The sequence below is a fragment of the Neovison vison genome, chromosome 3 (genome assembly GCF_020171115.1).
Source record: "Neovison vison isolate M4711 chromosome 3, ASM_NN_V1, whole genome shotgun sequence".
Classification (NCBI taxonomy): domain Eukaryota; kingdom Metazoa; phylum Chordata; class Mammalia; order Carnivora; family Mustelidae; genus Neogale; species Neogale vison.
The window spans coordinates 160288682-160432860 of NC_058093.1; the positions used below are offsets into that span (position 1 = coordinate 160288682).

At 39.9% G+C, this 144179-nt stretch overlaps 1 protein-coding gene and 1 pseudogene across 1 annotated transcript; both read right to left on the reverse strand.

Moving 5' to 3' along the window:
• Positions 1 to 4145: 4145 nt before the first annotated feature.
• On the reverse strand, positions 4146 to 83806 carry GALNT1 (polypeptide N-acetylgalactosaminyltransferase 1). The gene is made up of 12 exons (XM_044243152.1): positions 83752 to 83806; positions 71658 to 71898; positions 61713 to 61887; positions 35323 to 35489; positions 29554 to 29761; positions 23844 to 24014; positions 21634 to 21751; positions 19851 to 20031; positions 18435 to 18574; positions 11117 to 11215; positions 10521 to 10655; positions 4146 to 6156 (listed from the first exon to the last, which is right to left on the reverse strand). The coding sequence occupies exons 2-12, from the start codon at positions 71794 to 71796 to the stop codon at positions 6010 to 6012; spliced, it is 1680 nt and encodes a 559-aa protein (XP_044099087.1). The 5' UTR covers positions 71797 to 71898; positions 83752 to 83806; the 3' UTR covers positions 4146 to 6009.
• A 2199-nt stretch (positions 83807 to 86005) lies between these two features.
• LOC122903578 lies at positions 86006 to 95542 on the reverse strand (annotated as a pseudogene).
• Positions 95543 to 144179: the final 48637 nt, after the last annotated feature.

Genomic DNA, 144179 nt, shown 5'->3' on the forward strand with positions numbered 1-144179 from the left:
GGATTAGAGTTAATCCCTAACAATCTCTCTCTCTCTCCTCTCTCTCTCTCTCGATTGCTTCTGTAAAGACCCTATTTCTAAATAAGTTCATATTCTGAGGTACTCAGGATTAGGGCCTTAACAGATCTTTCTTAAGATATGTGACGTAATTCAATCTATAACTGTGTGATAACAGTGTCTTTGCAGGTGTAGTTAGTTGAGAAATTCATACTGAATTAGAGTAAGTCCCTAAGTCCAATATAACTGGTGACCATATAAAAGGAGAGAAAGAGAGGTACAGAAAGTATAATGCCATGTGTAGACAAAGACAAAATTTGAAGTGATGCATCTGCAAGGCAAGGATTGTCAGTAATTATGGGAAGTGATGAGAGAGACATGAAACAAGTTCTCCCTCAGAGCTCCCATTCTGTGTTCTCTCCTTTTGGGTCTCAGATGCATGTATTTTATCCTCAAGGCTCTTTTTCCCTCCCTCAGTCTTTTTCTCTATCTGTGATTCAGTTTGGAAATTCTCAATTGATTTGTGTTCAAGTTCATGGATCCTTTTTTCTATTGTATCACATTCAATTGATTTAAAAATATATATATATTTAAATATATATAACAAATATATATTTAATAAATAAATATATATTAAATAAAGATATATTAAATATATATATTTAAATATATATTTAAATCAATTGAATGTGATTATATATATAATTTATATATATTATATATATATATATTTTTAATTTTAGGATTTTAGGATTCTTATTCTTCTTTTCCACTTTCTAGATATCTTCTGAAAATTTCCACCTCTTGATTATATCCATTTTTTTCTGTATCTTAAAAAAACCAAGCCATTTATATTGAATTTGTCTGCTAATTCCATCATCTAGGTCATCAGTGAGTCTGCTTTTTGTTGGGCTGCTTTATTGTTTCTTTGTTACTTTTTGTTTTGTACTGGACAACTCAATATTGTAACTGATGCACCCAAGAGTTGTGTATTATGCTATGTTCCTCTGAAGACTGCTGAATTTTGTCCAAGGAAGCAGATTATTGGCAGAGCAACTGAATGTTGCAGAGGCTTGGTTGTATACTTTGTTAGGTCTGGCCTTTCCCCCACTTTGTCCTTGGCCCTAGGAATAGCCCCAAGTCCTTAAGAAATGGTCTTTATTCCTACACATGGCCTTAGGTTTCAATATACAGGCATACTTGGTTTTATTGCACTCCAGTGTGGTTCACAGATACTATTTCTCACCTTGCATTGAGCAAGTCTGTTGATGCCATTTTCCAGTAGCATTTGCTCACTTCATGTCTGTGTGTCATGTTTTGGTAATTGTTACAGTATTACAAATGTTCTCATTTTTATTGTATTTGTTATGGTGCTCTGTGATCTGTGATTACAACTCACTGAAAGCTCAGATAAGAGTTAGCATTTTTTATCATTGAAGTATTTTTAAGGGTACCTGAGTGTCTCAATTGGTTTGAGTGTCTGGCTCTCAATTTTGGCTCAGGTCATGGTGTCACGGTTGTGGGATTGAGCCCCACTGCTCTGTGCACAGCAGAGTCTGCTTGAGGTTCTCTCTCTCCCTCTGCCCCTGCGAACACTGCTCGTGCGCTCTCTCGCTCAAAAAAAAAAAAAAAGTCAAATTATATACATTGGACATGGTGTTTTTAGACATAATGCTATTCACACTTAACAGATTATACTAAAGTGCATACATAACTTTCATATGTACTGGGAACCCGAATAATTAATTTGCCTTGTTTTATTGCAATATTTGCTTTAATGCAGTGGTCTGGAATTGCGCCTGCATTATCTCCACTGGTATGCCTGTAAAGTCTCAAGTGTTTATCAAGCCCCTTCAAATGGAAGGTCTGTTCTTGGCCCTGGGAAATGGCTGAGATCTCTGCTTAATTCTGCCTTGTAGTTTTTTCTCTGGACTTCTTGGACTCTCATCCTGTGCTCTTAGGTTTGTTTTGCTTATTCTTGAGCTTCATATAAATATGTTCTAGCATTCTTCCTTCAGTATTTTTATAGTTATCCATATTGTTCTACCAGTAAATAATTTTTTAAAAATTGTAGACTAGTGTTTCAATAACCATTACTTGATTATCCATTATGTTATTGACAGATATTTGAGTAGTTTCCAGGCTAGGGGCTCTTTTAGATCTGCTCTCAATATTCTTGAATGCATCTTAATGTGGGCGATACGTCTTATCCCTAGAAGTGGAATCCCAGAGGAGGCATGCATTTGTATAAAACTGGCAAGCAGCTTCCCATGGTGATTATACTAACTTAACACTTCTGCCCACTGCTGCCCTTGCTCGCCATTCAGGCAGGTGTGCAATACTGTTTCCTGGTGGTTTCATTCTGCCTTCCCTGGTGGCTGATGTTGTAACACCCTTTTCTATGCTAATTGTGCATCTGAATAGTTTCTGTGAAGTGTGTATTCAAGTCATTTATTAACTTTTATACTGTGTTGCTTCTGCAGTGGCTTTTAAACTGTTTTCCTGCATGTGAGTCCTTTGCAACTGTTTTGTCCTTGCCTGCAGCATTGCTTTTCACTTTAGTATCTGATGAGAAGAGCGTAATTTTCGTGAAATCCGTTTTTTTTTCTTTTATGAAGTTTAGGTCCTAAGATATCTTTTAGTATCCCAAGAGTCATGAAGATAGTCTGTTTTCTTCTCCATGATTTGCTTCACCCTTCACATTTGGGTCCTGTGATCATGATGAACACCTTGTGCACTGTGTGAAAGCATCAATTTTCAGAGACTTTCCCTATGGAGTTAACTTGTGTATTTGTTGAAAAGCCAATGACCATATGTATTATGGGTCTGCTTCTTGACTCTGTTCTTAATGCACTGATCTGTTTGTCCTAACTCTAATATCACACTCTTAATTACTGTAATTTTAAAGCAATTCATGAAATCGAGTAGTGTTTTCTTCCAACCCCATTCCCCCATCCCCCTTCTTCAAGGTTATCTTGGCTGTTCTGGATCTGTTGACTTTCCATATATATCTGCAAATTTTTATAAGAAAGCCTCACGGGAGTTTTATTTCATTGGAATCTGGCTTCGAGAAATCAATTTGTGGGAAACAGATCTTGACAGTATGCAGCCTTTCAATTCATGAATATATTTATTGCAGCGTTCTGTAGTTTCAGCAACGTTTTGTAGGGTAGAAGTCTTACATATTTCTTGTTAACATTCTAGGTATTTGACTTGTTTGATATGATTACAGATGGTAAGAATTTAAAATTTAATTTGTTGCTAGTATATAGACAATATGACTGAGTTTTGCCACATTTCCTGCAAAACTATTAGTTCTAGTAGATCAAGCAAATTCTTGTTAAACTTCAAGAAGTCAGAGAATGGGAAAAGTGTTATGTAATTGAGAACACATCTAATTTTCCAGAATAAAAAATGGTTGTCTTTGTATACCTCTGCTCGCAGTTGCTGCCTCAGAAACACTACCTTCTGATTTACTTTCTTCTTTAAAAAACGTAATTCTGGAGTTCAGTCTGCTTTTGGTGTATTTCTTGAAAGATGGGGAGAGCACCAGACCTACAGAACTTCTCTTTTCCAGCTAAATGTAGACTAGGGAAATGAGGACATGGCCTACATGCTGCCCTTCATTTTACTATTTTTTGAGACTGCCAATTAGAACAGAAAGACGTTAAAATGGATTGGGATTAGAATAAGGTGAATACATTTGAGAGATTCAGATTATCCTTGTCACATTTATGAATTCTTCAGTGATCCAATAATAATCCCCTTTTCATCTTTGGATTTCTTTCTGATTCATTTTTTTTCTTCCCAGTTTGACTTATTAATAGTGGTTAGCATACAGCCTGACCTACAAATGGATATAATGACTAGGGATCCATTTTAACTTCAAATAAATCAATGTAAGGCACAACTATTGAGGAATATTTTATATTTTTCAAAGTATGTAGGAATTCTTTAATTAGAAAAATAAAGGCAATGGGAATATCATCAGGTTCTAAAAGTACCTATGAATTAAATCACTCACATCCCCCTCTTAAAAAACAAAACAAAACAAAACCTTAAATCACATTGCTATTAAGCTTTCTTACAGTAAGAAATAAGACCAAGCTATACTAGAGTATAAAAACCTGAAATTCTGAGCATGAAAATAATTTATTAGACATCTGGTTTATTCAAACATAGAGGCCTACTGAAGACAGAATTAACAGAGCTCATGGAGTGGGGCGGGCCGGGGGAGGGGGAACTAATCCAGCACCTACTTCACTGCAAATTTCCTGGGGACAAAATTTCTGCATTCTGTACTAGAGTCTCACCCTAAAGCCTCCACATGTGCTTCATATTCTTGATACCGATTAACTTGAATAGGAGATGAGAAACTTTCCGTGCACTCAACTTCACAAGTAGTATTAGTGACAGAACTTTCAGAAACATTCTTAGGCACAACAAATAGCACTGCCTGCAGTGAGAGTCCTTGATAATCAAAGAAAAGAATGTCACTAAATATAGCCTTACAAATAAGGAAATATACTTTTGCCAATGAACTGCTTTACATATCAGAAAACATGTCACAATGAGATCTTTTATCAAATTAACTCAACTTTTAATTGATTCTGAAGTTATTTTGTGGTATTTAAAATCAGAAAAAAATAAAATGAATTTAACCTAAATGGAAGAAATGCAGGACTAATGTGGAGCAGTAGCTGCAGTTCTTCGGTTAACTCATTAAAACAAGGTCAAACATTTTCAGTCAAATTTTATTAAAAAAAAAAAAAAAAAAAAAAAAAGGGCAGCAGATCACCATTACAATTCAAGAACCTAATCTAAATATGTACTTGACAATAAAGCACATCTGAGTATGGAGTGAAAAAAGTTTTCCAAAAAAACATCCATTGTATCCTCTCTAAATATCCAAATAATCACTTCTGCAGGCCTTTTGTTGAGTGGAATCATAAAGAACTGAAGATTTATTGCTGTGAAAATAAATCTGTAGTACAGTAGTATGAATCTTGGGTATTAAGCATAATCAGCTGAATCAAGTTAAGAAGTTCAAGATCTAATAAGAAATTTGTATGTGAAAGTCTATAAGCCAGTTGACCCAAGAGCAACTGAGAGATCTAACGTGTTCAGTGAGACCAGACATTATGTTAAATCTTCATTCTTTGAAGGCAATTAAAAATTACAATTCCAACAGCCCATAAACCAAATAAAAAATTGAAGAAAGCAATTAAAACTATGTTCAAAGAGCCATTTTTTTTTTCAGCTCAATTTCAGCACCCCAAGGAAAAAAAAAAAAGCATCCATGACTATCACAGATGAAAATGAATGTCATTGGAATCAGTTATTTTTCCCCACTGAGGTATAAAATCTATATAGAAATTTGATACTATACTATAACAAATTGTACTTCTCATAGTTCTGTTTTAATTTCCTTTAAACCCTGTTTAATATAGTTTTCTTCTTAAATTGTAAAAATGTTGTTTTCATGATTCTGAAACTGGTTCCAGTTCTTTTTCACTTATTTTTATATCAATATTTAATATACTGGTTACCAGTTCTAATCAGAAAAAAAATCTTGGAAATCTCTTCATTAGGATCGCACGTTCAGCAGCAGTTACTGACGTGCAAGCAAACCATAGGAGGGGCAGCTCCGGAAAGCACATTGTGTTGATTGCATCATTGTCTGAATATTCTTTACCGTGATTCTTGATGACTCTTATGACTCTTTCAATCTTGTAAACATCAGTGTGCACAGTCTCGCTACTATGTAGTTTCACGTCCTTTGGACAAGAAGGCTGGTTCACAGCTAGTGAAAAGCGAGAGGAGTCTAAGTTTTAATGGCTGATAAACCTTACATCCCCAGAGGAGGAAAGCACTTTTCCTTTTTTGCTACTTAAGAATGTGGCAGAAATGTATGCTGAGGTAGCCCAGTCAATCATTTTTTTTCTTTTTTCTTTTCTTTCTTTCTTTTTTTTTTTTTTTCCTTTTTTTCTTTTTTTTTTTGTAAATTTGGTCTCAGAATATTTCTGGAAGGGTGACATTTCGAAGAAGCCACTGCTGGGACCGGCTTCCATTGCAGTCTCTTATGCTGGGCACCTGGCTATCCTCTTCTGTGGCTTTATCCAGGCACTGATTACTGTTCACATGCTGCAGGGTTAATTTCTGAAAGTGACAGAAAAGAAATCTTAACATGAAAGTGAAAAATAAAATTCACACATCTCAACCATCATTTTTGGTAAGACTTAAACTGCTCTGTAGAAAAGTGTCTACATAAAGACCGCCGTTAAGAGCTATGTGGGAGGGAGAAAGGCACTGGGGTATAGGGGGTTATGCTGAACTTGAAGTAAGATAACCAAAATGCTAAGTCCCAATTCTGCACAAGCTCTAAAGCACTGGGAGAAATTTCACTTTTGTGCTTCAGCTTCCGGTGGGGGGAGAATCAGATTAGTGGTTCCTAATTTAGGATCCTCAACCTATTTTCAAAAAGCTATTTCAAAATCACTTCACTTCCCTGTGATAAGGCTGTTCAAATTAATTCTGTGATTCCAAACCTCAAGTTATTAGAAACTCAGGTCCTTTAGAATACTCAAAATCTTAAAAGATTGTAAGACTGATGAAGCAGCCTTTAATAAATGGCTGAGAGATGCAGCTATATAATTTTCTATGTTCTTGTCTGTGCTACGGATCTGATGCTGTCATGTTGATTTTGAATATTTCAAAACGTCAGGACAGAGGAGGGTTAGGAGTGATTAGTGTAGGTCAGTTCATTTGTTACTCAAAGAAGCAGTGTAGGATTGTGGATTAAGCATTATCCTGTAAACATACAACTATAAGGAAATGTAAAAAATGTTTACTAACACATATTTATTTGACTGATACTCATCCCTCTATTTTAATGTAATTCTTTTATCTGGAACATGTCCTTTTCATGGGGACTGTTGTCACTGTACTCAGTAGAGGACCCAGTCGGCACTGACTAGTCTCCAGAGAGAAAAAGCTTGATGAAGGATAAACAGTTGACAGCTGTAACCTTTGAAGGAGAGGATAAGAGCTGTCATTTTAACTCCCTGAAGTCTACTTGTAACCTGGAAAAGATAATTTGCTGGCTCTTGCCCCTAATCTCTAGATATAACTGGATCAAAATCTGCAATTTATTCTAGAAAGGACAGTTACGATCATCAAAGCACGAGAACCTGGTGTCATGAACCGAATGTAATATAGAATATAAGTAAGATGAAGATAGTATGGGACCGTGCAAAGAATCCTGGGTCTAGAATTCGGGGCTTGAGATACTGTTACATCATTTTATCTGCTCTGTGACCAATAATCTTTAAATAATCTTTATGTAACAAAGGGTAAGTTCCATTCTGGGCTGCAGTCTCTCTACACCTATAAAACAAGGCCCTGGGTTTTATTCTAGGGTTCCTTTGGAACCTAAGACATCATGACTCCCTGGCACCCGGCTGGCTCCAGGCAGCATGTGGGACTCTTGATCGTGGGTTCTTGAGTTTGAGCCCCATGTTGGGTACAGAGATTACTTAAATAAATAAAACTTAAAATATGTCAGTAATTTATTTTTTTTATTTCTCTAGCTTGCTGTGTTTCTGACCGATGGAGGCAGGACAACACTGACAGGCTGTCCCGGAGCTCCCTGTGCAGCTGCAGTGCGATGTGACTCCTTCCTCTGCCCAACTCGGGCCTTCTCCCTCTCCTTTTTACAGGTGCTGATCCAAAGGCTGCTGCCTAATAAACACTGTGAACACTAAACTTTATCTGAGTCTGCTTCTGGTAGAACCCAGCCTGCAAACTAAAATTTTATCTCAGACAAGACTGTGCAAAGAGCTGCAGACGGTTTAAAATTTTACACTCATAACTGCTGCTTTCTAAATCCCCTAAACCCACTTTAAGCTCCTTAAATTTCTAACCACATATCTACTTCTGGAATACCAGGTGTGGTAGACTGTGTAGATCATACACAGGCTACAGGCAGCATTTCCACTCTGTCCCCCTCACACCAGCGACACCGGAACCCCAATGCCTGTTTAACCAGCCTCCCTTTCAGCTGGTGGAGGGGGTGTCAGGATGAGATGAAGTTCTGGCCCATAAGACAGCAGACTCTGCAGGGGAGGTCCAGGAGAAGCTCCGGCTTTCCTGATAAAGAGCAAAACAGGGGGTAGGGCGATGTCCCCTCTTCTCTCTCCTCTCTTGAGTTGGGATATGAGGGTAAGAGCTACAACAGCCATCTGTGGCCACAAAAAAGGCTAGGAATATGCAGCAAAATTAGCCCTCACACCACTGTGCCACTGAATCTCTACCCCAGAAGCCACTTACTTCCACTCATTAAGAAGAGTAAGCCCCTATTTGTTCATGCTACTATAAACAGGTTTTGTGTTTCCTAACAGACTGTCATTTTTCACTGAATGGGAGATTTATTTATTTTTTTTCAAAGATTATTTTAGAGAGAACATGAGCTGGGAAAGAGGGGCAGAGGGAGAAAATATCAAGCAGACTCCTGTTGAGCATGGAGCTGGCCTCAGGGCTCGGTCTCACAAGCCTGAGCTCACGACCTGGACACTTAACTGACTGAAGCACCCGGCAGCCCTTCCCACTGAGTCACTGTGGGGTGCCCCTGGCACGAAGCATCTGAGGGCCGAGAGGCTGCACGGCCTGTAGTGCTGGAGCAGCTATGCCCAGAGCGGCGGCTGCCCATGCCCAACCCCAGAACAGCCGGTTCAGGCCATTTCTAACAGTGCTATTAACTGAATTCTTATATTTAGAGTTACTTTTACCATAGTTTGACATCCAGGATTTATAAAGCACAGTCTCTGCCCTCTAGGAGTTAACAGTGGAGAGAAGACTGGAACAGAAACAAGTACAAAGCAGTTGAGCATGACAGGTCAGGGAGGATTGGAACTAGAAGAGAGGGAGCTGATTTCTAGCTGGGCTTCAGGGAAGTGATGTCAGAGCTGGACCCTCAAGATGGAGTAGGATTTGTCAGAAGCAGAGGTTAACTATATGATCTTCAGTGCAGGTGCGAGGGTGCAGGGCATGTTCTAGGAACAGTAGGGCTGATGATTGAAGCAGCCCAGGGTTTGCATATGACATGGTCATATGGCACAATCTCCATGGAAGGGGAAGAAAGCAGCAGTGGAGTAATCCAAGCAGATGGAGAGAGAGAAAGCTAAGAGAAGACACTAAGCAGTAGTGCATCTAAAGCCAATGGATAAAAGTTAAAATCTCATCTGTTCCCCAACAGTAAATGCTAACAGAGAAGTTAGGAGAAAAGAGACAGAAATGGTCGTGGCTTTGCATCCAGGATCTGTTTCAGTAGTGTCAGGCTGAGGCAGGAGCTAAGGCTGGAGAACCAGAGGCATGAATGTCAGCCAATCACTGTGATATAACACATGATGGAATGCAGAAAGTCAAGCAGGAGGAGAAGTCTTTCCTAACGTGAGAGAGAAAACTGCAGGTGCAGAGGGAAAAAGAACCAGAGTAAGACCTACTGAAGATTCTGGAACTGGTTCCAGAACTATAAAGCAAAAGCACAAGTTGGGAGGTTAGCCAGGTACAAAGCACAGGAAAGAGACTCATTGGGCATGCTTTGATGGATTCTTCATGCACCTCCGTGTGAGTACAACATACAGTGTGTGGCAAGTGGGAAAGGTTCCAGAGGAAAGCAAAGATAAATATAAAAAGTTTTGTTATATGTCATAGAACAATCATGAGCCAGAGAATTTCATTATTTAAAGCTCACCTCATACTTAAGTGTTTAATTCAGTAATTTAAACAGGCTCCTCCTGGCTCCATTTCTCCCACGCAAGACAACAGAGCTTGAGGACAGACAGAAGAAAGAGTGGCTATAATGGCAACAAGGACCAGAACTGGAGGCAAGGCCAATTACTGGGGAGATTATAAAACGTCTCTTTTACTTGGGTTGTTTTTCCCATCTGTCCACTTTTTAAAAAATTTATTTATTTTATTTTTTAAAAAAAGATTTATTTATTTATTTGACAGAGAGAGAGAGAGAGAGAGAGAGAGAGAGATTTCACAAGTAGGCAGAGAGGCAGGCAGAGAGAGAGAGGAAGGGAAGCAGGCTCCCCGCTGAGCAGAGAGCCCGATATGGGACTCGATCCCAGGACCCTGAGATCATGACCTGAGCCGAAGGCAGTGGCTTAACCCACTGAGCCACCCAGACACCCTAAAATTTATTTTTTTAAGATTTTATTTATTTGACAGAGATCACAAGTAGGCAGAGAGGCAGGGAGAGGAAGAAGCAGGCTCCCCGCTGAGCAGAAAGCCCGATGCAGGGCTCAATCCCAGGACCCTGGGATCATGACTTGAGCCAAAGGCAGATGCTTAACCCACTGAGACACCGAGACATGCCACCATCTGTCCATTTTTAGAGTGTAAGAACGATCTGATACATATTCAAACTCTAAGAATTAATTCTTTTCACTATAAAGAATTCCTTCTTCTAGCTACAAAACACACTTAATTTCACTCTTATATGCAATTGATTAACTTACCACTGGATCATACTCCCAAAGTTGGTTGCCTTTTAGGTGGTGGCATTTGAGCATTGTGACTGGGCCATTAAGTTTAGAGACATCCAAGCAAAGGTCATCTGTTCTAATTTCTTTGTTGGCAGTATAAGAGAAAACCTGAAAAAGATGCACACATATAAGCTTTAACACTAAAAGAAAGCAGCCAGTAATCTGGAAGAAAAAAAATATTTCAAGATTTTTTTGAACTTGAGTAATGTAGTATTAGGAGAATGACTCAGAAAAGCTACTGCTAATTTTGCACAGAGGAAAGAAAAAATGACCTTGAGCTCTCTGTATACACTGAGTGTATTGTCAAGAGCTGTCATCTGTTTGACTAAAAAGGGCAAAGTAAATCTCATGCACAGCAATGTAAATACAGTTCTCACAAAGGGGCCTTTTACAAATGTTTCATTTAAAAATAATCATTAGATTAAAAGCTCCTTTTTCCTAAAAGGTCTTTATTATTGTCTCTTCATAGGTAGGAAAATATTTCCTGAATGATGTAATGAGATAAAAGGGGCATAAGATTAAAACAAATCCAAAAATTATTTCTTTTCAAGCTTTACTAAAATACTCACCTGGTTACCTCCCATACCATGACAGTTAAAAATTCCAACTTTTTCATTCTCTTTTCTGGCCATGTTATCTAGACACTGATTTGTTTCCACATTTCGTATCTATGGGACAATAATGAAAACAGAGGAAGTGAGAGGTAAACTGGACAAACACATACACAGATACGTATGCACAGTAAGGTCTGAGCTTTCCACTACACACACACACACACACACACACACACACAGCGGAAAGGACCGAGAGCAGGATGCTCAGCAGCCTTGTTGCACAATCAATCCTTCGAGTTCCCTCACATTCACATTCCAAGTTCCATCTTGATGACTGTCTAGGAAAGAGAGGTAAGAGACGTCCTCTTGGGTAAGATATTTGGTAATCATCAGGATGCCTAATGAAACCGAGATTCTAAATTATCAGGGATCCTTAAACTAGAAGACTTGATGTAGGAAGAGGGGAGATTTCCTCGTTAGAGTAGATACTCCTAAACATAAATACTGTCCTGACGTTCCCCTTAACCTGGCAGGGGAATAGCTACTGACGGGATGGTCTGGAACCCTGATACAGTACTTCCTGTAAAAACTGTTCTAGGACGCACCTAAATTATTTGAAAGTAATGAGGATTACAGAGGGCATACAGTAATTATAAGTTTGTTTTAAAGTGGATTTGGCAAGCAATGTGGTTACCTCAACTCAGAGCCTGGGCAGGGAGAAATGTGTCGAATGACAAGGTAGACAACCTCCTGGGTTGGCTGTTTGTGTTAATGTCTCCAGTGCTGTCTGGAAGAACTTTCGTTGACGATGGAAGTGTTCTCTACTTGTGCCATCCAACATGGTAGCTACTAGCCTATGTGGCTATTGAGTACTTTATTATATTTCTTCTTTTACTTCTTGCTATTGGGCACTAAATATCTGGCTAGTGTGACTGAGGAACTGACTTTCAAATTTTATTTAATTTTAGTTCATTTTAATACAGCCACTGGTGGCAAGCAGCAGCCCCACGGGATGTGCAGGACAGATGCGGACACAAAGGCTGAAGTTTTCCATGGTTTGAGAGGAACTCCTTGTCAGTGATGGGAAACAATGTGCACACACGCTAATGAAGCCAAGTTACCACATTCTTATCCCTCTGTGAAAGGCACATAAAAGTGCCTACTTCCGGTTCATACTTTCTGGAAGAAAAGTAGTAGTAGTAGAAATCTTAATGGATCTAAATTATTTCCAGGAGGAAAGTTAGCAGGCTAATGGTCCTTTTTATAGGATCTGTTTATGTCTGAGTAACACATCTTTCCTTACAGAGCCAGGCTTGCCAAGGAGCCAAACCAAAAAGGTCCCAAGCACCATGTACAACGGGTGAGGAAAACAGGAAATAGGGAGCTTTCCACGTGGATCACAGCAACATCTGAAATACAGTGGTCGGGGGGAAAGGGGTGCATTTCTGAGGCAGGTGGGCAGGAGTGAAAGTTTGGGGTATGGGGACATGCAGATGTGAGTTTCTTTCCCTACTCTAGCATTACTAGCTACGAGACCGTGACCAGTTTGCACTCCAAGACGGTAACTCCCAGAACCATGATCTGAACAAAATCATCCAGCCAAGCGTTGACCTATGTGCCACCATATAGGGGGGTTTTGTGATCAAATGTGTCTAAAAATTACTGGGTTCAACAGATTTAAATAGGTTTTTTGCTGAAGGACTTCTCAAAGCAGTTTACTATACCGTGACTTTTGGTAGGGGTGGGGATGGGTGGTAGAGAAAGATGTTAAGATATAACAAGCAGCATTTCCCAAACATTTCTGATCACAAAATCTACTCCCTCCTCCCCCATCCCCTGCCTTTCTAGTCGAGCAGCTTGGGGGACATTAGACCTCAGTATTCTTTAGAACACAGTAACTGGGAAAGCTGTAAGAACCTCAGTTTCTCATCTGTGTAACAGGGGTACCAATCTCTCCTAGGTTTGCCAAGGGCGTTCAGTAAGGTAACACATGCAGAAGCCTAACAGAAACTCACACGTAGTAGGCCCAGGATAAATGTCAGGTTTTCTTATCACACATTCAGCAACTCATCTATCATTACATCTATCATTATGATATGGAAGTTGAAAATAACTGTGAACACACTCATTCCTGGGAACAGGCAGGAACCAAGAGCCTAGGTTTCTTAGTTTTTGCTTAGTCTCCTCCAGAAGGTGGAACAATACAGACAATTAAAGATTTTTGGAATCTCGTATAATCGAATCTGGATTCACTTTTTCCCTCTCGGCCATAAGAGAAATATTGGTTGAATATGAGAAAGAGTATGGGTGTTAATGGTTACGAGCACCAGCTCTCAAGCCATATTGTCTATGTCTTTCTTCCATTTCGCAGCTGTGACCTGAGGATGTTGTTCAAACCAGTTAGGTATGCCTCAGTTTCCTTACTGTCAAGTGGAGATAACAGCACCTGTATCTCCTAGTGTTGGTTTGAGGATAACATAAAGCACTCAGACAGGCACCTACAGAGTTCATGCTCACTACGTATCTTAGGGTTGTTAGATCTGCCTAGAGAAGCCATGGGTTAGTCCGTAAGACTGACTAAGCTGTCAAAAGGTCTGACTTATTTGGTTTCTTTGGTTGTTTATTTTATTTATCGCCTTGATTAACAGTTATTAGATATCACAAAGAAACACATCTGCTCAGTTCCAGATCCTACAGGAGCTGTGAGAGTCAGACTTAGTGAAGGTAGAGACTAAATTCCTACCTCTCATTCCCTTTTACTCTAAAATCCTAGGATTTCAGGCTTCTCCAGACCTTTGATGTATGACAAAAGATCCCCAAACGTCTAAATTCCAGTTTTTAGCACAGTAAAGTTCATGTAGCTGGAGTTATGATCCCAGCATGAGATCCCCAGCTGCACTAGGGTGGGTGCTTAAGAAAGACCCCAACCCCAAAAGTTAGAGCAACTGTATAGGATGGCCTGATCTTAAGGGCAAACAAGCTTAGGACCATCTGCTTTGTTAAAAAGGCAGTGACAAGCAGGCCACGGATAATAAAATCTGTTTTTAAAAAGCCAGCTGTTAAGAGGCAGGTAAAGAACAAACTTGCCTTGGCAATCATCTACTGTGGGTTAGCTCTTTGTAATAACGCCTGTATTCTGGCCCAGCGAACTATGCCTAGGTATTATCCAAAATTGGCTCAGTTCAAGGGGAAAAAACAACTCCTTCTCTATTCTAAAGGCAAGGTATACTCACAACTATATGGTCAACTAATCTTTAATAAAACAGGAAAGAATATCCAATGGAAAAAACAGTCTCTTCAAAAATGGTGTTGGGAAAACTGCACAGCAACAATGCAGAAGAATGAAAATGGACCACTTTCTTATACCACACACAAAAAAATTCAAAACAGATGCTTTCATCCATTTCTAAACGTAAGGCAGGAAACCATCAAAATCCTAGAGGATAACACAGGCAGAAACCTCTCTGACTTTAGCTGTAGCAACTTCTTACTAGACATGTCACCAGAGAGAAGGAAAACAAAAGCAAAAAAATACTGTGACTTCATCAAGATAAAAATACTGTGACTTCATCAAGATAAAAAACTTCTGCACAGCGAAGGAAGCAATCAACACAACTAAAAAGGAGGCCAATGGGATGAAAGAAGATATCTGCAAATAACATATCTGATAAAGGGTCAGTATCCAAAAATCTATAAAGAACTTATCAAATTCAACATCCAAAAAACCCAAATAATCCAGTTAAGAAATGAGCAGAAGACCTTAGAGGCTGGGGGGGGGGGGCGGGGAAGAAATGGACAGAAGACAGGAATCGACACTTTTCCAAAGAAGACATCCAGATGGCTAACAGACACATGAAAAGATACCCAACATCACTCATCATCAGGGAAAATCAGAACCACAATGAGATACAACCTCACACCTGTCAGAATGGCTAAAATTAACAACACAAGAAACAGGTGTTGGAGAGGATGTAGAGAAAGGGGAACACTCTTACACTGCTGGTGGGAATGCAAACTGGTGCAGCCAGTCTGGAGAACAGTATGAAGGTTCCTCAAAAAGTTAAAAATACAACTGTCTTATGATTCAGCAATTACACTACCAGATATTTACCTAAATAGATTCAAAGGGATACATGCACCCCCATGTTTACAACAGCATTATCAATAGCCAAACTATGGAGAGAGCTCAAATAGCCAATGTCCACTGACTAATGAATGAATAAAGATTGTATGTGCGTGTGTGCATGTGCACATGCGTGCACTGGAATATTAGGCATCAAAAAGAACGAAATCTTGCCATTTGCAACAACGTGAATAGACCTAGAGTGTATTATGCTCTATGAAATAAGTCAGAGAAAGACAAATACCACAGGATCTCACTCATGTGGAATTTAAGAAACAAAACAGATGAACATATGGGAAAGGGGGAAAAAGGAGAAGGAAACAAACCACAAGAGACTCTTAATGATAAAGAACAAACTGAAGGTTGATGGAGGGAGGTGGGCAGGGAGACGGGCGAGATGGGTGATGGGTATTGAAAGCACTTCTTGTGATGGGCACTGGGTATTGTATGTAAATAACGAATCACCGAATTCTACTCCAGAAACCAATATTGCACTGTAGGTTACTTAAGTAAAATATAAATAAGTTTTTAAAAAGGCAAATTACAGGAGCAACTGCTATAAATCTTCCCATGGTACATCCCCCATATACATTCCATGGTCCACTGAAAATTTTGATGGCCAATATTCACCCTCCCACAAACAACCCCCCTTGACCGGAACGTGGCTACAACAAAGGGAATAGTCTCATTAATGAAGCAAGAAACAGCATACTCATCTGCTTGAGGATGAATTTCTTAAATGACAACAAAGTTCAGAGGCGCTTGAGTGAAGCCTGAAGTAGCCTCAGTAACAACTAAGGGCGAATAGTAACCTGTACTCACCCTGGCATGGACTAAATAGTTTCACTCTGACTCACCACTATTAGTCCCTGGGCTCCCCTCTGTGGCGTATTTGCTCTCTGACACCCTACTCTACATCTCTTTCTCGTTCCCTACCTGCCCCCCACCCAATCAATACCCTCTCTTCACTTTCAACTGAAAATCTTCAGAACCATGAGAGACTATGGACTCTGAAAAACAATCTGAGGGGTTTGAAGTGGCGGGGGGGGGTGGGAGGTTGGGGTACCAGGTGGTGGGTATTATAGAGGGCACAGCTTGCATGGAGCACTGGGTGTGGTGAAAAAATAATGAATACTGTTTTTCTGAAAATAAATAAATTGGAAAAAAAAAAAAAGAAAGAAAACAAAAGAATCAGAAGAGCTCATACTTCCACCACAAACTACCTGCTTCTACCCTCAGTTCAAATGACCCTAACATTTGTCCCCACTCCCTCCACCTTCCTTTCTATTTCAATGGATGCCCTGCCTTCTCATCCTATCCCCCACCATGATCATCTACTAAACATGACTCCTACAATCAATGGCTCTTTTATAGCAAACAAACCCCCCCCTTTCCTCCATATTCCTCTTTAGCTACCAACCATTTCTCTGCTCTCCTTTAAACAAAATTTCTTACAAGACTTGCCACAATCATGATCTCCATTTCTTTGAAGCCATTAGGGATTTTGTCCCTACCAATCACCACGGGAACCCTATGGACACAGTGAGATGGTGCCTAATGACAGCTTCTCCTTTGCCAGTCCAATGGCCAGTTCTCTGCAACAGTCTTTCTCAACAGCCAACCACTTCCTCTTTCCTGAAACACATCTTTCACTTAGTCTCTGGGATACCACTCTCTTGGTTCTATTTCAGTGGTCACTCTTCTCTAAATCTTTTTGCCTAATTCCCTCTCATTTCATAAATTCTACCTTGTGGAGTTTCGTATGGCTGGATCCTTGTTCCTCCCCCCTCTTCTCCATCTACGCTTGGTCTTCCCAAGGCGATCTCATGCAGTTTTGTTTCATATACTGATAGTCCCTAACTTCAGATCTCCAGCCCCAATCTCTCACTCAGACTGAAGATTTGTAAATGCAATGACCTACCCTGTAACTTTACGTGGATCCAATTTAACATGTCCCAAACTGCACAGCTGAATGTCCCTGTGCCTCCTCCACAAGCCTTCCTATCTTGATAATGCCAACTTTCCTTCCTAGTATCGCAGGTGAAAATCTTAACACAGTCCTTCACTACTCTTTCCTTTCACCAAGACTCCAGCTCTACTCTTGTCCCCTCATGGTTTTGCTCAATATAGCAATCTGTTCCTTTCCCAGTGAAGGTTTGCTTGGCTCTCTCTGCCTTCCCATCCTCAGAATAAAACATAATGTACTTACTGTGGCCTACCAGCTCTATATTATCTCACCTTCGGTATGTTCGACCTCTTCTTCTACTACCCTCCCCACCCCTGTTCATCCCATTTCAGACAACGGGCCTCTGCTGCTTCTGGAACGTGCTAAGTACACTCTTATCTTAGGGCCTTTGTACTTGTTTTTCCCTGGGCCTGAAATGCTCTTTTCCCAGGAATTCATATGACTTCCTCATTCACTTCTGTAAATTTCTGCTCAAAATCAAAACTCCTATGAGGGGCCTTGCCCCAACAAAAACAGCAGCAATACTCAAGCCCGCCAGCCATTCTCATTCTCCTTTGCCCTTAGTACTGCCTGCTATACTGTGTACTTTAAATAGCCAGCTTCCTCCACAGACTACAAGGCTTGCAAGAGCAGAGACTTTATTCCCTGCTGTATTCCTTGTATGTAAGATAGTATCTACAGTAGATACTCAAATATTTGTTGAATGCACGGGAAGACTGAAGAAGTGGCAGCCTCCTATGGAATGGCGTGGTTACTTTCCCTGAGTGTCAGGAAGGTTCAGCCCTGGGATGAGGCCTGCTGTGGCCCTCTCCACACATATCATTTGCTGCTATGACTTACATTATATATGGTCTTCCAACTTTCCTTGTCAGTTCTTCACAATTTATCTTTACTTCTTTCATTTCAGGCTAATTAACACCAGGACATTATCTTTAGGAATGTATGCTTTCAACTAAATGGGTCAGTTTGTTAAAATAAGAAGTCTGCAGAAGACACTAAAATATTGAAATAAGAGTCCAACCCTGTCAAGTTAGGAGCAGAACATTCTTATTTTAATAAACTGCACACGACAAAAAATCAACAAGATTTCAAATTAGGAGGTAGACGGTGTTAACCAACAAGAACTTTCTCACACTTGAGGTTATGTAATTTTAGTATGAAGTGATTCCCTTGTTGGATGTTTAACCTCCACTGCTTTTGATGAATGAGAACATAAATAACCACACAGAATATATATATTTTACCTCTCCCAAAGAGAAATAGTGACGTGGAATCTGGGAATCAGGATAAATATTCTCTAGGTACCAGGAGAAAGGTTTGCATTGTAGTTTGTGTCTTAAACCAAGTCTTGATGATATATCTCCATAATCTACTTTTGTAACACCTGTTGAAAGAAATAACTGACTCTGAATTATTCATATTCTATTAAGTAACACATTTATATTTAAACATTGCATTTAACAAGCCAGGCAAATGGGAAAAGGGGTACCATTTTGGTGATGTGACCACAGAAGTGATATACCATAAATCCACTGTCCAAAATAAAAAACAAGGAAATATATTTACATGTGTTTTATTTTTTTCAAAGAAAAATTAATTTTTAGAAAAGATTTTGTCAGGGAGCAATAGAGAGAAAATACATGCATACAAGCAGAGGGAACAGCAGGGTCTCTGCCAAGCAGGAAGCCCAATGCAGGACTTGATCCCAGGACCATGGGATCATGACCTGAGCTGAAGGTGGATGCTCAACTGACTGAGCTATCCAGATGTCAAGAAAAATTAAATTTCTGTGAGAATTAAATACAATGCTTGTATTATACACAAATGTAACTTTTCCTAGGCTCAGAAGACTTTCACATATGTGAAGGCAAAAATAAGAATCAAGATCTCTTTTGCCCAAATATTAAGCAGAGCAACTGTTTTCGGGAAGGTTTCTCTTGCACAACTCACTGGTGTGTGAACTGTGACTTGACGGTATTGTGGTAATGAAAAAATGAGGCTGGAATGCTAACAATGTCAGGAAGACTTAGGGCTGATGGAACCACTGTTCCCACAACACCCTGAATGGCAGAGAAGTTCCTGGACAGAAGTCCCATGAGGCATGCTACTGTGCTCTGCACTGGCCCTGAGAGACTCAAATTCTCATACAAATGTTCCATATTACAATTAGGTTAAAAATAAAAGAGAACACTTGTAACACCTGGGCTCACAGTAACATCTGCAATACAGGCCCGGACAGCTTCCTGTTACTAACGCAGCAGGCACTGTGCTGGGCACTCTGTACACTGTGTGTGATTTCATTTCTTCCTTATGACAACCCTATGAGGTTGGTGCTTTGCCTCTTCTCAAAGCTTTTCTACCCCCTTCTTACCTCTTCTAAGATGCATTAGGATCAGGGACAAGAAAGTTCTAGTCTTGTCTTTTTTTCTTTTTTTTTAAGATTTTTTATACATTTATTTGACAGAGAGAGAAATCACAAGTAGGCAGAAGTAGGCAGAGAGGCAGAAAGGCAGAGAGGGAGAAGCAGTCTCCTCACTGAGCAGAGAGCGTGATATGGGGCTCGATCCCAGGACCCTGGGATCATGACCTGACGGCAGAGGCTCAACCCACTGAGCCACCCAGGCGCCCCTAGTCTTATATTTCTAATGCAAAATGCTAACCTGGAGAAATTATATAGAAGAAATTCTTGAACTCATCCATCCACACTTCTGCAAGTCGTCTGTTATTTTTATTGATAATCTGTCCTGTGCCTCCTGGAAACGTGTAAGGTGTGGCTTTCCGAAACACATGTCCAACATGTGAGCAGGTGACGATCTCTAAAGTCCCTCCACATTGCCAGATCTGAAAACAATGATGGTTTATTTATTTATTAAAAAAATTTTTTTTTTAATTTGACAGAGACACAGCAAGAGAGGAACACATACAGGGGGAGTGGGAGAGAGAGAAGCAGACTTCCTGCTGAGCATTAGGGAGCCCACCATGGGGCTTGATCCCACAACCCTGGGATCATGACTTGAGCCGAAGGCAGACACTTAGTCAAATGAACCACCCAGGTGCCCCTAAGTTTGAATTTAAATTCAAGTTTAAATTTTTTCTGTAGTATAGGCATGGCTCATAGTCATGACCGTGACAGTGAGGACACAGTTTTGACCATGGATTATTCAGCCAGAGTCCTATCTGTTCCTCCTTTTCCAAACTTGTCATAGCCTGTACAATAAACAGATCCTAGAAATCTAAACTGGATCTCTCATGAGTTATTCACTTGGACAGTGACAGGATACTGTCATCTTCATGAGAATAAAAACTAAAAATGGGTAAAAGAGGGATCAAGTTTGGGTTCATATTCTTAGTTTAATGAAATTATCCTTCTGCTCCTTTCAAAATGCGTTTTTCTGTAAGTCAAAAATCGGTTATTTATAATTGAAACAGATTTTGAGAAGTTCTTATTCTGTTAAATATTCAGTCTCTCTACTTTAAAGTTCTCTCAGGATCACAAAGTGATATGGCTGGATGGAATTTCTAAGATGATCTAGAGTCCAAACCTCTCCTTTTTTAAGAGAGCAAAGTAATCCACTAGGAATGAAGTGAGGTAGCTGGTTTAGGTTACAATGTAGTTCAATGTGGTTTCCACTGTAAGCTGTGTGTTTCCCGATGATTATTTCAGAAATACGCAACGTCACTTAACATGTTGATTTTAGTCAATGTGAAATACTTAAGAGTTTTATATAAGGTTGACTGGGTTAAATTAAGTTGGAGCAATTTCAGAATTCTTTTGCCTTTTTCTATTGAAAAATGTAAAGCTGGTAAAGTGACCAGGTTTTATGTAAGAAAGAATAATTTTCACAACAGAAGGACAAAGCATATTACAGAAAGTAAAATTATGTTTTTGGCAGTCAAGTACCATAGTAGCATATAGAAACTACATATTGTTTTTTATTTTTAGAGCTTGAATTACTTCCTTGAAAATAACAGGAATTCAAAACAACTAGGGAATCTTGTGTAAGTTTTACAGTTTAACTATTTTTTTTTTTTTAAAGATTATTTATTTATTTATTTGACAGAGAGACATCACAAGTAGGCAGAGAGGCAGGCAGAGAGAGAGAGAGGAGGAAGCAGGCTCCCCGCTGAGCAGAGAGCCCGATGCGGGACTTGATCCCAGGACCCTGAGACCATGACCTGAGCCGAAGGCAGCGGCTTAACCCACTGAGCCACCCAGGCGCCCCTTACAGTTTAACTATTAAGATCACTGATTTATTGGCTTAAAATACAGTTTATAAGGAACCTTAATAGTAACATGAAATTTTTATGAACTGAGTTTTCTGAAGTCTGACAAAATTCACACTAAATTCAATTTTTATTTAGAGCTACATAATATGAATAATTAAAGTATATCTATATTTAAGGTTAAATAAAAGATTATTTTTTTTCCCAAAAGGAACTTACCCTAAAGGAAATTTCTAGGTTTTCTCCTCCCCAAATATCCATTCCAGCATCGTATGTTCCAATCTCCTGAAAGTAATCTCTGTCTATTGAAAAAAGGCCTCCTGCCATTGTAGGTGTTCTGAAATTCAATCATAATACTATGCTGTTAATTTTAAGAATTTAAAATTTACAATCAGTTTTTATTTTAAAAGTTGTTTCATTAACTGTTCAGAACTAGAGAACAAATGCTTTATCTTACACTCTTCAGAAACTTTCATAGGGACCTAAGGATTTTCTGTTTTTCTGCCATGCTATTTGGTCTTCAGACATGCTGACTGTTGGGCCTACCCTCTGTCACAGCTTGTGCCCTGAGAGCCTTCTCTGCCCCATCCCAAGGCCTCTCCTGCTTTCAGTACCTTTCTGGGTCCACAGGTCCTGACTAAGCTTTCATCTGAAACTCCTTAAACAGAAGTTAGTTATCATAATTCTCTTCATCTGACTGGGTATCTTCCCATAGTCCCTAGCAACTACACTGACTATATTAACTAAGTATACTGACTAGATAGCTAACTAGATTTATGTTAGCAACTCTAACATACCAGTTTCTAAAGTGAGGCAAATACTGCAAAGAGGTAGATTACATAGGATGAAAACACTGACATCCTTTTCCTAGTAGATGAGGAGTAGAGAATACAATCAGTCACTCCTAAGGGGACTGTTAGCCAGACCAAGAATGGTTCATTCTCTGCAGAAGAGGGACCCAATTCATCAGAACATGGCCCAGAGATGTAGAGTGGGTGCAAACAGGTGGAATTAAGCAGAGAAAGGATAACAAAGGAGGACTGATATAAATGAGTATCAATCAACCACTTGATTTCCATGAAGGATGAGCATGGAGAAAAATGGACTCCAACTAGAAGAAAACAAGTTCCAGGGACAGAGGAGACAATGGTGATCACACTTCAGGATGAACTGTCACTTCCAATTCCATGCCCTAAAAACAGACGGATTCCATGCTGTTAGAAGGGCTAAAGCATGTGCCTTTCCAGGACCAACAGTCATTTCCACATAAAAGTTAGGACATACATCGATTTTAGAAGAGAAAAAAAATGAGAAGTCTACTATGTTAGAAGTCAGAGGAAACAGGCCAACACCCAGAGTTACCATTTAGTACCAGGGTTTCTTGACCTAGGTTTTGAGAAATCTCTACATTTCTTAGAATTGTATGATCAACCCGCTGTTTGTGCGTGTACACTTTCCCCCTGTTAGAAAAGACTCCTAGCTTTTATCAGATTTCTCAAAGAAGCCCACCATCTACGGAACGCTTAGGAACTCTTGATTTAGGTGGTTATTTCAATTGTCAGCAAATCCGTGGACAAGTACCTTTGCTATAGGAAAGGACTTAGCATAGAATTAACGACATTCTCCTTAGCTTTGCCAGAACAGGACCCAAGTGCAAGGGAAAGCAGGCTTGAGAAGCCCGGGAGGCAAGAAAGCTAAGGCCTGGCCCTGACGGGCTCTCAGTGTTGACAGCGGCAACAAGCTGATGCTGCCCCGACGAATCCCAGGATGGCTCAGAGACTCATGGTCTCGATTTCAAGGCTCTGAATAACATCAAGATTCTTACCCCTTTCTGAAGAAAAATCTATAGATGACCAAGTATAATACAGGGGAAAAATCAGAATGTGTTCAAGAAAATCTTTTTTTATACTTCTGTCAATTCTGGTTATTTTTATATTTGAAACATGCTTTTCTAACCTCATCAGTCAGTAACTACCATCCAGATGGTACAAGTCTGAATTTACAAGCTTGTATTTTGTTTGGCGCTATGACCCACTTTTAGGTAATATTTTCACATTATAATTACACTTAAATTAATTCAGGGATAATTGGATTTAAAGTTAAATATTATTATCCTTAACAACTGAAAGCATAAATCTGAGAGATTTGCAAAATGTTGTTCATATAAGAATAAAAGAACTTATGCATGTGACCATCACTTTCCAGGTGCACTAGATTTATATAAATGAAAAATCCCAATTTTATTAATGGATCAGAGGAGAAAGCCCTCTTTAATATAATAATGTCTGTGTGGCTCTTTACATATATGGTAACAAGTGTCTCATGTCTCTCAAAATATACTTAGAATACTTTTGATACGATTCCCAAAGCTCCACTGTCCCCTTCCCTGTCTATAACACCTTAGGGAAAATGTCTGACAAAGTAGTTACCTGACAGGAAGAGTCCGATCACCTTTCCTTCGGTCCATCTCTCTTTGGGGAACTGGATACCAGCGGAAATTAAGCTTCCAGTTGAAGCCACCATAGGTCATATCAGAGCCTGCCATGTACTCAAAAGTATCATCACTGATCACATCAATGATAGGACAGACCACTGTTTTCCTAAAATTATAAAAGCAAATGAAAAAATCTTCACTTTCCTTTTTGAGGGACAGCATAACAACTATATTATAATTATATGCTAAGTGCTTTTAAAATAAAAGTACATTCTACAATGTAAAAAGCAATGGTGGAAAAATTTCCTGCTGTATCCAACTAAGTTAGCATAATTATTATTATTTTTTAATGTGTGAGAGAGAAAGAAAGAGAGAGGGAAGGAGGGAAGGAAAGGGCTGGGGGGGAGGGACAGACAGCCTTAAGCGGACTCTGAGCTGAGCACGATGCCAGGCTCTTTCTCATGACCCAAGCTGAACCCAACAGTCGGACACTTAACTGACTGGGACACCCAGGTACCCTTAAGTTAGCATCATTACTTACCACACTTGCAACTGTTGATAAACTTCCATTCCCTTTTCATTTATACTTTGATGTATTTGCCACATGTAAAAACACTTCAAATATTTCCAGTTTTCAAAAGTAATAGTTTTAGGGGCGCCTGGGTGGCTCAGTGGTTTAAGCCGCTGCCTTCGGCTCAGGTCATGATCTCAGTGTTCTGGGATCGAGTCCCGCATCGGGCTCTTTGCTCAGCAGGGAGCCTGCTTCCCTCTACCTCTCTCTCTGCCTGCCTCTCTGTCTACTTGTGATCTCTCTCTGTCAAATTAAAAAAAAAAAAAAAAAAAAGTAATAGTTTTAAATGATTATGTATTTAATCATTTTAAGGTAAGTTTTCTTAGTAAATTCTTGGATATTTGTGTTCCTTACAGTTTTTTGCTATAAAACTACAAGCACTGGGTGTTACACGCAACTAATGAATCACTGAATACTACATCAAAAACTAATGATGTACTATATATGCCAGCTAATTGAATGTAATCATACAAAATAAAATACTTTTTTCAAAAAAATAAAAAGATAAAATACTAAGCGCAAATGTTCATATAATCAGTAGGAATGGGTTTACTGAATTAACGGAATGAACTTCTTCCATAGCACTCAATCTTTACCGCTTTCCATATACATAGGTGTATGTGTATATTTCTCCCTGTAGCTTCTTTATAAAGCTATCGACTTTGGATGATATTTTCTTACATTTTGTTGCCAATATAATGTTAAATAGTATCTTACAATTTAAAATTTTTTGTTTTCTAGTTATTAGAAAGGATATTTTCCCTGCAGGGTTGTATCTATTCATACAAATTGTCTGATTCCCCCAGATATTAAAATTTTTTTCTGTTGGTATTGTGATATTTTTTATGAACCTGAAAAAACTTCCACATGACCATAGCTCCTTCCTAGGAAAGGTGCCCCACATAGGGTCCCTGGCAGTCACATTCTGGAGTATGTAACCTTTGCCATCTTCCCCATCCGCACCACCTTCATCTTTCCTGTATTGTTTAAGGAATCGTTCCCTACACCAAAATCATAAAGATATTCTCCTATGCCATCTTAAAGAGGATTATATTTTTGCTTTTCATATTTAAGTCTTTAGTCCTTATGGAGTTGATTTTGGTATGATATATAGTAAGTGTCCAACTACATTTATTTTCCTTACAGATAACCAATTATTCCAGCATGATTTATTTGATGGTCCTTTTTTCCCTCTGTGGTAATTATCAATGTCTTCTCTGTCATAAGTCAAGTTTCCATATAAACATGGGATGGTTTCTAGACATTACTGTTTCACTAGTCTATTTGTGAATTCCTGCATCAGTAGGTCACTGCCACAATTAAGATAGCCTCAAAATAAACCTTGGTATCTGGTAGTGTGCCAGCACTGTTGTATGTGACTCTTCTTCTTCAAGGATATCTTAGCTATTTTATTTTTATAATAACAGATGTTTATTGAATGTTTCCTATGGTCTAGGCATGGGTACATACATTTTCTCAGATTTTTAAAAAAATACGCATTTCCACATAACAGAACCAGCCAGTTCCTCCAAGAACATTCTGTTGAGATTGCAAGTGGAAATGCACTGAATTTATAGTTCAATGTGGGGAGAACAGCTATTTTTACTTTTCTATCCATGAATATCATCCTCTTCTCTACTTAGATTATCTTCTAGTAAATTTCAAAAGAGTTCTATTTTATGGATTTTAAAAAATATTATTTGAGAGACCCTGTGAGCACAGGAGTGGGAGGGCAGAGGGAGAGGGACAGACTCCCCACTGAGCACAGAGCCTGATGCAGGGCTTGATCCCTGGACCCTGAAATCATGACCTAAGCTAAAGTCAGACATGCAACTGACTGAGCCACCCAGGTGCCCCTATGGGTATTTTGTTAAACATATTCCTAATTACAGCTTTTGATTTCTACTGCTATTATAAATGGGATCATTCCTTTTTTTCTTTTTACATCATATTTTCTAACTATTCTTTGTTGTTGTGGAGAAAGCTTTTCTATAGAGACCTTATATTTGGCAACACTGCTAAATTATTATCTCTACTGTTTTGTGTAAGACTTTTTTTTATTAAGAACACATCATCTGGGGGTGCCTGGGTGGCTCAGTCATTAAGTGTCTGCCTTCGGCTCAGGTCATGATCCCAGGTCCTGGGACTGAGCCCCACAGTGGGCTCCCTGCTCTGCAGGAAGCCTGCTTCTCCCTCCCCCACTCCTTTTGCTTGTGTTCCCTCTCTCACTGTGTCTCTCTGTCAAATAAATAAAATCTTTAAAAAAAAAAAAAAAAGAACACACCATTCGCAATTGACAGTACTTTTCCTTTGTAATCCTTATACCCTTTTTAAAAAAGTTTTTATTTTATTTTATTTTTTATTAACATACAATGTATTATCAATGTATTATTAGCCCCAGGGGTACAGGTCTGTGAATCGCCAGGTTTACACACTTCACAGCATTCCCCATAGCACATACCCTCCCAAATGTCCATAACCCAACCACCCTCTCCCCAGCAACCCTCACTTTGTTTTGTGAGATTAAGAGTCTCTTATGGTTTGTCTCCCTCCCGATCCCATCTTGTTTCATTTTACACCTTTTATTTCTTTTATTCCTATAAAACTTAAGCCTTTCAATAATACTAACTATTAGTAGTAATTCAGGGCATCATAAGGATGCACCATATCTTTTAGAAAATACTTTGGGGTGGGGCTATGTGGCTTAGTCCGTTAAGCATTGGACTCTTTGATTTCAACTCTGGTAATGAACTCAGGGTCATGAGATCAAGCCCTGTTGTCAGGCTCTGCACATGGAGCCTGCTTAGGATTCTCTCTCTCCTTCTCACCTGCATGTACTCTTTATCTCTCTCTCTCTCTCTCTCTCTCTCAAAAAATAAATAAATAAATAAATAAAAAATCAACTTTTTTCTATTAGTATGATGTTTACTAGCTAAAGCTTTTTTGAAAAGCCATCCTTCTTCAGATTAGTAAATTTCCATTCTGTACTAGTTCACTAAGTACTTTTAATCATAAACGGATGTTCAATTTAATCACAAGTGAACACGTTTTTTATTTATTAAAGTGAGGACAGATTTTTAATGATAGGTTTTAATCAGTTTTAGAAATGTTAATGATAATGTATTATGTGAACTGGTTTTATATTATTAAACTAAACCAATTAGTCATATTTTCTTTTACATATTTTTCACATAAAAATAAAAATATTTGGGGGTGCCTGGGTGGCTCAGTCAGTTAAGCATCTGCGTTCAGCTCAGGTCATGATCCCAGAGTCCCAGAATCTGTGTTGTTCTGTGTTGACCTCCCTGCTCAGTGTTGACCTCCCTGTGTTGACCTCCCTGCTCAGCCGGAAGTCTGCTTCTCCCTCTCCCTCTACTGTTCCCCTCGCTAGTGCTTGCGCTTGTGCTCTCTCTCTCTCTCACTAACCCTCTCTCTCATATAAATACATAAAATCTACATTATATATATTATATATTTATATATGTGTGAGTGTGTATTTTATATAATCATTTTCCCCTCCTAGTGGACTCAATTTTCTGGTATTATGAGATTTTTTGTTAGTGTTCATGAGTGGGTTTGTGTAATTTTCCATATATTTATTTTCTGGCTATGCTATCAAAGTTATATTAGTCTCATGAAGAGCCGAGTTGCTTCCTCCCTTCTTTTTCTATATTGTTTACAAATTCTTAGGGGAGACTTGTTTCCCTGTCACCACCGCATACCAAGGTTGAAACAGGCAAGTTTTCTTTGAAGTGGTAGGATGTATTTCTCATTCTCACTCACATGGAGGTACAAGATCCTAGGGGTGGGACACACAGGTGTTTGCTCTTCCTTCTCCAACCTTAGGCAGGGCCTAGACCCGGTCTCCTACCTTCCCACCCATTTGTCTATCAAGTCAGAGAGGTTCTGTGTCCTCTAAGTTTGGCAGAACCTCTCCAAGTGAGAGCTGATTTTAGTGTTTGGACCACTCATTCATCTCACTTTGCTTTGACATCTGCAAAACTTCACTTCAGTGCCAGCTCAATGATGTATTTAAAAACATGTCTTACAATTTATCTGGCATTTAAGCTCTTTCAGTTGGAAATATAAGTCAGGACATCTAATCTACCATACAGCCCAAACTGGAAATTGTGGTTCTCAGTTTAGTCAATCCCCCCTTTCATTTCTGCCATTTCCTCACACTGCTGCTTTCTCTCCCTGGGCCCAGGCTCCTGCTCACGTGTGGTCTTATGCAAGCTAGGATTTCCCAAATCAGCCAGGCACCACTCCTAGAAAACAATTTAGAGAGATGGTCTCTTCCTTCTTCAGGCACTGTTCTTCCTAAAGCTGCTGTACCTTATTGCCCCAATGCTGGTTTTCTCCATTTATTCACCTTTGAAAGGGCGAGATGTAGTCCCAGTATTTGCTAACAGAACAGATGCAGTGGCTTTTGCCATGTTTCACTCAACTCGTACAGTTTACCTTACTAAAATCTAAACCTTAATGCTAAGTTGGCACAGAGAGCCTCTGGCACAAACTGCAATGACAAGAAGAAATTCAACTAATGTTAAGTCTAGCAGATGGAAGTTAGCTTCTCTCCGGATACACAAGAACTATGCCAGGGACCAGCAGCAGGTAATTCTTTGAAAAATGCATGCATTGCTCCCACTGCTCTTCCGTATCATCAGAGAGTGCAGTGCTTCTCCATATACAACGAAGCACTGTAAGATGCACTGTGTATCTCCCCACACCCCTTCTTCTTCTTGCCATGCATCAAGCTGAGTGCTAGAGTCCCAGTAAGGAAGGAGACAGGGATGAGATGACCTGCCTGCTCCAGTATCAGTATTAGCCTTAGACAGAGGGGACAATAGTTTTATCTTACGTTTCCTGAGGTCACTGTCTTCTGTTCTGCTCCCATTTAGTAAATAGAGCATAATACATCTGAACATGTTTCCTAATCCAGCCTCACCAACAAGACTACAAACATTTCTTTGTGATTATCTTCCTTTTTAGTTTAGAGTTCTACATGGGTATTTTAAAGGAAACTTCAGAGGAAGTTATTTTTGCATTTATTTATATACTCAGAATTTTTCAGCTTATCATACCATTTAGGACAAACACACTGAAAACAAATGTATAGACTTGAGAAACTTACCTGTCATGTTTGATTCTGGCTAAGAGAGGCTCCAGCCATCCCACTGTACATTCACAGTGAGCATCTAAGAAGGTGATCACTTGGCCTTTAGACACAGCAGCTCCTTTTAATCTAGCTCTGATCAAGCCAGAACGTTGTTCCATTCGAATTACATGAACTGGTACTTTTAATTTTTTCACGTAACTCTCCAGAGGTCTTTTTAAAAAGTCTGAAAAATTAACAAAACAAAACAAAAAAATGGGACATGAAAAGACTGACCTGGTGCTACCCAGATGTAAAGCAATTCTGATGCGCAATATTCATTCAGCAACTATTTCCTGAGCACTTTTAGTGAAGCTCCCATTTCACTACAGGGAGCCTTTTTATCTCCTGAGACAATGTCCTAGATTTGCCTCTATCTTATTACATGAAGAATTAGGAGAAATCTTTGGGCTCAGGCTCAGTCAAAGACAAATATGTCCCCAGTTCCCTAAGCAACTGGGCCAGCTCACTTCTTCTTTTTCTAATCATGCTTAAGGATCAGGAATAGAAAGAAAGTAGTCGAAGAGCATTAACTCCAGACCTCTGTAGACCGAAGGAACAGAACATGCAACAACTGTTAGAATTCAGACAGTTGTGGGATTTCTTCGAGATCCAACTCGAGACTCACTGTCTTATGGACTACCACAGTCTTAAACTATGTAGTTCTTCTGCAGGAGGCAGTAAGTGAGGTCAAGCTCAGAAGGAAAATGCTGGACCAAACAGAGTTCCTTAGCAGACAGTTAGATCTAAGTAACAAAGGTTATAAGAGGGAAGCGCAATTGAAGGAAAATGGGGGAAAAGGAAAAGGAAAGGAAGGGGCTGTGTGAAACCAGCATCTCTCCTGGAGTGTTCAGATAGAGGTTATGTCTCTGAGCCAAGGAAGTCTTGCTTCCAAAGTACGTATCAGACTTTAAAAAGCAGGAAAGGCTCAGCTTCCTCAACACAAAGAGAAAGAATTTTTCAGCTCAGGTTAGTTTGTGGAATTACTGCTAGAGAAGTTTTTGAGGGTGATATGGTCAAATGTCCTTCCAACTAGTCCCAACAGGACAGTTAGGAGAATAATCTTTATAGGGGAGGAAAAACTTGAGAGAGAACTGCTGGGACTCCCAGGACTAGCTCTGTCCCACAGGATTCTCCTAAGGGGAAGGTCCCAGAGAGCATGGTATATGTATTAAGGGTCTCCTTAAGTACTAAACATGGGAATCCAAAGGGCTTCCTATGTAGCATAGAGAGAAAGACAAATAGGAGTGACAAGGTTCTTGCCTGCTTGAACTGGTGAGACCAGAGTGACTCAATAATGAAATAATCAGGATAAGAAAATTTGAAAGTGAAAGGTCTATGACCCCACCATACCAGACTACTGATTGGTTCCAGTTCTGCTAATTTCCTAATTAATTTGGGCTAAAAACAGTATCTGTAAAATAGCTGGAGTAGAACTCCTACTGGGTCACCACTGTGATTTTATGAACCAAATCTTAGGGTCAGAGAGCTGTAACTCCATTCTGAATAAAAAGGTGGGGGGAACGTCAATCCTGGAGTAGAGCAAGATTCTGCAATGGCAGCTACCATTTTCTGTTTGGCACAATGCCAGGCTCTTTACCCATTTTATATCATTTAATCCTGACAACAGCAATGCTATGAGACTGTCACTACACATATTTTAGACACAGAAATCTGAGACTTAGAATCTAATGAACCAAGGAAAGTCACACAGCTTGTTAAGGAGTGGACCCAAGATTCAAACCCTGGTCTGCCTGACTTCAAAGCTCATCTTTTCATCCACAACAAGAAATCCCAGAAGGGAACTTGAGAGAGAACAATTGAGGACTGTGGAATCACCTGCACTAACACAAATTTAACTTTATGTGCAGAGTGTGATGGACTCCTATGTGATGGGGTGTGGGGTACGTTTTAGTGCTTCAGACCAGTTGAGGCTGGGTGTGTCATACACAAGATGTCTCCCAATAAGCTTTCCCAAAAATATCAGACAGCTTAAAGTCTTCTTAAGAATCAAAGCAATCTAATTCCCAAGTCCCACGTCTCTGAAAGTTAAAATACTCTGTCCTCTCTATAAATAAAATGAAAAATGCATGATTCTCTGGTCTGGCAGCTCAAAACAGTTGCCATTCCACAAATTTTCTTGGCATCTTCGTTCTACATCTTTGTGGCCTTCATGCAATAAGGCTAAGAAATAGGTGTCTGGGCGCCTGGGTGGCTTAGTTTGTTAAGTGTCTGCTTTCAGCTCAGGTCATGATGCCAGGATTCTGGGATCGGGTCCTGTATTAGGCTACCTGCTCGGTGGAGAGCCTACTCTTCCCTCTCCCTCTGTCCCTCACCCCTGCTCATGCATGCGTGCGCTCTCTCTTCCACTTACTCCCTCAATTACTACTCTCAAATAAACAAATAAAAAAAATCTTAAAAAAAAAAAAAAGAAAAGAAAAGAAATAGGTGTCTTTCTAAAAGAGGATATAGAATTATGTACCCAGGGATAATTCTACAAAAATGAAGCCATGGGAGGTTAAGTGACTATGAGTAGAAGCTACTATGTCATCTAAAAATAAGGGAGAATCTTATTTATCAGAATATCTTTATAGCTATTAGCCTATAAATGTATCCCTCAGCATCTTTCCATCAGGGAACGTGAGACTGCCAGAGAGGGTGTTGGGAAAATTTCACTGCTTACAGGAACATCTGAGAAATCTTCGAGCAGTCGAAACAACAAGGAATTTAGAGTCTAAAAAATCTGACTCCTAGTCCCTACTAAATAAGAATCTCTGCTTCCTTTTGCGAAAGATGAGAAAAACAATAGTCCTCTCAGATTTGGAACATTATATCAGTCCTAAGTCTTAAGATAACCTTCTGAGATGACGATTACGTAACTTCTGACATGGAGTGGGGATTCATCCAGACTCTGTCTTCATTTTAGACCCTGTAACAGTGATGTTATGAGACGTGAGTTATGTAGCAGTCAAGAGGCAAGCGCTAGGTTTACGCTAAGCCTCACCAGTAAGACGGGGATAATTATAGCGCCTACTTCATACCTAATAAATGGAGCTACTGACAACTCAGCAGGTCAACTATGAAAATGGGTATCCTGAGGCCAGAAGCAAACCAGGCACGCTAACGCAACCTAATTAGAAGTCTGCATAGACAAGAAGTAAAGGCAAGAATTAACTGACTGGTAGATCACTCTTTCATTCCGTCGTTAAATTCTGGGCCATTTATGCAATAAGTGCTGTGGGAAATGAGGAAAGAGAGGTAGGCACACATGCCCGATGGAGTGTAGAGTCTGGTAGGCGAGATGGTCTTTAAACAGATAAATAGTTAAAACTCTGATGAGAGCTATGGAGTGTAATGTTCCAAAACATGTTCAGAGGGGCCCAACCTGGTCTTGGGAGTTCAAGGAAGGCCTCTCTAAATATATCTCGATTCTGAGTAAACATGTGAGCTGAACTGTGGGGATGGGGTGGTCAGGGGATGGCTTGGGATGTGAGGAGAGATGCAGGCAGAGGCCGAGTCATACAGGCCTCCGAGGAACGGGGTTAGACAGAAATGCCAAGATCAGAGCAGCATGTTTAAAAGCTCCCAGGGCATGCAGCAAGGAGAACAGAGTGGAGAAGGCGAGGGTGTGTGTGGGAAGACCAGACCAGCAGTCTGTTTCAGTAGCCCAGGTGAGAAGTGAGGGTGCCTTGCCCGTGTCTCATGAGTAAGAAAGAGTTACATAAAAACAGAGCTTGCTTTGATTCTAGGGCCTACCAGTTACGACCCAAATAAGAGAGCCAAAGAAAGTCAGACTAGGGAATTCTCAATCTGGATAAAAGGACTATAGTTCTAACCACAACAACACAATACCTGGTGGTTCCCCACCATCAGAAATAGTGAGCCACACATCTGAGGCTTTCCAAGGAGGAAGATGGAGAACCAGACTCCTGACCAGGTCTCTGGGGTAGGCAGGACTCCGGGGTCTTGCTGAGTGAACCAAGAGCCCCAAGTAGAGCCATGAAGTAGATCTTGGTCCATGTTTCTCTTATAGATTTGTACAGGTAGGGTGATTAAGAAGGGCCCCAGTGAGGAAGGGAAATTATTATTAGTATATGTGACTTTGTCAAGTTAGAGCTGTGGGTACATGTGTCTTTGATTAGGTCATGTACTACAAAAATGTGCTCTTATACACAGCCCTCCCAGGCACAGAAGAGAAGACCAGAGAACACAAAGGAGGAAATGGAAAAATAATTTGCTTCGTCTGAGGAAAAACAGCTCTCCTTGAGGAATATTTAATTTAGCAAATATCAACATGTAAGTAAAACAAACATAAGTCACTTCCAGGCTCAGTGTTTGTATATATTCCTGCTTCAATGAACTTGGGCTAATTTTCTTAAAGAGGGATTAATTAACTCCTAGCAAACAATTATCCAAACGAGGGTTTACACTTCTATTGTCAACAATAACTCTTTAAGTGTGCTATTCTTAATTTCTAACACCTCACTCATTTTGACATTAATTACATTACATACTATTATTTAAATGCTTTGTGTGTTTATAAATGGTCATCTTAATCACTTTAAGGAGGTAAGCTATATTATTTTTTGTTTATACTTTTACAATTTGGCACAGTGGTAAGATTTAAACTGTTATTAATGTGCAAATTACTTCCCATAATTAAGACATGAAGTTATTGTGATTAAATTTACATACTTAGTATATTTATGGAAAGAGGTAAAATACTAAAAAACACCTTAGCAGATGCAGAGAGAGATTTGGCGAGAAAGTTAAGTAGCAAAAGAGCTTGAAATGATGGTCAGGAAGTCTAAGGCTGGTGAAGGAAGGAAGGAAGGAAGAGCCATTTTCTGTAGTTCTTCCAAATTTTTCTCATGAGAGCACAGGGACTTCGGGGGGATGAACATAAGACACCAATGGTCCTCAACAGAGGTGTGAGTAAAAGCGCCTGGAAAATGCTGGGTATGTCTGAGTTTAACAAGTTTCCCTACAGACGGGACTTAGCAGAGCCTTTTCTACAACACCCCGTGGTGTAAAATCTCTAAGAAGGATTCAAAATAAATAACGTTAGCTCAAGGTACTTCTAAAAACTTTCCTAAGAGAGTGTTTCATGAGATAATTTGAGAGATTCTAAGCTTGTGAAAAATTCCGAGATTCCTGGAAGAGTAAGAGTCGCTGTAGAAATTTCTTATGAGGTCAGAGTCATATTACATATCACTCTCCTAAGTTCCTTCCTCACCCTTTTATATAGCTAGCTATAGGTCATTCCTGAACCTAGGAATGGAGAAAATGGGAAAACCTAAGAATAATCTGGAGAACAAAGTCTCACCCAGCTAAGGTTCCATTTTCCTGTCAGAGGTACTTCCCACTACACATGGAATTCAATTTCTCCATCCTGGCTCCAAGGAGGATCCAGTCTCTCTCCATTAACTCATGACTGCAGCTTCCCACAAGGAAAATTCTAACAAAATCATGTGGGTTTTTTCACTGTTCTGCATAAATCTTTATATTATATACATTATTTCTTTTTAAAAAGAGATTAAGCTGTGACACAAATGTTAATTATGGTAATATTTTAAGTTTCACAAGGGCGTAATTTTTTGCATATGTGAATGAGTCTAAATGCCACCAATACTTTAAGGATAAATTAGAAGTCTGAATAAAATCATTAGGTTAAAAATGATACCGACGTTTCTTAACCATTAATGATAAAAGCTTAGCATATTACTGGCATTAAAATTTAAAATTTACCTCTTTCACTGGCATCATCTACTAGAACAATTTCTTCTAGCATGTGTCTTGGTGAGCGATTAATGACACTATGGACAGTTCGCAGAAGTGTGCTCCAAGCCTCATTGTGGAAAACAATCACCACACTGGTTGTAGGAAGATTATCTGGATACACCTTTGTTTTACACCTAGAGACAAAGCAAATGCCTTTATAAAAAGTGACTGTTAAAACAGCATATTCAATGCATCTGGAGTAGAAGGGATAAAAGAACAATAAAGACAGTTTGCTCTAGTGGTGGGACTCCTGGTAACTGTTCATTTAAGTCTGGGTTAATGCTGCATGTTTAACAAAGAGTACCTATTTAAAGTTATATGTTTAGACTTAAATTGTCTTAGAGATATGAACTATATTCTTAAAATTAGGCCTCTCTTCCTGATCAGGGTCTTCTGCTGATTCATTTTAATGGACAATGTACTAAGACTACATCACCAATCGGAAACTGAATGTGTTTCAAGAATTCAATTAGACAAAAAAAAAAATCAGAAACACTAAGTCTATGCAATTAAAAAAAAAAAAAAAAACCTTCCACAAAGGAAGAGAACTAATATTTACTGAGTATTTTGTATTAGGTACAAAAGCTTCCTAAGAATTCTGGGAGGTACCTGGAGCCACATTTCACAGAGAGGCTGAGGACAGACATAAGCGGGAGTGGCAGAGCTTGACGAGGACTCACAGTCCGTGCTCTGTTCAACAAACGCTTGATGCTGTCTCCTCCACGGTGAAATTATATGGTAAAAACTATAGCTAGAAATACAACCAACAAAAAGACCAAACACACCCAAACTATATGCACACAAAATCGATGTATGAGTTGTATGTTTCCAGCACTTTGTTAGGCAACATGGTCTCTCCCGCCGGTCTCATCGGCTATGGAGCTACCGCACGAGTGAGACCAGGAACAGCAGCAGGCAAGCGGACATCAGGGGATGCGGTTTAGAACATCTGCACTCCTAAAAATGCACATGGAATTCTTTCGTAGGTATCTCCAAACTCCAACCACTGGTTCCAGCCTTCTCTTTCCACCTTGATTTCCAGCTTTCACAAGCTCCTCAAACTTCACGGTCTCTCCCATCTCCTGTTAGACCTGCCAGTGGGACTGGAGACAGGAAAGAAGGGGGTGGAACCGAGGAAAATGCCAATAAGTCCCTCTTCTGAAGCGGCCATGACAGCCTCGCTACTGAAAGTGTCGCCCAAGGGCTGCTGGAAGGAAAGGAGGAAGGGGAAAGAGGAAGGAAAATGGGAGGGGAAAGACATGACAAGGGCCAGGGGCTGAAAGGAGAAACAGAAAAAAAGGAGGAGGAGTTCACTGGGGGCCCATCAACACCAGTTCCTCCTCTCTCCAAAGAGGGAAGGAGAAACAAAACGCTCCCATTGTCCTTCATTATATCCCTCTTCAGCCCCTACCACTGTCTTGACCGTTCTCCCCTCACAGTGTGCTCTCCATCTCCTTCTACTAGTAACCCCGCTCCTACTCACAGGCCTACAGACTCCTTTCTACACCAGTCTGTGCCCCTCACCCTGGTTCACTCCAAACCCCACTTGGAGCCACCACAGAGCCTGCCGCCCTGTCTACAGCTCCTTTCCTCCAAGTCCAGGCCACAGAGGTGAGGCCCAGAAGACCAGGTGCTTGGCTCTGGGAAGGATAATTTGCCCTTAGCATTCCAAGTAATACTTCTGAGAACAACATCCCATTAAAACTGTTATGTTATAAACAGAGGCTAGATTATACATTTATACTCAGTACTATATGCTTCAGGTACATCACAGGTGAGCAAGCCAAGACACTCATGTTTTCATCCCGAATGCCTAACTCACAGACTGTTGGCACAGGGCTTTGAAGTCAGAAATGGGCCCGTATATGGGTAAAGGGAGCTCAGAAAAAGAGTTTCTAGTATTATTTAACTGAAGCGTACTAAGTCATATACGACTTCTCTTCCCAAATTAATCCCACTCATTACTGCAGGAAACCTGGGAAGCAGAGATCAGCCAGAGCAACTACAAAGCTGCTGGCTTACCAAACAACAAAAGAATGAAATCAAGTGAGACACAGAAGATGACTAGGCAAACTGCGCAGTGTATAAGCAGTACAGTAGCCGTGTGCACAGCTAGCAAGCGGACAGGAAGAAGAGGAAATTCTGAGAAGAGATTCTGCAGAAGAGAAGAAATAGGTCAGACTTATTTCTTGGAAGACACGGGAAAGAATTCAATTCTGAAACTATATGGAAAGAAAGACCATAAAGACAGTAAGAACACTAGAAATAGAGACTTAAATGGAAATCGTTCAGAGAGGATGAAAGAATCAAAAAGCAAGGCACAAACCAAGATCCCGACAAAAAGGAAAATAATTTCCTAAATCAAACAGTTAAATTTAATCATTCAGAGAATACAGCGAATTCATAAATATTCTCTCAAAATAGCACAGGAAATATAGAGAAAGTATGAAAAAGTCAACATAACTGATCTCAGAACATGTAAGCCCCACCCCAACCTGGGAAATATATAGGGCACTCAAGGAAAACCAAAGATCCTTTCAGCCTTCTAGTTAAGCTACTCCCATGGAGGGACCAACTGTGCCCACCAGTAGGGAATCATTCTGGGGGTGGGAGTAGGTGGGAGTAGGGGATCATTCTGGGGGTGGGGGACACAGAGCTGAGGGTGAGCAGGAAGGCCACAACTGTGTTACCAAGCAGCTTTTTTCCCCACTCTGTCCCAACCGAGTCTTTGATCCTGAGGAATGAAGATTAGCTAGTGTAGGACTGTGCTACTATTAAAAAAAGTTACATGCAGGTTTCACAACAGGGTGTAGGTTGGGGAAAGAAGGAAAAGAGGCTGAACTTTTTACTGAAATTATAATACACATACAAAAAGCAGACAGATCATAAGCACGAATGAGTTTCCACCAAGTGAATGCATCAGCACCCAGATGAAGAAACAGACTGTGACCTGTACCCCAGAAGGTTCTTCTGTGCTCCCACCCAAAGTAACCAGTATGCTGGGCCTTTAGCATTACCGATGAACTGTCTTTTGTTTGAACTTTAATTTAAAGGGAATAATACAGAGCAACAGTTCTCAAACTTTTGACTCATAACCCCTTTGTGTTTAAAAACTGATGATCCCAAAGTGCTTTTTTGAAAAGTACAGCTGCTGGTATTTATGTTACACACAGAAAATCTTAAAACCTAAGAATATACAAACACATATTACGCTATCAGAGGTGATCCATGCTATCACAGAGTGTGCCCATTATGGATTTATTGCCTCTTAGCTCCAAATACACCCTCCACTGCCTGCTCTGTGATCATGCAACTGGCTCCTATAAGCATGTCTTCTTTGCAGCTGGCAAAAGGCATACATAAGCTTTGCACGGCACACACATGCAGGGTGTTGGAGGGACACTGCAGGAAGTACAAATTTCCCTTCCTGGTTCCAGCACACTTTCGTTTTTCTTCTTCCTGCTTTGGCACTGCCTGTGGAGTGGGAGCCGCACATCCAGATGCATCATCCCCACTGAGTTTCAGCAGCACCCACCCTCTTAGGCACATTCTCAGTCTCTCAGGTACCTCAGCAGCTGGCTTCCCAGTTTTGGCTTTCTGTACCCCCAGAAGCATGGTTCCTGTTTGCCAGTTCTGGCTCTGATCTCCTACTCATTAAGCCCATCTGTCAGCCCTCACTCTGGAGGGTACTGCGTGCCAGGTCTAGCCAAGGGTAACCAGCAAATTTCTTCTGCAGCAAACACGACTTCTCCAACGAGGTCTGAAGCCCGGCATCAGGGAGAAGGCTCCCTTCAACATTTGTCATTCCCTGGTCCTCTCGACCCTAGGATATACTTCATAACTGTCTTTACCCCCTCACAGTTAACCTCATTATATTAAAATTTTCTGTTCAAATTATTGTGTGATTTCTGTTTCCCTGCTAGACCCTGATTCACACAGTTTCTCAAACTCCATGGTGTGCTAGCTGAAGGGTAAGAGCGAAGCAGGCAAATAAATGTCTTGGTAACACTATGAAAACTTTTTGACCTTGCAGGCTCCCTGAAAGGATCTGAAGGACCTCCAAACGTCCCAGGACCACACTTTAAAAGAACTACCGATACAGAGCATATTCTTTTGTGTCTCAATTCTTTCCTTCAACACTGCTTGTATACCATCAATGCTGATATGGACGAGTTTATTTTTACTGCTGCACAGTATTCCTTTAAAGGAATATATACGTGTATGTGTGATATATGGGTACACACATACCCCCCCCACATACATATATCATAGCTTCTTTTCTATTCTAATATTTATGGACATTAAGATACTTTCCAGTCTAGGCTACTATAAACAGTGCTGTGAAAATCACTCATGTACACGTCTTCTGGTGGCTGCATGTATGCATTTTAGTGTTATTGGGCAATAAGGTATACACAGCCTCAGCTTTAGTAGATACCAAGAATGATTTTCCAAAGAGGATGTAGTAATTTCCACTGTCACCAGCAGTGTGTCATAGTTTCAGTGTTCCACATACCTACCAACAGTGTCATTTCTTTGAAGGGGGTAACAAATTCTCTGAGTTTTAAAAAATGCATAGCTTCATAAAACCACCACCACTTTTAGGAAACAGAACAGTTCCACCTCCAAAGAACCCCTTTTCTTATCCCTATATAGGGATATATAGTCTCAACCTCCCCTACATGTAACCCCTAGCAACCAGTATCTGTTCTCCATTACTATTGTTTTGCCTTTTCACAAATATCCTATAAGTGGAATTACACAGCGTATAATCCATACTGGTTTGTTTTACTCAGCATGTCTCTGAGATTCACTGAAGTCTTATGTGTCAAATGTTCATTTTTTTTATGAAGAGTGCATCAGAAATCTCATCTTTCAGTGTCTTCATTCACTAGCTGTTTCCAGTTTAGGGCTGTTATGAAGAGTTGTTACATGCATTCAGGTACTGATTTTTATGTGAACATGTTTTTCATATTTTTACCCCTTTTTTGCTGGGATGGGCTACTGGGTTACACAGTTTAAGTATAAGTTTTTAAGTGTAATTCTGAAACTGCTAAACTGTTTTCCAGAGACTGTATCATTTTGCATTCCTACCAGAAATGTATGAGAGTTCCAAATGCCCTGGATCTTTGTCAGCACTTGATACTATATTTTTTGGTAGCCATTTAAAGAGGCATAGAGTGGTACCTCATTATGGTTTTAATTGGCATTTCCTCGATGGCTAATGTCTTTTCCCGTGTTCATTTGCCATCCATATGGTATCTTGGGTAAGTGTCAAGTGTTTTGACATTTTAGTGCTTTCATTTTTCTTAATTGGGTTATGTTTGAGAGTTCTTCACATATTTTTGATACGAGTCCTTTGTCGGAGGTATGGTTTGCAAATATTTTCTTCCACCCTATAGCTCATCATCTCATTTTTTTTTTTTAAGATTTTATTTATTTTTTTGACAGAGACACAGTGAGAGAGGGAATACAAGCAGGGGGAGTGGGAGAGGGAGAAGGAGACTCCCTGCCAAGCAGGGAGCCCGATGCGGCGGGGCTCAATCCCAGGCCCTGGGATCATGACCTGAGCCGAAGGCAGATGCTTAATGACTGAGCCACCCAGGTGCCCCATCATTTCATTCTCTCAACAATGTTTCCATCAGAGTGAAGTTTTAAAATTTGATATTCAACTTAACAATTTTCTATTTTATGAAATGATGCTTTTGATGTCATGTCTAAATACTCTCTGCCTAATGCCAATCCTGAATATTTTCTCTAAAATTATAAACTTTAAGAGTTTAGATTATCCAATTTGAGTTAATTTTCAAAACACACCTGAGATTAAGGTTGAGATTCTTATTTTTGCACATGGATTCTAGCTGTCCCAACACTATTTGTTGAAAAGATAATCTTTCCTCTGCTGAGTGGTTTTTACACTTTTGTCAAAAACCAAATAGCCATATCCATGGGTCTATTTCCAAACTATCTCTTCTGTTCCACTAGTCTATATGTCTGTCTCTTTATCAAGAGCACACTGTCTTGATTATTGTAGCTTTATAGTACATCTTTAATTTGGGTACTGTTATTTCATCTAACTTTATTCTTTTAATAAAATATTTTTGCTATTTCCTTTGCCTTTCTGGATATATTTTTAAATTTAAAAATTTTAAATATTTTTAAATATCTGGGATTTTGAATGGAATTGTATTAAGTCTATGTACCTACTGGCATAGGACAGCCGTCTTTTACGCTGACGTTCCAACAGAGCTAGAAAGTGGAGGCTTCAGTTCTCTCACTCGGCTGTGCAGTGCTGGTGCCTGCGTCTATGCTCTAGGACCAGCAGCAGGAGACAAGAGAAGAGAAGCATGGGAGATTCTACCCAGGCTCTGGAGACCAGATAGCCTCTGGTCAAAGAGATTCCCCTCCCTCAGCTTTAGTTGTTTGCCTGGCACTGCTCCCATGGCTGGGCAGCCCTGGCAACAACCCTAGGGACTAGGAGAGTAGAGAAGGGGAAAAAAGAAGATACAAATATGGGGGAGGTGTTTCTCCACTAACCCTTAAGAAATCCTGTTCTCATGCCTCAGAACAGAAAGAGTGTGTTTCTCTTGGGGGCTCTCTTCTGCACCTGGTACATACTTCTGAGTTCTGGAATGCCTTCAAGTACAATGCTGAATAGAAGTGGAGAGCATTCTTTCCTTGCTTCTGACCTTAGGGGAAAGCTTTTAGTCTTGTACTATTAAACATGATATGACACTAAAAGCATAATACAAACTAATACATTTGACTTTATCAAAATTAAAAATTTTTGTGCTTTAAAAAGTACCACTAAGGAAAAGACAAGACACAAACTCAGAGAAGATACTTAGAAAGTATTTATCTGATAAAAGAGCTGTAACTAGAATATATAAGTAACTCTTACAGCTCTGCAATAGGAAGACAATCTGATAAAACATGGGCAAAAAATCCAGAGAAATTTCACTAAAGATATAAGAATGGCCAATAAATACATGAAAATATCCCCAATATCATTAGTCACAGGCAATGCAAATGAAGATCACAAAGAGATACTACTTCACATGCAGCAGAACATCTCTAAGAATAAATACAGGTACAAAAAAATGTTGGTGAAGTTGTGGAGAAACTGGAACACTCAGACATTTTGCAGGTGGGAATGTTCACAGTGCAGCCACTTTGGAAAAAAGTTTGCCAATTTCTCAGTTAAAAACAAAGTTACCATAAGACATAGCAATTAGGAATCTACAAGAAATATGAGAACATAAAGAATAAAAGAACAGTGTAAAGCTTGTTTTAAAAAGCTGTTCCCTCCCCTCTCTACCATTCTGTCCCTGTAAGGAAACCACATGCAATTCTTTGACCTCTTTCTCTTGGTATTTACCTCCATAATTCTAAATACTCTATCTGAATTTTTATTTGCTGATTTTTTTCTAGTTCTAGATATTACATATTAACTTACTGCAGAATGTAAGGATTTATTTCCCTCCTATCCTCATCCTAACACATACAATTGCTACTCCCTCGAGGTAGTTGCATTAGAAATCTGGTTCACTGTTATTTAATGTTTATATAAGGACTATGTAAAATGCTACTTATAGCCGATTCGTACATTGTGAATACTTTTCCTTTTCTCCACGACATTGCCTTCCACTTTACCCTAAGTTATTTTTGCCACTTTTCTTTATTTTCTATGTATCTATCACTAATTCAAATCCAGACTCTCAACAAATCGTTTAAATAGTCTCTTAACATGTTTGGAAGCATGAGCTGTAATATGAATGAAATCATCTTAAAGCAATCCCTCCTGAAGTTTTCTGGGCGGGTTGCCTCTGTGCCCGCACCACTGTGGTCCAGGGCTTTCCCTCTGCCATCCTCACCGGGATTCTACTGGCTGTCCGGCACACTGAATCTCCTGTCTTTCACACCCCATGCCCTTCTCTTCCCTGGCTTACTCCTTTGTTTGTCAGAGAGCACAGACTGAGAAAGGATGAGGGGAGATGGGCAGGTTTTTGAAACTATACCATCACGACCACAGTGGACAGATGCTTTTAGTGGGAGTGAGTTACATACTAGAATGGAGCTGGAGTTGACTGAAAAATCCCTGGTTTTACACAATGAGTGAAAACACAAGTGGTTTCATCTATGTTTCCATGGACAACAGTAATTAAAAGATGGCCTACATAACAAGCATTCTTGTTATAAGTGAGTGAAAGAATTACTGAATTAACTCTAATGCATGAAATTCACAATGTGGTCTGAGTTAGAGTGCCTGCCTGAGTGACTCAGCAGTGTTTTGGGAAATAGAGAGATTATTATATTTGCTTAGGATAGTGATCATCTCAGCAAGACTGGGCTTACCAGAGGATCAATCCACACAAACACCTAACAATTCAGGAATGTAGAACAATAGAAGTGCCATGATAATTACTATTTATATTATTTTGCAACTGTTAAATTCTCATTGTACTTATTTTTAGCCCTTTTAGGGCCTGAAATGGCATTACGAATTTTTACGCATTGCCTCACTCTATCCTCACAACAATCATAAGACAGAGGCACTGTTCTCCCAATTTTACAGATAAGGAAACTGAGGCCTTGGGAAAGGAAACAGCTTTATGCTAAGTCAAAGTGAGTATGTGTATATAATCCAATTCTCTTCTCCATGTTCCTTTCAGCAATGATTTTTAAAGTATTTGTCATCCACTAAAGTTAGCCTATCACTACCCTTTACCAAAGACAAGTCAGTATTTCTTAAGGTGGGCCACCTGTCTGGCAGTATCTGGCAACATTTTATAATTTTTCCTCCGTGTACTGCCATTCAGACAAGATCAATGAAGATCCTTCATACAAGTGATGGCAGAGCACAGTGATTAAGATTACACGTTTTGTCAATGATAGATTTCACTTGAATCACTTATTAACTGCACTTAACACAAATCATTTAATCTCCCCAAGTCTGAGTTTCCCCATCTGTCAACTGGGCATACTACTATTTTACTCAATTGCTTAAAAATGATAATGTGTGTAGTGCCTGGTACATAATCAGCACTCACTAACTGGTATTACTTTTTTTTTTTTTAAAGATTTTATTTGACAGAGAGAGACAAAGTGAGAGAGGGAACACAAGCAGGGAGAGTGGGAGAGGGAGAAGCAGGCTTCCCACTGAGCAGGGACCCTGATGCAGGGTTTGATCCAGGACACTGGGATCATGACCTGAGCCAAAGGCAGAAACTTAACAACTGAGCCACCCAGGCGCCCCTGGTATTATTACTTTTTGAACATCTGAGACTAATTACATAGGATGGAATTGCCACATTTGATGACTTGGAATTTGCCTCAAAGCTCCTTCCTAAGATCACACATTAAGAAAGTTATTCTTTGATTGTTTTTCACTCTTCTTGACACTTGAACAATGTTATTCTTTCCCCCAGTTTCCTGCAGGAAATGGGTCCTTGGAGATCCTGCAATAGAGTAAAGGCTCCTGGCAGGCACAGGATGGTCGAGACACTGCCAACTATACTACCAGGTAAGCCCAAGACTCAGGTCAAGCCCAAGACTCATTTCTGAATCCAGAAAAGGGGGTAAAAAAGCTGCACTCTGGGGGCTGTCCACACCACTTATACTTCTACCTCTGTAAAGTAGTCTGAGAAGTACCTGTTGGCCAGCTTTGTTCACCTTAGTGCAGAGATAAATATACATCTCGTGTTTCTTGTTGCACATTTCATTATTAATACACTACAGAAGCCAGACAGTGCTTAGTAAAAAGAATGGGGTGGAAAAGCATGCTTGTAATGGCTTTTCATGAAACTCATACTTGGACCTAGAGCTTACTCTGTGAACACAGGTCTTCTCTGTTTCCTAGGTGCCAGGAAGTATTCAAAGCACTACAAAGCCTCACAACAGCCCTTGTTATATCCCTTACTGTTTGGATAAGGATTCTCAAGTATAGACAGGTCACTACCTCTTCCAAAGCCACAAAGCCAATAAATGGCAGAGCGAGACCTGGATTTAGCCGCTATAGAGATATTAATGAGAAATTCATTATATATAACAAAAAGGGACAAAAGGGAAAAAAGTATAGACTGAGAAGCTCTAGTCTATGCATATGAATAATTCCAGAAGAACAAGCTGAGGGAATGGTAACATAGCAATATTTAAGATTACAGCCAGAAATGTCCCAGAATTGAAGAATATGAATGCTCAGATCAAGAGTACATGATGGGGGAGCCTGGGTGGCTCAGTGGGTTAAGCCGCTGCCTTGGGCTTGGGTCATGATCTCAGGGTCCTGGGATCGAGCCCCACATCGGGCTCTCTGCTCAGCGGGGAGCCTGCTTCCTCCTCTCTCTCTGCCTGCCTCTCTGCCTGCTTGTGATCTCTCTCTGTCAAATAAATAAATAAAATCTTAAAAAAAAAAATAAGAGTACATGATGTACAGTGAACATGTAGATAAAGGTAAGTCCCCATGTTGACAATTACAATATACCCAGGTCTTACTACTAAAGGAATAAAATGTGCAGCTTCCAAACCAAGAGATAGAAAAACATGAATACTAAAAATTTTATCAAATGATACTATATCAATTAGCAAGGCAGGAGAGGAAAAAATAAAAAGGATGGTGAACAAAAAAACAAGATTAGGTTGAACTTTATGAAACTCGTTTTCACAGGTCAAAAATGGTTGAATATCAATTTCATATGGTTCAACCTAAAAGAAATCCAAATTTAATAGTCACAATAAATGTAGATGCATCAAACTCACCTATTAAAAAATGACTGGAGTGAAATGAAAATATAAATCCAGCCATTTAATAGAGATATACATAAAATTAAATCACAGATGGTTGTAAGAAATAGAAAAAAAAATAACAGACATACAAGGAAAATGCTAAACAGACTAAAAGTAGTATAGCAAAATCAAAACCAAGGTAAAAAAATTAATACAGATATAGTGAACACTGGGTTTAAAAACAAGAATATACTATCAATCACTGCATCCAATGATGCAGCCTTGAAAAATAAAAGAACAAATTGAGAACTGTCAAATCCATAATTATAGGGGAGGTTTTTTAAAAATACAAATTAATCAGAATCTAACACACCATGTACTAAGAAACAGAAAAAACCCCAGAAGTAAGAGGCAACCAAACAGTTATTTTCAACTGCAGAGGAAACATTTTTAAAAAGCTGAACACTTTCTGAACACTTTCTAGGTCAAAAAGGAGGTTTCAACCCATTTGAAAGAGATCATATTCATATACAGGTTATGTTCTCTGGCCATAATGAAATTAATCTAAAATCACTAATTAAAAATGAGCAAATCAAAATGCAGAAAGAAATGTACCTAGAAACATTTAAATGTATTTCTAGGTCATCCTGAGTTAAACAAATCAAATGGAATTCACCAACTACTTAGGAATAAGTAAGAATGAAAATACATAAAACAATAGGCTGCACTGAAGTGTTCATAAATAGTCTTTTTTTTTTTTTAAAGATTTTACTCATATATTTGAGAGAGAATGAGAGAGAGAGAGCATGAGATAGGGGAGGGCCAGAGCAAGAAGCATACTCCCCAACGAGCATGGAGCCTTTTGTGGGACTCGATCCCGGGACTCCAGGATCATGAAAGGCAGTCAGTCACTCAACCAACTGAGCCACCCAGGCACCCCAGATACAGCATCCTTAATGACTATTAGAAAACGAAAATATTTTTTAAATAATAGATTAAGCACTTAACTAAAGAAGGGAGAGACCAGATTAAACACAAAACAGAAGAGATAATTACAGAAAAAAAATTCTAAAAAAATGAGATAGGGGCGCCTGGGTGGCTCAGTGGATTAAAGCCTCTGCCTTTGGCTCAGGTCGTGATCCCAGGGTCCTGGGATCGAGCCCCGCATCGGGCTCTCTGCTCAGCAGGGAGCCTGCGTCCTCCTCTCTCTCTGCCTGCCTCTCTGCCTACTGGTGATCTCTGTCACATAAATAAATAAAATCTTTAAAAAAAAATGTGGGTTGGGTTATCAGCATCAGCTTTTAAAAAAAATGAGATAAAGGAAAAGCTACTTCTTTTTTGAGAATTAAAAATTGCAAATCATTAGCAAGATTATTTAAAGAAAAAGAAAAGTAATAAAACGATTAGAAATGAGAATAACTACATCATTATATACTTCGTGAAAATGTTCTAAAACTGTAAGATAATGCTGTGAATAAGTGACAAAAAACCCAGGCCTTTCAGTTATTGTCAATTACCCAAATCCTAATTGCTACTGGGCTAACTAAAGCTCCTGACCTCTGTGAAAATTAATGGAGAGAAACCTCATGAAAAGTCAGGAGCCTGGGAGACAGGGGAGGAGGCAGGAAAGGGGAGCCATACCACCCAACTTCAGTTATAAGAATGTCAATTACAGACTCCAACAAAAGAATGGTCAACAGGACTTCACTTACTATAGGTCCCAACAGGGAAAGATGTGCACGCATCTTCTATAAGAAACCGAGTACCACCTGCACCTCAGCAGATGAGAAACCATCATCACCCTGAACTCCTGCTTTTCTCTAATGAAATTTCACTCAAAACAGCTTCTCCTGGGGCACCCAGGTGGCTCAGTCTCTCAGTCAAGAGTCTGCTTGAGATTCTCTCTCCCTCTGACCCCTCACGGGCATGCTCTCTCTCCCTCAAAACAAACAAACAAGCAAACAAACAAACCCTCTTCCCAATTTCTTCCTCCATAAAAGCAGTCTTTCCCTTTGATCACTGGATTTGCCTACGGTTTTGTGTAGTTTGTCCTGAACTGCAATTCTCTGTTATTCCCAAATAAACCGATTTTTTGCAGGTGAAGTAACTGGCTGTTTTATTATAACACCTGCAAACCTTCCACTTTGGTGCCAGGAATTCTTGGTTTTGACACCAGTAAAATCAGCTATATTCCTAATCCCCCCTTTTTAAGAGGTTTTAAATTTATTTGATAGAACAAAAGAGAGCACAAGGTGGAAAAGCAGCAGTCAGAGGGAGAGGGAGAAGGGAACCCGAGCAGGGAACCCGATGGGGGGCACCATTTCCAGGATCCCGGGATCATGACCTGAGCTGAAGGCAGATGCTTAACCAACTGAGCCACCAAGGCACCTCCTCATAATCCCTTTTCTGAGTATTCCCTTCACCTTCTAGCACTAATTAAAATATTGCCAAGAAGACCACTTCCTAAGCAGTCTATTTTTTCTAAAGATTATTTGAAAGAGAGAGCGCAAGTGAGAGGGAGGTGCAGAGCAACAGGGAGAGAATCTCGAGTAGACTTCTCAATGAGCATGGTGCCCAACATGGGGCCTGATCTCATAACCCCTGAGATTGTGACCTGAGCCAAAATCAAGAGTCGGGCGGTGCTAAACCAACTGAGCCACCCAGGCATCCTATGAGTAATCTTCAAGAGGAGGATGCTTTTCTTCCCTAGATCACATACCACTCAATCTGGAGGCGGTGGTAGATACATCCCCTGCTCCTTACTGCTGATTGAAGACTGTTGCTTTTCCCTAAGAAGGCCCAAGTCTTTTAAAGAATGTGCCAATCCATCCTTGTCACTGTCATCTATCACCTTCCCTACCAGTTCCACTGCTACTCTTGTCATAACATTCTTGGTTATTTTAGCCTCTATGTACTCCATTTTTCAATACCCTGGCCTCTCAGATCTTTGTTCTGCCCTCCTCCAATAAAACTGTCCTCTAATACATCTCACCCACGTACTTTCATGCTATATCCCTAGACCCTGCCAGTACCGATCATCTTTTTTTTTTTTTTAAAGATTTTATTTATTTATTTGGCAGAGAGAGATCACAAGTAGGCAGAGAGGCAGGCAGAGAGAGAGAGGAGGAAGCAGGCTCCCTGCTGAGCAGAGAGCCCTATGCGGGACTCGATCCCAGGACCCTGAGATCATGACCTGAGCCGAAGGCAGCGGCTTAACCCATTGAGCCACCCAGGCGCCCCCGATCATCTCCATTTTAAGCATCACAATGTCTGGTCACCATCACCCCCACCTCCCCATCCTTGCTCTTCCAACTCAATTACTCCAATAATCCTAGATCTTTGGCTTCCTTCACAGGGGTCTCCACTCCAGACCCTCCCTCTTCTTACTTTCTGTTACCCCCTTCATGTTCTCCAGGTCTGCTACTCTGCTTAGATCCATGGCTCTGTATCATTAGTGTCATCCTGGGCTCCCTATTCTTTTCTCTCACTTGCTGGAATATCCCAATCCTAGCTAAGTCCAACTTTCTGCTGAGTTTGCACCTCACTTGAGGGGCTGAATATGGCTAAAGAAAACATGAGAGCATGCTGAATGGCCTCATTTCCAATTTATAACCACAAACCTCAAGCAGGCTCTCAGCACTGTGCAGAGTTCTCCTGAATTTCCTACTCGCCTCCTTCAACGTGCTTGTTTTACATGTCCACGGATTTTCAGTACCTTTCCCACCTTCCTCACTCACGGTGACAATTTCACCAAAAACACAGAAGCTATCAGAGAATTTCCATACTCCCATGAACACATTTACCATCCTGTAGGCATGGTGATTGCGAACATTGTGCGTTTTTCCCACGACTTGAGGCCCGAATTATCCCTATTCCTGTCTGAAGCCAACTACATTCCTTCTCACCCACTCAAGTTAAATGCTCTTGCTGTAATACTCCCCTCTCAGTTACCCTGAGTGGGATCATTCCCATCAACACACAGACTACACTATATACCATCTTTGAAAAAAGAAAGAATCTCCTGTAATCGCACAATCCCCCTAGCTAACACCTCCACTTCTCTCCTTTCTCCGATGATGCCTCCAAAGCACTGCCACCCCTACTGCCTCAGCTCCTGCCCCCCCACTTTGCTACCCCACTCTTTTCTCAAGTTGATTTTATTTGAAGTAAAGCAGAGTGCACAAAACAAATTTAGAGCTGAATGAGTTATCACACATCAAATGCCCATGTAACCATGACTCAAGGGAAGAAAGAGAACATGGTCAGCACGACAAGTCCCCTTGCTCCCATTAAGTTTTCTTCCTCCCCGAAGGAATCACTGTCCTAACCCTTACCCATCATGGTTTTGTGATGCCTGTTTCTGGCCTTCCAAGAGACAGCATAATTCCATATATACTCTTCTGTGACTCTAGCTGGGTATAAATGGTGAAATTCATTCACATTGTTGCTTTTGTTCATTTCCACTGCTTATAAAGTATTCCATCATATGGATCACCACAATCACTGATGATGCACATTTAGATTATTTCAGTTTGGAGCCAATATAAAAGTACTACTATTAACATTTCTGGCCTTGTCTCCCAAAGCATTTGAGCATGCATCTGTTAGACACACCTAGGTGCAGACCTGTTGGGTAATGAAGTATGCTGCTGCTCATTTTACTAGATACTGGCATGTTTTTCAATGTGGGTGTAACAATTTACACTGCCACCAACACTATATGAGAGTATGAAGTGGTATTTCATCAGTTTTGTGTTTTCTTGATTACTAAAAAGGTTGAGCATCTTATGTTTATTGGTCATTAGGATTATCTCTTCAAGTCTTTTGTCCGTTTTCCTTTCCCTTTTTGATGTGCAGGATTTATTTATATATTCTGGATCTGAGCATTTTGCTGGTTATAAGTATTATAAATTTCTTCTGTGACTTGCCTTTTCAATGTATTTTTCTTTCCACTTTTTTTTTTTTAAATGAACAGGAAGTCTTTAATGCAGTCCCATTTATCAAACTTTCCCTGCATTTTTTGGGTGTTTCTAAGTCCTGTTTAAAAAATCTTCCTCTCTCTCAAGATCATAATAAATTCTGTGTTATCTGCTAGGAGCTTTATTACTTTGCCCTCACATTTATATCTGTAATACACATGAAAATGATTTTCTACATTGTGTGAGAAAAAGTTAGTTTCAGTTTTGTCCTTCAATTATTATCAGGATGACCCAATACTGTTTACTTTTTTCTTTAGAAGAACATCCTTCTACTACTAAGCAGTGCTATCTTTTTCCTAAACCAAGTGTTCAAGTAGTATGGGACTGGTTACAGACTCCCTATTTTGTTTCACCAGTGTGTGTTTCTATCCTTGCAAAAATATCTTAATTATTATACCTTCTTGAGACATTTTGGTAACTGTTATTGCAAATCCTCCAACCTTATTCTTCTACAAAACTGTCTGGCTATTCTTGGTCTCTGCACTTTCAGTTACATTTGGGAACCAATCTGTCAAATTATACACACACACAAACGTGGTGACTAGAAATTCACTGAATCTATAAATCAATTTGGAGAAAACCAACATTTTATAATATTGAACTGTCCACCCATAAAGATGGGCATTGTTCCATTAATTAGATCTTTAATTTCTCTCAATAACATTTTGGAATTTTCTTTGAAGAGAGTTTCTGATATTTGATATTTTTTTATTGCACTGTAGGTGGTATTTTTTAAAAAAATCTGTAGCCCATCTTTTGTTAGAAAACTGACAGAAATATAATTATCTTCATTATAAGTATCAACCTTAAAACAATCAGTACTTATTGATCCTAATCTTTTATCTATACTTCTGAATTTTCATTATTTATATAAAAATGGATTCCATACCCAATGTGTGGCTTGATGAACTCATGACTGCAAGATCAAGAGTCACATGCTCTACCAACTGAGCCAGCCAAGTGCCTCTGAATTTATATTTTTAAAATTTCTACTTTCTCCATTCCAATATTTATCTTCTTCTAGTGATAACCTTAAAAACTGTAACACACAAACTTGATTTATTAAAGTCTAATACTAATTGTTATCTTTACCACCCACAACTTGACAATACATACACACCCCAAAAAAACCTTACAAATGTTTATCCCCAAAGAAAATGCTTTGTTCTGTATTTTAATTTTACTGATATTTTATATGATAAGATATTCTTTAATAGTTGACCTTCATTTGTCTACATATTTACCAATTCCATTGTTCTTCCTTCATTTCCATACCTGATCATTCTAGTAGGATCATTTTCTTTCTGCTTAGAGAACACCCTTTAGTGTTTTTTAGGGTAATGAATCATCTCAGTTTTGTTTCTCTTATAGGTCTTTATTTTTGAAAGATATCTGTGCTGGGTATAAAATTTTAGGCTTATTTAAAGTTATCTCAGACTCTAAAAGACACCTTGTTATTATCTTTTGGCTTCCTTATTTTTTCTGTTGAGAAGTAGCTGTCAGACTTACTGTTGGACATTTGAAGGTGATCTTTACCTTCCCCCTCCCACCCTTTGCTCGCTTTTACAATTCTTTTCTCTAGCTCTGGCTTCCGACAGTTTTATTATGATATGCCCAAGTATGATGTGGCAGGTACCCTGCTGAAGGTTCATCAAACTGATTCTGTGCCTTAATGTTTTTAAGATTAATTTTAGAAAGTTCTTGGCGGGACGCCTGGGTGGCTCAGTTGGTTGGACGACTGCCTTCGGCTCAGGGCGTGATCCTGGAGTCCCGGGATCGAGTCCCACATCAGGCTCCCAGCTCCATGGGGAGTCTGCTTCGCTCTCTGACCTTCTCCTCGCTCATGCTCTCTCTCACTGTCTCTCTCTCAAATAAATAAATAAAATCTTTAAAAAAAAAAAAAAGAAAGTTCTTGGCTATTATACTTTTGAATATTGGTACTCCTCTATTCTCTTTCTTATTTTGACAATTTGTCGGCAATCCTAGACCTCTTTATCTCCTGTATCTCTTACTATCCCTTCTTTATTCTCCATCTTCTATACTTCATTCTGGATGTTTACTTCTGATCTATAATTCAGCTCACTAATTCTCTCTTTAGCTATGTCTAGTCTGCTGCTAAACCCAATCATTAGTCTTTACTTTTTATTACTGTACTCTCCAGTTCTAGAATTTCCACTTGGTTCTTTTCTTTTTCTTTAAAAGATTTTATTTATTTATCTGACAGAGATCACAAGAAGGCAGAGAGGCAGGCAGACAGGGGGGGGAAATAAGCTCCCCGCTGAGCAGAGAGACCAATGCGGGACTTGATCCCAGAACCCTGGGATCATGACCTGAGCTAAAGGCAGGGGCTCTAAACCACTGAGCCACCCAGGCACTCCTCACTTCATTATTTTCTAACAGATTCTAGTTCTCTGCTAAAATTCTCAATCTTGTTTTTAAGTCTTGAAAACATTATTATGTACAATCATTTAAAAGTCTATGTCTGATAACTCTATTACTTGGAGTCATTCTAGGTCTATTTTCATTGTCTACTGTTTTGTTTTCTTTCATGTGCCTTGTTTCGTTGGGTGTCTAGTGTAAACCAGACACTGTGTACGAAATACCATTTAAAAATTTACTGGCCTAATAACTTCCTTCAGAGAGGATTTACATTTGAATTTAGGGGTAGCTAGGGCAGCAGTAAATTCGAATTTCTGGATTAAGATGGTTTAAACTTGGGCTTCAGTTACCACCAGGGCTGATCGACTTCAATTTCATCATTCTTTCTAGGAACCTAAACTAAAACATGGAGGAAGGGATATCTGACTCTCCCTCCTCAAAACACACACACACACAGACTTGATAGGTTCTGGACTCCAGGTGTTGTGCCCCAGCACCAAAATGCTATCAAAAGTACTATTTATAAACACTACATCTGAAACTAATGATGTACAATATATTGGCTAACTAACCGAATTTAAATAAAAAAATAATAAATCATATGGAATATAAAAAAAAAAAAGTACTATTTAGGTATTCACCTTGTGGAATGCATCAAGGTAAAAGTTCTAGGCTTGTTTCTCTGAGTCTTTACCTTCTCCCATAGTTTGGCTCTGAAATTCTTCACTGCCTTCTAACTTCTATATGGTTTTAAGCAAATAATTTATATATATAGAGAGAGAGAGAAAGATTGATTTTTCCCCCCGACTTCCTAATTGTCCTCAACTGAAGAGTTGATCTAAATCACCAAGGCTGCACCATCACAGAAACTGGAAGTCTTCCTCATTCTTTTAAATCAGAGTTTCATTCCTATTACTCCACAGAAACAATTTTATCTAAGTTCCAACAGCATCCATATACAGAAATCATGGGTCAATTTAGAGACTTCATCATTCATCTCAGCAGAATTTAAGAGTTGAGCACTTACTCCTTAAACATTTGCTTGACATCTACATACTTTCCCCCCATACCTCGTTCTCTTACCCTTTTGCTAGATCTTCCTCCTCTTCTCACTCTTCAAAAGCTGAAATGTCAATCATCTGACCTAAGCTCTTTTTCATCTCATCCACTCTGAAGGCTATCTCAACGAAGCCCATGACTTTATATTCACTTGTCCAAATTCATAGTTCCAGTTTCAACAACTCCCCTGAACTCCAGGCTTTTATAAATATATGCTTATTGATTTCCTTCCCCTATTTCTATTCTCCTCTTCTCTCTATCTTGGCAAGTATCACTGTAATTGAGATGACTACTCAAGCCTAAATTTACTTTTCCTTTTCTCTTTTACTCCATATCCAACCCAACCACATTGTGATAGGTTCCATCGTAAAAAAAGGCAATCAAAATTTTAAAACATCTGCTCCTGTGCTAGCCTGGTCCATGCCACTATTATCCTCTGCATGAACTTCTGTAGCTAGAAAATGTAAATTGGTAAAATCAGTGTGGGAGTAGTTTTTTTTTTTTTAATTGAGTGAAATAAAAAAGTGCGTACCTCTCAGCACAACTTCACTTCTACTGACAAACACTTCTGGTCATGACTCTTGATAACAAATACATTTTATGTTAATCTAATACATCCTGAAATAATGATTAATGAAAAAATAACTTTACATAAAACACACCCTGCTATCTTCTATTTCATTAATTAAAGTGCTAAGAGGTATTCACTAAAATGATTTTACGATCCATTAGTGAGTAAAGGGTCCTGAACTGTAACTTGAAAAGCATTGTTCTACAGAAAACTGTTAATATCTGTAGAAGAGAATACATGTAAAAGGATGTTTACAGAGACACTGCAACCATAAAATGTATATACAAAAAGCAAATGAACAATAGATAAATTGTGGCATATTCATACAATGGACTTTTACAAAGCAGTTAAAATGAATGATCCAGAACTACATGCACTGACATGGATAAATCTCCAAATTAATGCTTGGGCAAAAACAATTCTTAAAAAGTTGTACAAGGATATGTGCCTATGCTCTACTACCACTTGCTAAGTAAAAATATAAAACTATAAACTATATATTTATATATAGATAGATATGAAGAAGTACTTTAAAAAAAATTTTTTTATTTATTTATTTTTTATAAACATATAATGTATTTTTATCCTCAGAGGTACAGATCTCTGAATCACCAGGTTTACACACTTCACAGCACTCACCATAGCACATACCCTCCCCAATGTCCATAACCCCACCCCTCTCTCCAAAACCCCCTCCCCGCAGCAACCCTTAGTTTGTTTTGTGAGATTAAGAGTCACTTATGGTTTGTCTCCCTCCCAATCTTGATAAAGAAGATGTGGTATATGAAGAAGTACTTTTAAAGCATGAACAGTAATAGTAAGTAGAAAAACCAGAACAATGGTTAGAGAGAAGTGTGATGCAACTGGGAGAAGTACAGAAAGAGATTCAACTACAGCTGTAAAGTTTTGTTGCTAAAAGCAAAATAAAAAGAAAATATGGCAACTTAAGATTCAATAAAAGGCTGGAGGTTGGAACAAAGATTTGTTATCTCCTATAGCTTCCTGAATGTTTACACCATTTAAAAAAAATAACACTTAAAGAGAAAGCTAGTTTTTCCAAAAAAGAAGTAAAATTTTCAAGAGATACCTAGTAAATGATGGAAAATACATGATAAAAAGTACTTTAAGACAAATATCTAGAAGCAAAAAAACCTTTTTAAAAAAAAAAAAAAAAAAAAAAACAACTATTTTATTTCTTCAAGAGAGACGGAGCACAAATGAGGGGAGGGACAGAAGGAGAGGGACAAGCAGACTGCCTGCTGAGCATGGAGCCAGACTCAGGACTCCATTCCAGGACTCTGAGAACCTGACCTGAGCCAAAGTCAGATGCTTAACCAACTGAAGCACCCAGGCACCCCTAGCATGTATTTTTTTAAAGATTCTATTTATTTGGGAGAGAGACAGAGAGAGAATGAGCGAGTGCACACATGTGCTTGGGGAGGGGAAGGGGGATAGGGACAAGCAGACTCCCTGCTAAGCGGGGAGCCTGACACAGGGCTCCATCCTAGGACTCTGGGATCATGACCTGAGCAGAAGGCAGGCCCTCGACTAACTGAGCCACCCACGTGTCTTCCCCCAAGCATATTTTTAAACTACTCATTACCACATCTTTCTGAGGCAAAAGATAGAACAAAAACAACAACAAAAATACACATACACACATATATATCTATCAGGGAATTTTCTAAAGTTCTATAACAGAAAATTTACATTTCATGAAGCAGGTAGAAACCAAATTAGAAGACAAAGGTATGAAAAAGTAATATTTATGCTAAAATGTACATAATAAAATTTTATGTAACTGAAACAAAAACACCTATCAGCCTTAGAAATACCAATTATTTACAGAGCAAATATGTTACTGAAAACACCTGGGAAAGTTAAAATCTTTTTTTTTTTTTTTTTAAAGATTTTATTTATTCATTTGACAGAGATCACAAGTAGGCAGAGAGGCAGGCAAAGAGAGAGGAGGAAGCAGGCTCCCTGCCGAGCAGAGAGCCCGATGCGGGGCTCGATCCCAGGATCCTGGATCATGACCTAAGCTGAAGGCAGAGGCTTTAACCCACTGAACCACCCAGGAGCCCCGGAAAGTTAAAATCTTAAAAATTAAAAGCAAAGCAACATCCACAAATTCATCAAAATCATCCAGAGGAGCTTATCTAAAAAATAAACAGAATTCTACTAAATACATTATTTAAATCTGTTTCCAGAATTTAACTTAGCATTGAAAGGAATAGTTAAGAAAATGACAAAAAATAACTTCCAGCAATTAGAGAAAGAAGAGAAGTTAGAGCCAGACCTGGATCCAAACTCAATTTAATTATCCTGGGCCACAGCAATTTTTTTTGAAGAACTTTAACAGCAACACCCTGATTCATGGAACTCATTATTTTTCTTAGAATTTATTTATTTTATCTGAGAGATCACATGCATGCATGAGTGGAGGGAGGGGCAAAGGGAGAGAGAATCTCCCGCAGACTCCCCACTGAGCACGGAGCCCGAGGCAGGGCTCAATCCGAGGACCCTGAGATTATGACCTGAACCAAACCTAAGAGCCTAATGCTTAAACTGAGACACCTAGGCACCCCAGAACTGATTATTCTTTTTTTTTTTTTTTTGAAAGTTAAATTTACTTTAAAAACTAGAAAGAATAAAATGCTATTGTTATACTAAATATCTCACAACATATAAAGTGTAGGGTTTTGGGTCTACATTTTTTAAATGTCAGATAACAATGACAAAAACTTAGCAATAAAAAACTTAACAAATAAGGGCGCCTGGGTGGCTCAGTGGGTTAAGCCGCTGCCTTCAGCTCAGGTCATGATCTCAGGGTCCTGGGATCGAGTCCCGCATCGGGCTCTCTGCTCAGCAGGGAGCCTGCTTCCTCCTCTCTCTCTGCCTGCCTCTCTGCCTACTTGTGATCTCTCTCTGTCAAATAAATAAATAAAATCTTTAAAAAAAAAGAAAAACTTAACAAATAAAAAATTCAAGAGAATAGCTCAAAGACAGTCTAGAAATTTCCCCTGGAAGAAGAATAAAGGTAAGACAAAAATATAAGAGACTAAGAGAACCAATTCAAGTAGTCCAAAGCCTGGCTAATCGGAGTTCTAAGAAGGAAAAACAGATGGATGGGACATTCAATAGACCTGTCCAATGCGGATGCACATGACTGACTAGACTGCACAACTTTAGTACCAGAAGTACAAAATTCAGCTGACTTGAAGGATACTGGTACAAAATGCCTTTAACCTACCAATCCACAGCCAAGAGAGGAACAGAAGACTAGTCGATGACACTGTAGTGATGCGGTCCACAAAATGCAGGCTGAAGAAAGATACAAGATACTCTGCCTGGTCTCTGGGGGAAAATAATGGAGAGGGAACCTGCAGAGACTGAGAGAGGGTTGAGAGACATGTGCACCATTTGCATTGTGTGGCCATTATTTGGATCCTGATAAAAACACTACAGGGGTGCCTGGGTGGCTCAGCTGGTTGGGTGACTGCCTTCAGCTTGGGTTGTGGCCCTTGGGTCCTAGGATCGAGTCCCACGTAGGGCTCTCTATTCGGTGGGGAGCCTGCCTCTTCCTCTGACCCTCCCCCAGTTAATGCTCTCTCTCTCTCAAGTGAATAAAATCTTTAAAAAAAAAAAAAAAAAACACTACAAAAAAAGAAAGTATGACATAACTAGGGAAATCTGAACACCAACTAAGTATTTCATGTTATTATGGAGTCACTGTTAAATTAATTTTTTAGGCGTGAAATGGTATCATGAGCTTCCTTCCTATATGAGTCTTCATCTTTCAGAGATATACACTGGAATATTTACAAATGGTACACCCTTCCCTGGAACTGGATAATACACTTCTAATCACACTTAGTTGGTTATTCACAAAAGGCCACAAACCAGAGGGGCTTTACAATAGGACTGCTGCTGCTGTCAAGTTGCTTGGCTATTTCCAGAGCTAACTGACCCAAGTGAGAGTAAAAACCAAATTAGAAACCACAGTGTATTTTATAACCTAATCCTGAAAGCAACACTCTATCACTTACACTGTGTTCTACTGTTCATACAGACTTACCCTAGAACAGTAGCAAGATACATAGAGGTGTACACACCAGGCGACAGAGTTTGCTGGGGAACTATGAAAGGGTATAAGTAAGAGACAAGACTACTGGGCATTACTGAAGCAAGATGAGGAACACGAGGGTTCCTTATACTACTGTCTTTCCGTACACATTTGAAATTCCCCACAAAGTTACAAACAAACAAAAAAACTTCAAAAGATACCTGCACAGAGATGGAGCAAGAAGGTACAAAAAAGCTACTCAGGGACAGTAGCGACTTTGTGCCAACTTCATAAGCGGCCCACTCCCACAGAGAACAAACGGCTGGCAAGGACTGCATATCAGCAGCTTGTGCGAAGTGAGACTTTCAAATCTAGGCAGTCCTCATCAACCCCAAAATTTAGTGCACAAGCATGTGTATCACACCACTTAAACACTGTTCAAAACATAAATGTTCAATAAAATGTGTTGAGAACAGTAACATATATAGCGGAATACTCTACCAGGAACACTAACAATCAAGGCTCTTTTTAGCACAGACACCATTAACATTTCAGCTGCAGGCTTCCCTGAAGAGTGCAGCTCTCTGTCTATATCGTTCAGGAGGGTTAACAGCTTGGGAAAACTTAAGATTATAGCGAAGCTTCTTTTGACTGACCACCACTTAGCCAATCTCTGGACAAACACACTGATACTCCCCATCCCCCACACAGTTTAATTATTTTTTTCCACAGTTTAATTTTTATATGAACAATATTAAATGGTGGCCTTCTAGGACGCATTCACAGCTGTGCCATGTACTAAACTATAAATGCTTTTGCTTTCTCTGTACAACTTTTAATATAATATAATTATAATATAATTATAATATTTTCCCTGCTATGGTTTTCTATGCACTTACTACTTGCCTCCCAAACTCCCCATTGTCTAAATCTCTTCCAGAAACCTTCAGCTGTACCATCATCCGTTTTCTTAAAGTCCTGCTTCCATCTGGGTGGTTGCCTCTTGGCCTAAAAACTGTCACCGAGGGCTCTCCCTTCACCATCCTCAAGGGATTCCCACCACATTTGTTTTAGGCCAAATCCCCTGTCTTCCACAACCTCTGTCCATCTTTTCCTGAGTATAGGTCCTCATTTGGTGGATCATAATCTCCAGTAACCTTTCAAGAAAGGGTGTGTGGCAGTTCCATGTTATGAGACTTTTCATTTCCAAAAACGCCCTGTTCTAACCTATGCATTTGATTGCAAGTAAGGACAGATACAGAACTGTAGACTGGCAATTCTTTTCCTCTGAAATTTTGCTCTTTTATTTCCAGGATTGCTGCTGAGCTGCGCTAAGTTTTGCCCTTTTCTTTCTGTCTCTTTAAACTCCACTCTTGGTTTTCCTAATGTATCTTTTGAATAACATCTTATTGCTTTACGGTTGTAATATGCTTTCTTATTTCATTGGGATTAAGTCTTTTTAAGTTTTCTTCTCCCTCAAGAGTTTTTGCTTCCTCCAACTTGTGTTATTTCTCTTCTGGGCACTATACTTTTCATGTCTGAGTGTTTCTTGTGATTGTCTAGTATTCCTTGGTTATGTATTTGTTACAAAAACAGGGAACCAAAAAGCTGAATATTAGCTTGGAGTTATGATTACTATGAGGTTTGGTGTTTTTTTTTTGTTTTGTTTTGTTTTCCCCCCCTCTGTGCCTAGTCCTACTCTATCAAGAAAGATCCTCCAATCTCTTGCCTGGAGAAAGATGGCCTGGCTGTTGGTGCTAATGGAAGGCCCAGAGGGCAAGGCGACTATGGTCTCAGGAGCCAAATGTGTAATTGTGTACGTTCACCTGCTCCATGTGTTTTCTATATAGTTCCTTTGCTTCTAATGGGAAGCTGTCTAATGGGGTCTGCTGTCCTCTAGCCCAGATACCTTATGTTACCTTCTTCATGTGGGGCAACTGGTCCTCTTACATTGGTGGTGGGAATGTAAATCAGTACAATCATCCTGGAAAAATGTCTGGTAGCACATACTAATGCTATACAAATGTATAATCTATTCCTTTTCCTGTACATACCAAACAGAAATGAGAGCCTAAGTCCTCCAAAAGACATGCACAAGAATGTCACAACTGCTTTACTCATAAGAATCAAAGGTGGAGACAACCCAAATGTCTATGAGTGTGTAAATAAGTTATAGAATATTCATCCACACAACACACATATCTTGATGTGGATGACAATTAGGTACATATGTACATGTAAAAATTTAGTCATCTGTACGCCTATGACTATATACATTACCATTTTAAGTTACATACCTCTTAAAAGAATCTTTTTAAAAAAGCTGATTATAGGAATGTTTTGAGAAGTTTAAAATCCCTTACTAATCTAGTAAGATAAATTATTATTTTCCAAAGCCTAAAATTTATAGCCTAATGATCAGCAGTATTTTTATCAGTATTTAAATTTAAGTGGGTAAGTAATAACTTAGTGATCAAATACTCACTTTAAGAACAGTCAACACTAAAGTGTAATTTATTGGGAACTTAGAACACACTTTTCATTCAAATTCAATGCTGTCAGGACCACACCAGATACTTACCCTTCTAACCTGACATCTGGTAAAGATCTGTTGAGTGCGATCATCTCACTCGCCATTAAATTGAACTGATTGATTTTAAACATCTCTTTCATCTTTTCTTGATCCTCTTTAGGAATGACGACTGGTTTCCCCATTTCTCCAGGACCTTCATGAGGCTTTTGTATTGGCTCTAGAACTAAGAATACAGAAGAAACTTAACTAACATCAATTTTATAGCAACTGATAAATGTTTCTATTTTAATAATATGAGTTTAAACTGTGCCCTCAACAACCAGAGCCATTTCTGAGCCCTTCCTCTCCCAGTCTGTAAAACCTTCTAGCGGCTGCCCTGTCCTCCTCCTCCACACCAGCGTCCTCACTCAAGACCTCCCCACCCTGCACTACTCACCTGCAGCACACACAGCCTTGGCATTCCCATCTCAAATATCGTTACCACATTAACCTTCTAAAGCACGACTTTCATTGTGGTATTCCTGTGAGCTCTAGAGTCTAACTCTTTAATAGGGAATTTAACCTAACTTTCAAAACCGACCATCTGCTCAGCCCTCTACCAAGCCACTCCCCACCTCTACTTCGGTACTTAATCCTTCAGTCAAACAGCAACTCGCTACTTTCCTTCATATGTGCCTCGTATTTTCCTGCTTTGGTGCCTTTGCTCAAAGAAGTCCCCTCTCACTGCACCTCCCCAGTCTTATTTCTGTAATACCAAACACCTACTTGTCTTTTAAGGCCCAGCTAAAAGAGATTCTCTTGTCTGCAGCTTTTCCAAATCTCTCTACCATGATCCTCTGCTACTCTTGACTGCCACATCGTTTCATCATCAAGGGCTCTTATGTCTCTTATCAACTGCTACCTCCTATGATTGCTAACCTGTCCTGTCCTGTGGGCCCCCACTAGATTACATCTCTTTTTAGCTCCATTTTGATTCATTCATGTACCTTTCGTGGAATTCATGATACTGTCCTATAGGAGTTTTATAACTATATGCTCAATTAAATGTGAGCACTATTCAAAAGAAGTCAAAATGAAATCCTAGAATCAATTAAGACATTATAATAAGCATTAAGCAAGGTGGAGCATCAAGAAAGATAATTCTAACCAGAAGTAATATTATCTCTCTTGGTATGTACATAAAAATAGTAATATTCAGGGGCACCTGTGTGGCTCAGACGGTTAAACGTCTGCCTTCAGCTCAGGTCATGATCTGAGGGTCCTGGGATCAAATGCGACATTGGGCTCCCTATTCAGTGGGAAGTCTTCTTCTCCCACTTCCTTTGCCCCTGCCCCACTGGTGCACATGAGCACTCTCTCTCTCTCAGATAAATAAAATCTTAAAATTAAATTTAACTTAAAAAGTAATATTCAGCAATTTCCAAATATTGTTTCTTGTTTTACACTTTTGAGATGTTCAGAAGAGTTTTCTATAATTTTTTTTGCTTGTTTTCTATAATTTTAAAGTTATTTCCTTTATAACTTCAAGAAAAACAAGTTCTCAGATACATTAAACTTGGAAAAAAGTATATTAAACTTCTCATCTAAAAGGCAAAGGGAGAGAATGAGGTAAGGCCAAGAATGGGATAAAAATACCTGTTTTGTACATTACTTGTTTATTTTTAAAGCTGAAATTTCTATTCTCTCATTGTTTATTTTTTTAGGCACTTCTAAAAAGTCTCTACACAAAAATAGAGACATTGAGACAGTAGACAAACCATCTCTCTTCAGCCAGGTTTCATATACCCAAGAATATCACTAGCTGGTAAAGCTTACCTCTAAATTATGAAATTATTGTGTCTTCAACAACTCTATCTAGAATATAAAAACATATCTTAGGCAACCATCAAGAAAAAATGGTATAAAATAATTTTGTTCCTATTCTCAGAATGAACTGTGATTTTAGGAGGGCATTAAAATATTAGGAAATAACTTTACAATTATAGAAAACTCATGTAAAACCATTTTTAAAAACAAATCCTGCCTCATGTTTGCCAAGTAACTAAGCTCTTTATTTTTTTAAATTTCATTTTATAATGTGTTCTTTTTTGAAGATTTTTTAATTTATTTACTTGACAGATCACAAGTAGGCAGAGAGGCAGGCAGAGAGAGTGCAGGGGGAAGCAGGCTCCCCGCTGAGCAGAGAGCCCGATGTGGGGCTCGATCCCAGGTCCCTGGGATCATGACCTGAGCTGAAGGCAGAGGCTTTAACTCACTGAGCCACCTAGGTGCCCCAAAAGGGTGGGTGTGCTGCATGCGCCAGTAATTGAACCTGGGCCTCCCACATGGCAGGTGAGAATTCTACCACTGAACCACCCGTGCACCTTATAATGTGTTTTTGAGTGGGCATGCATGTGCGAAAGTAGGCAGGGGGTGCGGAGAGGGAGAGAGAATCTTAAGTTGGCTCCATGCCCAGCCAGAACTCGAGGTGGGGCTTGATCTCATGACTCTCAGATCATGAACTGAGATGATATCAAGAATTGGATGCTTAACTGACTGAGCCACCCAAACATCCCAGGGAGAGAGAATCTTTTTTTTTTATTTATTTATTTATTTATTTATTTGGCACACAGAGAGAGAGAGATCACAAGTAGACAGAGAGGCAGGCAGAGTGGGGGCGGGGAAGCAGGCTTCCTGCTGAGCAGAGAGCCCAATGCGGGGCTCTATCCCAAGACCCTGAGATCATGACCTGAGCCAAAGACAAGAGGCTTAACCCACTGAGCCACCCAGGTGTACCGGGAGAGAGAATCTTAAGCAAGCTCCATACTCAGCCTAATGTGGGGCTCGATCTCATGATCTTGTGATCATGACCCAAGACAAAATCAAGAGTCTGACACTTAACTAACTGAGGCGCCCAGGTGCACCAAAGCTCTTTAAATATTAGGGTTGACAGATTACAAAAACTGTCAGTGACAAGTGTAATAAAAAAATATAATACAAACACAGATGTATAATTCTCACATATAATTTTAAATGTTTAAAAATCATAAATTATGAAACACTTAAGAGTCAATTCTACTTAATTACCTGTCTCTGGGGGAAAAAAAAAAGAGCAACCAACAGATTTGGGGATTGGGATGTTCAGGGGTCAACAGAAAGCAGAAGAGTTCTGGAGGTGGCAATCAACCTGGGTGCATGGCAGAGTTAACACAATAGGTAGGAGACATCTAGTGGCCTTAATTATAAATCTCTCTCAGTTATCTAAACCCTATTTTAGTATAAGATGGTACTTTAAAGAAAAGTTAAAATGAGAAAAAAGTTTTTCGTGCTTTTTAGTTTTTAAATTAAGAAGAATATTAAGTTATATAGAATGCCATCTAGAACACATTACTGCTATGGTGAGGTGATGGGGGTAAGGGTAGATCCTGAGCTTGATCAAGCCTCCGGGCCTACCTACTAAATTCATAGAAAATATAGGGCACTGAAGGACAAGACAAAAAGTGTTAAAGAGATGCAAATCCTGACTACGGGAAACTGGGAAAAAGAAAACAGCCAATTTCTTCATCTACAACAACAAAAAGAGTGAAAGGGAGGACAGAGAGAAAGAGGTACCCATGTATCCATGCCATAAGACTAGTCTTGAAGAACTGACAACTGCTGGAGCCAGATGGTGGGTATATGGGAGTTCTATTTTCTCTACTTTTATTTATGTTTGACATTTTCAATGGGGGTTGGGGGAGCATGAAGGAGGACTCCAGAAATTATTACTGTGAGGACTAGTAAAGAATCAACTTGATAGCTTACAGAGTAAGAGACTATATGGCCAGAATGTTAAATGCCCCATCATTATGAAGTAAAACTCTGGCTTTAATATCTTAAAGAAGCAGACAAAACTGTACAACATATACAATCCTGCTGTTGCAACATTTTACTGATTTGACCACTTGGTACTTACTAGTAATCAGAATATCTAGTATAATGCCCACATTATATCATTTAACCTACTGGTATACATGAGATTTCCAAGCTACAGTAGAAATTACCAGGAATTATATGACTACTACATAACTCACAAAATCCACCACAATAATCTAGAGATTATAATATCCTAAAGAATTAAATGGACTAGTCAAATAGTTTCCTTTGGCAAAGACCTCAGGATAAAATGCATGTGGATACTGGATATATTTTTACTACTAATGTGCTAGCAGATTGAATGGTAAGCATTAACTTCCATGCATTCTACTTTCCAGTCTTTTAGGTAAATTAAAAGTGAGTTCAGCGAAATTTTTGTTTCAGAGCAACCAAAATGGGGTTTGGATATCATTTCCTGAACTGAAAGAAAATTCTTCTTGGCATAAAATTTTACATGCAGATCATTTCTAAAAAATCCAACTTTGACAAGGGAGATGTTCACATTAATGTTAATCCGAAGTATTGTGTAAGAACAAATGCTTTTTATATTTCGAGTAAACTTCATTTATAAGACAATAAAGTATGTTTTAAAAACTTAATTACCAAGAAAACTACAGATTGATTCTGAATGTCACAAATCATATCAATATACACAAACCACATGATATACCTTTGAATGTACTTTAATAAATCTTGGAAATTTTTAATTTGTGGGGTGCCTGGGTGGCTCAGAGGGTTAAAGCCTCTGCCTTCAGCTCGGGTCATGATCCCAGAGTCCTGGGATGAGCAGGGAGCCTGCTTCCCTTCCTCTCTCTCTGCCTGCTTCTATGCCTGCTTGTGATTTGTCTGTCAAATAAATAAATAAAATCTTAAAAAAAAAGAAATTTTTAATTTGTATTTTTCTTATGTAAGTAGAATAAAAAAGTATAAAGTTATAATACCCTTTGGGGGAAAAATACTAATAAAAGGCTAAAATCATTTCTCCCAAATGATTTTATCTTCTTACAAAATTATCACTCTTACTGTTTTCAGGCATGATATTTTACCTATTCCAAAATGTTTTTTCCACATTTTAATAAATCTCTGAAAATGGGATGTGGCTTAAATGATAACTGAAATGTTTCTGCTTTCTTAGTATAAGTATTCTATAAACAAAAGTATGTAAGATGGTGATGAAATACAGCAAATTACCTGATTTTTTTAACATCAAAATTATAGGAGCACCTAGGTGGCTCAGTGGATTAAGTGTCTGACTCTGATTTCAACTTAGGTCATGATCTCAGGATCATGAGTTCAAGCTTGGCATCCGGCTCTGTGCTGAGTGTGAAGTCTGCTGAAGATTCTCTCTCTCCCTCTGCCCCTTCCGCCCGCCCCTTGTGCACATGTGCTTTCTCTCCCTCTCTCAAAAAAAAAAAAAAAAGTAAATCAAAATTATATAGTAAAATTCACTGATTAACTCTCTGCTACCTCAAATCCTTGTCAGTTTCAACCTTCATTCCAATGTTATGCTCAATTTATTTGTAATGTGTTCAGTATATAAACCTCTATTCGTGCAAAAAACCCTGTAAGTTTCTGAAAGCCTTTACTAATAATATTTTTTTAACTGCTAAAAGGCTTCCTGATGTTTGGAAGTTGAAATAATCCTAGCATACACACATGAAAACTTGAATTATCAACATATTAATGATTGGAAAATTGAGTAAAGTGCTGGCATAAAAGTTCAGTTCCTACTAGAAACTGCATCTGTAAAAACACTGAATATTTTATACAACATCCAAATCCATAAATTGAATGAACGAGCTAATTAGGAAGGCAGGAGGGCAACAAAAATATTCCCAGGACACAACGCACACTAACCCCAGTTTTTCAAGAGGAGACTGTCTAATTCTCTAGCAAGAGAAGAATATTGCTATTCTCAAATAGCCTGAGGTATAAAATGCCAAGTATAAAAGTATGAGACAGAACTTCTCAGGAAAACAAACCAAATCAAACCAACCTTTCTGTAATCACAAAGACTGGCCCACTATTATGTGAAGTAGGCAAGTAACAAGTAAATCCTAGAAAAGAGATGATCATTGATAATCTTTTAAGAGATCCAGCATTATGGTAAAGATAACTGATCCATTCCACCTAAAAATAGGACACCTTTATTCACAATATAAAGACCAGAATTGGATAAATTTCACCAAATGGGCACTGTAGAGCAGTTCAAAGAATGTTCAGAATGAGATCTTTGTAATACTGAAACAGTAATTCTGTTCATTACTTTTTGCCTTATGCGTTTTTGGTTTTTCAAATGCCGTAAAAACCAAAGATCCTAGAGACTTGATACTTTCAAGAGACCTCTACTCTTCGAATCACTGGGTGCACCTGCTTCTCCACTAAGAAGGCCCATGACCTTAGTGCTCTCAGCTATGTGTCCTTTCCCAGCCACTTCAGTGCAGGTTTTCAAGGGCACCACTGCAAGCCCTTCCCAGCCTTAAGCTGAGAAGGCAGGGACTTCAGGGTGCCAGCACCACCCACGACCTCCCAGCTCCTACTGCACTGAAACTTCACAGGGAGCAGATTATTCAAGCCATCCTTAGCACCACCTGTCCCCCTTCCTCCAATCGTTCTTCCCCTTTCCCTTTAACCCCTTAAGGCTACAAGGAACAAAGTTGCAAATGGATGCTCCACCCAGAACTGCCAGCCTCCCACTCTGTCTCCTTCCACACTATCTCCTCACCCTCATGTGTATTGCTCAGTCCTTCTCTCTTGAGCTTCCCTCCTTCTCAGTCGTCCCACCAAACACCCAAGATCCTCTCCCCGGCCACTGTAAAGCTGCTTCATCGTCTTTCTCCACAACACACAGGCCCCTTCCACTGGACTTAACTCAAATCTGCCCTCCCCCAGAGCCCACTAACCTCACAAACCTCTTCTGGGAGAACTGGTCCTTCTTTCCCAAGAGGTCCCAATGAGGGCGCAAAGCCTCCTGCGGTTGCTCCCAGACCATTTCTCCTTTAGGTAGTACTTTTATGCTTTGGTATAAAAGTCACTTCTTGTCTTTGATGCTCATGCCCCAGTGGCTTTCAGAACTGTATTAACCTTGGCGATTTCTTCAAATGCAATTCTTTTCTTAGGGCTTTGATACCACACTGTCTCATCTGCTAAGAATGTGCTCCTTCGGGGATTACATTTGTCCCTTGTATTTTAACCCCTAGTACATAAAAACACACACACACAGACGACTTTGCCTCCATTCCTTTAACTAGTGCACTATACCTTTTCTTCTTCATTTCTTCCTTTTGTTAAGATTTTCTTTTTAAGGGGCACCTGGGTGGCTCAGTGGGTTAAAGCCTCTGCTTGGGCTCAGGTCATGATCTCAGGGTCCTGGGATGGAGCCCTGCATCGGGCTCTCTGCTCAGCAGGGAGCCTGCCTCCCTCTCTCTCTCTGCCTGCCTCTGCCTACTTGTGATCTCTGTCAAATAAATAAAGAAAATCTTTAAAAAAAATTTTTTTTTCTTTTTAAGTAACCCCTTTACCCAATGTGGGGCTCAAACTCACAACCATGAGATCAAGAGTTGCATGTTCCACTGACTGAACCAGTCAGGTACCCCATGCGACCCCCTTTCCTCTGTGTGGAAGCTTCCTGAAAGAAGAGGCTACACTGTATCTCTGCTCCTTCATGGATACATCAAATCCCCTGGCACTGAAATGGCACCTGCCAGGGTCAAAAGAAACCCCATTACCGAAGATAAAGAAGCCCCTTATCTTCATCTCAGGTAAAATCTCTGACAAACACAACTCCTGGATTTTCATGACCACCCTCCCTCTAGTGTCTCCTTCTACCTCTGACTTCCTGAGAAGTCTCTCTTCCTTTACTGACCTCCATGATGCTCTCCAACCCTGGGTCTGTCTCTTCTAAGCCTACATATGCTCCCGGTGCAGTGTTCTGCACAGACAAGGCTTACACTGCCACCTACATTCTGCACCCTGAACAACTGTCTTCTGTAGAACATTCCTACCAGCACCTCCTAGTCAAGCTCATCCTGCCACCCCCATCAAAGCTGCTCTACCTCTGGGGGCCTGCTTCCTGTCAACTCATCAAGCAGGGAAACCTGAGAGAGATCTTAAACTCTTCTTTTATTACTACTTACATTCAGTGGCTCCTCATGTTATATAAATTCCACCTTTTACATACTTCTCATATATATTGTTTTCCTTTCTATTTCAGTATCACTTCAGTGTAGGCCCTAAGAACTTCCCTTAAACTGTCACAACAGCCTTGCAGCTAGTCTCCTCCAGCACATCAGCCACATGACCACCAATCGCCTTCTCCTCAGTCTGGATCCCATCAGGTTACTTACTCCCGTTTAAAATCCTTCAATGGCATGCCGCTGCCTATAAAGAAATCCAAAGCATTCAGCATGCCAGAAAAGGCTGTCTGCAGTCTGGCCTCTGCTAACCTCTCAAGCTCCATCTGTGCTCCTTCCTCTTGTTTTCTATCCATCAACTCTGTTCTCTCGCTTGCTTATCTTGGGAATGCTTCTTTCCCTTGCTTATTCATCAAACCTAACAAACACCTGCTCACCCTGACGCTGCTCAACACAAGCATTATTTCCTTACTGCACCCTCTCAGACACGTGTTCCTCCCGTTCTGCTCTTACACGCATCTCTAGAATGTTACTTATTCCATTAGTATTTTACTATTATTCTTTCTCTCCTATTGGGCTGTGAGTACCCCAAAGGGAGGAATTTTGTCTTTTTGTTGTTGTTGTTGTTGTTGAGCTGTGTATCACTAGCTCCTAATACACTGCCTCGCACATATTAGAGTTTAAAAACAGTCACCAGTGCTAGCCCAGTACTAGCCAATGAGCCTATGAGCCTAATTTTAGGCAAATTTCCCAAGAAGAAATAAACAGGACTGGTTAAATAATCTCATCTATAAAAATTACAGTAAGTAGGCAGAGTTAATCAATACAAATAAATATTTTTAGATTACAAACTTTAGAGGACCAGGTGGTCTCATAAAAATAACGAAAAATTTAAATATGATCACATACTCAAAGCTCACATAAGAACAGTAGTCATTCACATATAATTCCTAAAAATAACAGAATCACTACACAGCCATATTTTCTATAATCATAAAGAGTTCAGAGCTCAGAAAGCTGAATCATTGCCTTATTTTCATTACGTTAAAAAAAATTAAAAGCAGGGGTGCCTGGGTGGCTCAGGCAGTTGAGCTTCCAACTCTTGATTCTGGCTCAGGTCATGATCTCAGGGTTATGAGATCCAGCCCTAAGACAGGCTTCACACTCAGCAGGGAGTCTGTTCCCCTCTCCCTTGACCCCCTCAGCCCGTGCACATGTGCTCTCTCTCAAATGAATAAATCTTTTAAAAAATAAAAATAAAATAAAAAATAAAAAGCAACATTTGTTTGTTGGTTTGAACACAAGGGGTTCAAAACTGAATTTTCCCTGTGTCCACTGCCAAAAATGTTAGTACTTCCAACCCAGGTCCTTCATATTTGTGTTTCCTTTCTTTTCCACACCAACTGTTGCAATCTCACTCTCTCACTCTCGGCCTCTATCATATGGCCTCATCTTTACAAAAGCCCTCCCTAAAAGTGCTATCTACAGCATTAACAAAAAGAAGTCTCCAGATCACAACCATCCAGAATGATTTCCCTGAAAACTGAGATGGGAAGGCAAGGAAAAAAAGTCTTTTGATACCAGATACTGTAATTTTAACACCCAGCATTTCTAGCATTACTCTAATGCCATACAATTTTGTTGGTTCCAACTACTAGTCCTTATTAGTTTAATAATAGTTGATATTAGCTTTCCTACATTTCTTGGTAACACAACTTGCAGAAAATTAACCATGTGTTTAACACTGAACACAAATAATGAATTTAGCAATTCTATACGTGATACTTTAATATTTTGACTGTTGGAAGAACCCACTGGAAAACTGTTAATAATATGATCATCATTATTTAGGAAGCCAGGAATTACTATTAATCTAAAAAAATTAAAATTTTGTAGTACCCAAACTGGTGAACAAACCAGTAATACACTTATTAAAACAGATGTATTATTATAAAATATCACTAACCATCCCCAGCAGGAAGTCCTCGCTCCTTTTTTTCATCACATTTGTTGCATTCACTGAAGTAAAGCAGCAGGAACATATCCAAGAGTACCCAAATCAAGGAGGTGGCTAGGACCACCTTGCAATATGCAAATTTTCTCATGGCACTTAAGTCAAATGCAAAATTTTAAAATATATATATATAAATATACAAAGGTCATGAAAATTATTCCAATCCAGTTTCATCAGAAATCACGTTCATAACCTATAGAGACAAAAAGAAAAAAAGATTAACTTAAAAATAACTATAATGAACTATAAGACTAATTAAACTAATTTAACATGCATAAGAAATTTTAGTATTCAGAATAAATTTAAAAATCAGACTTAAAAAATACTTATAAAATACAGAAAAATTAGTAGTATCAAGAACATACTAACAACGCCTACAAATAAACACTGAGTCGTCACTAGACATTCAGAAACACTGAGGGAAAGTGTAATGGAGAAGAAAAGAGGATCATAGGATCTGAGACCTAGTCCTGGCTCTGACAGTAATTTTACAGATGTTCCTGATCTTTAGTTTCTATTCCCCTACCCTTACCTCACAACCTGTGAAAATAACATGAGAAAATGACTGGAGAAACTGTTGCCAAATTTGGAAAATCATTTGGGATAGTGTGACTAGTAATATTTCTGCTACATAAGGAGGTCATCTCGGGGAGCTCTGGAGGAGACTAAGGGACCTCAGAGAGGCCAAGAGTCACTGTGATGAACAGCAGACATGGAAGCTCAAAGGCCTATTTCACTGCTGAGCAGGTGCGAGACAAGCGAAGTGCATTCAGATGAAGGAGATGGAGGAAACCCAAACTTTGCACATATGCCTCACAGTGAAAGCCAAATGAGCAGATGTTCTCAAGGACTGGGCTGATGGGCAACACAGCAGCTTCTCAAAGGGCACCTTAATGTTCCACGGTGGGCAGCAGAGGTATTTGCCTGAACAATTCAGACCAGGCCAGAGAGTTTATCTATGAAAAACATGTAATAGTTCTTGCCTACTTCACGAGATTCTAGACGCAACCTGAAAAGCACCCCCCAAAAATCCTAAGGGATACTTAAAAAGTATTATCTGTGCTCTTTTCTCCTGGGACTTGTGCTCTCTTGCCTATATTCCTTCCTTCATCAAACCAACATTTCCTGACTGCACGGTGAACAAGGGATGCATGTTACTGTCATATTCTTGCCTCAAAATCATACCTACTCAGTATTTGGTATCAGATCACGTGCAGTGAGCAACTACAGAAGACTACAGTAACCATGATGAGGGGAGAACCAAAAACATTGTAGTGCACAGTCTCATTAAACAACAGTTCTCTCCAGAAGAGCTAGATGGATATAAATTTATCTTCTGTGCTATTTTACACGAAAGGCTACCTCTTTTGGTCACTGGCAAAGTAAACAATGGTACTGCTGATACAGTATTTGAAATTCAAAAGTAACTTCATGTTCTCAAAAATCTGATTATTTTTTTTTAATGCTTACAACCCAGACTACTTCAAAGCAAATCTCTATTATTTTGCATCCATTCCTATTTAATTTTTCCAAGGCAGTACAGTTCAATTCAAAAAGCACCCTTAGCTCCTAGGATCACTAACTCTGCATCATATGACCCAACAAAGGTAGGAGAGATGGGACATTTCAACAGACCTATTCACTTAATTTGTAGCTGGAACTTCTGCCAGAAAAGCTAGAAAGACTTAAAAACATGATAATCATCCTCTAACATAGTAAGGAGAGGCTAAATTAGTTTATTTACTAGTTATATATTTTGTTTACTCTATTTCTCAATCAGAACCAGAATCAAACATATTCATGCACTTATTAATTTGTTCAATGCACACAAACTCAGTAAAAACACAGACTGTGTCAAATGCATGGAATACAAAAATGAACAGAATGCACATCCCTTGCCCTTATGAAATTTAGAGCTGGCTCCAGGAAAGCAGGGTTTAGGCAAACAGCCACACATACATAAAATTTCACTGGTGATCACTGTTTTGAAGGGAGGTACATAGCAATATAAACATCTGTATTACAAAGATTGGACTTTGTCAGGAAGACTTCCCTGAGGAAGACAGGATTTGAGGGGAAAATAAGCATTGGGGGCAGTGAGTAGCAAAGGCTCTGTAGCAGGAAGGAGCCCAGCACTGAGAGGTCAGGGGATCAAAGACAAAAGAAGAGGAAACTGCAATGTGAGATAAAACTGGAGCTGGATAAGAGTGGCCAGACTCAAGAGGTACTCAGGGACAAACTCAATGGGACTTAAGGCCAAATTAGATGGGGTGAAAGAGGAGGAAATCCTGGCTTGTACCAATGGATGCAGAGTGGTGCTAGTCATAGAAACAGGAAACCAAAGAAAGAGGGCAGGTTTTTGGAAGGGAAGAAGATGTAAGATGGGAAGAAACTTGTTTGACTTTGGACATGCTTAGTATCAGGTAACCCTGATACCTTCAAGAAGAGATATTAACCGCAGCTAAGGATACAAAAGTTTGGGACCCAAAGGAACGGTCTAAGGTAAAGGTATAAGGACAGAAGCCCTTGCTCCTATGCAACATTGCTGGGGCAGACAGACTTTTAAAAAATCAATATGCAAAACAATTTTTTTGGAGTGTAATTTCCCTCCTAGCATGGGGCTGGACTTGGAGACATGCTTCTAGTCAACAGAATATGGTAGAAGTAATGGTGAGAGATTTCAAGCCTGGTCATAAAACACATATCCTCAGCTTTCTCTCAGCTCACACTCTGGGGAAAGCCAGCACCCCAATGTCAGAAGAACACTTAAGTATCCTTATACAAAGGTCCACATGGTAAGAAACTGAAGCCTCCTAAGCACAAGCAGTACTATTGTGCCAGGCATGGAAGGGAACTTGTGGAAGCAGTCACAATCAACCCTTCTGATGGCTGTGGCTCCTGCTGACATTCTGACTGCAATATGCAGAAAGATCCTGAATCAACACCCCCTACTAAGCTGCTCCTGCATTCCTGACCCAAGCAAATACAAGATAAAAAATGTCTATTGTCTGAAGCCATTACCTTTGGAGGTAATTCATCAATATAGGATTTCAACAACAAAAAAGGCCTAAAAAGAGAATTCTTTAACCTACAGTAAAGATATTTAATGACACGACTTGTCGACTTGTCATGCACTTCTGTAACATGAAATGACTTATGCAACCTTACTTCAATTTCACATCATACTAGAGTCCAAGCAGTAAGTCAAGAAAAGGAATAAGGATGAGGGGGAGAAAAAGAGACAAAATTATTTGCAGATGACATGATTTCTATCAGAAACTTAAAAGATATCAATAGATAACTCATTACAACTAATTTATGACCTCATCAAGGTTGCTGAATACAAGGGATGCCTGGGTGGCTCAGCTGGGTGGGCATCTGCCTTTGGCTCAGGTCATGATCTCAGGGTTCCGGGATCAAGCCCCAGGTCGGGCCCTTGGTGAGTTGGGAGTCTGCTTCTCCCTCTCACACTCCCTCTGGGCTCTCTCTCAAATAAATAAATAAAATCTTAAAAACAAAAAAAAAGGTTGCTAAATACAAGATGAACATATAACAATTATGTCCTGTATAGTAACAGTAACTACTCCAAATATATAAAAGAAAACAAATCATATTCAAAATAGCTATAAAAACCCTAAGATATCTGGGGATAAACTTGAACAAAATAGGGGCTCCTGGTGGCTCAGTCGGTTAAATGTCTGCCTTCAGCTTGGGTCATGATCCCAGGGTCCTGGGACAGAGGCCACAGAGGGCTCCCTGCTCAGCGGGGAGCCTGCTTTTCCTTCTCCCTCTCTCAAATAAATAAATCTTTAAAAAAAAAAAAAAAAAAAAAACCTTTAACAAAATATGTGCAAGACACAGAAAAAGTTGTAGAACGTTACTGAGGGGTATAAGAGAACTGACTAATGGCTAGTTATACTATGTTCAGGAGAAAAAAAAGTAATAGCCTCTTTCTAAAATTAATCTATAAATTTAATACAATTCTAATCAAAACACAAACGAAGCTTTTCAGGACTGGATTTATAATAAAGCCGAAGAATCTAAAACCATGTGGGTCTCTAAACAAAACCATACATGTCCAGAAAATTGGTGAGATGACAGATGAGAGTAGAAAACTGACAGAGGGACAAACGGGTTTCCATATGATACGAAATAAATTTAGATTCTACCTTATACCAGTAACAAAAGAAAATCTGTGAAAAGATAATAACGAGGCCAAAGTTGTCAAAACAAAGTCACAGGTATTCTGGCCTTCTACTCACTGTAGGAGTATGGCTCATACATACTCTAAGTGTGAGTAAGAGTATGGCTCTAAGTGCTTTAAGTATGGCTCTAGTGCTTTAGCTTTTAATTTTATAGTTTCCACTTCCAGTGAAGTGTTTAAGGCCAACATTTCTCCCACTGTCTTTGAGTTGTCAAGTGATTACTTACTAAAATTTGGCAATGAGAAGACTCATTCACCAGCCAAAAACATGAACCAATTTTTAGGTATCAGCATACTCTCATTCTGACTATTTAACAAAAAATTAGTTAAGAACTAGTCTAAAAATTCTATACAAACTAATGTTCACATGCCATATAAATGTAGATATTCTCTTTCTCTAATTGTTTCCCAGGTGTTACTCCAAGTTTAGAGGTTAGGGAAACATGTTTATCATTTGGGGTACTCGTGGTATAGACTCCTATAAAATTTACCAGTATCTTAAATGGAATGTCAATTTCCAAGGTGATAAACTGACTTAATGTTTAGCAATACCTTTAAAAATTAATATTTTTGGGGGCGCCTGGGTGGCTCAGTGGGTTGAGCCGCTGCCTTCGGATCGGGTCGTGGTCTCAGGGTCCTGGGATCGAGTCCCGCATCGGGCTCTCTGCTCGGCGGGGAGCCTGCTTCCTCCTCTTTCTCTGCCTGTCTCTCTGCCTACTTGTGATCTCTCTCTGTCAAATGAATAAATAAAATCTTAAAAAAAAATTAATATTTTTCCTAACTATAAAGTCATACTTGCTCAATGCAAAGGATTTGGCAAACAAAAAAGTAAAAGACAAGACAGAAAACCCCCTGTAAACACTCATCCCAATTGAACACTACCACCAATTGGTTAAGTGTCCTCCCAGTCTTTGGAATACAGGAGATATGTCTTAAAGCAACTTTGTAATGCCTAGTTTGATTCAAACATTTAATGTCTTAAATGTCCTTATCAGGGAGAAAAGAAAGGAATGGGTGTGACTTTAAAGGGGGTAGCAAAAGAGATATTTGTGGTGATACTGTATTTTGATTTTTCTTTTTTTCTTTTTTAAAAGATTTTATTTATTTATTTGACAGAGATCATAAGCGGGCAGAGATGCAGGCAGAGACAGGCGGGGCGAAGCCAGCTCCCCGCTGACCAGAGAGCCTGAAGCGGGGCTTGATCCCAGGACCCCGGGACCATGACCCAAGCAGAAAGCAGAGCTTTAACCCACTGTGCCACCCAGGTGCCCCTTGATTTTTCTTTTAAGTTATAGGTTCAACAGACATTTCTAACCCGTATTCCACCTCAACTACTGGATATCACGTTATAGGCAACATTGAATGTCTTAAGGGTCATTTCAAACTAGCCTTGATATTTACAAATCTATGTCAAGGGGCACCTGGGTGGTTCAGTGGGTTAAAACATCTGCCTTCAGCTCAGGTCATGATCTCAGGGTCCTGGGATCAAGCCCCACGTTGGGCTCTCTGCTCAGTGGGGAGCCTGCTTCCCTCTCTCTCTTTCGGCCTACCTCTCTGCCTACTGTGATCTCTGTCAAATAAATAAATAAAATCTTAAAAAAAAAAAAAAAAGCTATGTCAAATGCCATATATTAATGTACCCTAAAAAATAGACATAAAATAGATATAAACCAAGGGGGCTTTCTGGTTCATGATGCCGACTCTTGCTCTCACCCTCCCCCAAAGATTTCTTCTGGTAACAGACCCAGCTCCCTGGTCAGAAGACAGCCAAGTGACATGGCAAGGCCAACCAGAGGACCTCACCCCTTGGCTTTTCAAGTCACAGGGCTAGAGGCTATACACGTAGCTCTGCAGTCAACCACACTGCCCAACACCTGGAGAAAGGCCACCTTCAAGTCCAAGAGAATGAGCCCAAGGAGAGGCATACAGAACAAGAGGCAGAGTCCAGATGGCGGCCAAGTCCCTGACACTTCCTTTGCTTATTTGTGGAGCATAAGAAATAACACAGAGGACATGGGGAGATGGAGAGGAGAAGGGAGTTGGGGGAAATTGGAGGGGGAGATGAACCATGAGAGACTGTGGACTCTGAAAAACAATCGGAAGGTTTAGGAGGGGCAGGGGGTGGGAGGTTGGGTAAGCCTGGTGGTGGGTATTATGAAGGGCACATACTGCAAGGAGCACTGGTTGTGGTGCATAAACAATGAATTCTGGAACACTGAAAAGAAATTTAAAAAATAAATAAACATTTAAAAAGAAAAGAAATCGGTTTCTAACACAACCAGAACACCTGGGATGTGGAGAGGTGGGAAGGAAAGAGGAGGAGACCAACAGGTGAAACCAAGCAGGTTCTATTCAACTGATGAGGTTCCCTTTTACTAGCTATAAACAACTGTACATCATGAGGCAAACTATACTATTTGAAAAGATAATTTTTAATACTCCAAATCACAGAAATACATCAAATATCAAAAGTATGTAGGAGGAACATCACTAAAATAAAGGATCATAACACAACACCTGTATCATGTATCCACCACCCAGTTTAAGAATAAGAAAGTAATCTTCAAAGTTCCCTCTCCAATACCATCGCTTTCCCAGCTCCTCAAAGGCAACTTCTATTCCAAACTTACTATTCTCTCTTTTCCTGACAGTTTTACTTCACTGATAGTCTTAGCAATGCCTTCTTTACATGTGTCTGTTTCTGAATTGCTCATAAATGGAAAAATCTGTCTTTCTTTTTTCTTTTTTTTTAATACCAAGTTCCCGAGAGCCATCCATATGTTGCTTGCAGTTACAATCAATTTGTGTTTACTACTCAGTAGTATTCCACTGGCTTAGCATACCACAGTTTATCCACTTTATGCTTAATAGACATGTGGTTCTTTCTAGGTTTCTATAGTTACAAACATACTGTTAGGAACATTCCTAAACATGTATCCTGGCACACATGTGCAGGAGGAGTAAGGGGTGCAGGGCAAGGGTGATGAACTTCTGCAAAGGACAAGATGGTAAATATTTTAGGCTTTGCAAGACAGATCTACAGTGTAAGCATTCAACTCAGGTACTACACCACAAAAGCAGACATAAACGACATAAGTAAGTGTGACAGTATTCCAACTGAACTTTATTTATGGACGGTGAAATCTGAATTTCATGTAATCTCCACATTATAAATTACATAATTTTGTTTCACTTCACAATTTTAAAATTGTTAAAAATCTTTTTTAACTCATGGGTTGTCACACCAACCCCTGAACTAGAGAACACACATAAAGGTATTAGGTTATAGGGAATGCATATTTTCAGTAAGACTAAACATGACCAATTTGTTTTCCCAGGTGGTTGATGCAAAACAGTAAGCAAAATGAGAGCTCTGGATGTGCTCGCTGGCAACACTTACTAATGTCAGACTTTCTTATTTTCTGACAATCTGGAGTGTGTAGTTGGTATCTTTTTTTAAAAAAATATTTTATTTATTTATTTGACAGACAGAGATCACAAGTAGGACAGAGAGGCAGGTAGAGAGAGAGGAGGAAGCAGGCTCCCCGCTGAGCAGAGAGCCCAATGTGGGGCTCGATCCCATGACCCTGGGATCATGACCTGAGCCGAAGGCAGAGGCTTTAACCCACTGAGCCACCCAGGCGTCCCTGTAGTTGGTATCTTAATGTAGTTTTAATTTGCACTTCCCCACTGTCTCTGATAATACTGGTCATTCCATTTCTGCTTCTCTAATGTGCCTATGAAGTCTAGGCCACTATTCTATTCAGTGGGTTGTTCTGTCTTTTTCCTATTAATTTCTAAAGACCTTTGCGCAGTCTGGATTCTAATCTTACTTTGGCTACATGCACTGCAAGAATCTTTTCCCAGCTTATAGCTTGTTTTAACAAGAGGTGGCTTTTGTGGTTTACATTTTCTATGTCTTAAGAAATTCTTTTCTATTTAGATATCATTAAAAATAAAGTTCTAATGTCTACAAATTTTTAAGTTTTACCTTTCAGGTTTAAGTAGAGATTTAACATCGCTTTCTTCCACGTGGCTAATGAAATGTCCTGCCACACTGTGTGGAAAGTTCATCCTCTTACTAAAGGTGTACATGCAATGCTAACTTTGTCATAAACTAGATTTCCAGGGTTCTATGTTCTGTTCCACCGACCCATCTACCTTACACCAAATTGCTGTCTGTCTTACAGCTTTATAGCAATTCTTGATATACACTAAAGAAGTCTTCGCACCCTGCACTACTTCTTGAGGTGGGCCTTGGCTACTTTTGAGCAACTGGCCTTCCTTAGGTGTAACAACCATAATTCCTAAAAACGATATTCCACCTACTGAAAAAAGAAATCTAGTAGTTAAAATTTACATGTCTATGATAGAACAACCCTACTGTTAGGATTAAATTAAATTTTAAAAATGATACAAGTCATAGAGAAGAAGTTGGTAATGAGGAGTTCAACTCAGGAGCCATTCAAAAGAAAAATTCCAGGGGCAGCTGGGTGGCGCAGTCAGTTCAGCATCCACCTCTTGGTTTCAGCTCACATCATTATCTCAGGGTCCTGAGACTGAGCCCCAAGTGGAGCTCTGTGCTCACCAGGGAGTCTCTTTGTCCTTTACCCTCAACCCGACTTGTGCTCAGGCTCTCTCTCCCTTCCTCTCTAAAATATATTTTTTAAATGCTTAAAAAGATAAAAGAAAAATTCTAAAAATGTCTTACAAAATGGTATCATTATTAAAACGTACAGCACCTAACTTTTATGTCTAATATACTGTTGTTCCTTTAAAAAAAAGGGGGGGGGGTTCAGTATTTTAGAGTCACAGTTCATACCATGCTCTCTGGGTATTTACTGAGTCTTCGCCAATTACATTCTTGATACCAGGTCAGGTACCTAGGTGGTACAAGCCTGAAGGCAATGATCCACACCATGGAAGCCCTTATAAACACCAACCTAAGTGATGCACCATTCACATTACAAAAGAGAAACATCAACTCAGGAAGCCTGGCAGGAAAAAAGACTTACAGATAGGGAAGTTTCTAACTAGTTTTTATCAGAAGTCAGTAAGATATTAAACTTTTCTGCAACAAGGTTCATTCTTTCTTTCTTTCTTTTTTTTTTTTTTAAAGATTTTATTTATCTTTTTTGACTGAGAGAGCAAGCAGGGGGAGCAGCAGGAAGAGGGAGAAAGAGAAGCAGGCTCCTAATTGAGCAGGCAGCCCAGTGCAGGGCTCCATCCAGGACCCAGGGAATGCAGATGCTTAACCAACTGAGCCACCCAGGTGCCCCGTCCTATTTTGTTCTAAAGAACAGTGCACTACAGTGTAACTGCAGGATCCACACCTGTGGGATCTTACTAAAGAAACTCCATGGTCAAGTAAGTTAGAGAAATGTTACAGACTCTCTATGCTCTGGGAGATCCATACTGCACGTTATTGCCCTAAAGGTTCTGTTAAGTTTGGCAATAAAGAAACATATCTAACTCTGTTAACTCAGAGAACTTATCATTTTCAAGCAGAGCTTTCTCCATCTATTTTGTCTTTTTTCGCACAATACAGATTTCAAATAGCAATAGATAAAGTAATAAAGATTGGTTTCAAATCCTGGAATCAGCCAATTTTTAAACTATGAGTTATTCTTCTTCTGAAAAACTGGTATTTCTGTGCATCTGCAAATTCCATAAAAAAGAAATCCTATCGTGTTCACAGGAAGATCTTCATAAAGTGAGGGTTAATTTTGTAATATTTTAATTTAACTGTTTACACTTCACATTTCTGCACTATTCTTTAACATAACATGTACAACCCACATAGTTGTGGACAAAAATGGTAAATCCGGAAGTCATCATTATATAAATTCCCAAAAGAAAAGAATCTAAAAGAAGTGAAAAGAATTCTAAGAGAAGTGAAATTTAGCAACTATATTTATTATTTTTTTTTCTAAGTTTAGAATATCAGATTCAGAAAAAAATGTATCAGCATTAAATGTTACATTTAACAATACAACAGGATGCTGTAGGGAGAGAGTTAATACTGCAGGTCTGTTTTACTCAGGCTTTCCTAATCTCTGGGGGATGCCTGGAGCCATGGTAATGACCCCTGGCCAAACTCTGAGAACTAAACTCCTGGAATGTTCACAGTCACTGGCTAAGGATGTTAGAGACAGCAGGTCAGGATATATCAGGCTGTCAGCATTGTTTAAAGTAGGCATCAAGATTTATGATGTGCACCTGGTATCTGGTCAGGGTCCTAAGTTTTAGCAACCAGGGCTGGCCACAGAAAAACATGTCCATGTGAGCCTCACAGAGGAAAGACATCAACATTTGTGTCTTATCTTCCTAGCATTCACCTGCATGTAGCTTCTTCCTGCTGTTCCTATACTGCATCTTTTGCTGTAATAAACCTTAGCCAGGAGTACAACATTATGTTAAGTTGGGGGAGTCCAGCAGATCAAAACTAATGGGCAGTTATGGTACTCCCATCAAAATAAACACCATTAAAGCATTTGGTTTGCCATAACACCTACTTCTAAATGGTACATGATCATAATCACAATCTGCTTAAATGAATAAACCAAGGTATAGGGTAAAAGTGAACACAGCAGTCACAAGATTACTATCCCTAGAAAGGGCTTGGTTGTAAGGTGGGCCCTTGACTAGCATCTGGTACTTAAATGATAAACAATTCCCTACACTGATATAAAACTCACCTTAAATAGTAAGTGTACCTAACTGTGCCTAACCCATTTGTCAAACAATATAGTTTGTGCAAAACACATGACTGCCTTCTGGGAGACTCAAATTTTGGTACATGCTAGGCCACAATGACCAGCCCCAATGAAAACACTGGCACTGAATTTAATGCCCCAGCTTGTAACACTTCACACGTATTGTCACAAGTCATTGCTAGAGCACATCGCGTGTGACTCCCCTGGGAGAGGTTCTTGGAAGCTTGTGCCTATTGTCCTCTAGACTTCACCCTATGCACTTTGCCCTCTGTCAATACTGCTTTGTATCCTTTCACTCTAAGAAGTCTTAGTTTTCTTATGACTACATGCTGAATCCTGTGAGTCCTCCTAGCCAATAACTAAACCTGAGGTAGCCATGGGAACCCCAAACACAATCAGCATATTAAAAGAGAAGTGAGTATCTATTAGTCCAAATGCTGATATTCAAATCTGGGTTCAAGTTTGAATTCCAACACTTACTAGCTAAGCAATCCTAGAGATGTTACTCTTTATTTGCATATATCTGGGGCTCTTCATTCCTTTGAGAAAAACATGCCCACCTTATAGTCCCATTTCATTAAATTAAATGAGGTAATGTACATCACTTAGGTATCAGCACACACTCAGTAAATATTAAATAGTATTTCTAGAGGTACTTTCTTAAATGAAACAAAAAAACCAGAACTTTTATACTTGTACTGATGCAATGATTATTCAAATGGTCATGCAGAGTACTACAAAAAGAAACTCAGAGGTAAACTTTAACTGAATCTTCAACACTGATTCTATCAGTGACTCCCAGTCCACATGACAGGATTCTTGGGTGAGCTCAAGCACGTTAAACCCCATATACAAATTTTTTATTCCTAGACGGATATTCATCTAGTCTTCAAACTGACCTCCCTGAGGAAATATGAATGCACTAGTTAATTAGTGCTGGGACTGTGCCTGATGGTTACATTTCTCAAATAACTGAATTTGCATTTTAATATAAGCCATTCACTTATGTATAGATGAGGAAAAAGTCCCATCAACACAAGTATGAAACCTCCACAGCTGTAAGAGCAAGCCCCAAGGCAAAGAGAAGTGCAACCCTGAAGTCATTCACTCCCAGCTATCAACTTACCCCAAAGTGGTTTTTCAAATGAATTCATATCCCAAATCCACATGTCCCACATTTCCTGTTGAAAAATAAATTTCCTAAAATCAGATTATTACAGAATAACTCTATCCTCCCCCCCTTATTACTTCAGCCAACCTATCCCACTGGACTCTAAGTCAGCCATACCTGAGGGCAAAACTCATGTCTTATTTAGCCAGATCTCTAATGCTGAACACAGGCACATAACAGGTGTTTCCCCAAAGCTTGCACATAATAGGTGTTCAGTTAATGTCTAATACATGAATAAAATATTACTGAGAGCCAACAGCAAATTCAGTGGAAAAAAACTATCATTCTTCCTCTTAGAAATCTATCAGGATATTCACTTTCCAGGTGGGAAGGCCAAAGACACAGAGATAGCACCTGCAGCAGGTACTATTTATTCCTTTGTTTTTTTAAGATTTTGTCTATTTAGTTGATAGAGAGAGCACAAGTAGGGAGGAAGAATGAGAAGCAGACTGCCTGCTAAGCAGGGAGCCTGCTGCAGGGCTCCAACCCAGGACTCTGGGATACTGACATGAGCCGAAGGCAGCCACATAACGGACTGAGCCCACGCAGGTGCCCCAGTACTGCTTATGCCTTATCCCCCTCCACATACACCATGCTTCACTCCATTAGATCTCCAACTGAATTCAACTGATCATTCTCTGCTAGACTACCTTTTCTCTACTCGTTCAAGCTAGCCATCGCTTCCTGGTGCAAGTAACCAAATCTCAAGAACAGGCCCCAAGGGGAAAACTGTTGGGGACATTTTAGGAAAAGTTACGCTGTCTCAGAGGTGTTGAAGGAGAAATTATACCTATAGTAGGGGAGCTATTTATGGGTGGGGGCGGAAAGCACACGGGAAGTGTATCTACACCTTCCTCTCAGTTTTACTGTAAACATGTAACTGCTCTAAAAAAAAAAGTCTTTAAAAAATAAAACATGAAAGACTTATACAAAGAAAGGTGAAACCACTCCTACTGGAGTAACCCTCCCACAAACAATAATTACAAACTCTGGCCCAAACATAAAAACCACTACTGAAAAGCACTGGATAGGTTACATAGGTGATGGGGATTGTGGAGGGCCCTTGTGATGAGCACCAGGGGTTGCACGGAAGTGTTGAATCACTATATTGGACGCCTGAAACTAATATTACACTGTATGTCAACGGGAATTCAAATAAAAACTTAAAAAAATTTTTTTAAAAAAATTAGAGAAGCACTAAACAGCAACCAAAACACAGAAAAGGCACCCCTTGAAACAGAGGAACTATACTAGGTGAGATTTGCCTTTTTATGGCTGCTTGCCTGAAGGCAGAGACCACCCTGCATCATGTGCAGCAGGTAAAACTCAAGAAGGAGCTCTCACTCTCATTGGCTTGTGGCATCAAAGGATGAAGGCTGGGGCCAGGAGAGCAACTAGAAAGTAAGGAAGAAAATCCTAGACATATTTCTGTATATAAACCTCACCACAATCCCTACCTAAGCCCTAAACACACAACACAGGAGACTCCAGAGGTCCCAAAAAAAAGAAATGGCTAAAATGGCTGAAAGAACTGAGCAAGAGATTAGGTTGTTGCCCAATGCAGGAGAAACAGAGTTTGGGATTTAAGGCCAGCCAGTTAACTGCCTGCTAGAACAACAAAGAATCAATACTCTATCGGAGAAAACAGAATTATGGATCACAAAAGCATTTATAACATTCAATATTCAACAAAAAATTACTAGACGTGAAAATAAACAAGAAAATGCGACTATGGTTAAAAAAAAAAAAAAAAAAAGCAGTCAATATACTTTGGACACAAGATTACCCAGATGTTGGAATTAGTAGACAAGGGCTATAAAGCAGCTACTAACCATGTGCTCAAGAACTTAAGAATAATAAAGGAAGAGAAGTAACCCATCAGGTAAATACAAAGTATAAAAAGGAACCATACAGGACCACGAAGAACACAAATAAATGAAGTCTGACATATAGAATTCACTTCACAGGTTCAACAGCACATGAGAAATAAGAGATACAGGCATATCTTAAAGATACTGTAGGTTCAGTTCCAGACCACCATAATAAATAAAGTAATATTAATTTTTTGTTTCACAGTACATATAGAAGTTTACATTTTACAGTTTATTAAGATGTGATAGTATTGTGTCTAAAAAAACTAATGTACATATAAAAATATACTTCATCGCTAAAAAAATGCTAACCATTATCTGAGCTTTCAGAGTCATAATCATTTTGCTGATGAAGGGTCTTGCCTCTGCGTTGATGGCTACTGACTGATCAGGGCAGTGGATGCTGAAGGCTGGGCTGACAGTGGCCATTTCTTAAAATAAGACAACAATGAAATTTGCCATATCAACTGACTCTTCCTCTCATGAATAACTTCTCTGTAGCATGCTATGCTGTTTGACAATATTTTACCGACAGCATAACTTCTTTCAAAATTAGAGTCAACTGGGGTACCTGGGTAACTCAGTTGCTTAGGTGTCCGCCTTCGGCTTGGGTTGTGATCTCAGGGTCAAGGGATGGAGCCCCGCTTCAGGCTCCCTGCTCAGCGGGGAGTCCACTTCTTCCTCTCCCTCTTCCCCTCTACCCTCTCCTTTGTGCTCTCTGCTCTCTCTCAAATAAATAAATAAAATCTTGAAAAAAAATTAGAGTCAATTTTCTCAAACTCTACTGCTGCTTGATCAACTAAATTTATAAATGATATTATAAATCCTCTGCTGTCATTTCAACAATCTTCACAGCATTTTCACCAGAAGTAGATGCTATCTCAAGAAGCCACTTTCTTTGCTCATCACAAGAAACAACTCCTCATCTGTGCAAATTTTATCATGAAAGTGCAATTCAGTCACATCTTCAGACTCTACTAATTCTAGTTCTCTTGCTATTTCTACCACATCTGCAGTGCCTTCCTCCACTGATGTCTTGAACCCCTCAAAGTCGTCCATGAGGGCTGGAATCAACTTCTTCCAGAGTCCTGTTAATGTTGATATTTCAGCCTCTTCCCATGAATCACACATTATGTTCTTCACAGCATCTAGAGTTTCCAGAAGGTATTCAACTGACTTTGCCCAGATCCATCACAGGAATCATTATCTATTGCAGCTATAGCCTTACAAAATGTATTTCTTAAATAATAAGACTTAAAAGTTAAAAAAAATACTCCTTGATCCATGAGCTAAAGAATGGATACGGTGTTAGCAGACATGGAAACATCAATCTCATTGTGTATTTCCATCAGCGCTTTGGGGTGACCAGGTCTATTGTCAATTAGCAGTAAAATATTCAAAGGAATTTTTATTTTTTCCTGAGCTGTAGGTCTCAACGATGGGCTTAAAACCATATTGTAAACAGTAAACCATGTTGTAAACAGATGTGCTATCATTCAAGCTTTGTTGGTCCATTTCTAGAGAAAAGGCCAGGATTTAGCATAACTCTTAAGACCTGGGATTTTCAGAATGATCAATGAGCACTGGTTTCAACCTAAAGTCACCAGTTGCATTAGCTCCTAATAAGAGAGTTAACCTGACCTCTGAAGCTTTGGAATCAGGCACTGACTTCTCCTGTCTAGCTATGAAAGTCCTAGATGGCATTTTCATCCAACAGAAGGCTATTCTGTCTATACTGAAAATCTGTTATTTAGTGAAGACATCGTCATTAATCACCCTGGCTGGATCTTCCGGGTAAGCTGCTGCCACTTCTTCATCAGCACTTGGTGCTTCACCTTGCACTTTTACGTTACAGAGATGCCTTCCTTCCTCAAACCTCACGAACCACCCCGCCTGCCAGCTTCAGACTTTTCTTTGCAGCTTCCTCACCTCTCTCAACCTTCATGGAACTGAAGAGAATTAGGGGCTTGTGCTGGATTAGGCTCTGACTAAAGGGAATGTTGTGGCTGGTTTGATCTTCTATTCATCCCACTAAAACTTCCTGCATATCAGTAATATCACTGTTTGGCTTTCTTATCACTCTTCACTGGAGTAGCACTTTTACTTTCCTTCAAGCACTTTCTTTTGCATTCCCAACTTGGTTGGCAGATTATACAGAGCTTTCGCCCTATCTCAGTTTCAACATGCCTTCCTCACTCAGCTTAATCATTTCTAGCTTTTGATTTAAAGTAAGAGACATGTAATGCCTCCTTTTACTTGAACACCGAGAGGCCACTGTAGGGTTAGATTTGGCCCAATTTTCATATTCTTGTGTCCTGGTGAACAGGGAAACCCAAGGAGAAGCGGGGAGAACGTGAGAGGGGGTAGACGACAGTCGGCAGGTGAAGCAGTCAGAATACACATAACATTTACCAATTAAGTTCACCAGATCTTATATAAGCACAGTTTGTGGCAGCTCAAAACAACTGCAATAGTACATCAAAGCTCACTGATCAAAGGTCACCATGACAAACCTAATAATAATGAAAAAGTCTGAAATATTACACGAATTGGACATAAAAAATTGACATAGAGACTCAAAGTGAGTAAACACCACTGGAAAATAATGTCAACAGACTTGCTCAACATAGGGTGCCACAAACCTTCAATTCGTAAAAAACATGGTAACTGCAAAGTACAATAAAATGAGGTATGCCTGTAAAGGCTCAGTCAATTTAAAGATACATCAAAAGCAAGTATCCAATCTGAAGATCTGAAAGAAAAATTTTTTAATGAACAGAGAGCCTCAGTGAATTATGGTACAATATCGTAAAGTTTAACGTATGTGAAATCAAAGTGCCAAAAGGAGAAAATTATATAAAAACTATATATATACAGAAAAGTTAATGCAAAAATAACAGCTAAAAATGTCCACAACTTGGAGAAATCACAAATCTAAGTCCAGTGACCCCTACGCATGACAAATACAAAGAAAATCCCAACTAGAGCTCATCATATACAAAAGCTAAACACTAAAGATACAGAGAATAACCTGGAAGCAGACAGAGGGAAAAAAGACATACTGTATATAGAGGTAAAAAATGGCTGACTTCTCATTATATAAAACAATTTTCAGGTAAAGAGAAGCCAAAACAACTCATCTCTTTGCAGACCTGCACTACAAGCAAGGCTAAAGGAAATTCTTCAGGCAGAGGGAAATGACACCAGATCTGTAAGGAGAAAGGAAGAACAGAAGCAATGGTAAATGTAGGAGCAAACAAAAAAGCCTGATTCCTCCCTCTTGCTTTCCCCCCCCCCTTTAATTTTTATTTAGGGATACCTGGGCTCCAGTCAGTTAATTGTCTGCCTTCAGCTCAGGTCATGATCTTGGGATCCTGGGATTAAGTCCCATATCAGGCTCCTTGCTTAGCATGGAGCCTGCTTCTCTGTCTGCTGGTCTTCCTGTTTGGGTGCTCACTCTCTCTCTCTCTCTCTGACAAAATCTTTTTTAAAGAAATTTTATTTATTTGAGAAAGAGAAAATACACAAGGTAGAGAGTACAAGCAGGGGAAGGAGCAGAGGGAGAGGGAGAAGCAGGCTCTCCATTGAGCAGGGATCCCAATATGGGGCTTGATCTCAGGACCCTGAGATCATGACCTGAGCCAAAGGCACACGACTAACTGCTTAACCAACAGAACCACACAGGCGCTCCTCCTTCTTGCTTTTTAAAAAGACATAGGGCTGACTAAATTAAAACTCTTAACTTTGTGCTGCAGTTAAAAAGCTCGTAGTTGGATCTTGGGAGCGGGCGGGTGGTCCTACGGGAGGCAAGCCACCGCCCGTTCCCACCCCCTGCCTCTCAGCGCCCCCTCCGTGCTCTTAGCTGAGTGTCCCACTGGACCCGAAGTGTTTACTTTGAAAAAAATTAGAGTGTTCAAAGCAGGCCCGAGCCGCCTGGATACCGCAGCTAGGAATAATGGAATAGGACCCCGGTTCTATTTTGTTGATTTTCGGAACTGAGGCCATGATTAAGACGGACGGCCAGGGGCATTCGTATTGCGCTGCTAGAGGTGAAATTCTTGGACCCGCAAGACGGACCAGAGCGAAAGCATTTGCCAAGAATGTTTTCATTAATCAAGAACTACAGTCGGAGGTTCCAAGACGATCAGATACCGCCGTAGTTCCGACCATTTAAAAAAAAATAAAAGAAAGTAAAAGAAATTTTTAAAAGGACAAAAAACAAACAAAAAAACCCTCCTGACTTTGTAGTGCATTAATTTCTTAATATGAAGATGTAATATGTGAGAAAATTAGAGGAAACAACAAAGGTGGGAGTTAAGTGGAACTACATAGTTGCCAGGGACTTGTTTTACATGAAATACTATAACCTAGCACCCACTCATAATATTTACAAAGAAATCCCAGTAGATTGAAATTAAGAATAACCTCTGTTAGCCTGATAAAGGATATCTGCCCCAAATCTATAGAAAACAAAACAGTTTCTCATAAAGTGGTGGAAGCATTCTCTTTCAAGTTAGTGAAAGGATAAAAATGTATTCAGTCACTTCTTCCTGTTAAGAATGTACTAGAAATTCTACCCAGAAGAGTAAAACAAAAGATTTAGGAATTGGAAAGAAGAAGAAAAAAAGAAAGTGATAGAAAAATCCAAAACAATAATGACCATGAGAACTAATGAAAAGTTTTGGCAAGATTGCTGGATACAAGTTTAACAGGCAAAATTCTATAAATTCTTATTGCCAATAACTAGAATGTTGCTTAAAAAGTTCTTTAAAAAATAAAAACATCATGGTCAAATATGGATAGTTTATTAAAGAAATAGATTCTCTCAATATTAATCTATATACTTAATACACTTCTAATCAAAAATCTCAATATAATTTTCTTTACAGAACTATAAAAGCAGGCTAAAATCACATGGGAGAACAAAGACATGAAAGTCAATAAAATTTTGGACAAGGTGAAAGTACTTTGTCTACCATATACCAAGCTACAGTAATTAAGTCAGTGCAATACATGGCAGAGATAGATTAAAGAACCAGTAAAACAGAAGAGAGTCCGGAATCAGACCCACATGAATATGCAACTTGATATAGGACAGAGGTGGCACTATAAATCAGTGCGAAAAAGACAGGCTGTTTAATAAATGTTCATCCACATGTAAAAATGAAATAAAACTCCTATCTCATGCCATACAAAAGAACAATTCCAGGTGAATTAAAGTTTAAGGATATATGTTCTACAACTTTAAACTAAAATATAGGCAAGTATCTTCATATCTTTGGGTAAGGAAGAATTTCTTAATACTCAAAAAGCACACATCATAAAAGGAAAAAGTAATCTCCACTACATGAAAGTTAATTAAAAAAAAAAAAAAGATTTTATTTATTTATTTGACAGAGAGAGAGAGAGCACACAAGCAGGGGGAACAGCAGAAGGAGAGGGAGAAGCAGGCTCCCCACTGAGCAGGGAACCCAACATGGAGCTCCATCTCAGGACCCTGGGATCTTGACATGAGCTGAAGGCAGACACTTAACTGACTTAGCCACAGATGCGTCCTAAAAATTAATTTTTAAAATATAACCAAAGATGTCATCATAGATAGTCAAATGATAAACCAAAAACTAGGGGAAAATAATCAAGAAAAGATTAATATCAGAATGTATTAAAAACTTTTCCAACTCAAAACAACACACAAGTGAAAAATGGCATGGTAATGGGCAAAAGAGAGGCAAGAAAACGTATATAGCCAATGAATGTATGAAAATATGCTCAACTTCAGAAGTTTGCAGAAAAATGAATTTGACCTCATTGAACTGGCAAAACACAAGTGTTAGTAAGGAATAAAGAAATGTGACACTCATAGAATGCTGTTCCTAGTAATTTGGCACAGCCACCTTGGAAAGCAATCCAGCAATATCTAGAATAGCTGAAGAAACCACTACCCATTATTCGGTAATTCAACTTCAGGTACGTACCCTGGAGAAACTCTCACACATATAAGGAGACATGCACAAAGACTACAACATTGTTTATAATGGGGGGGGGGAGGGGGAAGGTAACAACCTAGATAAACAGCAAGAGGAAATGGGTAAATAAATTGTGTAACAGAATATACAGGCAGTTAAAATTAAACAAGAACTGTATGCATCAACATGGGTAAACACTGTTGAATGAAAAAAAGCAATACATGCAGGATATGTATAGTATGTTCCATTTATAAAGAGTTTTAAAGCTATTAGAACAAGACATTATTCATAGACACAAACACATATTGTAAAGACAGAGTAACATGTAAAAATATAATATACCAAATTCACATTATGGATATTTCTGAGGAGGGAGGGAAGGACTTCAATAATACTGGAACTTTTTTTTACATAAAATAAATTGTGGCAGACTGCTACAATTTGGTTTCTTACCCAATTCCTATTTTCCTATTTGGTCTTACAAATCAAACTGCTCTAAGAGTGGCAATTTACACAACTTGGCTTGCACAGTGGATTAAGGTAGCCAATAAGATAAAATCAAAAATCACTGGAGTGGGCCATGGGAAAGATACTGAAAGGGTAAGGACTTCATGGGGACATGGGCCCTTTGCCTTACTCCCTTTATCCTCCAATCTGGGATAAGAACATGAGGGATGGAGTCACAAGGACCTGCTCAGCAACCATGAGATGACCTTGAGAAAGAGAGCTACAAGCTAAGGACTGTAAAGCAGAAAGACAGATGCACAGTCTTTGTTGCTCACATAGCTGCCATGTCCTGGGAGGAAAAAAGGCCTCTTTAAAGCACCTTTTGGTAGGGGCGTTGGGGGGGGTGGGTGTAGGGATCTTTCAAATGCAGCCAAACCTAATGCTACAATTAGAAGCAGAAGAAAATAGGGGGGAAGATGTTAAGACATAGGGGAAAGGAAGATTCTGCTACTGTACTTTTCTATGTTTTTAATTTTTTATTAAAAACTCTTTCACTGGGCGCCTGGGTGGCTCAGTAGGTTAAACTCTCTGCCTTCTGCTCAGCTAATGATCTCGGGGGTCCTGGGATTGAGTCCCACATCAGGCTCTCTGCTCAGCAGGGAGCCTGCTCCCCACTCTTCCTCTCTGCCCTGCCTCTGCCTACTTTGATCTCTGTCTGTCAAATAAATAAATAAAATCTTAAAAAAACAAAAACAAAAACAAAAAAACCTCTTTCACTTCCCAGATTTGAAACAGAGATTCTCAAATGTTAACCACAGACAACTGCTGGCCCATAGATCAAGAAAAAATACAAAGGCAACGCATACAATTTATGAGGTGGGCAACCAGAGTGGATAAAGAACTCACTAGAAACTGGCCAACCACACTTGGAGAATGCAGACCGCTACTACGGTATTGCCACCAGCACTGCTGCCGCCGGTTTGGATGACAAACAATCCCACAGTCTCTTGGCTCTGGGCTAGGGATGAGAAAAACCAAAAACAATCTGCAGACTAAACGGAAATCTCTGCTGTCATTCCCTTTCCCTATTTTTCCTTTTCCATGCATTCCCCAGAGCTCAGGGCCATAGTATTCTGTCTCCACAACTGGATCATCAGAGGAGCAAAAATATCACAGAACAGTAGTACCTTCAGAGGAAATTCAGTTGTCTTTTACAATGGCAAACAGGAAGGTTCTTTTGAAAACTACTTCACCTAAAACACTGTCTGATGTTACTTCGATACTAACTCAAGTGACCTTCTCCTATCTGAAAGATTTTAAAATTTGCTCGACAGACCAGATGAAAACATAAGTTTGGAATGAAGGTAGGTTTTAGATTTCGGCCCCAGATAATGGTCTGAAATAGTTATCATGTGAAAAACAACATAAGAAACAACGACGAAAACTCTTATTCACTTACTGGCCTGTTACAGAAAGATAATGATCTAGTCAGTCATGATTTATCACAGGTACCACGCAGTGCAAAACATGCTCTTCATCTTTTTTCTTTAGCTAGTCAGCAATATGGTACCTTCGTTTTTGTGGATTTTTTTTCACCCTAATTTGATTTCTCACTTACTCGGTTTCTTCCTAATGCCACTTAATTTCGTTTCTCAGCTTGTAACATCAGTGGTTGTTCTGCATTCTCTCCTGCTGATTTTACTCACTTTCTGGCCTCTTGCCTTTTGTTTCTGTGAATAGCTATTCTCTGCCTCACTCCCTCAGTATGGTTTTCCCTACTCTCAGATGGCTTCTGCATGGATACTAACTGAGATCCACACTAGGCCCTATCATCCCAAGAGCCTTTTTCCTGGAATTTTTTTTAGCCCTTTGGGGGTAGATGATAGGATTTGCTTCCTGATCTCACAACCAAACAAAACCAAAAAACCACAGTGATCAGGACGTTTACATTTAAGAATGTAATAGAAAGCTAACAGGAAAATTTTTTTAAATCCCTGAAAGAATCTTGCTATAGTCACATCAATAACCCAAAACACTTCTGCATTTTTTTTTCAATTCCACTGAATTCTCAAAATTGTATTCTGCTAAAACCTCTGAATACTTGGGTTCTCTCTCCTTCCTACTTACACTAAACAGTTGCACATGGTTTTTTTTTATTACCAATAAGAATGTAACTAAAAGATAATTTTTTCTGCAGATGACCTTTTTCCACTTCAGATTTAGAGAATTTAAGAACTGGGTTCACACACAAGCAGATTTTTTTCAAAAACGCATACTTTGTTACAGTCTGGATTTAGCTTCCTTCTTATCGCTATAAATTCAGAGGAATAACTAAAATAGTGAAGATACATTTAAACATTATCGAAGAGCATATACTTTTTAATGAATATAAAATAATTTTACAGCTTTAACAAGAAGTACGAACAGCACTGCAGAGAACAGTTAAATTTAACTACAACTCAGTTTTGCATTTTGCTGTGCTGTTCAAGTGTAGTACTGCCCTATATACATGAAGTGTGTGATTACCAAAAAAAGAACAGCAAAGCAGTCTTAAAGAAGAAGATGAAAGCTTTAACTGATACAGCAAAGTTTATGGTTTTATGATAAAGAAACTTAATCTTGAGGGAGAGTTATTTTAAAAGGAGCAAAGCAGAAAGGGAGAGAAATAATAAAAGCTAGGTATTGTTTTATTTCTCCACAGAAGAGTTGTTTGTTTTTGTTTCATAAAAGCCAAATGCAATGTGTGGATTTGTTAGACTTCTGAATCTATAAACTAACTCAAGACATTTTAGGGACCATCGACGGAAATCTGACCACACACTGGGTATTAAATGATACTAAGGAATCACTGTTAATTTTACCAGGAATATCAACAGCATTATGGCTAGATTTGAAAAAATTTTCTCATTTTTAAAAGATCCATACTAAAGAATGTTAGATGTATTACTTTAAAATATTTGGGGCTTGGGGGTCAGGGGCGGAGGAATTGAGAGGTGAAGCAAATCTTAATCTTTGCTGAATTGAATATCAAAGATGGAGACGGGTTTAAGTGAGTTCGTTTTATTATTTCTTCTACTTTTATATATGTTAGAATTTTTTTGAAATACAAAGAAATAACTTTTAAGTTTATTCCAGATAGCTAAAAGCTAAATTAGGATTATGAATGGTTTAACATTCTACTCTGGCAGGCCAAATACTGCAAACATTAGTGTTTTGTGAACAAAATCAAGGCATCAATACATTCATTCACTTAACTTCAATTTAGTAATACCTATTTACTATATGCTAAGCATTTCACCAGACCTGAGAGAGCAAAGAAGAGTTAGACAATGTCCCTGTTGCTAAGACAGGACAGTCACCATGAATACCTGTATATAAGATTCCAGGTGGTCTGGCAGAGGGCACGGAGCACAGCAGCCACAGACAGAAGACAGAGAGGGAAAATGTCAGACTACCTGTCATGTTCCATACACATTACAACCAGGTATCACTGCCACCCAAATGGGAGAGGAACCGCTAATGGAAGTTGTGTTTGTCTTTACACAAGACTCTACCCCAAGCATAAATGAATCCGAATCTGTGGGTATGGGGTTCCTCTACAGATGACTGTGTATGAGAAAATTGTAGCCTAACAACAAACCTTTCAAGTGGGTTTTATATTCATGTTTCAGCTGAGGAAGCTGAAGAGTCATAGGTTTTAAGGGTGAGCAAAGCTGCACATTTGAAGACCTGAAAGGTCTAAGAGGTCAGAAAAGAATCTGGAGAGCAGTACATAAAACCAAAAAGAACGAAATTCTCAGAAAGTTCTCCACAAGGCTAACTGCTACAGAGGAAGGTTAAAGACACTGGGAGCTGTGTTTGTCAACATTTAGCAAGCTTCAGTGGGCTGGGTGACTTAAACATGACACTAAAAAACATGAGAGGTGGCACCTGGGTGGGGACTCATTCAGTTAAGTGTCTTCCTTCGGCTCAGGTCATGATCTTGGGGGTCCTGAGATCACCCTTTGATAGGCTCCCTGCTCAGAGGGGAGCCTGCTTCTCTCTCTCCCTCTGCCCTGCCCCCTGCTCATGTGCCCTCTCTCTCAAATTAAACATTGGTGGGGGCGGGGCACCTGGATGGCTCACTCTCTCAAGCAGCCGACTCTTGGTTTCAGCTCAGGTCATGATCTTGGGCTTGAGCTTGAGCTCAGCAAGGAGTCTGAAGATTCTCTCCCTCTGCCCCTCCCCACATTCATGCACCCGCTCTAAAATAAATAAATATATCTTTTTTAAAAATTAAAAAATAAAACACATCAAAGTGTCTCATAAACTGTGCTAGGTAAAGAAATGAAACATTACTCAAGACTTTAGAATATTTCAAGCTTTACTACTAGTCCCATTAGGCATATGCTGTGTAAGGTTGGATAAAACAAAAAATACCTAGAGTTCCTAAAGCTAGAAAGGCTATTCTCTCCTTTAATGGGGATAGAAGTTAAAGCAGAAGGAAAGCACAACAAGGGCTGCTTGGCACTTACTGAGTGCTCGGCGTGTTCAGAGGCACTCTGTCGCAAAGTCCTCCCAACGAGTAGTGAGCGAGGTACTCTTCCGCTCATCACCTCACTGACAGAGAAAACTGACACTTTGAAGGGGTTGGGTAATTTGGCCAAAGTCACACAGTTTGTCAAGACCAGAATTCATAATCAGTCAAGTCCCAGTAATATCTGTACCCTTTACAGTCTACCTCCAGAACTCATATAAATGGAATCATAGTATAATGTATTCTTTTTCTACCTTTTGACTCCAATGTGTTTTTAAGATTTGTCCACATTGCTGTATTAACAGTTCACTAACTTTTGTCAATGGGATCTCCAACTCTTCTCTGGTGCCACAGAGCAGGAGATGGCAAACTGCTATTTTTACAAACAAAATTTTATGGGAACACAACCACACCTATTCCGTGTCTTTATGAAGGACCTACAGCTGCTTTGGCACTGTCACGGCTATGCTGAGTAACCACACCAATGGACTATGGGGACTGCAAGGCCTAAAACACTCACTGTGTGGGACTTTACAGGGAGTTTGCGGACTTCTGCCCTAGAGCATTGACTGCAGTGGTACACTTAATATTGTCCAAGTTTACAGTCAATGTACTTTTCATATGCATTTCCTTGTTGACAAATATTTAATGCCTATTCATTTTTCTTCTATGAAATGGCTTTTCTATTGCCCATTTATCTTTTTCATACTTGCACAGATGTGTGACATATAGACATGTATATAGAGATTGTGTATGTAGACATATAGATGTGTGTATATTACTGTAATAAAAATTTTTTGCCAATTGTTAGAAATTCTTCTATTCCTGTACTTGTGGCTAGTCTCTGCATTCTGCCACAAAGAAGAAATAAAAGATCTTAATTTTAATACAGCCACATTTATTAACCTTTTCATGTTAACAATTATGCTTTTAGCATCTGGTTAAGATAGCCTGAGGTTACAAAATACTCTAATATTTTATTCTGAAGGCTTAAGTTTTTCATTTCATAATTAACTTTTTAATCCATCTGGAATTCGTTTTTTTAATATGGTGTGAGGTAAGAAATCTTTTTTTCCCCAGTGTGGCTAAATAACAATACCGACATCATTTAGAGAGTATTCCATTTCCTTATTTGATTTGTAACACTAGCTCTGTTATATATCAGATTTCCAAGTATGTAGAGTTCTATTTTTCACCTTGATTTTCTTCCATTACCCATTTGTCTATCCTTGCCCTATTATTACATGATCTCAATTACTAATGTTACACATTAAGTATTAAAATCTAGTAGGACAAGTGGTCTTCAGAAATATCTTGGTTATTTGTGGCCAAATTTTAGAAATAACTTGTCAAGTTCCAAAAGAACAAAGAAATAAAAACCATACCCTGTGGATTTTTACTGAAATAGCAATAATTTTTCTATTAATGACAGATTAATTGATAAATTTATAAGACATAGTCTTTCTCCCTAAGAGCATGGCTGGCCCCCAAATTTATTTGGGTCTTCTTTAATGTCTTCCAATATTACTTTTATAACTTTCTATATAAAGATCTTGCCACCTCTTTTTATATTTATTCCTAGGTAGCTTTTTTTTTTTTTAAACTGTTGTGAAGTATCACTTTTTTTTTATTGTGAGTTGTTAGGCTATAATAACAGCACTAATTTTACTAAATTGATCTTATATTCAGTTAACTATTATAAACTCTAAAGATTTATCTGTGGATTTGAATTTCCTATGACAATATTCATAATGACTTTAAAGAAGACCATTTTGTTCATTCCTCACAGCCTTGTAACTTTCTTTTTCCCACCAGTGCATTGCTGGCGAGATGGGGTAGCTGATTTTTAAAGCAATATTTAATGAAAGTTATGGAATTTCTCTCCTACTTCTTAGTTTTTTGTATCCTAAAAGAATACTGAATTTTAATCAATTTTTTCCTGCATCATTTCAGATGACACTTTTTTTTAAATTAACAAATTTAGAAATTAAGAGATATTTCTAATGCATGACGTAGCTTGCCTTGGAATAAACCCTTTATTCAATATGTATTTCCTTCATACATTACTGAATTCAACTTGCCTAATTAATTTTGATAGCCTCTTGCTCGTAAGCCATATTTTTATACTCTCTGAACCTATTAAACATTTATTTTCTATTCTGTACCTAACAACTAGACTATCTGCAGTTTCTGAATGCCATATTATACAGTTTCCTAGTTGAGCTGATTAACTCATGGTGACTTATCTGAAGTGTTTTTGATTTTTTTAATTGTGAGCTCATGTTCCTAGAAATATTATCTGTGTCAACTCCCTGAGGTCTGTGTTCCCCATACTCCTTCACAGACAATTTGCTTCACAGGCCTAACAACCTGAGGCCACTTTCACAAAATTCCTGGCTTGGGTTTTTTTGCTCTATTCAAGTAGTATGAGCTCCAACCCCAAATCCAGTGAAAGTAAACTTGTCATTACTCTTTCTCAAGGAAGACTTAACCTCTGCAGTGAAAGACAGATTGAGACAGGGAGCCTGCCTTAACCCACTCAACCTTTCTCCTCGCAGTGTGGGACAAACGTTTCATTTTTTCCCCTAGTTTACCCATCAGCACCTTTCTAGGAGTTTCAGCTTTACACACGGTCTCTGCATCTTCCCAGCTTGCTTGATCCCTAGACTCTGCCTAGCACCCCATAGTCACTCTGCAAAATCCAAAGCTCTAGGCTTCCGGGGAACTAAAGATACTGGAACCCCCAGCATAACGGCCAGCATCACTTTTAGTTTATCTCTCCGGATTCAAGATTTCTTGTTTTCGACCACTGAGGAGTTCGTTACTTGTCAGTTCAACTCTACGTTTTTAAAAATATTTTGAATATTTGGTCCAGTATTTTTAATGTTTCATAAAGGGGAACTTTAAAAAAAAAAAAATCTTTAATCTGTCACAATTCCAGAAACTGAATCCTCTTAACATTTTGAATAGTCTGCTAGCTGAGCATTTTCCCCAGAAGAAATGTGTATCTACTCCTAAATGCCAAAGGAAAAATAATTCATATTCAGTTTACAAATATCTACCAAACACTACTATAGGCCCTTGCATAAGTCAGTAAATTAAACAGAGATTGATGCATTCAAAATTCTATGAGGGAGGAGAGAGGCAGACAGCAAACAAAAAACGTAAGTAAACTGAATTATATCACAGAAAGCAATAAGAGCAATTGGAACTAAAGAAGAAATCGAGGGGTTGGGTAGAAGGATCAGGAGGAAGGGGACGGGGGCACTATCTTCAACAAGGCACCCATTACTGTATTTCCCCACAACATTAAAACGATTATTTTGTATTAAACATAATATTACAAGAAACTATGAGTATTTTTCTCTTCTCTTGATGTGAAGTATGATGGTAAGCAACCTACAGACTTGTTAATACTATATGACTCCACCCACTTCAAAGAAACTGCAGCACATTTTAATATCAATAATTGGAAATGATGCTCAAAAGTTATGATGCTACCTATTCAAAAAATAAAACTAAAATAAAGGGAATTTAAAAATACACTTATGGGGGCACCTGGCTAGCTCAGCTGGAAAAGCACGTGACTCTTCATCCTAGAGTCACGGGTTCAAACCTCTCACTGGGTGTAGAGATTACTTAAATAAACTTATAAAAAAAGTTTTAAAAAACTTATGATAGGATAAAAGTAGACACTTAAATATTTACTGAAAAAAGTTAAATGAGTATTAACTTTTATATTTCTAAAGATACTTAAAATTAAATTATCACCATTAGGCAGTTCTTATAAATGTTAAATTTACCCAACCCAAAAGGCAATTACTCCAATTATATCTCCTTGTATCTTTTATGGAGACGTACCCTATTTATAACTCTTTAAAACGGGCTTTTCTCTTTCCGTAAGAATCATGTCTGAAGTTGACTTATTAAATCATGCCTTAAAATATTTAACTCCAAGTCCAAGACAGTACTTTTCAGTCCTGTAATTATTTTATTTATCTATCTGACAGAGAGAGAGAGAGAGAGAGAGCAAGCACAAGCAGTGGGGGAGCAGGAGAGGGAGAAGCAGGTACCCCGTTGAGCAGGGAGCCCAATGTGGGGCTTGATCCCATGCCCCTGGGATCATGACCTGAGCCAAAGGCAGATGCTTAACTGACTGAGCCACACAGGTGCCCCAGTCCTATAATTATTTTCATTGCTTTTCTCCGTATCACTCAATTTTTTCCTTCCATGTATTGTAAAGTAGACTATAAAGCTGGAGCTTTATAAACACTGTGTTATAATTATATACAATAGGTGATCTCTCTCTCTCTCTCCTAATGATAGAGGTAATAAATACTGACGTAATGAATGAATGTTCTAGCAAAGCCACTTTTATTTGTCTCTCTAATAAAACATCCTAAGGACAGGACCTATAAAACTTAAAGATTTACTTGCAACAAAAGAACCTTTACAGGAAACTTGCAACCCTCTTTTTCAAGACAAAAAATTAGAAATGGTTCCATGTAACAAAATAAACTAACTTGAGAATGCTGCCTGACGCAGACAAACAACAGCACTTTAACACAATACCATACAAAAATCAGGTGAGGGAATGATGCTTAAAGTTCCGTACAAGCTCTGGTCTCACTCCTGCTAGCTAACGACCATTCTCTTCCCTTCTCAAAATCCTAAGTACTCTTCTCCTTTTGGCAACTAGAATGAGTCTTCCTCCAGCTCCTTACCTCGATTGAGCCTTGACTAAATTTTATTTTATATACTCTCAGGTGTGCAAAGAGAGCAAACTGTCCAAAAAACCTGAGTTCGATGTCTAATGATGAAAATACTTTTATAAGGTTGCTGCAAATTTCAGTTACATTTTCTTACTAAAACAAAATTGAAAAAGTAAACATCAGAAACAAAATTAGGCCTCTGGATGCAATTAAATCTTTTTATGAAAGTAAACCTATAAGACACTGTACTTAAAGGAAACTGGACTTGATAAAATATTAATACAAGTATTTCAATGCTTTAAATGATATAAAATTATGATATAAGGAGCCACAAAAGAAATTACTGAAAGCTAAGCTAGGGTAAAGTAGAAAATCTCCAAGTATGCTCACCTGCTTCACTCTCTCACACACAATATTCCCATGCTGGAGGTATCGAACCCTTGGTCCAATTTAACAGCTAGCCAAGGAAATGAGAAAGGAAAAGGAGGGGTGCCTGGGTGGCTCAGTGGGTTAAGCCTCTGCCTTCAGCTCAAGTCATGATCTCAGGGTCCTGGGATCGAGTCCCGCATCGGGCTCTCTGCTCAGCAGGGAGCCTGCTTCCTCCTCTCTCTTTCTGCCTGCCTCTCTGCCTACTTGTGATCTCTCTGTCAAATAAATAAATAAAATCTTAAAGGAAAAAAAAAAAAGAAAGGAAAAGGAGAGCCCCAGGGACCTACCCCCCCCCAACTTCAAACACATAACACACCTTTATCTGCCCCATATACTGAAGCTTGGTAGAAGATATCCGCAAATGTACTCCTGCTACCAAAAAGTTTCAAAATCATCTACCTACTGCAGCAGATCTAAAAATGATCATACGGGGACCACCTCCTGGGGTCCTCAATATCCTTTTAAGGGCTCTTCAAGGCCTAAACTATTTGTAAACTAATACCAAGTATGGCATCGAGGACACTGACTGACTCATAGTGGTAGGTGCCTATTAACTATCAAACCATGACAAAATCACTGAATCACATTTGTTATTCTAACAACAGCTATTTTTATGTCTAATCTCTTAAAGGTGGGGCATTACGGGCTATCTTTCTATCAGCCACTCAGTGTACCACTAGGCCTTATATATCATACATATTTCTTAAGTGTTTGTCACATTTCTGAATTTCATCTGTAAAGCACTTAATAAATTTCAAAGCCTTTTGTAAAGGGCAACATTCTCCAACAGGAATATCTCCTGTTCGGCTTTTACCCCAGTGGTAAGAGGTGGCCAGAATCCATACCGCCGGACTCAGCTCCCAAAGAAGCAAAAGGCTTGTTAGATAAACACCAGACGGTAATAAAAGTCACTCAAAAACAGAAAGTTAGGTAAAGTGGATTCCGCTTTTCTAGCACACAACTGCACACAGCAAGCAAAACAGTAAAGGATGACCCCCCAAACTATTTCATTTAGAAGGACGTCTGTTCTTCCTGTTGCTCCTCAGCTAAACTGATTTCTGTGATGTGAGAGGCAGCTCTACCACACTGTAGCTGTTTACGTTACAAACTCCTTAACCTCACTGTAGTCCCAATTCTCGAGGGCTACCAACAATCTGTTTACTCATAAAACTTTTCTGGAAGTTCTCTTCAGTTGGCTATCCAAGGTATTCGCCTGAGCCTGCAATGCTAGAGGACCAGGTCTTATTTGCATTTTATTGTCTGTGAGCGAAAACCTCATACAAAATTGTGTAAGCTAATGAAACAAAAAAGTGCCCCCCCCAAATAGCGATTATAGGGTCAATATTCAAATTTTAAAGTGATTTAATCATGAATCACACTTAAGCAGCAGGTTGCTTCCATCTATTTCTATCAGCAGTCACAATTAAAGTGATTCTGCAGAAGGTGTGATTAACAGCTGAAACTATAGCAACAAGGGTGTATACAGCAGGTTTTCCCCAACAAATACTTGCTGCCCATACTTCCACTTGTCCTATGCGCAACAGGACACCTGCCACAGTGATAGAGGCACCACTCTCTCTGTAAATTGTGCATCTACATTGGAGCTTATAAAGGCCCTTTGTTTCTCTTTATTCCCCTTCCTGTAGGTCCTTTCAAGGCCCATTAGAACTCTCAGAGAATTTACAAAAAAACAAAGAAGTTTAAATCTAAGCCAATAAACTTTGCAGGACAAAAACTGATCGATTAAAAAACAAAAGACCTGGGGCACCTGGATGGCTCAGTAGGTTAAAACTGCCTTCAGTTCAGGTCATGATCCCAGAGCCCTGGGATCGAGCCACACGTTGGGCTCTCGGCTCAACAGGAAGCCTGCTTCCTCCTCTCTCTCTCTGCCTGCCTCTCTGCCTACTTGTGATCTGTCAAATAAATAAATAAAATCTTTAAAAAAAAAAAAAAAAAGACCTTGTTGGATGGAGAATTAGTAAATAATTCACGATAAAATTCCTTGGGATTATTTATTTCAACTACCCACACCATTGCTTTTATGACCACTGAGAAAAACTGAGAGTAATTTTAAATTACACTACCTACGGCTTCAGATTTAAAGGTAGCAAAAAATTAAAACTTTCAGAAGCATCAGTTTTTTAACGCTGCGGTCTTGATCCTGTTATACAGGAATAATTTACCAGCATTTGGTTGCATATAAAGGTAACATATCCTTATCTATAAATGGGCGGTCCTGCGCTAAAAGAATTCTAAGAGTTCTTTACAGTGCAGTTTCATGGACCCTGTGACCTGTGCCGTCACATAGAAGGGCCCTGCATTGGGTTAATGCTCTGCCATCACTGTCTTCAGGTTTTCAACAGTTCTGTTTTGTTTTGTTTTTATAAAAAGTGGTCCCATGTTTTTCATTTTACACTGGACTCATATTATATAGCTGGTCTACTCCCTGAAATTCAAAGGTTCTTGTTACTCTGTGAAAGCACCCCTCTACCATTCCAGGCACAAGAAAGATAAAACAGAAGGGACCCATGTTCCATTTGTTTCAGAATAATGACTCAGAACTATTTTCTACCTCTGTCAAAAAGAAACAAATATACAGGGAAGACAATCAAATCCTAGGGATTGGGGTGCCTGGGTGGCTCGGTAGGTTTAATATCTGCCTTCTGCTCAGGTCATGACTTCCAGGTGCTGGGATTCAGCCCATGTCAACCTCTAAGCTCATTGGAGAGTCCACTTCTTCTCCATCTGCCTCTCCCCCTGCTTGTGCTCTGTCTCTCAAATTAATGAATAAAACCTTAAAAAAAATCCTAGGTGTTAATTTCATTTTTAGACATGAAAAGTATTAAATATTATTTGGAATCCCATTATTACAACATATGTCATTCAAAGCAGAGAATCTGGGGCGCCTCGGTGGCTCAGTCGTTAAGCGGCTGTCTTCGGCTCAGGTCATGAACCCAGGGTCCTGGGATCCAGCCCTGCATCAGGCTCCCTGCTCACCGGGGAGCCTGCTTCTCCCTCTCCCACTCCCCCTGCTTGTGTTCCTCTCTCACTGTCTCTCGTCAAATAAATACATAAAATCTTGAAACAACAACAACAACTACAACAAAAAAAACAAAGCAGAGAATCTAAAGGGATAAATACTAGGCACAGAACAGATCAATAATCAATACAAAAAAATAATTCCCTTTATTTATTTCAGAGAGAGAGAGAACACGAGTGGGGTGAGGGGCAGAGGGAGAAGGAGACACCACACTGAGCAGGGAGCCCGATGCGGAGCTCAATTCTGGGACTCCAGGATCATAACCTGAGCCAAAGGCAGATGCTTAATCAACTGAGCCAACCCAGGCTTCCCTCCTACCTTCCACATCTGAAAATACAGTTGACCCTTGAACACTATGGGAATTAGAGGTGCCAACCCCCATGCAGTAAAAAGTCAGTGTAGAAAATTTGATTCCCCAGAAACTTAACTACTTACTGATAACAGAAACATTAGATCCACACATGTATCTTGTATTGTGTTATATACTGTATTCTGACAATAAAATAAGCTAAAGAAAAGAAAATGTTACAATCTTAAAAAAGAAAAAAACACATTCACAGTTCTGGACTGTATTTAGTGAAATATATTTGCATATAAGTGGACCCCCACAGTTCAAACCTATGTTATTCAAGGGTCAGCTATAATCCTATTATAGGAAAACTTCTTGGGGAGACAGTCCCAATAGTATCTATGATATCAAGACAGTAAAGAATTAAAATTTGGAGCTATAATTAATCCAAGTGTTTTCAACGGATACAACTAACAAAATTTGACAGAACAAACAAGAGAGGAGGCTCAGTGGTAGTAATGGGCTCCAGGTAAAATAATCAAGGAGAAAAGACCATTTCAAGGAAGAGGTCTGAAAAAACAAAGCTATTTCCACATACCAGGAGATGGGCTGCAGAAACAATGCTTTATTAATCTCATTTTATTCCATATATTCTGTATAAGCTGACAACACTTTAACCAGCCTGAATTTTTTTGGTATAAAAATTTCATTTCAATCTAAGCTTTTGTGCAGATATGCCTAAAGCACCACTAATATCAAAGATCAACTTTTTAAAGACATTAAAAAAAAACCTTGAGATTTCAAGTAAAACAAAACACCATTGGTAAGTCAATGTAAAGACCGTCACGTAAAGAAATGTTCAAAAGAAAACGTGGCTTTCATAAAACTAGGTAACTGGGGGGTACCTGGGTGGCTCAGTGGACTGAGCATCTGCCTTGGGCTTAGGTCATGATCCTGGAGTCCTAGGGTCGAATCCTACATCGGGCTCCCGGCTAAAGGGGGAGTCTGCTTCTCCCTTTGCCTCTGCTCCTTCTCTCTCTCCCTCTCTCTCTTTCTGGTTCTTTCTCTCTCTCAAATAAATAAATAGAAAAATTAAAAATTAAAAAAAAAAAAACACAACACTAGGTAACTAGATTATGTGGAAAACTGGGATTTGTAATGAGAAGAATTTTCCATGGCATAAAGCACTGTACATACAGTGTTATGTATATTGCTCTTTTACTGTTATAGGCTTAGAGATTTGTTTTTAAAAAGCTCCATTCTGGGAGCACCTGGGTGGCTCAGTCAGTTAATAGGCTGACTATTGACTTTGGCTCAGGTCATGATCTTGGTCAGGGTCTTGGTGAGCTCCCAACTCAGTGAGGAGACTTCCTGAGTATTCTCCCTCCCTCTCCCTCTGTCCCTTTCCCTATCTAGGTCTGCTCTCTCTCTCTCTTTCTCTAACATAAATATATCTTTAAAAATAAAAAAAATAAAAAGCTTTCATTCTGCTCACTGATAGGGAAGAATTGGGAAATTCTTGTAAGAAAGAATATCCGAGTTTGGACTGACACCACCCGTCATGGTTAATGCTTAGTCAGAGCCAAGGTGTGGGTCTTCACGTCACAGGACTTGAAGAAAAGAGATAGCCAACATTCTTTGTCATTCTAGTAGATATACTTTACACCTCTGACAAAAAACTTCGACATTGCATTTATCACACTGTACTGTTACTTCTTACTTACACATCCCTTTCTGTCAAAATGTGAGCTCCTTGAGGGTATTAATTATACATTTCATTTTTGTCTTTTCAATACCTAGGGCCATACCTGAAGTACACAGACATCAATAAAATGTTTAATAAATGAACACACGAGTAAATCTTGGTTTGGGCTGAACCAATTAATGGAGCAGAAACTCAAGTACAAAAGGGTATAAAATGAAAGAAGGAAATCCTAAGAAGTAATTTAGACTCTCTTCATACCAAAACAGAGACCACCTCAAGCAACAGAGTTTTCTTTTAAGATACATAAAGCAGACTAAGAGGTGTCACTCAATATTCATGCCCAACTTTTCTGCAGTTTCAGTCCCCTGATTTTTAGGAGACACACAGACTGCTGGAATGAAGATATGTTTTCCAATATCCCTTGCAATGAAGTTCTAGTTGATAAATATGACCGAAGTCTCATATGCAACTTCTAGAGATGTCTAAAAGTACCGTAGAATACCCCTTCTTCCACTCTTCCTACAGCAATTATTCTGCCTCTTCCCTGGTACACTGTATCACCTGAGAGAACTAAAAAGTCTATCTTCCAGAAAGAACCAGGGATCCAATTCTAGAAATTGGCATTTTCTCTCTTGAGGATGTTTTCTAATTATCTGACCTAAAAGTGGATTTAATAAGCAAGCGCTGGGACGCATGAGTAGCTCAGTCATTTAACCATCTGACTGGATTTTGGCTCAGGTCATGATCTCAGGGTCGGGAGATCCAGGCCAGCACTGCGCGTGAAGGCTGCTTAAAAGGTTCTCTTTCCCTTTCCCTCTCCCTCTCCCCCCACCCTTCCCCTCCCAACACTGCATGCACATGCATTTCTCTTTCTTAAATAAACAAATAAATAAATAAAATAAGCAAGAGTTAAGAAAACATTAAGCTTAATTTTAATAACACTGCCAATACTTGGTCTTAAAAGGTAAATGGGTCTTGAAGCCTGAGCAGTTAACACATGAAGTTCAAAGGCAGACGAGATGTTGTATTTATCACAATGCTGTGACAGTCATTAGTTCTAGCCACCAAATTTTTCTGGTTCTCTTCAGACACATGGCAGTTTTGCATTCTTCCATCCCCTTGTAATATGTTTAGCCATGTGACTTTCTTTGACTGACCCGTGACTAGAAACGACAGGCCTTAATTCCACGAAGAAGCTTAAAGAGACAGTGCTGCTCTCTATTTACCCTGCTGTCTATCCTTCTGTGACAATGTTGCCAACATACAGGGCAGTAACTGCTCGCTTAGCAGGGATCCCTGAGGAGGGAGAGGCTGAGCAGAGGGCCAAGACAACCAGTAACGTGGCCAACAATTTGCATTGTTGTAAGACCCAGATTTGGGGAGTGTAGGTTAGTACTGCATAACTCATCCTACCTTGACATGTACAAATATGAATGCCTAAATACTCACAATTGCTTGCCCATAATTGCTAATATAAAGTTTTAGTTTTCACAGTGTTGTAACTTCTTTTGATGCCGAAAAGAACAATATTAAATAAATATATGCAGACAACTGAAACCCTAAAAGCAAGGGAGACCTAACTTAGCTCCAAAGTTTAGTTGGGAAAAAGTCTCTGTCTAGAAGAGTGAAATGTAAGCACTTATAAGCTACTGGTTTCAAGACTGTCAAAATGCTGATAATTCCCAAGGTGAGAAGATGAATATATGGGAAGTTCATTATACCATTCTACTTCACATATAAGCCACAATAAAAGGTTACACACACAGAGACAGAGAGAGAGTCTCTGTCTCAACATTCGGAAGAATCTTAAATCAAAAGAAAAAAAAAGTACTGCCAATTTTTTAAAAAAGATTTTATTTATTTATTTGACAGAGAGAGATACAGTGAGGGGGAACACAAGCAGGGGGAATGGGAGAGGGAGAAGCAGGCTTCCCGCTGAGCAGGGAGCCTGATGCAGGGTTGGATCCCAGGACCCTGGGATCATGACCCGAGCTGAAGGCAGATGCTTAACGATGAGCCACCGAGGTGTCCTAGTACTGCTAATTGTAAGCCCTCAGGATTTTAAAAAAAAAAAACCTTTAATAACACTGTTAAAAGATTTTGCCAGTGCTACTTACAGACAAGTTGTACAAATTGAGTGTCTTGGCACTGCTAGATTATAGTACAAATCTGAGATGGCTCACTGCTTTTCAGAAAACATCTTCTTAATTCCTAATTAAGTTTAGCTAGATATTTTTCATAGGTTCCAAAATTGAAGAATATTTGAGATGAAAAATACAATACAGCATCTCCAGGGCAATATCCTTGTTATTTTTTTTTTTAATATCCTTGTTATTTTTGATAAGGAAATTTAAATCCGGTGACATAGGTAGTTAATGGCAAAGGAGAAACTAAAACCCAGGTCCTTTTCAACTCTGACGCATGCAGTTACTACCTTGCCAGATTAGAGTACTAACCTATTTAACAGTATCTTGATTATTTTACTTTGAACATTAAGCAGAAAAGATCTAGTTATCTCTTCCTATGCGATTCTGCATTACATCAGTTGGGACACCATTTGCTGTTAAGTGAACAGTAATCACACCTCGAACTGCTTAAATGTAAAGACGTAACTGGAGGCCATGGGTAGGATGAAATTCAGGGTGGGCGTAACCAAGCAGCTTTAGCTCCAGCCCTCTACAGTTCTCTCAGTTCTGCCATCTTCTTGAGCTAGTTTCCTCGTTAGGTTTGATAACAAGATTGCTATAGCAGCAGCTCAGAGCTCATTTCCACATATGGCAAAGTCTACACGGAGAGGTGGCCTCTTCCCATGCAAAAGTCAAGGTAAAAAGTCTTTCTTAGAAGCTTCTGCAAACTTTCTTCAGCCTGAAATGGTAACATCCCTATTTCTTAATCAATCCCTAGCAAAGGGAATAGGATTTCCATGATTGTCTTAGATTATTTTGGGTCCAAAAATGATTGCCACACAGGAGGGAAGAGTAGGAGACATGGTTGGGAAAGAACTACCCATGATTCCTCATCTACAGCCCAAAGAGCCTGGGGAAGTTGAAGAACTGCCTAACTCTTTGAGTAAATTATATAACATGCTCGTGTACATTAAACAGAGAAACATGTTTTCAAACTGTTTAAAAGTATGTACAGGTACGCTAGAATAAATAAAATCCAAATCCAATTAAAAGTATTAACTAATTTGGGGCTCCCGAGTGGCTCCGTGGGTTAAGCATCTGCCTTGGACTCAGGTCATGATCTCAGGGTCCTGAGATAGAGCCCCACATCAGGCTCCCTGCTGAAGAGGGAGCCCACTTCTCTCTCTCCCTCTGCCTCTCCTGTCTCACTTATTCTCTCTCTCAAATGAATAAAATCTTTTTAAAAAAAGTATTAACTAATTCATGGTAATTTTTTAATTAGCATAGAGGCAATGCAGCATCAGACTACCTGCGTTTACAGCTGGTTCTGACACCTGTATCAAGTTCACACAAGTGATTACCCACATCACAAGATTATCGTGACTATTAAAAGAGCAGTATGTAAAGGGCTGGGATCAGGCAGAGTATAAATCGTATCTAGCATAGTAATAAATATATTCCTGCTATTATTTGTCTCATACAAGTAAACTACTATGACATGAAAAAAAAATCCTAATTTTTTTTTTCAAATGTCAAAAATGGGCCTGTAGAAGAGATTTCTTTTTAGATGTCCAGCATCCATCTGCTTCCCCTTCCTAATTTCCTTTTGAAGAATTACATCTCCCTGGTCTTGTACAATCTTGCTGACATGCAAACCCATCCATCTAACCTTCCACTATGGAGATGGCGGGGACTCCAGGCAGTTCCTACAACTAAATCCCTCCCTTCACCGCTGAGCAAGACCTAGGCTCAGCCAATCAGATGTGCTCTCCAGGAGTCTGAAATCTTTTTTAAGAGTTTTTTGTTTTGTTTTGTTTTTGTTTTTGTTTTTTTAATTTGACAGAGAGATCACAAGTAGGCAGAGAGGCAGGCAGAGAGAGAGAGGAGGAAGCAGGCTCCTCGCTGAGCAGAGAGCCCGATGCAGGACTTGACCCCAGGACCCTGAGATCATGACCTGAGCCAAAGGCAGAGACTTAAACCACTGAGCCACCCAGGCACCCATGGGGTCTGAAATCTTGAGCAAGTTACTTGCAAAGATGAAAGAAACAAGTGGAGTTCATCATCCCAGTGGTGACATCCCAGGGGAGATCATTCCTGTAATTTTGTTTCCCAGTCCCCCAACCTGGGTTCTCTAGTAGTCCTGTCAGTTCAGTTTCTAATTCCTTTCCAATAATTTACCTCTTGCTTAAGTAAGGTAGAGCTGAATTCTACTGCTTGCAGCTAAAGAACCCAACTGAGAGGCCAACTAAGATCAGTCACTGGAATACAGCACAAAGGTACTATGCTGAGACTCAAGAAGAGTAGAACTGGGACTCTGTAAGGATAAAAAAGGAAGTCTTAGAAAAGTGTTTCTGGAAGTATGGGGGAGGCCAGAAGGCTAAGTTGTGAAGCAATGGGGCAGTTTTTTCCAGTGCAGGGATAGGAAGGACTGCCCCAGAGATCTGGTCAACCCATCGTTGGAGAGGTTCAGTTACATGGGAAGGAGGGAGCCCAACTACTTGCCCAGTGACACTTTCTGCCTAGTGAAATGACAGGGCAAGGAGTTTTATGACACCTCTTTCAAAGACTTACATGATAAAAAGCATAACCTCAGGTTCACTGGTGACATCTATATAAGAACACAAAGGGGGAGGCCTTCCCCCTCTCACTCTCTCTGGTGGAAATTCTTTTCCCTAGGTCGGCACACTTCGGCCTATGGAAGGTAAACTCTGTTACAGCTCAATAGCAAGTAAGAGCAGAAACTATTCAGAGGTAACAGAACAGTATAAAAGTTATCCAACGGGTCTGGTTCAGGTTTAAAGTCAACATTTTCCAAAAATTCTATTTTTACTATCCAAGTCTAAATCACTAAATCCCAGTCTGCTTTGACTTAACTACCTATTTCCACCTTCCCCCCAGTCTGAATCAAGCTACTATTTTTAGCTTCCATGTTGCATCACTGAAAAAAAGGAGTTTAGCCCAGTTCAGGACTCAGATAAACTCATGTTAAGTGACTTTGTACTCTGACATAATCTACCCTAACCTCTACATCCAGCACTCAGTGTCCTAAGTTTTCTTCAAATTCCCCCCATTTCTCTAGTCTCTATAACATCTTCTCTCTCTAAAATACACATTCCCTACTTTCTACCATTTCTCAAAATGCATCCCAAATTTAACTATTTTTTTAAATGCCACTAGCAAATCACATCCAATTGGTGGGTTTATTTCCCCTCTGTCTTAATTATCATATCCCTTCGTAATATTCTAATTCACAAAAAAAAATTTTGAGTCAACTCTCATCTGGTCCAGAAATATAGGGGTCTTCCATTTATAATGTTCAAATAAAAAAAAAAAAAAAAACCACAAAAACCCCCAAGATGGAAGAATTACTTTTCACTGTATACCTTTTGGTATGGTCAGGATATTTTACCACACAAACACATTACTGTTTTTCTATTAAGAAAAAGTCCAGTTAGATTTAATAATGCAAAGAAAATTTTTACATTCTTCTTAGTTTCTCAGTAGTATTTTTATACAGAAATATATGGACATTAGAGGAGGAGAAGAAAGCATCCATAAACTCATTATTATTTTTTTTTTTAAGTTTAGTTTTTGTTTGGATGGTGGCGAGTGTACAGGCAGCAGCTTGTTATCACTGATTTAAGGGCGGATTATTAAACAAACTGGTAGTCTTGCACTGCTGAAAGTTTAAGAGAAATTTGAAGACCTTTTTCAAGCCCCTGACCACTCAGAAAGTGATACTGCAAGCACTTTAAGGTTCCCAAGTGATGGCATGACCATGTTAGTCAATCCCACTTCTGACAAGTCTGGGAGTTGCTGGTAAATGAGAACAGAACAGGTCAGGACCAGCAATCGAGCACACCTGTGGGTGTTAAGTAAAATGAATCCCTGGTAGGCGCCACCTTGCCAGCCCTAATCAAAACGGCTCAATCCAAATCTTTTTATATATTATTTTACTTTTTGTTATACAGAAGGGTATTTCACATAGGATATTTCATATATTACACAACAGCATATTGTGATAGTTAAATGTGAATTGCAGATTAGTCAAATTTGCTACGTAATTTAGCACCTCTGCCCCCCCAAAAAAGATGTACCCTTATATTAGGAGACTGATCTTCAAGGGACCATCCAACTTCCTCAGTGAGCTGATGTTGGCACTGAATCCACCGTCTTCCTCTCCACCTCCTACCTCCCTCAATCCTGTTGTTCCAGCGATCAAGGCAACTTCTACCACTTCGTCCTCAGCAGCCTCGATCCTGGTGCTCTGTGTTCTGTCTCAGGGCCCAACACTGAGCTGCTTATCAACACTGTAAACTGACACTTCAGCCAAAACCAAAGCCAGATGCAAACCATCACTCAACCGCCATCTCCTGACCACCTGCTGCTTAGACCTCCCCTACCCTGCCAAACTGGCTCTCCCCCAACTGCTTCCAAGTCCTGTCCTGTCCCATCTAACCAGGTTTCTAGTTTCACGTGCTCAGTTAGCTACCAACCTAGAAGTCATGTAACTTTTTTGTGATTATGCCCTTTTTGACACACACACAAAATCTGTCACCTTTTGGACATCTTCAGCCTTTCAATCCCTCACCCTAGACAAGTTCCACCATCCACTTTTCCTGCTTCAATATGCAGGACGTTAACATCACAAAGTTCTAAAGCAAGGCTGGCTGAATCAACTGCACAGCCATGCTAAGTAGCCAGGCGAGGCCCTCACGCTCTCTGAAAATTCCTCCCCTGCACTGCCCTCACGGCTCCCTTCCTGTATGCGCCCCTGGAGAAGGCTCACTGTAGTCCTGGCCACTGACTCTACCAGCTCACCCCCTGGGACCAAAGTCCCCTGACCTCACTTTCACCTCACATTCCCTTCCCTCCTCTCTCAGAGTCCTTCCTGCTTTCCAAGGATCATGTTCCTCACTTACACACTTACCTGCACCCCGTTCCACAGTCTTGGAAGACTTGTTGCATAATTACCCCCTCCTCTTTCACACTCGCCAACCGACTTCACTAGCCCGTTTTCCTGCGGTAACTTTCAAGTGAACTGTGCCCAGAGAAGAGCATTTTGTCTCTCCCCTCTCCACAAAAAAATATTCTTAAAAATTGACTTGTCAACATTTACAAATTGGGACACTTTGCTTGACAAATCAGGATTCCTGGCTTCTCTGGTAAACTAGGATCCTCTGCCACCACTAAATGATCACACCCAAACGGCAAAATCCTAGGACCCCCTCTTTCAATGGGCATTTATCCTCTCCCATGCACCACACTACCCTTCCCCTGCCCCGGGCCAACAGACTCTCATGCATCCTACTTCCCTGCCTCATCGGCCACTCCCCTCCCCCACTGCTTACCAAGAACAGGCTCTGCTCATTCCTGTCCCAAAAAACTTGTCCCTCAACTATCCCAATTCAAACTGCACTCTCCCCTTTTCTCCTCACAATACTTCCTTCAAGGAATGGTTCACACTCACTGTTCCCACTTAGCACATATGATGTGATTTCTGTTCCTATCTCTGTTAAAACTGTAGAGAGCAGAGACAGCAAGAAAGAGGAAGAAATCTTTCACAATCCTGCCTGCTCAGCAGAACTGGTATCAGTACCTACCATTCTTCAGAAGGTCTCCCTTGGCTTTCTGGACTTTTCCCACTTACAATTCTCCTGCTAAGGAAATCACACACACCTTCCTGCAGTTAGAGACCTAGAAACACCTCTGAATGACACACAGGCCCCAGTCAGCACACGGTTTCCCTGTAATGCCGCCACCAGCCAACCCCCATCTCAGAGTTTCTCCCTGGGAGAAAAACAACAGAAGAAAAACTCACTCTGAAACCTTACCATAGGCTTACACCTTTGAAAATAAGCACACTGAATTTCTCAACACTTATTGATCACTTCTCAGTGGTGGGGACTGGTGCTTAACAGACCAGTAAAACAAGCTCCCTAACCCTGCCCAAGGAATTCAGCCCAGAAGAGACCCAGATAAACTGACAGTGTCAACCTGATACATGATATGATAAAGGGAGGAGTGGGGTGGGGGGAAGGGAGGCACCAAGGGAAAGGCCCGGGAGAGCCAGAGCAGCTTGCTCAAAGAAACCCTAGTGCTGCCCTAGGCCTCAGATCCACTGTCACCGTTTTAGCCCAGCCCCCTTAATTCTCCCAATTCTTATCCTCTTGACCAAATCCATTCTCCACATTGCAGCAACAGGGATCAGCTTAAAATTCAAAACAGTGCTCTCTCCTGCTCAAAACCTTTCAAGAGCATGGAGACCACAGTCCTGCATTATCTCCCCCCAACATCTGTCTCATGCCCATTTTTCTCCCTCAGTCAACCTCTTTCTCTTGCACCAATGGCCCTTCAACCACACTGATCTCACAGTTCATTAAACAGAATGAGTTCTCTTCTGCTACAAGGTCTCTCCACACACTATTCTTTTTAACCTTGCTACCACTCTCTGTATTAAAAATATTTTGAACTCCGGGTCTCAGCTAAAATGTAATTTCCCAATAAAATAAAATATAGTAAAATAAAATGTCATTTCCTCTATTTACTTGTTTCTATTTCTGTCCACCCCATTGGAGCGTATGGCCAGTACAAAACCATGTCTGTTTTAGTCACTTTGTATTCACAGTTATCTAGCATGTAGAGCTCGATAAATATTTGCTTGATGAGAACGTTAAAGACTCTTTCCTCCTCTAGAGTCCTAACTGTAAGCATTCCCTCAGGTTCATTTCTTAGTCCTCTCTACCACTCTGTTTTCACCACCCCAAAGCTGACCATGCTCATCTGTGCCTCCAGACATTACTTCTTCTCCCAAGATCAAGTCCCAAGATCATAGTTATGATGCTTGCAGGGTAACTCCACCTTTCTGTAGTCCCTTTCTGATACCTGCAACTGGGCATGCCTCAAGACACACTCATTAACCATCCTCAAACAGTTTATTTTTCCATTGCTGGTAATGGTGGCATCCTCTTACAGGTGGAGTGACTGACCTCTCTTTCCTTAACACACTGACAACAACAAGTGCTTCCACCTCTAAAAACGCACCTGTATTTTCTTAACCTACACAACTGACCTATTGCATTAACCTCATTTCCTACCTCTAATCTTTTAAAATGTGTACATTAAAGTTTAATTCTGATGTCGACCAATACTCCCATCAAAATCCTTCAATGGCTGGCTTTCAAATAATATCCACACTCTTCTACTTGGTATTCAAAATCCCTATCAATCTTGTCCACCCTATTCTAACAAGGCAGTAGTCTGGTGGTTATGACCAAAAGCCCTGGACCCAGACTGCCATGCTAAACATACAGAAACCGGGACAGATGCAGAGCCCAGATACGCCACTTTAATCTCTGTGCTACAGTTACTTCATCTGTACAATGGGGATAATGATAAAAGTATTTACCTCCAAGGACTGTTATAAAGAATCAAGAGACTAATATAAGCAGAAGCCTTAGAACAGCACTTGGCACAGGTCAGTGCTATACACATTGTGTTTCAGTGCCCCATCTCCAATTAGCAATAGCCTACATCCCAGTCTTTCTGAACCAAATCACTCTTCCCCTAATGTTCTTCTTAATTTCCCTTCTGAGGCAAGAGCACACACCACCAGTTGATAAGCACCAGCTTAAGTTACCAGTATTACACCCTCCCTCCTCAAGGGCATTTCCAGTCAAAAGCTTCCACCACAAAGCTCCTTTCTCTCCAGGGGCATCCTTATAGTTCATGCACTAAAATTCCCCAGAGGTTGCTCATCAAAGGATTTCCAGCCCTGTTCAAAGACTGTTAGTCTACAATTAGCTATCCTCTTCTTCCCTCTACTTTCTCAATCTCCTCCCAAGTTTCAGATCAAAGACCATCCCAACCCCATTTTCCATGGGCAGTGGCAAAGGTGTTTTAGTTCTCTTATGTCTCTAATTTGAGTAAAAGTTGAAATCCTCATGACTATTATCCCTACACAGTTTAATTATAAGAGATAGTGCTCTCTTTGCACAAAAACACCTAAAATAATTAAGTTCTGTGAAGCACCTGGGTGGCTCAGTCAGTTAAGCATCTGACTCTTGATTTTGGCTCAGGTCATGATCTCAGGGGCATCGAGCTGTGCTCAGTAGAGTCTCTTTGTCTGTCTCCCTCCCCTTCTGCCCCTCCTAGCACTCATTCTCTCTCAAATAAATAAATAAATACTTTAAAAAAATAATAAAAATAAACATTAAGTTTTATAATCTTGAGAATATAGATGGACTTCACTCTCTGAAGCAGCCAGCCCTCACCACAACAGTGCTGCCCTCTTACCCCCTGACATCCCTGCAATGCACAGGAACTCGGGGATAACAGTAAAGTTTGTACTAACAAAACAATTATTCCTAGGGATAGAAAAATGAGAGTTACAACATTGCCAGAAATTTTAACTAAGGAAAACAATAAATTATAAAACGCAATGTGTAGTTTTCAAAGAGCAATTCAGTAATTGAACATGTGGGTCTCCCAATGGAATATAAATTCTCCTTTTAATAACTGAAATGATATTTCAAATAAACTTTTTTTAATGAGAAAAAAGTCATAACTACCAAAGACACCAAAATATACTGAAAATCATCCTACCCTGAGGAACGGTCATTAAATCACCTCATGGCTACCCAGAAGGCTTCGCCTCATACCCCTTAGTGTCTGTCCTGCAGCTGAGGTTGTCAACAACAACAAAAACATACTGAAGCCTATACTTATACATCTTTACAGAACCAAAAACAATCATATGTTCTCTGTGTAACCTCAGAAGTCATAAATTGCAACGATTGCAAAAGATTCTTACAGGCATTTACAAGAACTTATTTCATAACAAATTTGAAGAATTCTAAAAATTAAAGGAGAAATGGGTTCCATAAAACCAGAAATGCACTCTCAACACTCAATACCATTACTATAGCTACCCTGAACAATCCCAAGCATTCCTTCCCCTTAAAGACTAAAAAGGTTTCACACTGAGAACATACCTACAAAAATACAAGGAAAACAGCAGAGCAGAACTAAGCCGAACTGCTAATCACTGATTTATAACTTCAGAAACAATCAAGTAGTATACCCAAGGCAGTGCTAATCTAAGTGTAGTCCCTGGAGAACAAATCGCTTGTGCCTACTCCATGAAAAGGGATGTACAGAGATTGAGAGAAAGCATTTATAAACTCACAGTAATCTAACAGAAATTTTACATCTACAAAATCTAATGATTTAAAAAGTTTGGTAGTTACATATCAGAAGTTTTTTATTTCACTTAACATATAAATCATTTTTTACATGTTGGAAAAGAATCAGCCCACGACCAAGGGAAAATGTTAAAAACTGATCCTTTAGGGATGTTTGCTTCTGGGAAGATGAAGTAGATGTACTTTTCCCTATTCCTCCCATTAAGTATGATTAAAAATTCTGAATATTACATATAAAACAAATATAAGACTATTAAGTGTGCAGAGAAGAAGGTAGGCTGGTCCTGGACCTCAGGACCTGAGGAACAACACAATGGTGAGTTTTCTGGGTTTTATTTTTGCCTTATATATCCCAGACTTGGACCCGAATAAGCTGGCAACCTGGAAATGCCAAAAGGCGCAGACAAAAAAAGCCCCAACAAAAGCCTGTTCTTTCTAACCAAAGGACTAGAAATGGAACATCCTAGCAAGACAGGAAACTCTTAAAGAAAAAAAAAAAAAACAAAACCATTCTACTTCAGACAAACACCACAGGAAAAACCTTGATCCCACCTAGGCCAGGTGGGTAGCTTAGCCTTCCGTATTCCCACCAAGCTGTAACATTAGGATGATGCTGTGATGGCCGAATAGGGAGCCCAGCCTTTCACCCATGTCAGCTGGGATCAAGGCACCTTTCCACACCATCACCCCAGAAACCCTGGATCTTTATCCTCACCTGGCAAACAAAACACTCCACTTCTGGGTGAAGAAAGGCCAAGTGGGGAGCCTGCAAACCTAATTCTTCTAAGCAGTAACAGTGGAGTACCACATGTTGTCTGTCTCTTTCCCCTACTGGAGTGGTGTCCCAAAAAAGCCAGCTAAAACAGAGGCTTCACTAAGATCCAAAATTTCATGGACTATGAAAATTTCCAGGTTTTAATTAAAACAACAGCAACAACAACAAAAAAAAACAAACACCACCCATCACACCAAAACAGGATAAACTCAAATTCAATGAAAAAGACAACTGTGGACACCAAAACCGTAATCCCAGATTTGTCGGAAATATCTGCTAATGATTGTAACACAGCTATGGCAGAAATGCTTTGACAATTTCAAACATGTTTGAAACAAATTAAAAATAAATAACCTTAGAAAAGAAACAGAAGATAAGGGGATGGGCTCAAAAGCAGAATGGAAGGAACAGAGAAATTAAACTAGAAGATTGAGAAACAGAAATTAATCTGACCAGAGAAAATAAAGAAAAATAAACAGACCTGTGGGACCATAATAAAAATTTACCATTCAAGTCATCAGTCTTGAAAAGAGAGGAGAAAGAGAGGGCTGGGCTGAAAATGTACTCAAATAATGGTGGAAATTTTCCAACATCTGGAAAAAGACATAAACCTACAGATTCAGGAAATTGAGTGAATCCCAAAAAGGATAAACTGAAAGAGATCACACCAAGATGAATCATAATTAAACTTCTGAAAACTAAAGTTAAAAAAAAAATCCTGACAACAGTGACCCCCTAACCACAGAGGGATAAGTGAATGACAATGAATTTTGCATCAGAAACTACAGAGGCCAAAAGAAGTGGTAACGTATTTTTCAAGTGCTGAAAGAAAAAAACAAGACAGAATGCTATGGCCAGAGAAAATATTCAGGAATGAAGAAGAAATCAAGACATTTTCAAATGAAGAAAAACTAAGAATTTGTCACTGGCAGACTTACCCTAAAGAATGGCCAAACTTTTTAAAATGAAAAGAAATGACAAAATAATGAATCTTTTTTTTTTAAATATTTTTTATTTATTTATTTGACAGAGAGAGAGATCACAAATAGGCAGAGAGGCAGGCAGAGAGAGAGAGGAGGAAGCAGGCTCCCCGCTGAGCAGGGAGCCCGATGCGGGACTCGATCCCAGGACCCTGAGATCATGACCTGAGCCAAAGGCAGCGGCTTAACCCACTGAGCCACCCAGGCGCCCCAAAATAATGAATCTTAAGAAATTAAGAGAAAACCCAGTAAGCAAAAATAAAGGTAAACAGACTTTCCTCCTCCCCTTGAGTTTTCTCATCTACGTTTGACTATAGAAGCAAAATCTCTAACACTAATGTACTTCTAATTGTATGCAGAAGAAATATTTACAATTTTATTAAAATTGGGGAGGATAAAGGGATGTAAAAGGAAGTAAAGTTCCTATACTTCCCTTAAACAGGTAAAATGATGACACCAGTACACAGTAAGTTGTGTATGTATATGATATAATATCAAAAACCCTCAAATTTTTTTAAACTAAAAAAACACTAAAAAATGCTCAAAAACTATTCAAAACAGATTTTCAAAAAAATGTTCAAGCAATTCACAATAAGCCAAGGAAAAAAATGCCCAGAAAAACAAAAATCAGAAGGCACAAACAAAAAACAACAAAAAAAAATGGCTGACTTAAGTCCTAACAGAAAAATAATTACATTAAATGTAAATGGCCTAAAGTGTCAATGAAAAGACAGAAATTGGCAGAATGGATTGAAAGACATGACCTGGGCACCTGGATGGCTCAATCAAGGGTCTGCCTTCGGCTCAGGTCATGATTCCAGGGTCCAGGAATAGAGTCCCTAGTTGGGCTCCCTGTTTAGTAGGGAGTCTGCTTCTCCATTTCCCTCTGCCCCTCCCCCTGCTCATGTGTGTTTGCACACGCACATGCTCTAATAAATAAAATCTTTAAAAACTTTTTTAAAAAGACATGACCAAACAGTATGTTGTCTACAAAAAACTTACTTCAAATATAACCAAACATGTGGGCTAAAAGTAAAAGGATAGAAAAAGATATATATCCCAAACAGAGAAAAGCAATCAAAGAAAAATAAAAGTAGTGGTAGTATTATTATCAGATAAAATAGCATTCAGAGCAAAGAAAATCACTGGAGACAAAGAACATTATGTAATGACAGAAAGGGTCAATCCACCAAGAAAACAAAGCAACCCTAGATATGTATGTACCAGAGAGGTGCAAAATATGTAAAACTAAAAATGTACAAATACAGTTAGAGTCTTCAACACCCTTCTCCCCAAAGCTGACAGACTAACTAGCCAGAAAACCAACAAGGGTATAGAAGAAGTCAACAACACAACCAACAGGTTCTAACTGAACAATCCACTCAAGAATAATAGAAAACATACTTTATTCAAATAGCCACAGAACATACAGCAAGGCAGACCATATTTTGAGTCATAAAATGAGCCTCAACAAATTTAAAACTAAAATCACAACATCATTCAGTGTGTTCTCCAATCACAATGGCATTAAACTAGAAATCAACAGAAAGATAGTAATATATCTCCAAACACCTGGAAACTAAACAACACACTTCTAAATAACCACAGGTGAAAGAAATCTCAAGAGAAATTTAAAAAAAGGGGGGGGACCAAATTAAAAAGAATAATAATGTATCATTATTTGTGGGACAAATTCAGCGGAAACAATGTGGAAATGGAAATGTATAATGCTAAATGCCCTCATGAATTTAATGCAAAAAATTCTTAACAAAATATTAGTAAAAAGAATTCAGAAATATATAGAATTATACACCATGACCTTGGGGCGCCTGGGTGGCTCAGTGGGTTAAAGCCTCTGCCTTTCGCTCAGGTCATGATCTCAGGGTCCTGGGATCAAGCCCCGCATCGGGCTCTCTGCTCACCACTTCCCTTCCTCTCTTTCTGCCTGCCTCTCTGCCTACTTGTAATCTCTGTCAAATAAATAAATAAAAATCTTTTTAAAAATATTTAAAAAATTAAAAAAAAAAAAGAATTATAAACCATGACCAAGTGGGGTTTATTCCAGGGATGCAATGTTGGTTCAACTCAAAAATCAATCAAAATAATCCACTGCATTCCTATGCTTAAGAAGGAAAATCACAGGGTGCCTGGGTGGCTCAGTGGGTTAAGCCGCTGCTTTCAGCTCAGGTCATGATCTCAGGGTCCTGGGATCGAGTCCCGCATCGGGCACTCTGCTCTGCAGGGAGCCTGCTTCCTCCTCTCTCTCTCTGCCTGCCTCTCTGCCTACTTGTACTCTCTCTCTGTCAAATAAATAAATAAAATCTTTAAAAAAAAAAAAAAAAGAAGGAAAATCACATACTGTATCAATGCACAAAAAGCACTTGGCAAAAATTCAACACCCACTCATGATAAAAACTCAAAGACAGGGCGCCTGGGTGGCTCAGTGGTTTAAGCCTCTGCCTTCAGCTCAGGTCATGATCTCAGGGTCCTGGGATCGAGCCCCGCATCGGGCTCTCTGCTTAGCGGGGAGCCTGCTTCCCCCTGCCTCTCTGCCTACTTGTGATCTCTGTCTATCAAATAAATAAATAAAAATCTTTAAAAAAAAAAAAAAAAAAAACTCAAAGACAGGAATAGTGAGCAACTTCCTCAACTTTAGATACCATATCTACCAAAAAACCTACAGTTAACACTACACTTAATAGTATGTAGTATAGGTGCCTGATAATTAGTTTTATCAATAGTATAAATGCTTGACATTAAGCTTTTGATTGTCCAGGCACACACCTGAAAGACATGCATCTTGAATAAACACAATGCCAACCACACAATTAGATAAAGAGCCAGGCTGCCCCACCCATGAAGTCCCCATCAGCCCTTTTTTAGTAAGTGCTATCCGACTTACAAAACTAACCATTGGGCAGCTTTCTTTCCCTTCCCATCCCTAATTTTCACTCCTATGTTTTAAATTCACCAATCAAGAGTGAATCTGCACCTTACCCTCTACCCCATTAAAAGCAGAACCCCAGGTCTGCATGCTCTATCTGCAACCTCGCTGGGTGGCCCCAGACTTGTGGGGTACCACAGGACCTATGTGTAATAAATCTTATCTTTTCCACCCTTCACCAGTGGTTGTTGCTGAGGTGTGTCTTGCAATCAAGAGAACACAAGGGCCGGTCCAGCCACAGCTCTGGCTCCCAAAGGGGAAATGTCTGCAGTGGCTCACCAAATGAGTGGTCCCAGGCATTTCTAGCCAATAGTACCACTACAGATAAGCTGAGAATGGCCCAAAACATAGTGAAAAACTAAATACTCTCCCCTAAGAGCAGGAACAAAGCAAAGATGTCCTCTTCACTATCCTTATCCAACACAGTACTGGAAGTTTTAGGCAGTGCAAGAAGGCGAGAAGAGGAAATCAAAGGCATACTGAAAAGAAATACAACTGCCACTATGTACACATGACATAGTTATCTATTTAGAAAATCACAAGGAATCTACAGAAAAACTCCTAGAATCAATGGGTTCAGCAAGATTGCAGAATCCAAGATCGACCCGAGAAAGTTAATGTTTCTCTATATTAGCTACCAACCCAAGGGCACCAAAATTTAAAATACAGTATCATTTTCAACTGTTTGAAATAAAAATGTAAACCTAACATAACAAATCCAAAAATTTAATAAAGCAGACTTGTATGATAAAACACAATGCTATGAAGATTCAAATGGAAAGACATACCATGTTTATAGATTGGAAGACACAATATAGTAAAATGGCAATCCTTCCCAGATGATAAACAGGTCTACTACAATCCCTATCAAAATCCCAGCAAGATTTTTTTGTAAATACAGACAAGATTACTCTACAAATTATATGGATAGGCAAAGAAACAAAAGTAGTTAAAACAATTCTGAAAAAGATGTGGGAGGAAATCAGTCTATACCAACTTACAACTTATTCTACAGCACCATAACCAAGACTGTGTGATAGTGGTGGAGGGACACAGAGATCAATGGAACAGAAGAGAGAACCCAGGAATAAACTCAAAAATACACCCAACTGATTTTTTACAAAGATACAACCAATTCAACGGAGGAAAGATGTTGCCTTTTCAACAAAGGGTGCCGGAACAGCAAAAACCAGAAACAACCAGCTGTCCTTCAAAAGATAAATGGTTGAAAGAACCATAAAAGTACATCCATACTGTGAAGTACTACTCAGCAAGACAGAAGAATCAACTATCAATGCACACAACAACCGGGATGAAACTCTAGACAATTATGCTGAGTGATAAAAAGCCAATTCCAAAAGGTACTTACTGTATGATTCCATTTACAAAACATTTTTGAAATGACATAATCACAGAAATGGAGAACAGATGAGTGATTGTCAGGGCTTAAGGAGCAGGTAGCAATAGGAAGCAAGTGGGTGTGCCTACAGAACAACATGCAGAAACCTTGTAAAGGAAATGTTCTGTATCTTGACTCAATCAGTGATACTGTCATGGGGCTGATATTGTACTATAGTTTTACAAAATGATACCACTGGGAGCAACTGGTAAAGGGTAAATAGGATCTTTCTGAAAATTTTTTTAACTGCATGTGGATCTACAATTATGGCACAAAAAGTTTAATTTTAAAAAATTGGGGATGCCAGGGTGGCTCAGTTGGTGAAGCACCTGTCTTCAGCTCAGGTAATGATCCCAGGGTCCTGGGATCAAGTCCCTCATTGGGCTCCCTACTCAGCGGGGAACCTACTTCTCCCCCTGCCTGCAGCTCCCCTGGTTGTGTTCTTTCTCCCTCTCTGACAAATAAATAAATAAAATCTTTAAATTAAAAAAACAAAACCAAAAACTGGACCTTCACTCACTGCTCTAAGGTTTATCACCCAAATATTAACACTTGAGAATGGATCTAGCCTCTTAACAACCCTTTATTAATCCTGGCTTTGTGCAGGACTAAGTGAAGACACACAGATATAAACATAAAATATTATCCCTACCCTCAAACACCATATTCACTTAAGCAGAATGACAAACAGAGGCATAAATCAACAGTGGAACACTTAATAAAAAAGACGGGATTCGAGCAAATCCTTGAACAAGAGGTAGTACTTCAACAAGCAGAAGAAAGAGGGGCACCTTGGGAAGAAATCATATATAAAGACACAAAGCTGAAATAAGCATAGTTCCTATGGAGAACGAGGCATGTGTGTGTGTGCGTGTTGTGAAATAAGAGAACTATGGAACAAACAGTGTGGAGTAAGTATGGAAGGTCCCCAAAAGTTACAGAGAGGAGTTCAAATGTCATTTACTCAAAGAAGCCTTCCTCACCAACCCAGCCAACCAAAAGCAGCAGTTCCCCCACCCACATTCTCTCCAACATCCTTTACTTTTTCTTTATAGTACTCATCACAAGTGGTAATTATTATATACTTATCTACATGTTTATTTGCTTAATGCTGCCCCACTTTCGGATATCTTGACTAGTACTGGGACTGGCACACAAGAAGCATTCAATAAATATTAACTGAATAAGTGGGCAAACAGTAAGTATTCATTTCTGCTTCTCTTCTGTGCAGCTGCTCACTCATCTTCCTCCATTATCTGTCTATTGCCTTGGTCCCTCTCTAACCTACCGTCTCTTTCAGACAATCTCCTTTTACCTTGTTCCTCCACCTCAGCCCAGCCTTTACCCATCACAAAAATAAAAACTCAGTGTATTTTAAAATAGTGGATCACAACTGCAATGCTATAATACTCTTCTGAATCTCAACAAATGAGAAACTGCATCCCAAGAAATATGTTACTGAAAAGAAGTACTGAACTTGTATGCTGTTACTAAGCATAATAGATGTATATATATTACATAAACAAACAAGAGTAAAGAGAGTTATTCCTTTCACAGCCTTATTTTCCTGAATACAAGAGACTTTTCCCAGAACTGGATGATCCTATCTGGTCTACAGAAAGCTGCCCATCAGAGAACCAGGACAGTACTCCTCAAGACAACTAAAGTTATAAAAAACAAGAAACTGCCTAAGACTAAGGAGACATAACTACTAAACGCAATGTGGTACCTTGGACTGGATTCTGGAACATAAAGAGTATTAATGGAAAAACTGGTGAAATCCAAGTAACTCTGGAATTTGGTTTAAAAAATGTATTTACATACATATGTATATAGAGATATATGCCTATACACAGGATTAACAGGTGATTGAGATTTAAATATGTAGTATTATATTATTAAAAAAAGAGAAATAGGACACATGCAAGTGAGCCAAGAGTAAAACTCAGGCCATGGCAATCGGAGCTTGGAGTTGAAAAGCTACAGAGAGCTTTGTTTTTGACTCTGGTCCCATGCTCTTACCTAGGGCCATGAAAACTAACTTGACTGCAATTGCTGGAGTTTAACAATGGGTTCTGACTTCCTAGTAAGACAACTCATACACTCAGCAAGCATTTACTTAGTGCCTACCGCTTACCAGGCACCGTGAAATCTTTGGGGTACACGGCTAGAAAAGTAAGACACAATCTCTGCTCTCATGAAGCTTGTATTCTATTGGAGGAGCCGGGGATTTGATATGTATTTACACAAATGGTGAGTGGTCCCAAGAGTTTTAGAACCTGTTTCTTAAAAGCCCTACGAAGGGAAGCTGTGTCTGGGTGGCTCAGATGGTTAAGCATCTGTCTTCTACTCAGGTCATGATCCCAGAGTCCTGGGATCTAGCCCCATATTGGGCTCCCTGCTCAGGGGGAAGTCTGCTTCTACCTCTGCCATTCACCCCACTCATGCTCACAAGCACGCTGTCTCAAGTAAATAAATAAAAGACCTACTAAACAATCCATCATGACATTTGTTAAACCTGGGGATCACTGATGTTCTGAACAAATCACCTGAAACAGATCTGTAAGCTATCAGCTGTGATCTGATAAATCACTTAAACAGGTCCTCATTCGGTTGATGTGGTTTGGAACCTGAGATTCTGCATTTCTTCCAAACTTCCGGAAGACAAGGATCCTGCTGCTGGTTCACAGACCGCACTTTCAATTAGTAAGGTTCTAAAGTACCATGGAAACATCACTCAAACTGTCATGTAAAAAGCAAGCTCCAAAAGGCAAGGACATTCTGTTTTTCTTGTTCACCACAGTACACACAAGACTTAAAACTCTGCTTCATAGATGGCACTCAGTAAATACCTATTTTCGTAATAAAATAAATGGATGTAAGGTCCTGATAAGCACTGTTCAATAGCAGTCACCAGCCACATCTGGCTACTGAACACTTGACAAGCAGCTAGTGCAACTGAGGAGCCAAATGATTTTTCTTTAAAGATTTTATTTATTTACTTATTTATTTGACAGAGAGAGGTCACAAGTAGGCAGAAAGACAGGCTTGGCGGGGGTTGGGGGGGAGGCTTCCCGCTGAGCAGGGAGCCCAAAGCGGAGCTGGATCCTAGGACCCTGAGATAATGACCTGAGCGGAAGGCAGAGACTTAACCCACTGAGCCACCCAGGCGCCCCAAATGATTTTTAAATTAACTTTAATTAATTTAAATAGCCTTATGTGGTTAGTAGCTACCACAATGGACAATTCAGGTCTAGACAAAGATATGATGTAAAGAGTATCGAATTAAAAGCCTAGGTTTGAATCCCAGCTCTGCCGCTTAGCTTGTGACCGTAAAGTTACAACTTCTTAAGGCCTCAACTTCTTCCCCTGTGAAATGAGGACAAGAGCCCCTGCCCCCATACACACACCCCTTCTCAGGGTTCCTGACAGGAATTATTACAAATTAATGTATGAAGCAAAAGGTGTGATTAAAGTAAGATTCTCTGCCCTCCAGGAACAGTATACAATCCCAAAGACTACTTTGCCTATTGTCCATGCTTGCCAGAAAATGCCAAGCGCTTTTGGTTGAAGGGCTGGTTAGTTCAGTGGCTATGAAAATGAGGCCAAGGTCATAAGTTTGGAGGAGGGAGGACCCTCATTTAGCCAGAGTGATCAGGTAAGAGAGGCAATGACAATGCACATCATCACGACTCCTGGCAAATCTTTAAATGGGCATTGTGTTGACTGTATGAGTAAATGACATTTCATTCATTCATTCTTTCAGGAAGAGCTGCCACATTACCTAAAGCCCGCTACTTCCATCCACAGACCTTTGCTAAACCAGGGCCCGGTCCGCTGCGCGGGCAGTGCGCCGGGAAGCCCCCGCCCCGGGCGGCCCGCGTGTCCTCCCCTCCCCCGTCGCGCCGGCCCGGCGAGGGTCAGCCCGGCACCAACGCTCCAAGTACCACAAGCCGGGCCGGACCCAGAAGCCATATTTAGCTGGATTTCTGGTCAATAAAACAAACTTCCGTCTTCTAAAGAAAAACGGTTCTAACTCAATGACAAACTAGGACGGAAACTCGCTGCTCGCCGCAGTTACCAGCCAGAGTCGCCGCGTGTTCGGCAGCCCCCGAGTCCCCGACTCGGACCCCGCGCCGAGCGCGCCCGCGCCCCGGCCCCGGCCCCGCCGGCCACAAAGGACGGGAGTCGCGGACGCGGCCCGGCTTCCTCCTCCTCCTCCCCCGGCCCCGCGCTAGCGGCCCCGGCTCCGGGACGGCCCGGACGCGGGCAGACACTCACCTCGCTCCGCGCGCGGCGGCGGCGGCGGCGGCGGCGGCGGGCGCTCCTCGGGGCCGGCCCGGGCGGTCGCGGCGCGGTCCCGCGGGCCGCAGCGCGGGCGCTACTCTCGGGCCGCCGTCCGCCGCGCCGCCTCCTCGGCCACTGCCGGCGGCTCCCCCGGCGGGCGGGCGGGCCCGGCGCGGGCCCCGCCTCCGCCGCGCCCGCCCCCGCCTCCGCGCCGGGCCTCGCGGGCTCGGCGCGCTACTCCGGGCCGCCCCGCATGTCGCCGCCGCTGCTGCTCGCTCGGGGCCGCCTTACGCGGCGAGCCGGGGCCGCAAGGCCGCCCGCGCAGGCCGCTCGGGCGCAGGGCTCGCAGCGCTTGGCGGGCTCCGCGGGGGCAGCGGCGGCGGCCCGTGCGGCTGCGCGGGGGAGGCGGGGGCGCCTCGCGCTCACCCGGATGCGCTGTCCCCCGCCCCTGCGGCGAGCCCACCTCGGGGTGACGGCGCTTCCCTCGGGGCCGGGGCGGGGGGTGGTTCCGGCGTCTCGGCGCCTCCACCCCTGCCTGCCGGACCTGCGGGGAGGCGCGGAGCCGAGGCGCCGCGGCGGGGGCCCTGGGCCGCGCGGCCGGCCTTGTTCCCGGGCGGGAGGCTCCGTCCGTGACCCGTGCCGTTCCGGCTGGTGGCCTCCACCTAAACCTGGGTGCGGACAAAGAGGCTACCGCAGCAAGTAAAATAAAACTCGGGCCGTTTCACGTCGAGCAGATCATGGGGTGGGAGGAAATGAAGGTGCCCTCACCTCGCCGAGGAGGTTCTGGATCGACCCCGGGCCGAGCACAGGCTGCTCTGGACGCGGGTGCGGCCGCCGGGGAGCGGCCGAAGAGCGCTTGGAGCTGGAGGACTGCTGGAGGCACCTCCGTGCGGCCCTTCTGAGTCCTGCGCCAAGCGACGGGGACGCAGGAGGTCCAGCCAGGGTGGGCGGTGAGAGGCGAGGCCACCGACCGGCACTGCCGGAAGAGGCAGCAAGGCCTCGGGGGACAAAAACGCCCTGGCCCCCTGCGGAATGGGGATTGTTTGGGGAAGAGTCTCCCGCGTCGTGCTCTGAGAGGGGCCCTTCCACGGTACCCCCTTGGGGAGCACTCCTTTCTAGCACTAATTCCATTACCCAGCCGGTACCTTCCTCTGAAGAGAAGACCCAGCCCTTGTCCTCCATCACTAACACGAGGCATAACCAAGAGTTATTTTAATACATTAATCTGTTATTTTAAAATCAAAAAGAGGTCTTTGTGTCTTGCTTCCCATCCAAGACCTGGAATGATTGAGACTAATGTTGGTACTATTACTTAAATGGCCCCATTTTTATTTTTTATTTTTTAATAAATGCTATATATGTCACAGAAAGAACCAAAAGGATATAAGCAAAAAGATGTCACCGAAGATTATCTCTGGAAAGACCTTGTTTTGTGCTTATCCACATTTTCCAAATATTCAAGGTACTTATATAATTATTGTGAAACAAGGTGAATCATGGTTGGCCTGGTAAGAGTACCTCATGGAAACTTCACTTTGAAGTTTGCATCTCTTAAAATATTATAACAACAAAAAAAGTACTGTATCTAGGTGGAAAAGACTTGTAAATCATGTATCTCATAAGGACTTGTATTTAAAATACATCAAGAACGCTTACAACTCAATAAAACTAATAATCCATTTTAAAATGGGAAAGAGAGTTCAACAGAAACCAAAAGAAAATATTTCAACCAAAGAAAATATTTCGATGGTCAAGAACAGCATGAGAAGATGCAAAACACAGCTGACAGAGAAAGCCAAATCAGAACCACGTGAGAATGCTCTTCACACACACACATCAATGGCTGTAATAAAAAGGACTGACCAGGATAAGTGCTGGTAAGAAGAAAGTGAAATCAGATCCCTCGTACTAGGCAGATGGGAATGTGAAATGGTGCAGTCACTTTGGAAAAGTTTTTAGTTTTTCAAAAAGTTATATGTAAAAGTACCGTATGACCCAACAATTCCATTTCCTAGGTATGTACCCAAGAAAACTGAAAACATGCCCATATGGCAGGTTGTGCAGAAATATTCACCAGCAGCATTATTCATAACACCCAAAAAGTGGAAACAATCCAAATGTCCAGCACCTGGTGAATGGGTAAAGGAAAGGTGATATATCCATACAATGAAATGCCTTTCAGCAATAAAATGGAATGAAATATTCATAGAGGATACAACATAGCGGCACCTGGGTGACTCAGTCAGTTAAGTGCCTGCCTTTGGCTCAGGTCCTGATCCCAACGACCTGAGGTCAAGTTCCTGGAGGCGCTCCCTCTCCTTATGCCCCTCCCGCTCCACGTGTACGAGTTCTCTCTCAAACAAATAAAATCATTAAAAAATGGTATTGGAAAAAAGAAGATACAACATACAGGAACCTCAGAAACGTTAAGCTAAGTGAAGGCAGATGCAAAAGAGCAAATATTGTATGATTTCATTTCTTTCAAACATTTAGAAAAGACAAATCTATGCAGGCAGTTTACTGGTTGCCAGGTCTAGGGGTAGGGATGGGAAGTGAATACGAAGGGGAACAAGGGATCATTTTGGAGGGATGGAAATGTTCTAAAATCAGATTGTGGTAATGGTTGCCCAATTCTAGATTTACTAAAAATCACTGCATTGTGGTTTTGACACTAATGAATTTTATGGTATGTAAATGTTATGTCAGTAAAACATAGATGAAAAAAATCCGTGTGCTGCAAAGTAGCCCATGATAATAGTACCTTATGTACTTGTGACAAGTTCTTCACAATACACAATTAAAAAAAACTTTTAAAGCAAACGGATAATTGTACCCTGTTTGCACAGTACAAGGTAGTAAAATGCACTTTTTTTGCAACTAGTTATATAACCAAGCACAATAACCCTTTGAACACCCTCTATCTACCCACTCCTATTCATTCAAACTGTATTTTCACTTTACCCACTACAAGAACTGGAAATTGAGGTAGAAAAAAGTAAACATCCTTGGGAGCAAGAAAGAACTGGGTATCTTAGAACAAGGAGGGGACATGTAAAGACTCAGACTGAGAATCCAAAGTTAGGACACTGACATAATATTTCTCAATTAAAAAAAAAACAAACATTTTTATTTTTACTTTTTATGTATTTGACAGACAAACACAGAGAGAGCACAAGCAGGGGAGCAGCAGAGGGAGAGGGAGACACAGGCTCTCCACTGAGCAGGAAAACGGTTTGAATCCCAGAACTCACCTGAGCTGAAGGCAGACCCTTAACCATCTGAGCCACCCGGCCACTTCACTCTTTCTCAGTTTTTTTGTTTTTTTTTTAAAGATTTTATTTATTTATTTATTTGACAGAGAGAGAGATCACAGGTAGGCAGAGAGGCAGGCAGAGAGAGAGGAAGGGAAGCAGGCTCCCTGCTGAGCAGAGAGCCCGATGCAGGACTCGATCCCAGGACCCTGGGATCATGACCTGAGCCGAAGGCAGAGGCTTAACCCACTGAGCCACCCAGGCGCCCCTCTTTCTCAGTTTTACTCTCGTTTCCCATCAGTCCTGTGCCCCAGACTCACTGCTTCTTCTGGTTGTGGAGATGATTTGCTTCAGAGGAGCGCTAACCTTGGGCCGGTTAATGTTATAATTAAGGGTTTTTTCATGATTTTATGGGTTTTTCCTGAGTTCTATGAGTCTACAATGGAAGAAGTTAACCTTTAGAAGATTAGTGGAGACAGAGAGTGGAGTAACCTACATGAACTAGTCTACCGGACCTGACCTTTTCTCATTAAGTCCCCTGAGAAGCAAGCCAGAAGAGCAGCTCCATTGAGTCAATGATTAATCCAGTGCCTTGTTTCTGCCTGACCCTCCCTGTTATTTGAATAATGCTGATATTCTTTTAACTTGTGAAGGAGGACTAGTTGTTTGTTCCCTATTAGCTAGAAAGAGAATAGCACCTCCGTGGATTCATTGTAATGGGGAGAAGTGGAGATTGCCTAAAGCAGGGTAAACTGCCCAAGAATAATTGAACCCACTGTAATGGGTGGGAGGAGGAGGGAGGGGATCCGTTACAAAGAACTGTGTGTCAAACATCCTGACTGGATGGAGAAGAACAGAAGAAGGTGACATTAAAAGAGGGGTAGGCAAACATGAGCCCACACAGGAGCCAAATGACATGAAGTAGGAGGTAATTATGCAGAGCATGTGAACGGTATCTTTTTATGATTTTTTTACTCCTTGTTTTTCTTTTCCCACTAAAGGCCCGGCTGCCTTGCCTTAGGCTTGAAGCCTCAGGAACGGGGTTCCCTTTCTCTTCTCCACATGTGGTGGATTTCGCATGGTCTCTACACTTCCTCCCTGAGTGTCTCTTTTATGCATGTATTTCAGTGACCAAATCAAATCCCATTCCACACCTAACTTACGAAGGAGCAGGAAAATGCAATCAATTCCAGCATTGTCCCCAGAAGGCAGAGCGCTTCGAAAATTTGGATTGTAACATTAATGACTTGTTATGCCCAAGTTTTCCCATCTGAGAGACCACCAAGGAGCCAAGCACCAACGCAATCACACGAGGGTTTATTTGACAACCTTAAGCTTGGGCCCAAGTATACCCAGCACAGCGGAGTAGGGACTTGGACCCCGAGCTTAGTTAAGGCAGGGGTATTTAGGGGTTCCCGTTACTAAAGCAGGGTGGGGGTCTCTGGAACTAAAGCAGGGTGGGGCTTCTTAGAACTAAAGTAAAGTAGGGGAAAGTTCAGCCCTTGGGCGCAGGGGTCTGAGATGGCTGCTGGAGCTAAGATGGCTGTACTTATGCTAAAGCTAAACCTGAGGTGGGATGGCCTTAATTTTCTCGGCCTCCACATTTCCCCCCTGAACAATTTTGACCCTTAAATCTTTAAGGTTGTTGAAGGTGGAAGGTCTCATCTGTAACTTCTTCCTGCTGAGTAGGGGCGTAGAGTTGTCCCTACCTACTCGGGTCAACACTGATCAGTTGGGGAATGTATAGGGGAGTTATGAAAGACAGAGGCAGCTGAGTCCAGGGGTTTAAATCAATCATTAAAGGAGAGAGGGACTGTTTAAAGTGCTAATCTGGGTAGGTCAGAACCCAAGAAATATTTTGTGATAATCTGGAACATCCAGATGGCTGCATTTATGTCAGGACTAGACTCGAGATGGGTACAGCCTTGTTTTTCTTGGCCTCTACAGACTGTCTGAAGTATGAAAATCAGAGGATAACACTTCTTTAAACTTTTTATTTTGAAATAATTTTAGATTCACAGGAAGTTATAAAAAATTGTACAGAGCGGTCCTTTGTACCCTTGGTCCATTTCCCCCCCTTCGTTTACACCTTTTTTTTTTTTTTTTTTTTTTTAAGTAAACTCACTCCCAACCTGGCGCTCCAGCTCACCACCCTGAGAAGATCAGTGGTGGTATGCTCTATCAACTGAACCCGGTGTCCTCCTTTGATTACATCTATAACGTGAAAAGAATTATACATATATATATATATAGAGAGAGAGAGAGAGAGAGAAAGGGTGAGCGGTAAAACCAAAGCCAGGAAATGGACATTGGTACAATGCATGCGTATAGATCTGTGCCACTTTATCACTTGTACAGGTTCCTGTAATAAGTATCAGAATCAAGATATAGAACTATTCTGTCATACAGTCTCTTCAGTAAATGGCGCTGGGGAAACTGGACAGCTATGTGTAGAAGAATGAAACTTGACCATTCTCTTATACCGTACACAAAGATAAACTCGAAATGGATAAAAGACCTCAAAGTGAAGCAGGAATCTATCAAAATCCTAGAGGAGAACATAGGCAGTAACCTTTGTGACAACGGCCACAGCAACTTCTTTCAAGATAGTCTCCAAAGGGACGCCTGGGTGGCTCAGTTGGTTGGGCAGCTGCCTTCGGCTCAGGTCATGATCCCGGCATCCTGGGATCGAGTCCCACATCGGGCTCCTTGGTCGGCGGGGAGCCTGCTTCTCCCTCTGCCTCTAGCCTGCCATTCTGTCTGCCTGTGCTTTCTCTCTCTCTCTCTAACAAATAAATAAATAAAATCTTTAAAAAAAAAAAAAAAAAAAAGATATGTCTCCAAAGGCAAAGGGAACAAAAGTGAAAATGAATTTTTGGGACTTCATCAAGATCAAAAGTTTCTGACAGCAAAGGAAACAGTCAACAAAACAAAGAAGCAACCCATGAAATGGGGGAAGATATTCACAAATGACGCTACAAAGGGCTCATATCCAAGATCTATAAAGAATTCCTCAAACTCAACACATACAAAACAGATAATCACATCAAAAAATGGGCAGAAGACATGAACAGACACTTCTCCAAAGACATACAAATGGCTAACAGACACATGAAAAAATGTTCATCATCATTAACCATCAGGGAGATTCAAATTAAAACCACATTGAGATACCACCTTACACCATTAGAATGGCCAAAATCAACAAGACAGTAAACAACATGTGTTGGAGAGGATGTGGAGAAAGGGAACCCCTCTTACACTGTTGGTGGGAATGCAAGTTGGTGCAGCCTCTTTGGAAAACAGTGTGGAGATTCCTTAAGAAATTAAAAATATAGCTACCCTATGACCCTGCAATTGCACTGCTGGGTATTTACCCCAAAGATCCAGATGTAGTGAAAAGAAGAGCCATCTGTACCCCAGTGTTCATAGCAGCAATGGCCACAGTTGCCAAACTGTGGAAAGAACCAAGATGCCCTTCAATGGATAAATGGATAAAGAAGATGTCGTCCATATACACAATGGAGTATTATGCCTCCATCAGAAAGGATGAATAGCCAACTTTTGTATCAACATGGACGGGACTGGAGGAGACTATGCTTAGTGAAATAAGTCAAGCAGAGAAAGTCAATTATCATATGGTTTCACTTACTTGTGGAGCATAAGGAATAACTCGGAGGACTTTGGAAGAAGGAGAGGAGAAGGGAGTTGGGAGAAATCGGAAGGGGAGACAAACCATGAGAGACTGAGGACTCTGAGAGACAAACTGAGGGTTTTGGAGAGGGAGTGGGAGGGGTGAGGCTGGTGGTGGGTATTGTGGAGGGCACATATTACATGGAGCACTGGGTGTGGTGCATAAATAATGAATTTTGGAACACTGAAAAAAAATAAAATAAAATTAGGGGGGAAAAAAAGAACTCTTCCGTCATAAAGATCTTCATGCTTTCCCCTCATAGTCACACCCCCCACACACACACCCTGCTCTCTCTAACCCCTGGCAACCACTGTTCTTCATTTCTATACTTTTGTCATTTCAAGAAAGTTATGTAAATGGAATCATGCAGAATGTGACCTTTGGAAACTGACTTTTTTTTTTTTTTTTAAAACTCAGCATAATGCCCTTGCATGTATGTGGGTCATTTTGTTTTGTTTTGTTTTGTGCTAATCACTCTGTCAATTGGGCCAGGAAGGAAGTCATGACTCCCAACTTGGTCTTCTCTGCCACCACCCCAGCCAAGGAATGGGGAGTCACTAGGGGTGCCTTGTCACAACAGGGTGAAGGAGGAAGTGACAGGCTCTCTCTTCAGCCTTCACTAACTGGGATGGGGTGAGGTTGCATTTTTTTCTGCAGAGGTTAGCTGGAATTGGGTAGTTGCTGTGTAATAGTTTTCTATGTTGCCCCTTTCCTGATTCTTTAGCTAGCAAGAGCAGGCATTTCTTGGGTTTTCGTTTTTTATTTTGTTGTTGTTGTTGTTTTTAAATCTGTTCCCATGGTGTCTCCAGGTTGCCAGCTTCTCCAGCACTCAGACCAGGATATACAAAGCCGGAGAAAATTCAGAGGATGCACTGCCCTGTCATTTCTCAGATTCCAGGGGCCATAAGAAATTGCTTTCTTCTCCTTACCTTTCAGAGTCTTCTCATGTTTATTTTATATACAATGTCCAGGGCTTTTTGCTGTTCTTAATAGGAAATGTACTTCATTCACCATTCCATCCTGTTCTGGAACTAGAAGTTAAGAATAAAGTTTTAAAACATAAATCAGAGTAGATTGCAGATTATCCCTACAAAAATGTCACCCCGAATTTCTTGCATTCCAAGAGGCTTTCTTTTTTTTTTTTAAAGATTTTATTTATTTATTTGACAGAGAGAAATCACAAGTAGGCAGAGAGGCAGGCAGAGAGAGAGGGGGGAAACAGGCTCCCTGCTGAGCAGAGAGCCCGATGCGGGACTCGATCCCAGGACTCTGAGATCATGACCTGAGCCGAAGGCAGCGGCTTAACCCACTGAGCCACCCAGGCACCCCAAGAGGCTTTCTTGAGTCAGAGAGGAAAGGGAGATTTACTACAGGTTTACTGGGACTTCCACATACACTAGGGACAGTTCTATGGGCTACAATATTTACTATATGGAAACAAATGGGGGAAATTTTGGGAACTGGTAGATCAGGGACTTAGTGGAGCCTGAGGTCAGTTAAGTATGGAGGAATGAAAATGTTGAGAGAGTGAGAGCCCAGAGGCACTGCCGGTGGGACAGGCCTTGCGTAGATAAGGCTCAGGGGACACCATTTGGACACACGGCAAAGAAGGAACTGAGAAATTGAAAATGAAGATGAAACTAAGAAACTGAAGATAAAAGAGTCAGGGGCACCTGGCTGGTTGGTTCAGAAGAGCATGTGACTCTTGATCTCTGAATCATGAGTTTGAGCCCCATGTCGGGTGTAGAGATTATTTAAATAAATAAACTTTAAAAAGAGTCAGAAAGTGATCAATATAATTTTTAAAAATTTTTAAGAAAAGCTGGAGTCAAAGTAAAAGGAAAACCTAAGCTGGGGACAAAAATCATAAAGGACAGGGCTCAGTGGGTTAAGCCTCTGCCTTCAGCTCAGATCATTGTCCCAAGGTCCTGGGATCGAGCCCCACATGGAGCTCCCTGCTCAATGGGAAGCCTGCTTGTCCCTCTCCTGCTCCCTCTGTTTGTGTTCCCTCTCTCACTGTGTTTCTCTCTGTCAAATAAATAAATAAAATCTTTTAAAAAAATAAACCATCAAAGACAATAGAAGCAAGTTGGCAGATTTGGGTAGTCATTACTTATAAGGAAATCAAATCGCATGAACCTGAAATGAAGAGAAATGGAAGAAATGTTGTGTTTGGGGCTCAAAGAGGTGTTATGGAGTAAGATGACACAATTTTAACTGCGAATGCATAGGAATACATGTATGATTAGATGGCATTTAGGAAGAACCAATAAAAGAAAACATGTTACAAAGCACAGGGTTGGGGAGGAGACTGCAGAATTTTTCCAGTCAAGACGGACTTTTAGAGATTTATAAAATACATGTTCTTGGGCTCTTCCATTCTCTGTATACACACATCAGCCAGGGATTCCAGGCCCTGCACAGTCTTGTCCCATTTCCACCTGTCCCAATCCTCTTGCCCTCAGTTCACCCATAAGCCTCTGCTCTAGTCACACACTCACTTCCCTGTTCCCTCCTCCCCACATTCATTATGCTATTTGCTTCCTTGCCTACTTTCCTCCATCCCTAAGGATGCCCTTCCACTGCAACTTTCGTTACCTTCTACAACTTCTTCAATCAGATTGATCATTTCTTTTTTCTGAATTCCTATAACTTCAGTATCTGTAGCATTTCCTCCCCAACACAAATTAGCTGCCTCATCACATTGTTGCTATACTGTTTTATGTGTTTAAGTTTCCTATCACCTCCTGGATGATTTGCACTATACTTTGTACATTTTGAATATAAAAGAAATACATACATAGGATATAAAATTCAAATAGGACAGGAAGATATGAAGCAAAAACTTACAATCTCTGCCCCAACAACATTCCCAGTGGAAACTACCTTTCATTTGTTTGGTGGTTGCCATCCCTGCCCCTCCTGGTGAATTAACTCTCCTAACTCTATATAGTACACTTATAGTTCCAATTCTTGATTTATCAACTTCAGACTGCATTTGTTAGTTTTTTTCTGTCATACAAACAGTCCCCAGATTGTGGCTTTTAACAAACACTTATTGCAAGCTCACGAACTATTGGCTGCCACTATGTTGGACTTGGCAAGGCTTGGCTCTATGGGTCTTCTAATTTGGGGACTTGGGCTAAAGGAGTGTCTATCACTTGGGGTGTGCTCTTCCTGTGGCAGAGGGCCACAATTAAAGAGAAGCAAAACACACTTTTTTGTTCAAAATCATTCATATGGCTAAGCCCAGATTCAACAGAGTAGGGATGACACTATTTATGCCCTACCAGGAGGCACAGCAAAAATCATATGGACAAAGGATATGGATGTATAATCTATCACAAAGAGGGAGGAGAAAGTTGGCAACAATGATCCAATCTATCCCACAAAAGTTTCTATTGATTCCCACTTAATCAGAGGTAAGGAATTGGGACAACTGCCTGGCTCAGTCAGTTAAGTGTCTGCCCTTGGCTCAGGTTGTGATCCCAGGGTATTAGGACAGAATCCCTCATTAGGCTCCCTGCTCAGCCAGGAGCCTGCTTCTCCCTCTGCCTGCTGCTCCCTTGCTTGTGCTCTCTTTAACAATAAATAAATAAATAATCTTTTAAAAAAGAGAGATAAGGAATTGAGCTCATCGACACCATCACTGATTCCCTCCTTTTCCCAAAATTTTGTTAGTTGTATTATAAGTAGTTCTACTTTATAACTTTATAGGGAGAAAATACTTTCCCAATCATTCAACTTTGGATAGTGCCTCAGGTATCTAAATTTAGTTAGTGTCTTCAAGTCCTCATTATAAAAAATGAGGATATGTACACCTGTACACTTTCATACCTTTTCATACCTTCTTTTCCCTTCTATCTCATAACTCAAACTTTGTGAAGTTTCATTACATTTCCTTTTTGTTGGGGAACTATAATTAAATGTTCTATGGATCATATATAAGCTGTTTCAAGAAAATGAAAATCCAATAAGGAACACTTAAAAATACTCTAATTGTTGTAGGTATTATTTTATGCAGAATGAAGAAATGTAGTTGGACTTGTAATGAAGGAAAGGGGGTTGCCTGGGTGGCTCAGTTTGTTGGACATCTGACTCTTGATCTCAACTGGGGTCTTGATTTCTGGGTCATGAGGTCAACCCCATGTTGGGCTCCACAAGACTATTAAGAAGGAGGAGGAGGAGGAGGAGGAGGAGCAGGAGAAGGAAGAGGAGGAGAAGGAGGAGAAGAAGAGGAGGAGGAGGAGGAAATGAAAGTCTTTTCCTAGGGGCGCCTGGATGGCTCAGTGGGTTAAAGCCTCTGCTTTCGGCTCAGGTCATGATCTCAGGGTCCTGAGATCAAGCCCTACATTGGGCTCTCTGCTCAGCAGGGAACCTGCTGCCCCCCTCTCTCTGCCTGCTGCTCTGCCTGCTTGTGATCTCTCCCTCTCTGTCAAATAAATAAACAAAATTTAAAAAAAAAAAAAAGAAAGTCTTTTCCTAAATATGTGTAAGTCCAAAACAAATATTTCCAATACCAAGTTTGAACGGTTTATCACTCATTATAATCTATATGCTACTCGGAATCATGCTACTTGTGATTTGTTTTATAGAGATCATGATTTTGTTGTAGAGGTTGTCATTTTACAGGGAGTTTCTGTTTGCCTTACTTTTTTCTCATTGACAGAGGAAATAATCACCTTCACTCTATCACTAAGTTCATACAGCTCTTAAGTCATATTATTTGTTGAAGCAAGCCCATTTTCTTATCAAATACATTTGTCTTCAAGTCTTCTGACTATGTATTTTACTTTGGACCAATTTCTTTTATGCCTGCAGCCCAGTCAACAGCTTAGGGATTTTTTTTTATTGCTATTCCGAGCTGTGACCATTATTTCTTGGATTCCGTATATTCATCTTTTTTAATTTTTATTTTCATTTTCTTAGAGCATATACTCAAATGATTTTTTTTTTTTCCTCCACAAAGGGAGGTAAATATTGAGTTTGTTCAGTCTGACTTGCAGACTGATAAATTGGCTGGGTTTAGAATTCTATGTTCCAAGCCACTTTCTGTTCACATTTTGAAGGCATTGTTCCATTGTATTCCATCCTAAGGCTGGAGAATCTGAAAGCCAATATGATTCCCTTCTCTGCAAATGAGTTGTTTTGGCTCTCAGGAAGCTTTTAAGAGTTTTCTCTTTAACGTAGTGCACAGAAATTTCATTAGGATGTGTGAGTTCACGGTGAATGCTTTTTGAAAAGCATTCAGTTATTTAACCCACAGGCATTTTTGATATCCTATTACATGGTCAGCAGTGCTGAAGACATATGGGCTACATATAAGAGGAACACAATTATTTCTCAGAGAACTTTAATCTATAGGAGAACACTTGGAGACTAGCTGAAGAATGAATTCTTAAACAGCTCTTACATAATGAAATCATAATGAGCCAAATTGGATTCAGACCTTTATTCTGTGTCTGATGAGATTGTGTTTAGTAAAGTCTATTTATTTTTGCACCTTCTGGTAAAAATATTAAATTCCGTGACTTTGTGACAAGGGAAAAAAGTCAGCCGTTCCCTTGCTCAATGCCTCTTTTTGTTAAAACTTGGTTACCTTTTCTACTAATCTTTCCCCATTACTGTCATGAAAAAATAATTTAAAATAAATATTTCAAATCATATTATGACAGGCCACTTATTTAGCAAACAATGATAGAAGTTGAAATTTTTTTCAATTCCTCTTTTTGGCTTGTCCTGCAGCTTGGTCACATCTACAGTAAGCTATTTGCTAGTTTGGTTTATGTTTACTTTTATATACAAAATATATAAAAAGATACAGATGTCGTGAAAAGAAGGGCCATCTGTACCCCAATGTTTATAGCAGCAATGGCCACAGTCGCCAAACTATGGAAAGAACCAAGATGCCCTTCAACGGATGAATGGATAAGGAAGATGTGGTCCATATACACTATGGAGTATTATGCCTCCATCAGAAAGGACGAATATCCAACTTTTGTAGCAACATGGACGGGACTGGAAGAGATTATGCTGAGTGAAATCAGTCAAGCAGAGAGAGTCAATTATCATATGGTTTCACTCATTTGTGGAGCATAACCAATAGCATGGAGGACAAGGGGCGTTAGAGAGTAGTAGGGAATTTGGGTAAATTGGAAGGGGAGGTGAACCATGAGAGACTATGGACTCTGAAAAACAGTCTGAGGGGTTTGAAGTGGCGGGGGGGTGGGAGGTTGGGGTACAAGGTGGTGGGTATTATAGAGGGCACGGCTTGCATGGAGCACTGGGTGTGGTGAAAAAATAATGAATACTGTTTTTCTGAAAATAAATAAATTGGGAAAAATATATATATATAATAATAAATAAATATAATGAAGCATATTATTATACTTTCTTTTAGGGTCATAGAACCCACATTCCCTTACCTATGTATCTATACCAGCAACGAAAATAAAACCATGAGCATTTTTGTCTTTTTCTTGTGAGTACATTCTTAGATCACTTAGACCACAGAGGCCAGACTCCCGCCATCACATGAGTAATGACATTATCTTCTTTCAAAGTAGATAAGAATAAATGAAATATGACTGAAAATGAAGAACTGAGATGGTTTTCTCCCCCAAAATGAATAAAGTGGGAATACTACCTCTGAATGTCTTTATAATCTCTGTGTCCCCCAAAAAAGAAGATGATCAAGGAATATTCTAGAGAAATGGTATTTAAAAGCCTGGGAAAAGAGCTTACTTTTTTTATGAAAAGGCCTTGAGTTACCTTAAATTTGTGTTTCTCAATGCTAGTGTGATTCAGAATCCTCTGGAGATGCTTGGGCAAAATACTCTGGGTCCCACCCTTGGAATATCTTGGAGCAGGTAGCGCTGGCTTTCTCCACTCCCAGCCCCAGAGACCTTCCAAAAAATTCTTTGAGGGTTTTTTTTTTTTTTTTGATAGATCTTGATCTGGCAGTTAAAAACCTGAGGACATGTATTGCAAAAGAACAGCTAACTGCTATTGCCAAGTACTTGCCACCCACCCCACCCTGGAAAGACATTGCACTGTTCTGTTTATCTTTCTTTGCTTATCTGTTACTAACTCTGACTACTAACTGCTTTTGACTTAGTTAGATGATATATGACATTAAAATTTTCCTTTGGGAGGTTTTCTCAGACAAAGGGTGGGAAGACAAATCTTACTTTTTTTTTTTTTTTAAAGATTTTATTTACTTATTTGACACAGAGAGAGAGAGTTCTCAAGTAGGCAGAGAGGCAGTCAGAAAGAAGGGGAAGCGGTTCCCCACTGAGTAGAGAGCTCAACAGCAAGGCTTCATCCAAGGACCCTGAGAGCATGACCGTGAGGGAGCCAAACGCAGAGGCTTAACCTCCCAAGCCATCCAGGTGCCCCGGAAGACAAATCTTAATTAAAGCTGAGGAAACTGAAGTCCTAACCATGGATGTGTGGGTACATATGTGTTCTAACACACACAGAAATCACCCTCTTACGTACACACACATGCAGGAGACTTGTTACTTTAAAGATGAGGCTTTGCAATGAAATGGAAATGTCAGAATTTCCTTCTGATGTATGACTAATCAGGAAGTCATCTAGCCATGAGAGGATGAAACAATTGGAAAGACAATGGGAAAACGAGATAAAATACCAGGATTTCAGGATAGAAAGGAACTATATGGTCATTAAGTCCCATCCTTTCTGTGGTGGTTTAATGTCCCCCACTAACCCACTAATCAAGTGGTCATCACCTAAAATTTGAATTTTTCAAGGGATGGGGAATTCAGTGACTCCAGAGGTCACTCATTCCACTTTTGTACAACTCCTTTAGAAATTTCTTCTTTACAGGGTGCCTGGGTGGCTGAGTGGGTTAAAACCTCTGCCTTCCTCTCAGGTCATGATCCCAGGCTCCTAGGATCCAGCCCCACATCGGGCTCTCCGCTCAGTGGGGAGCCTGCTTCCTCCTCTCTCCCTGCCTGCCTCTCTGCCTACTTGTGATCTCTGTCTGTCAAATAAATAAATAAAATCTTAAAAAAAAAAAAATTTCTTCTTCACATTGACAGGAAAATCTGTGTCCTTTACTTTCACCTTAACAACTATTTTTTCTGATATTAATATAGTCACACTACCTATTTTATTTTTTGCATTTTTGCATTTTCTTATTTTTTAAAAAGATTTTATTTATTCATTTGAGAGAGATACAGAGACGGAGAGAGAGTGAGTACAAGTAGAAGGAGAGGCAGAGGGAGAAACAGACTCCTGCAGAGCCAGTAGCCGGCCATGGGGCTCGATTCCAGGACCTGGAGATCATGACCTGAGCCAAAGGCAAACACCCAACCATCTGAGCCACCTAGGATCCCCTCTTTTTCCGTTTTCAACTCTGTTTTAGGTATATCTTTTGAAAATGACATATACATAGATTTTTTTTTTAAATCTGTGCAACTAACTTTGTCTTTAAAACTGAGTGTGTTCTATTTAGAATTCTATTTGAACATGTTTCTGCTGTTTATTTCATACTTTCTTTTTTTTAAATTATTTTATACTTTCTATCTGTCCTATCTTTCTGTTTTTATTTCTTGTGTCCTTTTTTGTCTTTTAAAAAATTCATTCTGCTTTTTCCTCCCCTTCATTTTATTTTTACCCATCTGGTAGTTTGGGGATTATATATGCTATTTTTATTTGTTCTAGAAAAGTTACCAATATTTAGATTCACTGGTAATTTTATTGATGTATTTTTCTTTGGAGA

Bases quoted from the DNA above. Each gene is read 5' to 3' on its own strand.
- GALNT1 (XM_044243152.1), bottom strand. From the start codon at position 71,796: ATGAGAAAATTTGCATATTGCAAGGTGGTCCTAGCCACCTCCTTGATT. The intron at 21,752-23,843 runs GTAACTACTTTG...ATTGAATTTCAG, and splicing joins GATCGGACTCTTCCTGTCAG to AACACCTACAATGGCAGGAG. The intron at 10,656-11,116 runs GTGAGTATTTTA...CATCTTTTTCAG, and splicing joins ATGGTATGGGAGGTAACCAG to GTTTTCTCTTATACTGCCAA.